The sequence below is a fragment of the Aotus nancymaae genome, unplaced genomic scaffold (genome assembly GCF_030222135.1).
Source record: "Aotus nancymaae isolate 86718 unplaced genomic scaffold, 86718_ANA_hifiasm-v0.15.2.pri h1tg000008l, whole genome shotgun sequence".
NCBI lineage: Eukaryota > Metazoa > Chordata > Mammalia > Primates > Aotidae > Aotus > Aotus nancymaae.
Window position 1 is genome coordinate 18807642 of NW_026988419.1, and position 144179 is coordinate 18951820.

The window sequence follows — 144179 nt, forward strand, 5'->3', positions numbered from 1 at the left end:
ACAGAGATTTATGACTTGATGCTTATTCAGTGGTAGAGCTTCTCAACACAAAATGTCAGGGAGCCTGTTATAAATTGCTTCTGGCATTCCTACTCTATCTTTTATTTGGCCGGGAGTATTTCCACCTGAAAGTGATAAATTCCTGTTATAACCACTTTATGTGCTTCAGTAATTACACTGTACAGAAAAAGGGGATTTCTACTGAGGTGTCTCCTTAAAAATAGCAAGCAATAAAAGGCAGTGGAATGGGCTGAACTCTGAAGTCTATTGAACAAAAACAATGACCAGTGAAATATCTATGTCAGACTGAATTTGATAAATGATCAGGAAGTACAGAAGATAACAAAACCTTTAAAGCAACTACTGTGGGGGTCATAGTAATGTAACTATGTCCTTAGACTAGTTACTTTTAAGCCTGTGACAGAAATTTGGCAAGTGCCCACGAGAATGGAGTTAACATCCTTTCGAAAACAGTCTTGAAACACCTAGATTCTTCTAATTCTAAACTAAATGCCAAAGTGTACATAATATAGGGACTGAGTCTATATGTACTAGTCAAAGAGACTGTGGCACGCTAAAACGGTTCAGTACAGTACACTGCAGCCAATAACTTGATCAATACATACACACACAATTGAACTGACCGAGATACACATTAATCATGATGATATTCATGAGTGGTTTGATTCAATATAAGCTGTCTCCAATACATAGCACAAAATTACTGTTTTTAATTGCTTAGGCTTTTTTTGCTCTTAAAGAAGCAGCACAATAATGTAAATAAAAGATCTTCAAGTTAATGAAACAAAATTACAAACATTTTCATTGTCACGTCCTAATATTATGCCAAAGATGGTTTTAGGAATCTGGTGGATACTTTATCTGAGATGATACTAAAAGAGATTATAACCAGTACATAGGATTTAAGCTTCAAGGTTATTGCATTATATTTGCATAGGCATTGCTACTACAAGTATCTCTGTTCCAGCAGCCACAGAATAAGTGGTTCCTTCAATATGTACTCTTTCATAAGAGAATTTATAAGCAAGTGTAGCTGGCTTAATGCAACTCAACAGGCTAGTCCTAAAAACGGAAAAATATGTTGTGCACTTAATGTGTTTTAAGCTTTAATATATGTATTAAAGTTTAGGGCAGCCCATTGCAAAGGGATGTCCATTGGTTGTGCTGAACTTCCAGTTTATGACAGTTTCATAAACTGTAATTCCTTTCTCACCAAAACTCTTTGAGTGTGAGATTGACATGTTAATCCTAAATTTACAAAAGACTGAACTAAGTTACAAGATGGGTTATACAATGGACAAAATTGTAGGAAATGGCAAGGCTAGGTTTATAATTGTTTTCCTTGACTCCAGGTCACAAACACTTACTCATTATGCCACACTGAATTTCAGAAAAAAAGGCACAAAGCATATGACTTTACCTTAATAGCATCACATAAAGGCAAGCTCAGTCAAACGTGCAGAGCATATACCACAATCCCAGATGCTGGGACATCTACTCCATTCCAACAATTACCATATTCAACTACTCCTTATCAAGTGTTTCAAACTGCATTTTTTTGGGGTGGAACTACATTTCACAAAGCGTTCCTTGCAAACAAAATTTATATCTGACAAAAAGAATGCTCTCAGGAAGTTGAAGTGGCCAATTCCAGTGCACAATACTGTAATTAAAAGTCAGAGAAGAGTTAATATAAAGGTAAGAATTTATGAGATATCTTTACACTCCTTGGGAGTAGAGTCTGGGTATTATGCATATCCCATCTGCTTCTTTTTTTTTTTTTTTTGAGACGGAGTTTCACTGTTGTTACCCAGACTGGAGTGCAATGGCACGATGGCTCACCGCAACCTCCGCCTCCTGGGTTCAAGCAATTCTCCTGCCTCAGTCTCCCAAGTAGCTGGGACTACAGGCGCGTACCACCATGCCCAGCTAATTTTGTATTTTTAGTAGAGACGGGGTTTCACCTTGTTGACCAGGATGGTCTCGATCTCTTGACCTCGTGATCCACCCACCTCAGCCTCCCAATGTGCTGGGATTATAGGCGTGAGCCACCGCGCCCGGCCCCATCTGCTTCTTATATATGTTTATCCAAGTGAATATGAGGAAAATTTACCTCTTCATAATACACTTCATAATAAAACACATAAAATACTTCATAATACAACAGAAGAAAAAACAGTATTTTGACTGTTTTCAACAAATCATTATATAAGTCTGAAGATCAGAAAATAGATCAAGGCTGGAGATGCCTTCATAGCATAGTAATATTACAGAGGGTAACTGAAACAGTTGGAGGGATGAGGGGTAAGTGGGCATGGAGAGAGGAGGATGGGTAAATAAGGCTAAAGGAAGCTTATCCGTATGCCTCAGAATCCCCCCCAGCATTAGTGTGTTACACTGTGGGAGGGAAGGATGGTCTTGGGAATACTGCTTACTAGGAAGAGAACAGGAGTGAAATGAAGCAACAAGACTAAACTTTTATGTACACAGGAAGTCCCTGCAGGACAAAAATGAAAAAGAAATGATACCACTTTGCCCTTTTTTTTTTTTTTTTTGAGATGGAGTCTCACTCTGTCACCCAGGCTGGAGTGCAGTGGTGCAATCTTGCCTCACTGTAACCTCTGCCTTCTGGGTTGAAGGGATTCTCCTCTCTCAGCCTCCTGAGTAGCTGGGATTACAGGCACATGCCATCATGCTCAGCTAATTTTCGTATTTTTAGTAGAGACAGGGTTTCACCATGTTTGTCAGGCTAGTCGTAATTCCTGACCTCGCAATTCGCCCGCCTGGGCCTCCCAAAGTACTGGGATTACAGGTGTAAACCACCGCACCCGCCCATTTAGCCCTTTTTAAAGAGAGAAAATGATGTGGTTAATGTCCTAAACCACGGCTTTACTGAGACCCTGCTGATGGCTGGATTCCCCTGCAGAACTTTTTCTCTGAGACAAGAATTCCAGGATTTTACACATTGTTGGTATACCCCGTGGGAGAAGGAATTTGCCCTTAAAACTCAGGATCCACAGTTAAGAGGAAGAGTTGTTCAAAACAAATATCTCATCTCCACTAAAAGCAAAGCACCTGCAAGCTAAGCTGTAGCAAAGCAAGGCTGGAAGGAAGATGGAATGGGAAGTTGCACATGGGAGAGTAATCTTGCTTATTCTCTTTATGAGTTTAATTATGGCCACTACCAAAGAGCTGCCCCGAATGTCATGACCCTTGGGGAGAGGGAACCAGACAGTGGAAGAAGAAAGGAAAAAAGGAAACTAACAGTAGAAAGAACTCATTTCATCTGCCTCATAATTCATTTAATAGCATGGTATGAATAGGCCAGTTATAATTGTTTGGTCCCAAAGCATTTTACCAAAATGTGAAATTTTCATTTACTCTGATCACAGTTAAATTGTGCCCTAAGTGTGGTGGCGCATGCCTGTAGTCCCAGCTACTCAGAAGGATGAGGCACGAGAATCACTTGAACCTGGGAGGCAGAGGTTATACTGAAATGAGATTGTGCCACTGCACTCCAGCCTGGGTGACAGAGCAAGACTCGTCTCCCTGCTCCCCCCAAAAATTGTGCCCTTAGTCAAAAAATATAATTGATAAAAATGTTTAGTGTTATTCTTTAGTAAAGAAAGCACTGACAGTACTGATTGTACAAAATCATCCTCAACAGTTACCATTTATTGAGTACTTATGGTGTCTGTGATTTTACATTTAATCTTATTTAATAGTCCTCTAAATCTATCTGATAAATATTATCCCCATTTTGCAGACAAGGAAACTAATACTCAGAGAGCTTAAGGCTTCGTTTAAATCACACAATTATTTAGGGAAGGTGGGATTAGAAGTGGAACAATCTGTCTCCTGAAATCCTCAATTTACTCCATGAACACCACAGTATCTCTCCAGGTTTTAGCATTTTAAGCTTTCCTCCCTTCCTTCCCTGCCTTCCCTCCCTCCCTCCCCGCTCTTTCTTTCTTTCTGACAGTCTCACTCTGTTGCCCAGGCTGGAGTGCAGTGATGTCATCTCAGCTCACTGCAACCTCCACCTCCTGGGTTCAAGCTATTTTCCTGCCTCAGCCTACCTACCCAGTAACTGGTATTACAGGCGCATGCCACTACACCCCGATAATTTTTGTATTTTTAGTAGAAACCGGGTTTCACCACATTGGCTAGGCTGGCCTTGAAGTCCTGACCTCATGTGATCCACCTGCCTTGGCCTCCCAAAGTGCTGGGATTACCAGCATAAGCCACCATGCTTGACCTCTTTTAAGTTTTCTAGAATTTGATTTCTCCCAGGCTCAATAAAGAGTAAGCAATGGCTTAACAGGACTAATAAGGACTAACTTCTTAGGTGCCTCTGAGTTAAAAAAAAATTGGTTTGTTTGTGTGCTATCATAGTTTTAGTTAAAACACCTAAAAAGCCTTATTTGGTTGTACTCATTCTAACTAACCAAGTGTGTGATTTTTGGGCAAGTCATTTAAACTACTTGAGTTTTCATAATTTAGTGGCGCTACAAGGCACAATGGCTCAAACCTGTAATCCCAGCATTTTCAGAGGCTGAGGTGGAAGGATTGTTTGAAGCCAGGAGTTCTAGAGCAGCCTGGCCAACATACAGAGACCCTGACTCTAAAAATAATTAAAAAAAAAAAATTAGCCAGGCATGGTGGTGTGCGCCTGTACAGGTCCCAGCTACTTTGGAGGTTAAGGTGGGAGAGTCACTTGACACCAGGAGTTCGCAGCTGCAGTGAGCTGAGATCGTACCACTGTACTCCAGCCTGGGCAACAGTGAGAACTTGTCTCAAACCGCCCCCTCCACAAAAGACTAAAAACATAATTTACTGGGGCCATTAATAATCAAAAAGATCTGGGTTAATATTCTGCTGCTGCTGTTATCTGTGCCTCTATCCTGGGCAAGTATGCTTTTCTTTTTACAAATCTTACTTTTCTCTAAAGTTGGGGGTCTTGTTATGTTACCCAGCAGGCTGGCTTGAACTCTGGGACTGAAATGATCCTCCTGCGTCAGCCTCCCGCGTAGCTGGGACTAACAGGCATGTGCTGAGCCTCTTGGGCAAGTAAATTAAGATCTCTGAGCCACACCTGCTTCCTCTTTCAAAGAGCAGTCTTAGTTGCTATAACAAAATACTACAATCTAGGTGGTTTAAGCAACAGAAATTTGTCATATTTCTGGAGGTTAGCAGTCTGAGATTAGGGTGCCAGCATGACTGGGTTTGGGGGAGGGCCCTCTTCTCTTGTGTCCTTGCTGTGTCCTCACGTGGTAGAGACAGAGAAGAACTCTTTCTTCTTACAAGGACACTGATCCATCACTGAGGCTCTGCCCTCATAACCCCATCTAAATCTAATTCCTCCCCAAAGGTCCACTCCAAATACCATCACGTTGCAGTTAGGGCTTTTAACATATGAATTTGGGGGTGACACAAGAGATACTAATGCCCATTTCATAGGGTCCCTATAAGGCTTAAGGCAGGAATTAATATAGGAAAGCCCTTAAAGCCGGGTCTGGCTTGTAGGTAGTTCAAATATTCAACAAACACTGAGCACCTACCTGGAGGCAAGCACTGCACGTGCCACATGAAGCTATATTGTAAAATGAGTCACATGCAGCCAGTCTCTGGACTTTTGGAGGTTTAGAACTAGAAGGGGACCCGCCCATAATTGTATGTGTGTGTATCTACTACACACACAGGTGATACGATGTACCTGAGAGAATCTAGTCTAGGAACTAGGAAAACCTTTAAGAGGTGACACTTGAGCTGCAATCTGAAGGATGAGGAATGGGGAAGAGTACAATTTCAGGTTCCAAAGGGAATCTGTGCAAAAGCCACGAGGCAGCAAGGTGCAGGGGCTTTTAATTTTTTGACTTGAGGGAACGCCCTGTGGGGTTGGGAACATGAGCGCCAGAGGAGGTTTTGACAAGAGGCTAGTCAAAGAGCAGCGGAAAACATTAAAGAGTTTTAAGGGCCGGGCACGGTGGCTCAAGCCTGTAATCCCAGCACTTTGGGAGGTCGAGGCGGGTGGATCACAAGGTCAAGAGATCGAGACCATCCTGGTCAACATGGTGAAACCCCGTCTCTACTAATACAAAAAATTAGCTGGGCATGGTGGCGCGTGCCTGTAATCCCAGCTACTCAGGAGGCTGAGGCAGGAGAATTGCCTGAACCCAGGAGGCGGAGGTTGCGGTGAGCCGAGATCGCGCCATTGCACTCCAGCCTGGGTAACAAGAGCGAAACTCCGCCTCAAAAAAAAAAAAAAGAGTTTTAAGAAAGGGACGTGCTAACATGAGTTTTGTGTTTGGAAATGTTTTAGGCGGCTACACCGTGGTCTCGGGAATGGCTGGGACCTGGGTAGACACTTGGATACCAGCTAGAAACTACGGCAGGAAACCAGGTGAGCAGGAGGCAACTGGGGGTGTTGTGGAGCAGAAACGGAGAGAAATGGGTGCATTCAGGACAAGTTAGGGGGAAAACTGCAAGGACTTGGAAATTAACTCTGGGGACGGCAGGGAGGCGTGACGGGTTGCTCTGCAGGTGTTACCTGTAAAATACGGCTATCAGTGAAAGATCTGTAGGAAGGTGGGCACACTCTAACAAAAAAACCATTTTTTTCCCCAATTTTATACAAGTCATATTGTAAAAGTACACCAGCTCTTTTCAGACATCCCTTTGGGCTATTTTTAACTAGTTAAAATAAGATACAAACTTCCCTTATTTTTACTCAGTTACTATACACGTCACACCTGGGGTGAGAGGGAAGAAAAGGTTGCCCTCCTAGGAATAAAGAGAGTGGTACCTTCAGTATCCTGGGCAAAGCTTTTCCAACTTCAACAGTAATGAAAAGAGTGCTTTTTATAGATAACACTCAACTAAAAGTTTCTGCGTTTGTGGTTATTCCAATGGTTAAGTTCGGATGAGTCCTTGGAGTCGTAGCTCCCGGGAAACGGCGACCGGCTTTCCACCTGGACTTCATCCTTTAAGGCGACCCAGGGCGGCTTCAGGCCCCGCCCGCTCTCCTGCCAACTTCAGGCTCGCGACTGTGGCCCCGCCCCTTCGGTCCGGCGGCGCGCGCTCGAGGCCCCGCCCCTGGGCCCCACGCGCCGGGCCTGCAGTTTCAGCCGTTCTGTCCCGCCCACAAGCACCTAGGCCCCGCCCCCTCCATCCCGCGGCGAGTCCTCGCGGCTCCGCCTCTAGGCCCCGCGCGCCGGGACTTTGGCGAGTTTCAGCCGTCCGGCCCCGCCCCCTCGGTCCCACGGATCTCGCGACCCCGCCCCTGGGTCCCGCGCGCCGGGACTTTGGCAAGTTTCAGCCTCCAGCCCCACCCCTAGACCCCGCCCACTCAGCCAGCGGGTGGCTCTCGCGGCCCCGCCGTCCGAGAGGCGGGAAGAGCTCGGCAGGGGTCGAGTGGCTGGCCTGCAGCTTCCCTGTGGTTTCCCGAGACCTCCTTGCCTCCGGCTCTCCGAGGAGCCTTTCACGCGAAGGCGCGGCGATGCCGGGGAACCGGCAGCCGACGGTCCGCTCCGGGAACAAGCCTTGCTCTGCGCCCGCCATGGATCCGGCCGGTGGCGGGGCGTGGGCCCACAGTCGAGCCGCGCTTGACCGCCTGGAGAAGCTGCTGCGTTGCTCGCGTTGGTAAAGACGGAGTCTCGAGTGGGTGGCCGCGTGGGCACCGGTCACCCAGTCTCTGGGGGCGGTGGAATCTTTTCAAATCTTCTGTTTCCTCCTTCCGTTCCCGCGCTGCAGTCGGGTCGGCGTTCAGTTAGCACCTGCCCAGGGATCTAGTGTTACTAACTTTTGCCTCTCATTCACTTTCTTTTGGGGCGACTTCCCAGCCTCCCCTTGCCCTAAATCCAACTGCAACGGTAGTTTTTGAATTTCAGCGGGCTGAAGAACCGTCTGGAGGTATGGCTAACCAATTGTCGTCCTGGCCCCGCCTCCAGAGTTTGAATCTAGGGCTGGAGTAGGGCTAAGGCTTCTGATTACCCCGCTGCTTTCCAGGAGCTATGGTGCATTAGGCTGCCAGGCCGACCCGGAGACCCTCTAAATTAGAAGCAGCTGCCGCTCTAAGTTCAACTGGCCTTTTTGATATTTTTTCCGTGCCAGCTTTTTCTGGTGGGATAGGATGGAGTATCGGGAACCCACCTTAGGTATAGATTGGAAATGGCAGGAAATTTCTCGTTTCCTTAGTTTGCTCGAAAGGCTGTATGTCTGGCGTCGCAGCTTTTAGTGATGCTGTTTAGACTGTTTTCCTTCATGTTGTCATACTATGGGAGTCCTCTAAGTACTCAAAGGCTTTGTCTCACTTTTCATTTCTTTTAAAAAGCATTTTTATTGAGCACTTGCTGAGTGTACAGCTAAGTGTTTCTGTATGAAGATCACTGGCAGGTTTTTTGTTGTTGTTTGTTAAGAGTCACAAGCATATTTCTTTTTTAGACTTTTTTTTTCCCCTTTGATTTCTAACTTGCAGAACGTAAGTTACTTAGTTGCACAGAGAATAAGCAACACAACTTTTTCTTTAAAACCGAAAAGGACTTAACTGTCAAGAGTTTTGCACTTATATTTTACGAAGACTTTTAATGTCTGTGACAAAACGACATTGCACTTGTTAGAAAAGTGACACTTTTGCTAGAGTGAGTACATGAAGACATTGAGTTGTGTGTTTGTTTTCCTGTAGCACATGAGTCATCTGAGAATAGGAAATTTAAAACTGGCACTGCTAGTTGCAATAACAGAAGCATTATAGTTCACACCTTAATAGTCCAACGGAAGTTAGACATTCCGTTGACACATATCTATATGGAAGCATAGGGCTTCACTTAGACTGTAGAGTCAGAATACCAGAGTTCAGGTTCTAGCTTTGACAATATTGAATAGGCCAAAGTATTCATCTCGCTGAGCCTCATTTCCCACATATGAGTAATATTAAAGATTAGCTCATTCTCTTGTGAGGATTCATTAATAATGATAAATTTATTGAGCACCTATGTTGAGGATTTGTTAGTGAACAAAGCAGACAATAAATCCCAGCCGTTAGGGAGCTTACATGGAAGAAACTAAGTGAAATTTTATATGTATGTGAAGTGTTGAGTTTGGTGGTTGTGATAGAATAAATCATAAATAAGTAGGTGTCTTAATCTAAAAGAATGTGGTGTTTGCTACATGTTTTGGGAGAGACAAAATAGGTAATATATATGAGTAATCTGTATGTTGTCCTTTTTATCCCTTACTAAATATTTTTCCGGTTCCTAACTGCAGTGGACAGTAAGAACCAAAGGAATGTAAGTAGGCATCAGTAACTAGGCCCAGACTTTTGACATGGCTCACCCATTTGACTGGAGAATGCTATTGAATGCCATTGCACTCCTATGATTTTTTTTTTAATTACTTTGTATCTGAACCTCTATGGTTGAACTAAATCTTAACTCTTAGAATGCATGTTTTCACATGGGGTCTGCAGTTTTTTTCAGTAAAGGTTGGATAATATTTTACACTATGCTGCCCACAAAGAGTTTTTGTTCTTGTTATTTTATTTCTCTTAAAATTTATGTAAAAAACATTCTTTCCTAAAGTGCTATACAAAAACAGGCTGCTGCCTTGCCCACAGGTGATAGTTGCTAAACTGTCGATAAAATATTAATAAACTTAATGTCTTAAGTTTAAAAATCCTTTTTGGTGTACAATTTTATATCACATGGGCTGCTTTTTGTTTTTGTTTTTGTTTTTTGAGACAATGTCTCACTCTGTCACCCAGGCTATAGTGCAGTGGTACAATTTCAGCTCACTGCAACCTCCGCCCCCAGGTTCAAGCAATTCTCTTGCCTCAGCCTCTAGAGTAGCTGGGACTACAGGTGCGTGCCAGCATGCCTAACTAATTTTTGTAATTTTACTGGAGTTGGGGGTTTCACTATGTTGGCCACGCTGGTCTCGAACTCCTGACCTCAAGTGATCAGCCCACTTGGGCCTCACAAAGTGCTGGGATTACAGGTGTGAGCCACCGTGCCTGGCCTTTACATGGCTTTAATATTTAGAAATGATTTTGCTTTCCTCTCTTAATGTCTCTGCAACTTTGGCACTATCTATAGTGAAAAGAGCATGGCCAGCTGCACCTTACCCAAGGTGGAAAAACATTCTTCCTACCTCTGCCTTTGCCCTGGTAGCCCCCTGACATTTCTGGCAAGGAGAAACTCAGAATGGTCTGCTTCTTACATTTGCTACCCTCCATTCAAAGCCGTGTCTTATTATTTGAAGTTGTATCATTATATCCTTTTACAGAGTTTCAGAGTTCAACCCGGTGGGCTAGTGATTACCCGGATTACCCTCACATTCAGCTTGCAGCTGTCATCTGTCGTGTGTTGCACATGAATCTATTTTGCAGCATGCATTACTTTCTGGTGAGGGTGAATTGGCTACGAAACAGGGCATCCTTTCTTGATCTTTAACGTGAATGTGGCTTCAAGGTGAAGCTGATGAAAGTGTTCAGGAGGCCAGATGTGACATTTGTGTTGGGACCAAGCCTCACAATCAGACTTAAGCTATTTAAGGATTTGGAAAAATGAGACAGGAAGACCGTATCATTTGAGAGGCTGGCAGAAAGCGCAGTAATAATATGTTCCTAAAGGAAGCAGGAAATGATAATAGGAGCTACAGTGTAGAAGCCCCAGGTGTCATATGACATTGTGAATTAATTAGGTACCTCTTGGCATTTTTTTTTTTTTTTTGAGGCGGAGTTTCGCTCTTGTTACCCAGGCTGGAGTGCAATGACGCGATCTCGGCTCACCGCAACCTCCGCCTCCTGGGTTCAGGCAATTCTCCTGCCTCGGCCTCCTGAGTAGCTGGGATTACAGGCACGCGCCACTGTGCCCAGCTAATTTTTTGTATTTTAGTAGAGACGGGGTTTCACCATGTTGACCAGGATGGTCTTGATCTCTCGACCTCGTGATCCACCCGCCTCGGCCTCCCAAAGTGCTGGGATTACAGGCTTGAGCCACCGCGCCCGGCCGGCATTTTTTTTTTTGAGACAGAGTTTCGCTCTTGTTACCCAGGCTGTAGTGCAATGGTGTGATCTCGGCTCACCGCAACCTCCACCACCTGGGTTCAGGCAATTCTCCTGCCTCAGCCTCCTGAGTAGCTGGGATTACAGGCATGTGCCACTATGCCCAGCTAATTTTTTGTATTTTTAGTAGAGACGGGGTTTCACCATGTTGACCAGGATGGTCTCGATCACTTGACCTCGTGATCCACCCGCCTCGGCCTCGCAAAGTGCTGGGGTTTCAGACGTGAGCCACCGCACCCGGCCTCTTTGCATATTTTTGAGGATGAGAGTGGGATTAGACATCTATGACAATTGTAACTTGAGCCATTTTAATCAACTTTTAATGAAAAGTTAGAAAATAATCTTTTAACCTTTATGATAGGTGATTTTCTTTTTCTGAATTAACTTCTTGTTTAGGAAGTGATTAAGTTTAATTTTGTATTCTCTCATACTTTGGAGGCAGCATAGTGTAGATGTTAAGAGCATGAAATTTGGAGTCACATTCCCTGGCTTGAAATTCTGGCTCCGTTATTTAGGTTAGATTATTTTATCTTTTTCTGCTTCCTTGTCTTCATCTGCAAAAAAATGAGTTGATATTCATAAGATACCTGGAGCAGTGTTTGTTATGTAGTGAATACTACATGAATAAAATTTGTGAAATAAAGGATAGGTTTTCTGAATCCAGGTTTAGCTTTTGCCTTTCTTCATGAGTTTTGAATGTTCAGAGGCATTCTCACAGGGCAGTGATCCCCAAATGCAGTGATTGCTCCCTGGCTCTGATTATTTATTAGAATAACAAGAAATCACTGAGACACTGTGTAAGGGGTTATAAGGTGATGCATTTTCTACTTCTACCTTTAAGGAGTATATGCTTAATTATACGGGATAAAATATACACACAGTTCAGGTAAATTGTCATGTAGGTTGACATGGTGCTGATGATAAGATTATTTGGGTGGGGTCAGTGGAAGGAAGCTTCATGAGCTTTTGAACTGAGATGTGAATAGATTTTTAAAATGGAGCCAGGTGTGGGGTAGTAGGTGTTTATTAGCAAATATGAGTATTCTAAAAAGAATTGTAGGGGCCGGGCGCGGTGGCTCAAGCCTGTAATCCCAGCACTTTGGGAGGCCGAGGCGGGTGGATCACGAGGTCAAGAGATCGAGACCATCCTGGTCAACATGGTGAAACCCCGTCTCTACTAATACAAAAAATTAGCTGGGCACGGTGGCGCGTGCCTGTAATCCCAGCTACTCAGGAGGCTGAGGCAGGAGAATTGCCTGAACCCAGGAGGCGGAGATTGCGGTGAGCCGAGATCGCGCCATTGCGCTCCAGCCTGGGTATCAAGAGCGAAACTCCGTCTCAAAAAAAAAAAAAAAAAAAAAGAATTGTAGGATAAAGGGGGACTGGGACAGGTGGGCAGAGTTAAGACAGGGTCAAATCAGGGATTAGTAGCCTAACAACAAAATACTCAGTTGGTTTATGTAGTTAACTTCCTAGAGAGAGCAATTTGTGTAGCTTTCCTGGGACTCTGGTTCCTCATCTATAAGATGATGAACATGGGCTCAATGGTTTGTAAAGCTCCCTCCAGTTTGCAGATTTCATAATTATTTGTATCCGCTGAAGTTTAACATACATACAGAAAAGGCACAAATCGTTGGTGTTCAGCTTACATCATATCCTCCAAATTATAATTTATTTGTGAGATTTATTTATGGAGTATTTTGATTGATGCCTGGCTCCTTCAATTATGCTAAACATTCAGTAAAGCTTCACATTTGTAGCCACAGTGCCAGACACATAGTTTCTTAGTGTTTGTTAAATTAATATATGAAAGAACTTAGGTTAAGGTAGGATCACATTTGAAGGGCCTTTGCAAGTGGTAATACCAGAAAGACCTAGTTAATTTACATGAATCACTAAGAATCCCCTGTAGGTTCCATGTCATTATCCATATGCTTTACTTGTTAAACACTTTATTCCTCTAAAGATAAACACAAGAAAAATTGTTTAATTGGCTTGGTGAGCCTGCACATTTTGATGTTCAACATGTTGGTCCACAAGTTAAAAATAGCTTGAGGATTCTTTAAAATGTAAGAGCATTGTGGGAGCTGTCTTGCCTAATATTAAGTACCTGTGATATCTCATGGAAACATAGGAGAGCCATTCTGTTAAGAAATAGATCTGCCTCATTATTATAATCTCAGATGAATTTACTTTCCTTTTTTCTTTTCAAAGAAAATTTTATATCAATAGGAACTTCTTTAAAAAAATTGTTCTCACTACTTAGTTCTTCCCTAAGTTATCCTCTGACAACACTGATCTTTCTAAATCAACTACATGTAAAGTTACAGAAGTATGACTGTAGATGGGGAAAAAGCAGAGCAGCTGAATTTTCATGGAACAGAAATCCTGTTACCATGCAAATATCTTTTCTTATTTGTGTGGATTTTTTCTATGTAATATCTATGTATATCAAACAGAAAATAGGGTAAGGATAAAATGGAATTGTTAATACAAATGCATTTTTGTATACAGGCTTCCATTTGGTTCATTCACTAAGCACTTACTGAAATCCTGCAGTTCACATAGCACCATGCTAGGTAGGTAATGGTGGGTTGGGGAGCTCAGTAAAAATGAAAGTGAAGATCTCTTGTCTATAGAGCTGCAGTCTAGTTGGAACCAAGAAAAATCGAAAATCAGGAAGTTAAAATACAGCTGCTCCTGGACTTAAGATGGGATCAACCCATTGTAAGTTACATCTGGATCAACCCATTGTAAGTTAAAAATAATGTATGTCGAAAATACACTTAATATACCTAAACTACCAACCATCATAGCATAGCCTAGCCTACCTTACACATGCTCAGAACACTAACATTAGCCCAGTTGGGCTAAATCATGTAACACAAAGCCTGTTTTATAATAAAGTGTTTAATATCTCATGTAAATTATTGAATACGATACTGAAAATGGAAAACAGAATGGCTTCCTGCTGTGGATCAGCATTCTACTGCATATTGCTAGCCTGGGAAAAGATCAAAGTTCGAAGTGTGATTTCTATTGAATGTGTATTACTTTTGCAGAATAATAAAACTGAAAAATTGTAAGTTGAACCATTGTAAGTCAGGGATCACCTATACAAAATACTTAATTTTCAAGCCAGGGCAACATGGCAAAACCCCACCTCTATAAAAAATTAGGCACTTGTGGTGCTATGCACCTGTAGTCTCACCTGTGTGGGAGGCTGAGGTGGGAGGATTGCTTCAGCTCAGGAGTTCATAGCTCAGTGAGCTGTGATCGTGCCACTGCACTCCAGCCTGGGTGACAGAGCGAGATCTTGTCTCAAAACACAAAAACAATCCTCCCCCGCACCCCGCCAAATATTTGGTTTTCAACATTGAATCCTAGAGCCCCAACTAGATCCTGTCTCTCTGTAACTTCAGAGCATGTTGCACATCTCTTAAATCATATTAATTTGGTTTATATAATTAATCGACCAGATTATAAGTACCTTAGAAAAGAGTGGAACACGGTCAGCTTTGTTCTTTAGATGTTACATGGCATGGATTTTGCAGAAGTGATGGCGTGGAGACTAAAATCCAAGAATTCCTATCCTAACTGGTTTAGTATCATGTTTATTATATCATCCTGAACAATGTTTGGATAATGTCTTGGCTTGAGTAGTTGTTGGGGAGAAGGGACTGTATTCGAGGCTGGGGAACATGACCTGCGTGAAGTCATGGGGTTGGAGTTGGACATAGGCAATTTTAGCTGTAACAGATACTGGCCTGACCACAGCAGAGTTTTTGTTGAGGAGCAATGAGAGAAAAGGTGGTGTGGCTTAGGTGTTACAGATTGTGAAGAACTTTTCAATATTAATTTTCTTTTTAAATGGTAAACAGTGTGTGAAAAGAATTAAAATAACACAGTATGTGGCCATTCAATATTTGTTAAATGAACGACAGGAAAGTGTGAATTCTCTTCTTCAGTAAATCATAATCAATGTCTTGTGTATCCTTTAAGAGGTTCTACGTTCATAAAAGCATTGTACTGCCTCAGATGAGCAGATACTAAACATCATGTAGTTGTTGCGTGATTCATTTAACCATTTCCTTATTGGTAAAAATTGAGGTTGTTTGTGGTCTTTTGCTGTAACAAGCAATGCTGGAGTGATACTGATGCCACGTGCTTTTACATTTAAAATGTCTTTAAATAAAGTTATTGACAGAGTCCATAGGACAGACTATTAATGAAAACATTCTTTGCTTCATCCTTCATCACCCCTAAATTCTATGCTCCAGAAACATCTTTCGTCCTTTTTTTCTTTTTTTGGTTTTACAAGCACGTGCCTCTACATTTCCAAATATGTTTGTATTGCTATTTCTTGTGCCATTTTTTTTCCATTTTAGACATTATTAACTTTCTAACTACTCTCAAAAATGAATTTTCTTATTACTGTTAACTTTGACACTAATAGTTAAGTGGATATAGAATTAGAAGTACAAAATAATTTTCAATAATTATTTTGAAGGCCTCATTTCACAGTTCTGTAGCATCTCTTATTATCCTTGAGAAGTCTTATGCTATCCTGATTCCTTTTTAAAAATATATATATGACATTTAATTTTATTTTTTAATCTGGATGCTTTTAGAATCTTGTCTAGATGGCTTTGATGTTTGAAAGTTTCATTTTTGCAAGTTTCTAGTTGTGCTGAAGGCTAAATTTCTGGCAGTGGAATAGCTGAGTTAAAGTTGGATGCATTTATATTCTTGACAGGTATCTCCTAGTTGTAATAATTTAAAAAAAATTTCTAAAGATAACGTGTTCTCGCTATGTTGTCCAGGCTGGAGTGCAGTGGCTCTTCACAGGCACGATCATGACACACTATAGCTTTGAACTCCCGGGCTCGAGTGATCCTCCTGCCTTGGCCTCTTGAGTAACTGGGATTGCAGGCCTGTGCTACTGCACTTGACTAAAAATTTTTTTATTCCGGTATATCTTCTCAGCTAAGCACTAGCCATCCTCACAAAATCTAACTTTGGCACAGATCCATTCAGTTCACCTTTTGAGCTCTTCCATTGAAATTCTTTTAAATTTGGTACTCCCCTCTCTCAGCCTGGCTCACACACTTCCTTCCTTGTTCCCTCCCCCAGTACACACAAGTGCACATACTTCTCATTCACATTTCCAGTCTTTCCTTATCTATTAACAGCAACACAAATATATATTCTAGCTCGCTAATTAGAATAATTAGTACAACTGATGAGTTATCCCCAAATTTTAAATCATTGCTAAAACATGAAAGCATCTTATTGCTAGAGTGACGAGTAAGAGCTATAGGTAAAGAGTTCAGTCATCTTAAGAAGGAAATTTAAGGTTGAGAAACAGAAAAAAGGGATTGAGTTAAGCATTGCCAGAGAAAGGCAGAAGGCTATGGACTACGTCCTGGGGGGTATGCCTACATCGAGAGGTAGGAAAAGCAGCTAAGGAAATGCTGAAATAGGCAGATAAATGTGCAGAAAAATATTAAAATTCAGTGGAAAGAAAGGTTCTGGGAAAGAAGATGAGATTAATGCTGTTTCCCTGAGTGTCAAGGAGAAGGGAAGCAAAAATGCTTTGGAGAACAGTTTCAGCAGAGTGGAGGGAGTTAAAGCAAGGAAGGTGAGGAGATGGAAGTAGCTGGTTTAGAGCACTCGGTTCAAGAACTTTTATCTGTTCAAGAAAGGGAAGAGCTGGAGCAGAAGGTAGAATGGGAGGTATGATCAAAAGAGTGTTTTTTCTGCATTGAAGGAGAGCTTACCTGTTTTTGTGTAGATGCAAATGGGAGAAGGCAACTCTATGAATATCCAGTTCTTTGGGAGACAGAAAAGATATGAGAACTCGAGATAGAGCGGCACATTTTACGAAGAGTGATTAAAGGAGATCGAATTTTCCTCTGAGACTCTAGGAAGGGTAAGATTTCTGATGAAGAGATAAAATGGTGGTAAAAAACTCACACTATTAAGCTTCAGTAAGGTTAATGAGATAAGGAAGCATAGAGATTGTTTTGAATAGCCATTTATTCATTTGTTTGTTTACTTACAGAATATCAAATATGTCACTGTGCTAGAGATACAAAGATGAAGAAGCTACCAAATACATTTTATGCCTATTTTATTTTATTTTTTTGTGACAGAGTCTGGCTCTGTCACCGATGCTGGAGTGCAGTGGTGTAATCTCGGCTCATCTCAATCTCCGCCTCTCGAGTTCAAGTAATTCTTGTGCCTCAGCCTCCCAAGTTGCTGCGATTACAGGTGCGCTACCACACCTGGCTAATTTCTGTATTTTTAAAAATTTATTTATTTATTTTTGAGACAGGGTCTCGCTCTGTCACCAGGCTGGAGTGCAGTGGCACAGTCTTGGCTAACTGCAGCCTTCACCTCCCAGGTTCATGTGATTCTTGTGCCTCAGCCTCCCAAGTTGCTGGGATTACAGGTGTGTGCCACTACACCTGCCTAATTTTTGTATTTTTAATAGAGACAGGGTTTCACCATGTTGCCCAGGCCAGTCTTGAGCTCTTGGCCTCAAGTGATCCTCTCACCTCAGCCTCCCAAAGTGCTGGGATTACAGACATGATCCACAGTTCCCGGCTGCTACCAAATAAATTTGTAGACAGAAGCTTATACATCTTTATTTCTTTTTATAGTGGTTATTTACAGCCTGAGTGGTCAGGAAAGAAGTGGACTCTGGGACCTATCGAGCATTATAGATTGGCATCTGTGAGTGTCTAAGAGGTCAGCAGAATTAGATAGTGGTGAAAACGACTTGGAAATAGTTAACTGTGGCCTGGGCTGGATAGGGAATCCAAGGTGTTAGGAAACGGAATGGAATTCTTTGAAGGTAGCAAGCAACCTGAAGGTGAAGGTTTGGCCAGGGTGATGTAATAAAAGAGATAGAGGAAGGATATTGTGATAGGAGGAGGTAAAAGAACACCACTTTTGAGATCTTAAAGAGAGAGCTTGCCATGAAATAGAATTCAGTACACTTGATGGGGAAAAGGAGGTTAGATTTGGTAGGTCAAATAACAAAAATTAGAGGCGCAGTATGAATGTTAAAAGAGATCACGTTAATTGCCAGAATCACAAATCGTATTTTTATCAGTATGTTGTATATACTGTGATACAAAAATCAGACATGGTGAGTTTTTAAAAATTAATAGGTTTTATAATGTCAGTGAGCACCATTTTTAGTGTCTTGAGAATAACATTGTGGGTGTGTACTCTGTTTATAGCAGTCTTTCCGAAAAGCTCAATTTCACTTGAATGTTCATATCCATTAAGATGTGCAGTGTGATACTTCAGATCTTTCAAGATATGTGGAGAATTGTTTTTATTGATACGTGGTATGTGTACAGAGGTAATTTGATAATAACAGTGTAAAGACCTAAAGGTTTTAGAGTTAATATAATAAACCATGCACAAAAAGTGCTCATCATTTAAAAGGATTTACTTCTCTGGGTACATTACATCCACTGAGTATAATGGCTTGGTGTGTATTTATTAGTATCGTTACCTTCTTAGGATTAACAAATGTAGCAGGTATTTTGATGGGCAACACTAGGAATATTTTGTTGCTGTGTCTCTTTGCTCACTGCAGGAAACTTCATTCTGTCTGCAGACACACTGCCAGCCTGATGATTTCTGTTTGCATTTGCTTAAAGAACAATAAACTTTCTGTGAACTGAAAAGAATGGCTGCATTTTTCACAATGTATCTGTATAGTTTCTTACTATCTTTACAGTAGTAAGAAACACATGTTTCTTTTCTAATTGGAAACCATGGATTCTTATGGTCAAAGAGACTAGATACTCTGGTTTGTCTGGGGCAGTCCTGGCTTATTCCTGTGGTCCCAGCATCCTATTCAGTTATCACTCCTCTTCACTCTCAGAAGTTTTCTCATTTGGACAATATGTTATATAGTCATTCTACCTGTGGTTACATTTTGAGGTATATGGTCTGTGAATCATACACCTTAGTAGCTGAAAGAAGAAGCCAGTAGTTGGTTTTGCCTTAAGAGGTTTAGAGATACTTGAACAGCTCAATTTTTGTTCCTTTCTCCAACTTTCTAGAAAATACATTTTAAAATGTATTATAACTTGTACTGAGTTTGGTAGTTGCTATTTAAAATCAGCAGATATGTTATGGTATAATATTTAACCAGGAAGGAACAGCCTTTCAAATGAATACATCCTTAATACCTTCTGCTTTGAGAAAGTGAGAAATACAGTAGTGTTGGGCCTTGGATGAAATGATGGGTGGGAAATATTCAACAATGACTTAAATCTTGATTGTTTTAATTTCTTCAAACAGCACTAACATTCTGAGAGAGCCTGTGTGCTTAGGAGGATGTGAACACATCTTCTGTAGGTAAGTAATTATAGCTTGATGTATATAGGACAACTATATTTTTTACTAGATAACAATCATGTAGTCTTGTTGATAATTATAGTACTTCATGTCTGTGTAACTTTCAAAGTCTGCAAAGTAACCTACTGTACATTATCTTGATATTTATAACTGTGTTTTAATTTACAAATAAGAAAGAAAAACAGAGCTCCAAGAGGATGACTTGTCCAAAGTTACAAAGCTTAGTAGACAGCTTTGCCAAGTTTGAGGAAAAAAATTAATATCTTTTATATAGTATGTGTTTTTAAATTTTCCAGCTAAGTTTTGAGTTGACTCAAAATTATGAAAGTATAGTTCTTATAGTTACTGTATGAGTTTCCTGAGGCTGCCATAGCAAAGAACCAAAAACTGGGTGGCTTAGAACAACAGAAATGTATTTTCTCTATAGTTCTGTAGGATAGGTGTCTAAGATCAAGATGATGGCAATGCTGGTTCCTTCTATGGGCTTCAAGGGAGAATCTGCTCCATGTCTTTCCCCTCGCAATCTTTGCTGTTCCTTGACTTTGAGATGCGTCACTCTGGTCTTTGCTTTCGTGTATACCTGGCATTCTTCCTTGAGTGCATGCTTCTCTCTGTGCCACATTTCCCCTTTTTATAGGAATACCTGTTATATTTGATTAGGGCTCACTCTAATGATCTCATCTTAATTTGATCATCTACAGTCCCTGTTTCCAAATTAGCTCATATTCACAGTTACTGAGGAATGAAGACTCAAGCATCTTTTTGGGGGACACAATTCAGTGCATAACAGTTATTGTGAAATTATATCCATGTGACGGCCGTGGCTTGTAGGTCAGAAGATTAAACTTTTATCTCCTGTTTCTTGTTCAGGAGAAATCAGTTGAGAGATTAAGTGTCTTAGTTTAATTGCCTGTGAGACAGGGTAAATATAGCCTCCTTTGAATTAATCTTTTAATTATTTCCAGTTATGATTATGTTACTATCTGGCATGAACAAACTGCATTCGGAAATTTGAGCATATATGAAAATAACGTTGTGTGTTACTTCATGGGCTAAGGTCGTCTGGGAGGCAGCTATGTTTTGGGTGCCAATTTTTGTTTCTGAAAAAATAGATCTGTTATATGAGAGATATCCAGCAGGAGGATGGGATAGGAGATGGTACTTGTTGCCTACCAGATACCTCTGTTTGGATGATGAAAGAAAAGGCATTTTAAAGTTGATATGTTCAGAGCTGATTTCTTGATCATCCTCCTCTTCAGCCTTTTCCTGCCTGTGTAATCTTCATCACAGTAAAGAGTACCACTTACTGCTAAGTTGCTTATCCCACATCACTAAGTTCTGTCCATTCTGCCTCAAAATGTGTCCTGAATCTTGAATTTTTCTACCTGTTTTCTGAATTTGCTACAGTTTATCGTTTGTTCCAAGCCATCATTTTATTACCTCTGCTCATACTAATGCGATAGGTTCATAACTGGTCTTCCCTTTTTGGTAACATCACCCCTTCCTCATTTTCTACATTCTTGACAGTGATCTTTGAAAAATCTCAATAATGTTCATATCATTACCCTGCTTAAACTCTTTAGTGGCTTCCTAGTGCAATTAGAATAAAATCCAAATTCTGCCCTGTGGTCTGCAAAACGCTGTATGGGACCTAGACCCTGTCTGCCTCTTAGACGTCATTTACCTCTGCCTCTCACTGTTCCAGAACTTCTCCTTTTAGTTCATTAAATACACCAAACTTACTTCCGCCCAGGACTTTGCCACTTGCTATTTCTTCCACGTGGAATGTACTTATGCCAGATTTCCGTGAGGCTTACTTTTTATCAGTTATATTGCAGCTGAAATGTCACTGCCGACAAAACGCCTCCCATGGATTTGCTTACGAAATGATGCCCACTCCCTCTCCCCACTCCATAGCAAGCAGATGTATTTTGTTTCAGCAGACGGACGATGGGTTTGCTTACTGTGTACAATAGGTCTGCTTACTGTGTACAATAGGTCAGTCACAAAGCTGCTAGAGCGTGATGAACTCCATGACATTTTTATGCAAAGGTGGTTTGTGTGTGTGGTCGGGTAGGGGATCCATACTTTTTAATCAAATCCTAAAAGGGATTCTAAAGGGCTTTGTGACTTGAAACAGCCAATAAAAGGTTGAGACATGAGAACATCTTAAAAGAGAAAATGATTATGTGTATATGACATGAGCATAGGAAAGAATTCATTCAGTGAAGTTTTGATGTATTTTGATTATATAATGCCAAAAATTATGGTAGTTGTTTTTATTCTTTGCAGATTTTGAGTTAAAATAAAACTGCTCAGCAATGAGGTTTTAAAATGATTTTGACACAGCTCAGTCCAACTGATGAAAGTAGTTAATTTACTCTCTAAGATACAGTTCATTTAAGACACGTGAAGGGTTGCTCAAATATTTTGGTCTCAGACCACTTCACATTCTTCAAAATTGAGAACCATTAAGAGCTTTTGTGTGTGCAAACGTGTGTGTGTATTTATCATACAAAACTGAGACTTAAAAGAATTCATTTAAAAATAATAAACCCATTACATATAAACATAAATAACACTTTTTAAGGAAAAAAATAATAATTTTACAAATCAAAGAAAAAATAGAGTAGCAGTGTTTTACATTTTTGCAGATCTCTGTCTTGCTGAATAGAAAACAGCTACATTCTCAGCTTGTGTATTCAGTCTATTGTGATAGATTCTTTTGATTGAAGAAAATCTGGCCTTATACATATTTGTAGTTGGAGGAAGTATTTCAATAGCTTTTACTTTTTTAATTTTTCTTTCATTTTTCTAAGATTCAATTCAGGTTATTTTTTTTTGTTTTTCTTTTTTTTTTCCCAATAGCTTTTGAAGATAACTGTGACTATTCCTTAATACTACATCAAAACTTGACAAGTGCTTCTTTTTTGAAAACAAGAGTCTCTGTCACCGAGGCTGGAGTGCAGTGGTGCGATCGTGGCTCACTGTAGCCTCAACTTCCTGGGCTCAGGTGATCATCCCATTTCACTTCCAGAGTAGCTGGGACTACAGGTGTGACCCACCACGCCTGGCTAATTTTTGTAGTGGTGGTTTTTTTCTGTTTTGTTTTGTTTTTTAATAGAGACAGGGTTTTGCCATGTTTCCCAGGATGGTCTTGAACTCCCGAGCTCAAGTGATCCTCCTGTCTTGGCCTCCCAAAGTGCTGAAATTATAGGCATGAATCACCATGCCTGGCCAACAAGTGCTGTTTTCTTTGGGTTCATCATAGTGTGGAGTCTCAAATTATATCAGTAAATTTTTATACTCTGCTATGTGAAATTCCATTGGTTTATCTAGTACTTGGAATTTATCTTTTACTCAGTATGATTTTAGAACATCACACATGGGTCATTTGGGAAATATTCGCTCATGGAGCTATACAGATCTACTGAAAAATGACATATTTTCAGAATTCTGAATTTATATAAAATAATTTGGAAATAGTTTATAAAATGTTACAGAATATGTAAGATAATAGTCTGATCTGAGTACTAGTGCAGTGCAGGGCTAGTGACTTTAACTGGATCCCATTTGCTTCAAAAATGAGGTGGTGGTTCTTGATCAGTTGATTTCAGGTTGTGTTTTACTAATAATTAAGTCTTGCACAAATGATTTAAATTGCCCGAGTAATCAGGTTTACGTATTTTTTTGTGTTGGGGTTCCAAGTTAGAGTTCTTAACTACTAGCAAACAAATGTATAGAAGATCCTTCACTAAAGTTGACATTTATTGACCTCTGTGACATTTTTTGAGTCAGATGGTCACAAAAGTCTCTGCCAGCTCTGGTATGGGTTACAGATTCATTTTACAACTTTTTTTTGAGTTCCATTCTTTCAGGAATCATGCTAGAAGCCAAGGATACAAAAATTAGAAATGGCATAGGTTTTATCTGAAGATAGTTCATATTATAAGAATCCTCTCTGCCTACAGAGGATTGGGTCCAGTGACAAGGAATGTCCTGTAGTGCTTGGGGAAGATGTGGCTTTTTCAACTATTATGTTACTCAGTCTTGCTGGAACCCATCTGGTGAGGCCAATGAAGGAGTAAATTTATAGAATTCTTATTCTGGAATTCACAAATGGGCTTGCGTGTGTGTGTTGGGGGGGATTTTGAATCCTTCTTTTTACATGAGTACATACATGTTTTCATCAGATTTTCAAAAGGTTTGTAAACCCCAAAATTAGAAAAACCCTTCTAACTATGAAATTAATGCTTAGATAACCCAGGTAATTGAGACTGTAGGTTATAAAATTGTCTGAAAGAACCAAAGATCTTTTCTCAAAAGCTACTTTAAAGCCTTGAGATACTAGTCCAGAAACAAAACAAAAGGTCTTCCCCAGTCTCTGCAGTAGTTTTTGGTAATTATTTTTATGGAATGTTAAGATAGAATAAGTTAGGATGCATGGCTACTATACCTTAGATATTCTATCTTTCTGTTACATCTCTGTAATCTTTAGAAGCTACAGGTTTGTTTGCAGGAAAAATTATACAGACTAATGTCAGGCTACGTTAAGTCTCTTCATAGCAAATTACATGAGCAATTTTAGATTTGATGTGTGTATGTGTATTTTACTCTTTCAAACAGTATTTAACAAGTGTATTACAATTGACCATCGTATGTTAGAATACCCTCTGCTCCATTTATTTCTGTACAAACTGTTTAATTTTTGGAATTTAGATTCTGCCAAATGGGTTGATTTTTTTATTTTTTATTTTTTTAAAGTAATTGTGTAAGTGACTGCATTGGAACTGAATGTCCAGTGTGTTACACCCCAGCCTGGATACAAGATGTGAAGATTAATAGACAACTGGACAGCATGATTCAACTTTGTAGTAAGCTTCGAAATTTGCTACATGACAATAAGCTCTCAGGTAAGAAATATCCCTGCCTGTCTTAGTTAAAAACTGATGAATTCATATTCGTCATATAAAGTACGTAAAACATCTGTCTGGAATTCTGAATGACATATTTCAGATTTTAAAATGTGGAATTAAAAAAAAAAAATAGCCGTGAGTCTCTCTATGTTGTCCAAGCCAGACTTGAACTCCTGCACTCAAGGGATTGTCCCACCTCAGCCTCTTGGGTACATCATGTGACACCACACCCAGTGGTTTTTTAGGAGATCATTTTGAGAAATGACAGAAACCATAGTGATAATTAAAGTCTAATCCCCTTATTTTATTGTTGAGAAATCAAGGTCCAGAGAGGTGAAATAACCTTGCCTACAGCCACATGTGTAGTTAATACCAGAAGCTGGAGAAATAGAGCCCATTTCTGATCATAAATCCAGGAACTTTTTTGCTGCTTTTACACTGCCTGCTTTTTACATTTATGATAACTTCTGTAAAATATCTATGGGCTAGTGATTTTGGCCTTAATAGCACTTAACTCACTTAAATACACTTTCCCAAGATAGAATACAACATTCTTCCATGGATCACTTTTCTAGACTGAATTAATTAGATTAGCACATTTTGAAAGAGCAGAAATCTAATATTCATTTTCTTTTCTATTTAAGTGGGGGTTAACGTTTTTCAAATTGTCCTTAGACTCTGTGTATTAACTATCTATCTTTCCATTGTGCTTTCTGCTGAGAACTAATTAACTGTGGAAAGAAAGTAAGGTATTTTGTATCTTCATAATTGGATATTGGAATTGTCTTTTTATTGGCCAGATCATGCCATTTTAGTGTGTGTTTGTAGAAGAGCCTGTTCTTGACTGGCAGGATGCCATGGATGATTGATAACGCTCATGTAAAATTGTTAGATTTCTGTTTTTAAATCTTTTGTTCTTAGAATTTTGCCATGATGTCTTATTGTCATCTACTAAAGATGAAGTTGAGTGTACAAAATAAAGAAACGTGGCAAAAACTTTGAGTCTTACCACAGGTCTGTATTTTGAAGAATTAGAACTCACATCAGTCTATACCTATGAAAAATTTCCTTCAGCTAGTTATCTGCATCATTGTATTTGACTCCATTCTTTTATGATAAAATGTGCTGTCGTGCAGAAGTTTTACTCACTTTCAGATGTAACTATACACACATTTTTAAAAGTTGACCTTTTTTAAAAATGATATTGTAGTCGTAATACACAACTACAGTGTTTTAAGAACACACTGAAGAAAAAAATTGTCATTAGTTCATCTAAACTCTTCTTATTCAAAGATAATACTGATAATTTTTTTTTTTCTAGTTAAAAGATTGGTATGTGATTTACCTTTCTCTCCCCACATAGATACCATGGGTCAGTGCAGGGGTTCTTAGGGGCCCACGCATCTTTGGCAGTGTTCAGAATTGAAGTGAGTACAGGATCAGTGAGCCTCTTGAGTTAATTGTGCAGTATGGAAACTGTTCATGTTTGTGTCAAAGTGACTTTTGTTAGATCCTTAGAAGTGTGTGATCTGTGAGGATTATTGGCTTTGCATTGAAATTTGGAGTGCTGCTTTGGGATTTGTGGCTATGATGATATTTTGATTTGGTTCTTCACCATTTGCTGTGTAGTAATGTATTCATTCATTTGCTAGAACTGCTGTAACAGAGTATCACAAACTGGATGGCTTAAATAACAGAAATTTATTGTCTCACAATTCCAGATACTCAAAGTCTGAGATCAAAGTGTATGCAAGGTTGGTTCTCTATTAAGGACTGTGAGAGGGAACCTGCTTCAGGCCAGTCTCCTTGGCTTGTAGATGGCCATCTTTATGTTTACATGGTATTCTCCTTGTTTGTATCAAATTTCCGCCTTTTAAAAGGACAGGAGTCATTGCATTAGGAGTCCACTGTATTCCAGTATAGCTTCATTTTAACTAGTTACATCTACACTGAACTTATTTCCAAATAAAGTCTCATTCTAAGTTACTGGGGGGTTAGGACCTCAACAAATGAATTTTGGTAGAGGAGGAACACAAGTTATAACAAGTAATATAACATTTTTAATGGTGATAAACGGAGAGCAAGGTAACCCTTGATGGATTTCTGCTGTCAGTTCTGGCATACCGTAGATGTGCAAAGAAGAGTAAGATAGACTTGGTAGAAATTTTTACTCTGGCTAGTGATGTTTGAATCATTTCTATTTTGAGGACTATGGAATGTGAAATGCTTTCATATTTCATCATTAAAGATATTTAGGAAAACTGAGTTTAGAACAAGTTTCTGAGGCCTTTTAGAATGTAGTCTTTCTCATCTACATAGAGTTGGAGATTGCAGAGATCATTCTACTGATTAATTTTCCAAAGGCCATTTTGTGTTTGTTTTCCTTATTATAATTAGGAATAATTACTTTAGTTCTTACCAGACTTAAGCACTGCTGCCTTCAACATTACTTAGGTTAAACTGAGTTGAATTTCACTGTTTAGATAACACATAATCCAAAATTTAGAAACAAGAAGATCATCTTTAATTCTGTTAATCTGTAGGTAAGGAAACTGAGGACCTAGGCTACACAGGGCAGTTGTGTTGTAAATTTCTTATTTACTGTTTTTCTATTTTGCACAACTTTTTGGTTAAAAGTGTAGGTATTCATTATGTTTGTTGAATTGAGTTGGATAAAAATTGGCAATGCTAATTTATATCCTAGAGACTAAACTTAATTAAAATGATTTATTTATTTTGAGACAGACAGTGTCTTGCTCTGTTGCCTAGGATGGAGTGCAGTGGGGCCATCATGGCTCACTGCAGCCTTGAACTCCTGGGTTCAAGAGATCCTCCCACTTCAGCCTCCCAAGTAGCTAGAATAAGAGGAATGCACCACCACACCCAGCCAATTAATTTTTTTTTTTTTTTTTAAGAAGAGATAAGGTCTTGCTGTGTTGCTTAGGCTGGTCTTGAACTCCTGGCCTCAAATGATCCTCCACCTCAGCCTCCCAAAGTGCTGGGATTATAGGCATGAGCCATTGTGCCTGACCTAATTAAAATAATTTTAAAATACATTCTTAGAATTTGGTTTAAATAATTCATTTTATAATGGTAACATCTATGCATTCATAGGCCTTCTTAAAAAATTATAATGGTAATATCTTTCTTTACTACTTTGATAGAAAATTACAATAAATTTAGAGTGTAAACATACTGAATTATAACATTCTGCCAGATCTCTTAAGTTCCATGGTGCAGAGTTTTTTCTACCTTAATATAAGTTGCATAGTCACCAAGTTTTCTTTCCAAAGTCTTCCCAAAACAAACTAGCCTTGAAGGGCATTTGAGAATTTTTTTCTGGAACATTTCTCTTTGTTTCTTTGATAGTTTGTCTGTTCAGTGTGTTTTATGCAGCACCTTTGTGGTAGTTGATTATCTAGTAAGTACTTCTAGAACTAAAATGTTAGATAGTAAACTATATATCAGGAACTGATAGTTGGGGACAAATGACAGTTGGTCTTCTTTATAATGAGGAGACTGGAAAATGTTCTCATTAAGATAAGAGTATTAGATTAAGTGATTCCTAAGCTGTCCCTCCAAAATTGTATGATTCTGTTAAATGGTCATGTGTAGAAGATGATGAATTAACTGGAATGGTGAACGTCTCTCACATTTTCTATTTTAAAAACCCTGTAGTTCACAATTTATCTTTTAAATGAACCTTGTTACTTGCATTTACTATACTATATATAATTACTCTAATTAAGGTGGGCAATTAGGAAGAATTTGTCAAATCATGGACATAGTGTATGGTATGCTGGAGATAAAGAAGCCTGATTTATAGTAATACTTGCTAAAATGAGCTTCTAAATACTTGAACAGATTTTTCTCGGTTCAGTGTACTGTAAAAAGGAGATTGTCACATTTTGCTGGCAACCATTTATGGATAATTTTACCTTATCCTTTATAACATAATCTTCTTTTTACTAATGGAGTTAAACTTAAAAGTTTTCATTTTCTCTTGAACCCTGTCATATTAAATCAGACCTTGCAGGTGCTGGTCAGGTTCTGTGAAACATGTTGGTGTTGGTAACATTAAAAAAATATACTTTGATTATGCTTTTATAGTGTTACAATTTCCCTTTCTGTTTCTGCTTTAGAGAGAGATGCTGGTCTTTCTGTAACGATTACATAGTGTTTCATATATGCATTGACTTCTTTGTAATAGATGAAGATGAATGTTTGAATAGCCGTGTTGCCATTGTGTTTTTTTAAATAGAACTAAATGCTTCCTAACTTACAAAATAATCATTCTTCAGTGAAGGCGTTAATGTTGCACAGATGGTAGCAAAGGACTTTCCTTTGATTTTTAATAAGGGACTGGTTCGTCAAAGAGATTTCTCAATTTCTGTCGTGAAACCTATAATAGAGAATAATGAGAAAGGCACACAATGTACATCATTATAATCCTTTGATGTAGATTAATGATAGCTAAATCACATTTTCTAATTGCTTCTTTTTTCTATAGTTGATTATTAATTTTTAAGAAAAAACTTCGCTAAGCAGCTCCTTAGTAACACGTGCATCTCTGTTCCTCAATATTTTGTGATGTACTCTGAAATTCAGAGAATAGAATTTTTAAATATTATCATTAAGGAATTTACTGTGCAGAGGAAGGACCAATATTTTTCTTCATGAAATGAATATGATGATTTAACATGCTGAGAAGCATTCGCCCATAAAAACTATTGGTAGTTGTTAATAACATGACTTATGTTTCAGCAGTAGTGTTTGGCTTTTTACAGTCTTATCTTTGATGTTGTCTTAGATATTCAGAATATCTGATAAAATTCGGAATATGCAATCATCTTGTTGTTATGTTCCTTTTTTAGTTATACAAGATACATAATTAAAATCTTCATGAGTAAAGTTATTTATTATCAGAGAAATAATAAAATTGTGTTCATATCAATCACGTTGAATGTGTTATCTTCCTTTCCTCATTTGTAAGGTAGATATATGTACACCTGATTATGAAATTTGATGTCTTTTTAAATTTAGGTTTTTTAGTCAATTGAGTATCTTGCTGTTGTATTAAGCCTTAACTTTCCTTTAAAAGCTCAGTTCTACATTTTAAAAGTTTTTCAAACATTGAGAACCTCAGGGTTTGACATGGTTTTAATTGAAAATGTCATCTGTGTTTAAAATAATTTTTAAAAAAATCAAATACAAGTTATTACAGACTATCAGAGGATTAACCTTTATGTCTTTGTAATCCTGAGCCTTTCTTGAAAAGTAATCCTGGTAACATTTCATTTTGACCTTTCCTGTGGACTTGAGATTATATCAGAAATGACTTGGTTTTGAAATCTGCTTATCACTGCAAAGAAAAGACCTCGTTGAATCTAGACATAAAGTCTCTGTGTGAATGGATACCTCATTCTGATACTTTCCAAGATCCTGTCTTGGTAACACTTTGTGGACCAGGTCATGTTCAGTTATGACATTTAAAGGATATGTGTAGGAGAGTCTGCCCTTATTCAGATACATACTCCTGCCTCCAGCAGGTTTATCAGTTTACTGCCTTTTCAATGTAGTGCTTCCATCTCATCAGCAGGAAGTGATGGCTGCACTTTGGAGTAGAAATCTTTACTCTTTTGCTAGGCAGTGATCATGTCTGAAATTTCTAGAGTTAAGTACTAATTAGTTTTCAAAGCCTGTTTTCACATTTCTTCTTACCTGTTTAAGATTCTTTTACCTGGTAGATGGTTTTTTTAAAGATAGGACTTTTGTACTCAAGAAATTTAAGATGAAAGAATAGGCAGAAGAAGCAATTTTGAACTTGAAAGAATTGAGATTATCATTAACAATCTTCTGGTGTATTAATTTTAAGCTGATAAAACAATAAAACAAGCTGTTGTGTGTGTGAATAAAAAATGACTAAAAGGAAATAAAAAATAATTGATAATGTACTTTTCTTTTGCTAATAAAGGCATGAGAATGTTGAAAAGAAATTTATTCCCCAAAACAATAAGAAAATGAAATTAAAATAATGTTGTGTATCTTAAGTATGAAAAATTCTTGAGAATAATCACCATCTTAAAATGTTACTGAACACCTTAGTAACATCAGATGTTTATTTTCTATGTGGTGGATGTTATAGCCCTTAGGAATAAGTCTAGTGGCCACTAGTTTTCTTCTTAAAGTACCTTATGTTTAGAACTCCGTTCCATTAAATTTTTTCTTTGGTTGTGTAATGTAAGTAAAGTTTTATGCAGAGTTCTTTACAGTTTGAATGAAGACTGACTTCTAAGGAGGAAAACAAAATTTGGGTAGTTTCTTTTTCTCTCTCTCTTTTTCTCCTCTTTTTTCTTATAATAGGAATAACAAAACATATTGTAAGAAGCCTGGTTGCTCAGAGGAGATTATCTATGTTAACCAGGAGAATGTTTGTCAGGCAGCATGAAATCATTCATTAATTATTGTTGTTGTTAATCTTATCAGATTTTTGCCATTTTTTTCAACTTTCCTCCCTTTCTTACATTTTATTTTTTATTGTTTTTTTCATTTTCTGGACCTGAAATTACCTCTTGTTAATCCAGTTTGTGTAGAGAGATGGCGTACCAGATTGGGAGTTAGGGAACCTCCTCCTTTCTTTTCATTTTAACTTTAGTCCTTCATTGTTAAAATTAAAGAATTAGACTCGATGATTTTTAAGTTTTCTTCTAGCTCTTAAAATTAATTCTAACGTATATTACATAAACACTTGTAAAGATGTAGGAAAATATAAAATAATCTATTCACTAGTACTTACTGAGCACCGTCTGTGAGCTCACCCCTGTGCTGGGCTGACCTTGGTTGATTTTACCTATGTTTACATTGGGTGGGAGGAGAGAATTATAAGGGATAGTTTTTTTTCTTTGAAGAAAATGAATAGCCCAAAGACAAAAACAACGTAAGACAGCTTGAAGCGAGCTGATTGTCAAAATCACCAAAGTGGTTGACTTGTACAATTTGTTAGCGAAGAAAAACTTTACCCTCTTAGGTTCATTGTATGGGGGCCTATGAATTAAACTGTAAAAAAGATTAGCAAGAGAGAAGATAGATTTTTATTTATGAATGTACATGTGAGTTCACAGAAAAATGTGACTCTCCAAACAGGTGAAAATGGGGGTTTATACACCTAATTTAATGGGAATAGGTAGAGGGAAGAAAAGTCTTCGATGGTAAGAACAAATGGCTTTCTATTTTTTTTTTAAATATACTTTAAGTTCTGGGATACATGTGCAGAACATGTAGGTTTGTTACATGGCACATACATGTGCCATGGTGGTTTGCTGTACCTGTCAACCCATCATCTATATTATTTCTCCAAATGCCATTCTTCCCTTAACTCTCCACCCCCAACAGGCCCTGATGTGTAATGTTCCCCTCCCTGTGTCCATGTGTTCTCATTGTTCAACTCCCTCTTATGAAGGAGAACATGCTGTGTGTGTTTTTATGTTCCTGTGTTAGTTTGCTGAGAATGATGATTTCTAGCTTCATCCATGTCCCTGCAAAGGACATAAACTCTTCCTTTTTTATGGCTACATAGTATTCCATAGTTTATCTCGTCTGTCATTTGGATTGGTTCCAAGTCTTTGCTATTGTCGCAAAGACTTGGAACCACAATAAACATGTATGTGCATGTGTCTTCATAGTAGAATGATTTATAATCGTTTGAGTATACCCAATAATGGGATTGCTGGGTCATATGGTATTTCTGGTTCTAGAACCTTGAGGAATCCCCACACTGTCTTCCACATTGGTTGAACTTACACTCTTACCAACAGTGTAAAAGCATTCCTATTTCTCCACATCCTCTCCACCATCTGTTGTTTTCCGACTTTTTAATGATCACCGTTCTCACTGGCATGAGATGGTATCTCATTGTGGTTTTGATTTGCATTTCTCTAATGACCAGTGATGATGAACTTTTGTTGGCCACACAAATGTCTTTTCTTGAGAAGTGTCTGTTCATATCCTTTGCCTACTTTTTGATGGGGTTGTTTGTTTTTTTCTTGTAAATTTGTTTAAGTTCTTTGTAGATTCTGGATATTAGCCCTTTGTCTGATGGGTAGATTGTGAAAATTCTCTCCCATTCTGTAGGTTGCCTGTTCACTCTGATGATAGTTTCTTTTGCTGTGCAGAAGCTCTTTAGTTTAATTAGATCCCATTTGTCAATTTTGGCTTTTGTTGCCATTTCTTTTGGTGTTTTAGTCATGAAGTCTTTGCCCATGCCTATGTCCTGAATGGTATTGCCTAGGTTTTTCTGCAAGGGTGTTTATTGTTTTAGGTCTTATGTTTAATTCTTTAATCCATCTTGAGTTAATTTTTGTTTAAGGTACAAAGAAGGGGTCCAGTTTCTGTTTTCTGCATATGGCTAGCCAGTTTTCCCAACACCATTTATTAAATAGAGAATCTTTTCCCCATTGCTAGTTGTTGTCAGGATTGTCAAAGATCAGTTGGTTGAAGATGTGTGGCGTTATTTCTGAGGCCTCTATTTGTTCCATTGGTCTATGTATCTGTTTCGGTACCAGTATCATGCTATTTTGGTTACTGCAGCCTTGTAGTATAATTTGAAGTCAGGTAGCATGATGCCTCCAGCTTTGTTCTTTTTGCTTAGGATCGTCTTGGCTATGAGGGCCCTTTTTTGATTCCATATGAAATTTAAAGTAGTTTTTTCTAAATCTGTGAAGAAAATCAGTGGTAGCTTGATGGGGACAGCATTGAATTTATAAATTACTTTGGGTAGTGTGGCCATTTTCATGATATTGATTCTTCCTATCCATGAGCATGGAATGTTTTTTCATTTAGAACAAACGGCTTTCTAGGGGAACATGGGAGATAAGAAAGTTTATAATGATGTTTGTTTCTGCAGATGTGAGTGGTCTTCTCTGTCTTTTTTCCAGTAAATCTCCCATGAAAGGGGATGTCTGGCAGCCTTAACTCCCAGAAGTTTCTGTCTTCAGTCAGTTAAGAAAGGTCCAAAAAGTCTTTGGTCTTTATTCATTTAATCTCAGATGTGTTTTTAGTTTAAAATAATCTTCACAGCACCTCTGGAAGTCTAAGTGTTCCCCACAAATTTATATATTGTTTCTTAAGTGTCTAGTAATGCCACCTGACTTACATAAAAACACTTTTGTGTTTTTCCATTGCTCTTAGTTTGAGTATGGAATTCCTTAACATTACCAGCAAGACCTTGTGTGATCTATTGCCTATTCTCATCTTTTTTTGTTGTTTTTTTGAATTCCAGTTCTGGGATATATGTGCAGAATGTACAGGTTTATTACATAAGTATACATGTGTCACGGTTGTTTGCTGTACCTATCATCCCATCATGTATTAGGTATTTGTGCTAATGCTCTCCCTCCCCTTGCCCTCCACCCCCAACAGGTCCTGGTGTGTGATATTCCCCTCCCTATGTCCATGTGTCCTCATTTTTCAATTCCCACTTATAAGTGAGAACATGAGGTTTTTGGTTTTCCGTTCCTGTTTAGTTTACTGAGAATGATGGCTTCCAGCTTCATCCATGTCCTTGCAAAGGACATGAACTGATTCTTTTTTATGGCTGCATAGTATTCCATGGTGTGTATGTGCCACATTTTCTTTATAAACCACTTTCTTCCTTGGTCTCTGCAAGTGAGGTGTATTGGCCATCCTTTAGTTCCTTAAATTTATTACAGTTGCCCCTTGAACAAATAGGCTTGAGCTGCATGGGTCCACTTACATACAGATGCTTTTCAGTCAAATGCGGATGGAAAATACAGTATTCATGGCATGCAAAACACAAGTATATGGACGGTTGACATTTTCTATGCTCTGGTTCTCCAGGAGTGAGTGCAGAAATTGAGTATGTGGGGATTTTGGTATCTGAGGGAGTCTTCAAACCAGATCCCCAGTAATATGGAGGAACGACTGTATATGCTCTGTGCTATTGGACCTTTCAGCGTTTTATCATCTTCTTCTTGCCTCTTGGTCTAGTTAACTTGTAATCTTTTAGAATGCTTTTTACCATTTCTGCTACTACAACACTTGTCAGGGTTAATATTATTTCCTATTGGATGATAGCCACATAATCAGTTATTGTTTCTACTTTTTTCTTTCTAAAGTTACTCCACGTGGCAGTCAGAGTGATAATTCTAAAATATAAAACATGATATCCCTTTTCTACATTGTATATGAGATCCACAGGACTATTTCCTTTTCATCATTGACGTCTCAGCTCAAAAATCAGCTTCTTATTAATGCTTTCCTTGATAACCTCAATTAAAGTAGCAGGTGATTATAAAGAAGAGTATCTCTCACAAAATGTGGCACTTTGTCTACATAGAGACAATTTTTTTTTTCTTTTTTAAAACTCTACTGAATCTTTGTATATTCTGTCTACTCTTAATAGAATCTTTGTGTTTTAATTCTTGATTATAATTCTGTATTTTTAAAAAGTGTTTAGAAAGTATTTTGTATATATGTAGAAAATGTATTCATATATTTTCTAAGTATAGTTTAATGAATTTGCACAAACTGAACTCACCCAGAACAAAAACAATACCCTGGAAGCCCCTCTTGTGCTCCCTTCCAGTTACTGCTTCTTTTCCCTATTGGGATAACCAACTACTCTTCTGACTTAACACATTAAATTAGTTTTGGCTGTTTTATATTTGATGTAAATGAAAATATATAATGTGTACATAGCTTCTTTTACTTAAGAGTTTATGTTTGAGTATGTAGTTATTGTTCATTCATTTTTACTAATCTCTGGTTACACAGCTTGAAATATAAAATGTACCAAAAGGACCATGACTATTGTCTTTAATCCCCGGGATTCATTTTGTCCTAGATAAGTCTTGAAATCAGATAGTATGAGTCCTCCAACTTTGTTCTTCAGTATTATGTTGGCCATTCTAAGTCTTTTGCCTTTCCAAATTATAGTACCTTCCTTTTTCCATGTAAATTTTGTAATTGCTTGTTGAGTTTTACAAGCAAACATACTAGAATTTACATTGGGATTTGTTATATCTGTAAATCTGTTCAGAGGAATTGGCATCTTAACAATATTGTTATAGTTCATGAACATGGTGTATCTCCATCTGTGTAGAATTTCTTTAATAAGTATTTTGTAAATTTTAGTAAACAGAGCTTACACATATTCTGGTAGATTTGTACTTAAGTATTTTATGGGGTTTTTTTTTTTTTTTTGGTACTGTATTTGGAATATAAGTTTCATGTTTTGTTCTCTGCCCTATCTTCAGTCTCTAAGATACGGCGCAAAGTCTTTATTGAATGAGTATCTGTCTGCTGTCAAAGAGTTCATACTCTAGGAGCTGAGAAAGAAGTACACAATTAAAAGATGATACAATTTAAGGGAACTATTAAAAAAATTTCTGTAGGAGCTCCAGGTGGGAGCAATAAAGTTCATGTAACAGATTTCTTTTTCTTTTTTTCTATCAGATTTGAAAGAAGATAAACCTAGGACAAGGTTGTTTAATGATGCAGAAAACAAGAAGAATTCAATTAAAATGTGGTTTAGCCCTCGAAGTAAGAAAGTCAGATATGTTGTGAGTAAAGTTTCAGTGCAGACCCAGCCTGAAATAAAAAAAGATGTAAATGCTCAGCAAGACTCAATGTATGAATTTGTTTCCACAACTCCTCCTGCAGATGTTTCTGAGAAGGCTAAAAAGCCTTTTGCAAGATCTCTAAAAAAGCAAAAGAAGAAAACTTTAGCTGAAATCAACCAAAAATGGAATTTACAGGCAGAAAAAGAATATGGTAAATTTGACTCCAAAGAGGAATCGAAGCAAAAGCTGGTATCCTTCTGTAGCCAACCATCCGTTATCACCAGCCCTGAGATAAATGGTGAAATAGACTTACTAGCAAGTGGCTCCTTGACAGAATCTGAATGTTTTGGAAGTTTAACTGAAGTCTCTTTACCATTGGCTGAGCAAATAGAGTCTCCAGACACTAAGAGCAGGAATGAAGTAGTGACTCCTGAAAAGGTCTGCAAAAATTATCTTACATGTAAGAAATCTTTGCCATTAGAAAATAATGGAAAATGTGGCCAAGACAATAGACTTTCCATTCCCGTTTCTAAGAGATGTAGAAGCAGCAATCTGAACACCAGTGGAGATTTTGTTAAGCAAATGGTGCCCTCAGAGAATATTCCATTGCCTGAAAATTCTCCAGACACTAAGAGCAAGAATGAAGTAGTGACTCCTGAGAAGGTCTGCAAAAATTATCTTACATCTAAGAAATCTTTGCCATTAGAAAATAATGGAAAACGTGGCCAACACAATAGACGTTCCAGTCCCATTTCTAAGAGATGTAGAAGCAGCATTCTAAGCACCAGTGGAGATTCTGTTAAGCAAATGGTGCCCTCAGAAAATATTCCATTACCTGAAAGTTCTTCGCCACCTTCATGCAGACGTAAAGTTCGTGGTACATCGGGGAGGAAGAACAGTAATATGTCAGACGAATCCATTAGTCTTTCACCAGGTACACCACCTTCTACATTAAATAGTTCAAGGTACAGACGAGTGACATCTAGCCCCTCAGCAATGAAGCTGTTACCCAATATGGCTGTGAAAAGAAATCATAGAGGAGAGACTTTGCTCCATATTGCTTCTATTAAGGTAGGATGCTTACTCTGAAATACCATCTCAGAATGAGGCCAACTATAAAGCAGTTTCTTTGCAATTTGTGAAAAAGGGCGTAAGATTACTAGGATAATTAACCTTTCACAGGCATGATACTTCCTCTGAACCAGAGAAGCAAAATTCACAGGGATGGCATTTCTACTTCAATTGGAGCAGCGGCCCCTGAGTCTGGACAGCATGATCTTGTAGGAAAAAACAACGATATTTGAATATTTCAGCTTTTACTTTGCCAAGTGCTTTTGCTTTTGTCTATTTTATCTTCAGTTTTTATCATTTTGTTTACCTGGTCTCATGCTTTATGAATGTAGACAATTGCTAAGTTCTTACAGGCAACAATGTTTACTTAGCAAAAGAGCCCACTAGAATTTGGAAAGTTAAAAGATGTGGTCTGTACGTTTCTCCAGTGACCTGGACATTTGACTATTAGAAATGGCTATTCTGGTTTACTACAAAGGAGCTGCTTTTTGCCCTACAATCAGCCATTCCTTTTTACTGACCCATTCATTGACGTTAATTCTCTTTAATTATTGCTTCAACACCTGGGATGTGGCAGAGGTTTTTTGAACCTGGCTTGTTTTCTGAACACTTGGCAGTGGTTGATCTTTGAAATTGAAACAAATACTACAAATTAAACAGAGCAGTAAGCACCATAGCTTTATAGGCTTTGCTCTGTGATTTCATGCAAGTGTTAGGAAAGTGTGATATGGTAGACCTTAGTACTAAATTAGGATAGCCTTTCATGCTCTCTCAGTGACTTTACATAGTAAATTCACCCAGGAAATCCTTTGGTCTTCTGGATGGGTAGAGAACTTTGGGATGTCTGGGAGGAACCACTTGGAGGCCCACAGATATAAGGCTGGTGGGCAACATTAAACATTTGTGAAGAACATGGAGTAGGAGTAGACATTGAGTGTGGTCTCAAGATTTCTGTATTTCTGTCTGGAGAAAGAGGATAGTACAAAATGAGCTTATCCCAACTGCTGCTGGTTCATTTTCCTTGCTTTTCTTCCAGATTAATGAGAAATACAGTCAGCTCTGTGTATCTGTGTGTTCTGTGTTTATGGATTCAACCAACTGCAGATCAAAAATATTTGGGGGAAAAACCAGTAACAATATGTAATAAAAAGTAATGCAAATTTTAAAATATCATGTTATTATTTACATAGCATTTGTATTGTATTAGGTATATAAGTAATATAGAGATGATTTAAAGTATACTGGAGGGTCTGTGTAGATTATTTGCAAATACATCATTTTATATGAGGAATCTGTGGATTTTCTTATCTGCTGGGATTCTAGAACCAATTTCTCACAGATACTGAGGCATGACCGTACTCTATTTCTGATACCAGTGAGGCAGGGACCTTACAATATGACCACATATCCTTTGGACAACTTGAATTTTTGAACTTGTCTCTGGTTGTGTTTTAGTTTGATTTCTCCAAATCTTGACTTGCAAAATAAGATTTTTTTGTCATCTTTGTTATATATATGCATATTATACATACATATAAGCTATTCTAATCTTAACAGAAAGTTATTAATGCTTCATAGACGTAAGTAGCTAATGTAATTATTTTTGTTCATTTTTCTGACTAATATGCTTTATATATTTTGCTTTCTGGGAATTTTCAGACCATCAGGTAAGCATTTACTTACATTGGTGGAGACTTTTTCTTCTAACTGTAAGAATAATTTATCATTATTAATCAGGATCCCTAGGGTCTAGGCCAGAGTTTTGTAAATTCTTTCTTAAAGGGGCATTTAGAGTAAACGTTTTCAGCTTTGCAGGCCATGAAGTCTCTATCATAGCTGTTCAGCTCTGCTATCATAGTGCAAAAGTAGCCATAGACAATATGCAAACTAGTAATTTTTTTTTTTTTTTTTTGCTTTTTTTATTTTAAGACGGAGTTTCGGTCTTGTTACCCAGACTGGAGTGCAATGGCGCGATCTCGACTTACCGCAACCTCCACCTCCTGGGTTCAGGCAATTCTCCTGCCTCAGCCTCCTGAGTAGGTGGGATTACAGGCACGCGCCACAGTGGCCAGCTAATTTTTTTTTGTATTTTTAGTAGAGACAGGGTTTCACCATGTTGACCGGGATGGTCTCGATCTCTTGACCTCGTGATCCACCTGCCTCGGCCTCCCAAAGTGCTGGGATTACAGGCGTGAGCCACCGCTCCTGGCTAGTAATTTTTTACATACAAAATCAGGTGACTGGCCAACAGGCCATAGTTTGCCTACTCTTGGTCTAGGCATGGAAAGAAACCGTAATAGAATATTAAATCAGGAAAAAATGATGGCATACTCCTGTCTTGGCGAATTTTCTTTATTGATATGTTCGAGATTGCTTCATATGAGTTTTGTCAGTTTACTTAGAGTTTTGCCAGAATTAGAATAATCCATCTTTATTTCTTTGAACTTAATTATTAAATGCAATTATTGTCACCAGTTGTCAGATTATGTTATGGTACATTTTTTAAAAGTTAATTGATTTTTATTGTTTGTTATATCACCATTAATAGTGTCCTTTAAAAATTTTTTTGAGTTGAATATATGCCTCTTACCTTAGCTTTATTTTAATAGACAGATTCTTAAAATTAGTAGATTTGTTGGTGTGTGTGTGTATATATATATTTTCCTTTTTTTTTGAGAGAGAGTCTTACTCTGTCACCCAAGCTGGAACGCAGTGGCATGATCTTGGCTCATTGCAACCTCTGCCTCCTGGGTTCAAGCAATTCTCCTGCCTCAGCCTCCTGAGTAGCTGGGATTACAGGCACTTGCCACCCCGCCTGGCTAATTTTTATATTTTTAGTAGAGACAGGGTTTTGCCATGTTGGCCAGGCTGATCTCTAACTCCTGACCTCAGGTAATCCGCCCACCTCGGCCTGCCAAAGTGCTGGGATTATAGGCATGAGCCACCACATCCAGCCAGTCTTTTTAGATGAGATGTGAGGGTTGTTTCCAAGTTCTAGAGATTATCACATTCCTTAGTTTGTGGTCCTCTTCTTTTTTTTTTTTTTTTTTCCCACTGCTAAGAAATGTCTTCTGCCAGAGGTCCTCTTCTTTATCTTCAAATCCAGCAGCAGCAGACTGAGCCCTTCACGCATCTCATCTTTCTGACATAGCTAGGAAAGACCCTCTGCTTTTAAGGATTCATATGATTAAATTGGGCTACCTGAGAAGTGCAGAATAATCTCCCCATCTCACGGTGTGTACCCTTAATTACATTGCATTGTCCCTTTCACCATGTAAAGTAACATATTCACAGGTTCTGGGGATTATTAGTGTGGACATCATAACTTTTTGACCACACCACTGAAGTAGCTTTCTAATTTCTTACACAAATTTCCCTTTGTATTTCCTGGAGTCAGTTGTATATGTAGCAGAGTTACATATGCAGTCTGACTGAAGTCAAAATTGTCATTTCTCTGCTCTCCAATCAGTAACTCATTTTTATATTCCTCTTCCTATTTGAATATCTTCTTAACTCATGTTCCTATTTGAATGTCTGCATCACCTGTGTTAAACTGCTATTGAAAACATTGTGTTATGAATGGGAGATTTTTATGAGAAAGCATTGTGCCTAAGTAGAAACTAAGATAAATACTCATCATTTTTTCTTCTGATTTATTACCACAGTTACTCTTGCACCAACCCAAGAAAAAAACAAAATACTAAAGACATAGAAAAAATTTTCTATTTTCTATTTGTCACCTTTGCTTGAGAATTTTTACCATACCGACCTTCCCCTTTTCCTCCCCCACATCCCCCCACCAAGTTCTCTAGCACAAATTCTTAAAATGGCAATGATCACTCATAATTTAAGCCCCAGCAGTGACTTACTGTGTAATAGAAGAATGGCTTGAAGATGACACGTCATGATGTATTAGTGATGTGGACATAGTAGGTAATGTTTTGAAGGCAACTTATAAGCATGGTATGCTTAGAACATAACAAAGGTGGTGAAGATCCCCTGGGTAGGGAGAAGATCCCTTGTGAAGAGTCTCATTCAGAGTTTAACTTTGTAGTTTATTATACTGTAATGCAGTCATGTTATATTGTGTGTGTAATTATTATGTATCCTTCATGGTAGCTTCATGAGAAGGTAGCAAAGGACACAAAAGCAGCCTTGGCATATGTGATATTTTCAAGAGTTTAACCTCTAAAACACCTCTTAGAGTCAGTATCTGTTTTTTCCCCTCTGTCATCCCCCACATATATGTGTCTGCTTTAGTAATACCAGTAACTTATTGTACCATTAACTAGGTTATCAGAATTATCTGTTAAATTACAGGCTTACCTCTTTTAATTGCACTTCACTTTTTTTGTGCTTTGCAGATACAGTTTTGTTTTTGTGTTTTTTGACAATCCTGCATTAAGCAAGTCTATCTGTGCTGTTTTTTTTTAAACAGCATATGCTCAGTATATCTCTGTCACATTTTGGTAATTCTCACAATGTTTCAAATCTTTTCACTACTCTTGTATCTGTTACAGTGATCTGTGATCAGTGATGTTTGATGTTACTGTTGTAATTGCATTGGGGCACCACAAACCCTGCCCATGTAACACGGCAAACTTAATTGATAAATGTTGCCTTTTCTGACTTACTGGTAATTCTCCCATCTCTCTCCCTTTGAATCCCTATTCCCTGGGACACAACAATATTGAATTTAGGCCAAGTAACAACCCTACAATGGCCTCCAAGTTTTTAAGTGAAGAGTCGCTCATCTCTTCCTTTATATAAGAAGCTGGAAATGAAGAGTGAGGAAGGCATGTTGAAAGTTGAGATAGGCCAAAAGCTAGGCCTCTTGCCAAACAGCCAATTTGTGAATGCAAAGAAAATGTTCTTTAAGGAAATTAAAAGTGCTACCCTGGTGAATACACAAATGAGAAGAAAGCACAACCACCTTATTGCCGATATGAGGAGAGCTGGATGGTCTAGATAGATGATTGAACCAACCACAGTATTTCCTTAAGCCAAACCTTACTCCAGAGCAAGATCCTAAATCTCTTCGATTCTGTGAACGCTGAGAGAGATGAGAAAGCTACAGAAGAAAAGTTGGAAGCTAGCTAGGTTCATAAAGTTGAAGGAAAAAAACCATCTCCATAACATAAAAATGCAAGTTGAAACAAATGCTGATGGAGAAACTGCAGCAGGCTATCCAGAAGATCTAGCCACGATAATTAATGAGAAAGTGGCACACTAAACCACAGATTTCAGCAAAGTTGAAACAGCCTTCTATTGGAAGAATATTCCATCTTGGTCTTTCATAGCTAGAAAGGAGTAGTCAATGCCTGGCTTCAAAACCTCAAAGAACAGGCTTTCTTGTCAGCGGCTGATGCAGCTGGTGACTTGAAGTTGAAGCCAATGCTCATTTACCATTTGGAACAACAAATCCTGGGTGAGAGCACATCTTGACAGCATGGTTTACTAAATAATTTAAGCCCACTGTTGAGACCTACTCCTCAAGAAAGATATGCAAAATATTACTAATTGGCAGTGCACCTAGTCATCCAAGTGTTCTGGTGAAGATGTATGAAGAAATTAATGCTGTTTTCATGCCTGCCAACAAAACATCAATTCTATAGCCCATGGTTTAAGGAGTAATTTTTACTTTCAAGTCTTATTACTTAAAAAAAATACATTTTGTAAGGCTATAGCTACCATAGATGGAGATTCCACTGATGGTTCTGGAAATGATTCACTTTTCTAGATGCCATTATCATTGGTGATTCATAGGAGGATATCCAGATGTCAACATTAACAGGAGTTTGGAAAAGAGTTGATTACAGTTTTCATGGATGACTTTGAGTGGTTCAGGACTTCAGTGAAGAAAGTTACTATAGATGTGGTAGAAATAACAAGACAACTAGAATTAGAAATGGAGCCTGAGGATGTGACTGAATTGCTGCAGTCTCATGGATGAGGCATTGTTTCTTATGAATGAGAAAGCATCTGGTTTCTTTTCTTCAAGTGGAATCTACTTCTGGTGAAGATGCTATGAACATTGTTGAAATGACAACAAACGATTTAGAAAATTACTTAATCTTAGTTGATAAAACAGCAGCAGGATTTGAGAGGATTAGCTCTAATCTTGAGAGAAGTTCTACATGGATAAAATACTACCAAACAGCATCACATGCTACAGAGAAATCTTTCATGAAATGAAGTCAGTTGATGTGGCATACTTTATTGTTGTCTTGTTTTAAGAAACTGTTGGCTGGACGTGGCGACTCACGCTTGTAATTCCAGCACTTTGGGAGGCTGAGGTGGGTGGATCACGAGGTAAAGAGATCGAGACCATCCTGGCCAACATGGTGAAACCCATTCTCACCTAAAAATACAAAAGTTAGCTGGTTGTGGTGGCGTGTGCCTGTAATCCCAGCTACTTGGGAGGCCGAGGCAGGAGAAACGCTTGGACCATGGAGTTGGAGGTTGCAGTGAGCAGAGATCACACCACTGCACTCCAGTCTGGCAACAGAGTGAGACTCCATCTTTAAAAAAACAAAACAAAACTGTCACAACCACCCCAACCTTCAACAACCACCTGCTTGCTTAGTCAGCAGCCAGCAACATCAGGGCAAGACCATCCACTAGCAAAAAGTTTGTCACCATTTTTTAGCGATATAGTTATTTTAAATTAAGGTCTGTTCATTTTCTTTAAGACATAATGCTATTGCACACTTAGTAGACTACAGTATAGTGTACATACACCTTTCATATGCACTGGGAAACCAAAAGATTCGTGTGTCTTGCTTTATGGCAATATTTGCTTTATTGCAGTGGTCTGGAACTGAACCGACAATATCTCCGAGGTATGCCTGTATTTTATTCAGTAAATTCTGACTAAGAAGCCAGAGAAATATTTAACATTTTTAGAGCTTCATTCCAGATGGTTAATTTTTGTTTGTTTGTTTTAATGGCATCTTTTGCCAAAAAGGGAAGTTTTAGGTTCCTGGTCGGTTCACTTACATGGAAACACTTAACCATGCTGGGAAAGTCATTTGTCTTGTACTTACTTGTCATGTTCTGTATTGTCCTTAAGAAAGAAGAGCTAACCTTTATCATAAGGAAAAAGTTTTGTTCTTATGTGTGTGTTTTTGGCAAGTTAATTTATATTGCTGGAATATGCGTGGATCTGTAGTATGTACAAATGTGTGAAGGATCTTTCCTTTGAAAACTTAGCAATAAGAGATTCAGTGGGACACACTCATGCAGACTCTTATTTTCAGCCTTCAGTGCATTACTTGAAAATACCAAATTCATTTAACATTTTTAGTAAGGCTTGGCAAATACTTTCCTTAGATAAATTTTTTTTGCTATGGTTTAAGAAAAGTTTAATTATTCTTTCAAGTTGTGAGGAACCCAAAAATGAGTACTTGAAACTAATTTAAAGAAGCCAGAATCAAAAGTTAATTTATTTCCTGGCTACTTCATATCAGTTCAAGCTTACCCAGTTACTGTAGACTCTATCTAATTATCATAATTTTATTTATGAGCATGACATTAAATTTACATGAAGTAGAAAGATGAAAATATGACAAACTTTCAAGTACTAGAGAGGAGAAAGCAGATTGGTTATAAAAAGCAGGCCGTTTGCCAATCAGCTATACAGTTCAAGAGGTGGGTAGAATGTTAACAGAAGACACTTTGATAATATGAAGAGGTGACATGAAAGAAAAATAGCAACAGTCTAGCAACCTTGAAAGAGAGTCTACGTTTATTCTTTAAATTGTCACTCTGTTTCTGTTTGACTATTTCCATGAGACTCTTCCATTTCACAATTGTGTTTATATTATTTTTTAATCTTTAATATGTTTTTTCATTACCACATAGAATTAGAATGGGGAAATGTTTGAGAAGGTTTTTGTGTGTTTGAGTACTTTCATGTTGAGCATAGGGAATGTGTGTGGTTCTGGTGGTTTATCTGCTCACTTTTTACAGGATTGTTATTGAAAAAAATCAAATTTGTATCTTGGCAGATATTCCTGCATTCATTTGTAACTGATATGAATATAAAGCAAAAGCTGCAGGGGCTCACACCTGTAATCCCAATTATTTTGGAAGCTAAGGCAGGAGATTGCTTGAGTCCCTTAGTTTGGGCAACACAGGCCCCCATCTCTACAAAAAATAAAAAATAAACCAGGCTTGGTGGTATATACCTGTAGTCCCAGCTACTGCTCAGGAGATTGAAGCAGGGTAATTGCTTGGGCCCAGGAGCTTGAAGTTACAGTGAGCTATGCCATTGCACTCCAGTTGCTAAATACATGATAACTTCCTCTAGAAGTAGAATAAAATGTTCCTTTTTTAACGTTTTTCCTTGAAACTGGGGCAATTGATTGGAAACCTATGATCCTTTTAGGCCCATCGAGCATTTATGGTAATTTTGTTAATTTAGGAATATAAAAATATATGTTGCATGTGGATTTACTTTTTTAGAAAACTGAAGATTTGCTGTATTTGAGAAGCATCCCAGAGCATGGAAACAGAGACAATTAGAAATAAAAAGCATTTTTTTTTTTTCTGAGACAGAGTCTCACTCTGTTAACCCAGACTGGAGTGCAGTAGCATGCTGTCAGCTCACTGTAATCTCTGCCTCCCAGATGCAAGGAATTCTCCTGCCTCAACCTTCTGAGTAGATAGGATTACAGGTGTGTGCCACCAGGCCCAGCTAATTTTTGTATATTTTGTAGAGATGAGGCTTCACCATGTTGGCCAGGCTAGTCTTGAACTCCTGACCTCGTGATCCACCTGCCTCATCCTCCCAAAGTGCTGGGATTATAGGCGTGAGCCAGCACACCCAGCAAGTAAAATTTTTTAAAAAGAAAAAATCAAATGTTAGGAGAATTAGTGATTTCTGCATTGTCATACCAGCAGAGGAAAAAAATCATTTCAGAAAAGAGTATTGGGGTAGGGGTGGGAGGGGAGAGATTTATTCACTCAAGAAGCACTTCACAAAACTCTTTGAACACAGTGTTATGTATGTAACTTCTGTCATCTATGGCTTTTTATTCAGTCTTTTTTAAGAGTACCCTCTGCTAGTTATTTTTGCCTTATCTTCATGGACTTAGATATCGTACCCTCTCCTGTTATTTTAAAAGAACTGGTTTAGTTATATCTGCAGTGACTGGTGATAATAGTGTAATTTCAAGAAAATTTTTACCTTCATCCCATGGCATAAATGCCTCTTTCGTCCTGTAGCCTGACATTATTTTACAAAGGGATGGTATCTCTTATTTTACAACTAGAGATTTTTAAAAAGCCTTTAAGAGTTAACTGATACTTAAAACATAATATGTAATTAAATATGAAAGATAGATGTCAGATCTTCCCACATTACATGAAGGGAAAAATTTAAGAGACCTTGGTATTAGATAGCTTAAGGATTGTGTGTCTCACTTCTAGGGAAAGGAATAAAAAAGAGGAGAGAGAGAGGGCAGACTACCTGAGACCAGTTCCGCAGACTTAACTCCTTTGCCAGAGTCTACCTTCACTGGAGGCCGGCAGCAGAGGGAAGCTATTTTATTTCCTACTTCAAAAGATAGCTTTAAAGTGACCTTAAAGGTCCTCTCACTTGTAGTAGGATTTAGTTGGATCATGACACACAAGACGCAGAAAGTTCAAAACTGGGAAGGAGACTTTAATTTTAATGCTGTTTAATAATTGATAATGTCTTAATATTATAAAAGCCAAATTAATATTGTCTGCCTTTATTTTCCTTGCTTTGTGCCTTATTTTAATTCACTTATTCCCCAGATCTTTTTCATCTCATTCAAAAAGAGGTGGTGAATTCTAAAGTGAAGTTATTGTATTTCTTACTTTACCCTCATCTTCCTTCTCTCTCCACTACATTGGTGTGCTACTGTTACAACATTGTGTAGATCTCCAGAGTACTGGAATAGGGAAATAGAGAGTGAGAAGTTGAAAACTATTTGTTAGTAAAGGCTACATCACGGATTTACAGAAGCTCTGTTTCCTGTAGAGTTAGTTGATAATGGGTGGTGATCTTAGTCTTGAACCGGGCAGGGGGCAGGGGATAAAAATGTAATGCTGATTCCATGGGCTGATTTGAATAGGTTGCTACTGATCTCTTTTCTGCCATTTTAAACAGAGCAACTGTTGCTTCGTAGAAAATGTTGTTGAACAAATAAGGTGAATATAAACTGAATGAATGTATTAGGATGGAGTAACTGCCAATAAAATTACAGTTTTTGGCTGTTTTTTAACTTTGGTTTCACTGAGTAGTCTTCTGGGCTAAACAGATTTGTCTGTTTTAAACAATATCCAGAAGCCATTTACATATATACTCAAAAATGTTTTTTTTTTTTTTCACAAATAAAATTATGGCTTTTAAAACTTCATTATGAGCAGATGATCTTTAGCTAGTGTCCTTTATTTGTTACCGTGAAATGAATTTCAAATATGGCTTGCTAATAGATTTTGTAGTCTATATTCAAGCATGACTGTATTTCTTGATATCTCAGAATACTTTATGCATAGATAATTTCTTTTTTTGTTTGTTTTTTTTTTTTTTGAGGTGGAGTCTCACTCTGTGGCCCAGACTGGAGTGCAGTGGCATGATCTCCACCCACTGCAACCTCTGCCTTCCAGGCTCAAGTGATTCTCCTGCCTCAGCCTCCCAGGTAGCTGGGATTATGGGGTGGCACTACCATGCCCAACTATTTTTTGTATTTTTAGTAGAGATGGGGTTTCACCATGTTAACCAGTCTGGTCTCAAACTCCTGACCTCAGGTGATCCACTCACCTGGGTCTCCCAAAGTACTGGGATTACAGGCATGAGCCAACACACCTGACTTAATGATTTCTTTATTCACTCATGAACAGTAGCCTTAAGAGACAACAATTTAAGTTTTACTTTATCTTGAAGATAGCATTTTAAAAATCTCAATATTTTCCTTTCTTTCCTTAATGCTTTTTAATTTCTTTCTATTTTGTTCATTTTTCTAGGGCGACATACCTTCTGTTGAATACCTTTTACAAAATGGAAGTGACCCAAATGTTAAAGACCATGCTGGATGGACACCATTGGTATTTGTCTGGTTTTCATTCTCATTCTTTTTATGTTTCACAGTTCTTAGAGTTTATAGCTATGTAGTTGTCTATATATCATCCTCTGCCACATAGACTCTTTTTAGTCTGAAGAATTTATGTTTTCATCAAGTATGAGAACATGATTATTTTCCTTCTGGCTTTTCATTTGTGACAGGCAAGAAATTGGTTACCTTTTGACAGACTAGATTTAGGAATCTACTTGTACTATATTGCAGAATTTAGCTAATGTCCGGAGATTACAGCTACAGCTGACATCAGGCTCCATTCTGTAGCACTGCATGTCACTGGAACCAAATTTCTTGGAACAGAAAGGGGTCAGAGGAACTGAGTATAGGAAAGTGATCACAAGGAAGTAATTCTTACTGAGGGTCTATCTCAGCCTCACTTATACCCTATCCAATTGCAGAGATATAAGGCAGTAGAAATCTTTGCTTACATTAAACATTTTTAAAAGTCTTTGCTTATTATTACTGAAAGTAAAAGTGTGAAGCATAATCTGGAAACAGAATGACACAAATACTTGGAAACAATTGCTATGTAGGCTAATTACATTAGGAAAAATAAATGTGAGATTTGAATGCAGCCACAGAAGTGTCAGCAAATGAAGTAGATGCCTTTATCCTGTAAACTAGAAATTCAGCCCAGAAATGAAAAAGCTGGGACGGTTTAGTCTGGATCAGTCACTTTGCTGGTTGGACTCTACTGGCTGGCTAACCTTTTCAAAGAAAGGTTAATTTTTTTTCTTCAAAGCTACTAACAAGTTGTAGTAAAGATTGGTTAGTGATTTAGAGGGTTTAATGCCTAATTAGGATTCCTTTCTCTTAAAAATAGACCTACAGATGTTGAGTATGGTATCACCTATTATGAATTGAAATAGATGTACTTAAAAAGTACAGAATGCGAGGGATCTAGTAGAATACAACATTGTTAGTAGTTCATTAGACATAAGGAAAGATTTGTACCTAAGGCATCTTTGAGCATTCCATTGTTACCAGTTCAGTCATTCAGCAAGTGCTTTTTGTATTCCTACTCAAGTTATTTCTCTTATTAATAACAGCAGTCATACAGCTATCTGTAGGTTCAGCAAAGTACTCCTTCACAGATACTTTGTTGCATGATATGTGTATGTACTGGTACAGATTTTTATGTATCATCTTGTTATTAAATACATAGTCTTTTTTTAGATGTTTTAAATTTATTGTAGAACAAGGAGCTATAGTTGGTTTAAAGCTTCATTTTCTTCTACAAAAAAGAAAAAAAAGTAGGCCGGGCGCAGTGGCTCATGCCTGTAATCCCAGCACTTTGGGAGGCTGAGGCAGGCAGATCATGAGGTCAGGAGTTCAAGACCAGTCTGGCCAACATAGTGAAACCCTGTCTCTACTAAAAATACAAAATAAATTTGCCAGATATGGTAGTGTGTGCCTGTGATCCCAGCTACTCAGGAGGCTGAGGCAGGATTATTACATGAACCGTGGAGACAGAGGTTGGGGTGAGCCAAGACTGTGCCATTACCCTCCAGCCAGGGCAACAGTGCAAGACTCCATCTCAAAAAAAAAAAAAAAAAAAAAAAGTAAATGTGCTTGACCCAAGGCTCAAATTAATTGCCTTTTCTTTCTTCATAAATTACACAGATCTTTATCAAAAAGATTAATTAATAGTAACTTTCACTGTGTCAACAACTTAACAGTCTTCATGAGTATTTAGGTAACAGTAAATTTACTGCCTGACATTTACATTTTTCTTTTTTTTTTTTTTCTTCGTAGAAAGTGATTTATTTAAAGCAGAGGGAGAAAAAGGAGAAGGAGAGAGAAACAGCTAACTCTCACACTGAGTGAGAGAAAGAAAAGCTGCTCTCACACTGAGTGAGAAGGGTTCCCAGAGGGGGAAAACCAGAGAAGGAAAGCTCCTCTCACACTGAGTGAGAGAATCCAGAAAGATGGAATCCAGGAGAGGAAAGACAGCTTCCACACTGAGTGGTAGGGAATTGAGAGAGAGAGATGGAGTTTAGGAGAGGAAAAGCAGCTTCCACACTGTGTGGAAGCGGACCACAGAGGGGAAATCTGGGAGGGGAAAGAGAGCTCCCACTATGTGGGAGGGGATTCCAGAGAGCTGGAAATCCAGGAGAGAGAAAGACGGCTTCCATGAAGGGAGTGGTCATGGGAGGAGACCCAAACTTGGAGTCCCGACATTTACATTTTTCTAAAGTGTGATATTATAATATCATTCATTGCTCTTTCTTATCACTTCTTTCTCTTATTTTTCAAAAATTTAATTAGCATGAAGCTTGCAATCATGGGCACCTGAAGGTAGTGGAATTATTGCTCCAGCATAAGGCGTTGGTGAACACCACTGGGTATCAAAATGACTCACCACTTCATGATGCAGCCAAGAATGGGCACATGGATATAGTCAAACTGTTACTTTCCTGTGGAGCCTCCAGGAATGCTGTGTAAGTAGTTCGACTTCAAAATTATTTTAAAATTTGACTTATATTCTTGAATCAAGGTATGTGATAAAGCAGAGACTTTAATACTCAAGTTGATGACTTCACTTTCACAACTAAAATTAGATGTGATCATCAGATTCTGCATTTATAATCAGCATTCATGCCCTTTTTCTTTATGATACAATTGGTCCTTCATATTCTTGGGTTTCATATTTGAGATTCAGACAACTGCAGATCAAAAATATTTGGGAAATATTAATGACAGATTGGATAAAGAAAATGTGGTACATATACACCATGAAATACTATGCAGCCTCAATAAAGAATGACATCATGTCTTTGGTGGGGACGTGGTTGGAGCTGCAGGCCGTTTTCCTTAGCAAACTAACACAGGAACAGATCACCAACTACCACATGTTCTCACTTATAAATGGGAGCTCAGTGATGAGAATTCATGAATACAAGCAAAGGAGGGAACGACAGACACTGGGGTCTACTTGAGAGGAGGATGGGAGAAAGGGGAGGAGCAGAAAAAATACCTATTACTTACCAGATTCAATACCTGGGTGGTGAAATAATCTGTAAGCACTCCCCCATTACACAAGTTTACCTATATAACCTTCACAACTTAAATAAAAACCTAAAATAAAATAAAAGTTAAAAAAATAAATAGGGAAAAACAATAAAAAATAATAATCTAAGTAAAACAATATAGTATAAATAGTATAAATATTTATACAGCATTTCATACTGTTAGGTATTACAAGTAATCTGAAGATGATTTAAAGTATATGGAAGGATATGTGTAGTTTACAAGTACGTACTATGCCATTTTTTATAAGAGACTTGAGCAGCTGCATACTTTGACATCACAGGGGTCGTGGAACCAATTCCCCATGGATACCAACAGGGATGACTGTGCTGACATCTTTGGAGGAGATTCACTTTCTTAATTCAGAAACAATTGTCAAATTAATTTTGGAAGCTTTCATTTAATGGAAAAAGTCACTTAGTGTTTATATTCTATAGATTGATTTATTCTTTAATAAGTAATTATTGTAGAAATAATTATTTTGTATGCTTCCTAATAGTTTGGAATTATTTTAAATATTTCATTCCCATCTTATTTTTCTGTGTGTGTAATATAACAACAGGTAAAGCATATAAAAATTTAATATTGGGCAAGGGCAGTTGAATTATTTCTTAGATTTTTCACATCATTCACATGCGGTTCTGGGTAAACTTTTTGTGTCAGGACACAGAGATGCATTATTGAATGCCAGCAGGTGGGTTTTAAAATTGCTGTTGTCAAGAGTGTCACAAGTAAATGCTGTATGTAGATTTTGTATCTTTAATCTGTAACTTGGTTCATGTCTCCCTATGTATTATTTTATTCTTTTCAGTTAATTAAGTAGTTGGAACGAAAATCCAGGCATTGCCTCTCTGTGCTCTTGTTGCTTCTATAGGTTTAAAAAGAGCACACAAAAATCAGGCTTTCAATGGTAACAGATGCAAATAAGTTATAAAATGCAGAGCTTCTAGATTGTAATCTTTATTGGTAACCATTTAACATAATTGAAACCAAATTAATAACGCAAGAATGTACCATACCTTGGTGCTGTTAGTTTCAGTAAATGTGTCTAATTTCTTTTCTCTCTCATCACAGGTTATAAGATAATTGGGGCAAATTCAGGGGAGATATATATATTCTTGTGTGTGTATGTATTTGTGTGTGTGTGTGTCTATATACATGGGCCTAACAGAGATAACTATTTCTTTATAAGGACCTAACAAATATGACCCTCCTGTATGTGTAGCAAGCCATTTGGTAAAGCAAATAATTGCCTAGGTCAAGTGAAACTGATTAGTTTTCATTCCAGGGTTCTTAAATCAGCCATGACTACCTTAATGAATGGAGCACTGGTCAGGGCTTTAGGGAATCTAGCTTTTATTTGTGACTCCATTATTGACTTTATAGCTTCAGGCAGGTTAATTTCTGTGCCTTGGTGTCCTCACCTATAAAACATGGGTGATGCCTGCTGCGTTTCTATTTCTTCAGAGCACAGTGAGGATTAATGAGCCAAAACACAGAGCCTGTCTTGTGGTTCGTACATCATGATTCTTCACTGCACTGTCAGGGCTTATTAATATACAAGGAGGGGCATGAGACAGTGAGTGAAGGCACAGGTGCCTTCAGTGTTATTTTAAGTAGGCCTTCCTAGTGAAGTGGCAAATTTAGGTATATCTGTAGCTCAGCACTGTCCAGTAGACCTTTCTGTGGTGATGGAAATGTTTATATCTGTGCTGGACATTGAGTAGCCACTAGCCACCTCTACTGTTGTACACTTGAAAATTAGCTATTGCTACTCAAGAATACCTTTTAAAATATATTTTAATTTAACCACGTGTGCCAGTGACTATTGTGCTGGACAGCTGGTTGATGCAGCTGGATATAGGGTTTATTTCTCACAAAAGAGGTTGGGACCAATATTGGATAAAGGATAGTAGGGCAGATGAAGGTATAGATTTAATCATAGGCTACAACAGTGTGGTAGCTGTTTCTAAAAAATTCTTTTCCAGACTGTTTTTCAGTACTAAGGTCTGCATACTTAAGTATTTTCCTTGTTTTTTGCGTTTTGAAAATTTTGGGGGTCATGGTTCATCTGATAGGCTTTACAAATTTCCTAACTGGTCTCCTCCTTTTCAGGTTACTTTTCTTGAATTGACTTCCCATACCAGCCGGAGTGCCTTCAGAAAAACACAAGTCTGGCCAAATCATTTATTTGCTTAAAACCTTTCCGTGGCTTCTTTTTAATGTTTTTAAAATAAAGGTTAAACCCCCAAATGTGGTTTACAAGACCCTGGATGGTCTGGTGCCACTTTCCTCTCTGATGCCATCTGTCTTTGCACAGCATCTCCTCTTCCCCTTTCCTTCAAGCATTTTTTTCACCAGCTTTTCCGAATTTTTGTTTCCTTAAAATGTGCCAGGCTGTTTTACCTCCTAGTCTTTGTACATGCCTTCGCATTGTCTAGAATATTTGATTCTGGTAACCGGTTTCTCATTTGAATTTCACCTGGGTTATCCTATCCTTTTGGCCACTTTTCCTGATATGGGGCTTCTCTCCATTCATAGGACTTACTGTTTCCTACCTTCTCATGAGGTTGTATGCTCTGTGGGCCAGGGAGCCCGTGTGCCCTCGCTGGCTCTGCCAACTGTCTAATGTAGTCTTTACCCACGTTTGTTTATAGAGTAAAATAGTGTTTGAATTAATGAAGATTATGGTAGACTTTTTCCTCTTTTTTGATACAAGGTCAGATGACATGAAAATGGGAATTGCCTCCTTCTGCCACTACTTTTACAGTGTGACAAGATGTCTAAAACCAAGTTTCCCTTATCTGTGTCTTTTCTGGGGTAATAGAACTGGTTCCTGATAGCTCTTGCCCAGTTGGCATCCATGGCATGTTACTAATGACTGTGGCTACCCAAAGTCATTCCATTAGCCTTAACACTTTTATGCATGCACTCTCTCAATGTTCTAGATACTGTCCTCTAGAATTAAGTAGTAACAGGTAAGAATACATGATATTTATTGCTGTCCTTTCTTCCATTTCTTAAGGAGATCATGGCAACAGGGTCTGGAGCATGGAGACTATGGGATTCTTACTAATCTTCTTTTTCTTCCTGAAGCTTTTATTCCTTATAAACCATTAACATCTCAGATTCTGGAGTCTGAGTTGGCAAACGTGTTTCCTTTTTCTTTCTCTGCTCACTATATCTCTTTTACTCTTGGTGGAACTCATTTTTCAATAACTAGACCTAAACTCTTCCCATCCCTAGAAGAAGGGTAAGAACCAGCAAGGGCAAATGCCATTCTATCTGTTCCTCTTTAGCGTTTGGTACTTTGACTGATGGAAGAAGTAAAGTCCTTTTTACTTATTCTAAATTTCTAAATGGCCTCCTCTAGCTCTGGGACGGACATTTTGTCTGTCTTCTTCATTACCTCGAGGTTGAAGTTTTCTCTTAGATGCCTTCTGTTCCTCTTAAGTTTTCTCATAGTCCCTCCATTACTTCTCACCTAATCATCTCCTCAGTTGTCTGGCTGCTTCTGTTCTAGTAGGAGTGAACAGACTGTTAAAGCACTGATTATAGAATGGCGTGAGGCAAGCCTTTGCAGCAGGGTGCTCACTGTAGTATGAAAATCTTGACTAGGGCTGCAAGTAAGACCAGAGGAAGTCACAAAAGGCTTTCTGGAAGAAGAAGAACTTCGAGTTTTGAAGAAATAGAATGGGAAGATGGGCTTTTCAGAAAGGTAAGATACAGGTGCTAAGGTACTCAAGGCCAGACTGCTGATTCATTCATTCTAGGAACTTCTATTAGTGATATAAGTGGAATAAAAGGGAGGAAGAGGATGAGATAAGAGGCCAGGGCAGGGACTTTAAAAGGCTGTGTGTGCTAAAAAGAGTGCCGATTTTAAGTTGAAAACCTCCTCCTCCACACTGGGCCAGGAACTCCGTTAAGAGGTTTGTCCAGTAATCTGGGAAAGGAGAGATGAGAGTCAAATCAAAGTGGTGATAGGAGTGGTGGGAGCAGGGTGGAATGGAGAATTAGCCACATTTATTAATTTGTTGTTTCAAATGAAGTTTGATTTACTTTTTACAGTTTCGAAAATACCATATTAGAATGTTTTGAAGTTGAGTAAGTACGTAGACTTTAGTAGAATACCAATTAGGATGTTGATTGAAATTCGGTAAGTATGTAGGTTACAGTGGATTAATAAAGTTGGTTTCTATCAAGTGTATTGATAAACTTGACTTAGTGTCATGTTTATTATTATTCTTTATTATCATTATCATTATTATTCTTTAAACAAATACTTTACATCAGTTTACAAGGATTTTATTTAGGAATTTTGCATTTTAAAAGTTAGAGTGATTTGTGATTTTATCTTTCATTTTTTGCCCTTAGATTTTGATATCAAAATTACACTCATAGCTTCTAAAAGGTAATCAGGACCAAGATACATTTCTTCATTTGTTTAAGCATTCTGTTTTTTTTATATATATCTATACATATATATATATATATATATGTATACATAAAAGTAAAGTTTTTAGTATGTTTCGTATGTATGTATGTGTGTATACACATGCATGTAACTATTAATTGAGCTTATTCTGGGTATAGGCTGAGTATCCCTTGCCCAAAATGCTTGGGATCAGAAGTATTTTAGATTTTTTCAGATTTTGGAATATTTGCATGTATGTAATGAAATATTTTGGGGATGGTTCCCAAGACTAAACATGAAATTTGTCTGTATTTCATAAACATTTTATATACATAGCAGCCTGAAGGTAATTTTATAGAATATTTTAAATAATTTGGTGCAATCAAAAAAGGTTTGTAAGTACTGTATTTGGAATTTCCCACTTGTGGTGTCTGTTAGTGTTCAAAAAGTTTCCAACTTTGGAGCATTTCAAATTTCAGGGTTTTGGATTAGCAGTGTTCACCATGTATAATATTTGATTATTTGTTGCTAATAAACTGGATATTCTGTAAATAAATATAATTTGTTATTCTGGTTATATAGGAGAGCTGTTGATTTTAGTAAATTTCTATCCAGCCAACACCTAATTCTAAAGATTTAATTATCATTTATTAACTTCTATTTCTTATTCCATTTGTCAGTGCTTCCAGAATGATATAATAAAATAATGGTGACATTTGGCTTGCTTGTTTTCTTCTTCCTTTTTTAAAGAAGTACTGACTGTAGAGTTATAGTTAATATTAATCTCCATCTTACATATAAAGATTAATGTTCTTTATTGCCCTGTGGAAGCTTTCTTCCCTTTATTACTTTCTAACAAGATTATATTTTATTTTATTGAAAGACTTTCAACTTCTACTGAGATGATCTTATACTTCTTTTTTTTTTTTTAGATAGGATATCACTGTGTTGCCCAAGCTGGTCTTGAACTCTTGGGCTCAAGTGATCCTTCCACCTCAGCCCCCAAAGCTTATGCTTTTTTTGACTATTGATGTCATTAATACATTTTTAAATATTAAATCATGCTTGTATTCCTGGGATAAACTTGACTTGGTGTAGTATGTTATTCTTTAAACAAAACTTTTACATAAATTTGCTAGGGTTTTTAGGAATTTTGCATTTGTGATTATAAGTTAGAGTGATTTGTGATTTTATCTTTCATTTTTTTGCCTCAGATTTTGATGTCAAAATTATATCATAGCGTCTAAAAAGTAACCAGGATGCTTTTTTTTTTTTCATTTTCTTTTTACCTTTTCTGTTCTCTGGAACATGAATAGTATATCTTCTGGAAATATCCTGCCCCCCTGCCAACGTGGCATAACATATATCTATTTTAATAACTCATGTATTATATAATTTTTGGAGATCTCTCCAGTTTTGTTACTGGTATACTAATGTATTAATAATAGAATACATACACTAAAGAGAAAATAGGCTTTTTAAAAATCCCATTAAGTTCTTCATTAAAAAGTCTCTGTGGACTGTAAAAATTTTACCTATTTGGCAGTTTTGTCTGAGCCTGTGATTTTGATTAACTATAATTTTCCTGCTACTGTAAGAATATTTGTTTGTATTAGAAGAGTAAATATTTTTGTAATGTAGCTCTAGGAGAGAGAAGAAAAACTAAGACAAAATCTAGCCTAAGAGTCAGTCTCCGATGTCAATGGGAAAGGGGAAAGCTTGTATAAGAGGGCTTAGTAATCGGGTTTTATCCTGATACGTTCTGGTATTGTTAATAAGTTATCATGGGCCAGGCGAGGCGGCGCATGCCTGTAATCCTAATATTTTGGGATGCTAAGGCAGGCAGATCACTTGAGGTCAGGAGTTCGAGACCAGCCTGGCCAACATTGTGAAACCCCAAGTCTACTAAAAATATAAAAATTAGCTAGGTGTGGTGGTGTGTGCCTGTAATCCCAGCTACTTGGGAGGCTGAGGCACAAGAATCACTTGAACTCGGGAGGCAGAGGTTGCAGTGATCCTAGATCACACCTCTGCACTCCAGCCTGGGGGACAGAGTGAGACTCAGTCTCAAAAAATAATAAGTTATCATGAATGGTGCTAAGTAAGACATGACTTTAAATATTGGAGACTAGGCTTAAGAACTATCTTTTCAGTAGTGATTTATAAAATAAAAAGGTAACTGAGAGCTTTTTTTGTAGCCCAGCAAGTGGGGAGAGTCAACAACTCAGTCATATAAGTTAGGCATTGAATGTATATGGAAGACTAGACATAGGAAAAAGAATAGAGTGTTATCTGCTGCAAAGCCAAGCAAATTTTAAAGCATCCTGTTGAATATTGGTGGAGGGAAATCTTGAAAGCTTATAAGGCAAGGCACAATAGCTAAGAATTAACCATGTTGCAATATGAATTTAAAGTCAATGATACTCTTTGTTTGCCATCTTCACTATTTAAAAATAAATGAGCTTTCATAGTTCACCAGTGAAGTCTCTTAACCCTATTTTTTCCCATGGTGGCTATGTTCTTTTAACTATTAATTTTCATACTACAACGTTTTTGGACCCTAAATCTTTATAATTATGGAGGATTCGAATATAGAGTGGAAAGTCATATATCTACTTTGTTTTGATTTAAGTTGAATATTCTGGCACCTTACTGTTTAATGTGTCTTGCATTTAAATAACAGTATTAATTCATGTAACTCTTTGTTTTTACATTAAAAATTTACCTTTTGTGAGCTAAAAGAATAAGAAAGAAAATCAGTTTTAACCTTAGATCATGAGAAAAAAGTTTATATAGTCTATAATATTTGTTGTCTAGGAATATTTATAACTGTTCAAAACATCATTGGTAATCTCTCTTCCCCACTGCCTTCTGTACATCCCAGTGTGAAGCTAGATCTACAGCTCTAGCTTCAGTTGGTCACACCAGAATCATTTTGAATGTGTGGAGAATAACAGACGCTTTTTGTTTTTTAAATGGATATGTAGGATTTTAGAATGTGGTACTTGATCTGCCACTAACAGAGTTTTCCTTAGAAGAATGTTGAATTCTGAAGTAGAAAATATTATATGGACCATTGGACCTATTAATTGTCCCACTGCCCTAGGTTAATTTCAAAAAATTAATTGCCTACAACAGAGATAATTTATGTTTTATAGCTTTAAAAGCCCATGTTGCTCTTTTGAATTACTCTGCTTTTTCCTGTTCCATAGCAAGCAAAGTGACTTGAAAAATTAAATATGTATGTTTGCAGTTTTGTAGTTGTTCATGGAGGATTTCATTCTTGAACTCTCTTGGTATCCTGTCATGCGTGATAGATTTAGCATCAGTAAAAATGCCTTTTTGCATATGTTTTTGCAGTTTAGATGATCTGTACATTCAAGTACAAGTTTAAATTTGCCCATCTCTTCTTTCTCTTATTAGTGGTGTAATGAATTCAGGACACCATTGTAGGCAGGTGTCTGTCCTACTATTACTGAGGGAAAGGATATGAAAAGATGATACTGCATTCTGAATGCGGCCTTTGGGACAAAACTGAAACATTAAACACCACTGTTTAACCCTTTCATAAGTACTTCCTTTTCCTCATCTTTGGAATCAGAAAGATTCCTAGTTAGGAAAGGATTTTCAGAGTCATGTAGTTCATCCTGTTTAGATCGTATCATATGGGAAAATGAAAATAGAGTGTTGTTAAGAAGATATGGTTCTATACTTTCCCTAAGTAAATAAACATCCAAATTTTCGTGAAAAACATGCATAAATTCTATCATAAAATTGGGGAAAATGAAGATAAGAGGTTAATGTTCCAGACATAACTTATTTTGTTTCCTTGTCTTCATTCTGTATCTATCTTCTAAAAATGCAGATCTAATACAGTAACACCATGGCAGTTATTGAGCTATTACCATATTCTAGGTACTGTTTTAAATGCTTTTGATGTATTCATTTGGTCCTGGCAACAATCCTGTAAAATAGGGTGTGTTATTATCTCCATTTGGTAGATGAGGAAACAGGCACAAGTGGTTTAAGTAATTCATTAAAGTAATACGATTTTTGAGTGGCAGGGCTGAAGTTTAAGAAGCTGTTTGGGGTTTCTTATTGCCCTGAGGAGGAAGGCCAGTACTTTAACACTTCCCATTTGTTATGACTATAGCTTACAGTTCGAGAGCACCTCATATTCCTGTGGTACGTTCCCTCTCCCTTTCTCTCACTTTACCTTTCTTTCACTCTCCCTCCCCTGCCTTTTTTTGTTGTCTTTTGTTTTAATGGTAGTTCTAAAAAGTTCTAAGTGCTATCTCACTTAAAGTCCTTCACACATTTTTCTCTCTGCTAGGATAGTCTTACTCTGTTAATGTACCCACTTCTCTTCCTCACCCTTTCAGGTCTGGGAAAGTTTACCAGACTGCAAAACCTTTTCTGTGTGCTTCTCTGATTTCCTCCCCTGAGCTCTGTGAGGACAGAAACTGCCTTTTATCTCATTATTTCTTTAGTGCCAAAAGTTGTTGGCACTTTTTTTTTTAAAGTACTTGTTGAATGATGAATATTTTCCAAACTGATTATAAAACAGTGTTTGTGACTTTTCCCCTACATGTTTTTACAAATATACTCATTCCATGTGTGTTAAATAAATAAATGATTATTGCTACTTCTTATATATGCATTATGTATATCATGCATTTTGTTTATTAGTACATAAATCCATTTTTACATAGAATCTACTGTCAACATCAGTAGCAAATCATCCAATATTTTATACTACATTCTAGATAACAAGAAGCAATGACACATAAACCCCGGATTGTCTGTTCAATAGTTTAAAATTTAAAATCTCCAGTTACATCTTTAAATATTTTATATGAAGTATATTTTCCACATTATGATTTAAAATCATGGGTAAAGGAATAGTGCAAAAATACATTAGAGGAAGAAAAACTGGTAAAAATTTGCCAGTGTACTGTGCTGTCAAGGAACAGAAAAAAATTAATGACCTTGTAATTTTTAGAATTCAGTATATGTATTAGTCTGTTCTTATACTGCTATGAAGAAATACCTGAGACTGGGTAATTTATAAGGAAAAGAGGTTTAACTGGCTCATGGTTCCCCAGGTTGTACAGGAAGAGCCTCAGGAAACTTAGTCATGGTGGAAGGTGAAGGGGAAGCAGATACGTCTTACATGGCCGGGGCAGGAGGAAGAGGTGGGGAGGTGCTACACCCCTTTTATTTATTTATAATTTTTTTATTTCCATAGGTTTTTGGGGAACAAGTGGTATTTGGTTACATCAGTAAGTTTTTTAGTGGTGATTTGTGAGATTTTGGTGTACCCATCACCCGAGCAGTATACACTGAACTCAATTTGTAGTCTTTTATCCTTCATCACCTTCCCACCTTTTCCCCGAGTCCCCCAAGTCTGTTGTGTCATTCTTATGCCTTTGCATCCTCATAGCTTAGTTCCCACTTATGAGTGAGAACACAGAATGTTCGATTTTCCTTACTGAGTTACTTCACTTAGAATAATAATCTCCAGTCCCATCCAGGTTGCTGCAAATGCCATTAATTCATTCCTTTTTATGGCTGAGTAGTATTCCATTGTATAAATACACCACAGTTTCTTTATCCACTCGTTGATTGATGGGCATTTGGGTTGGTTCCACATTTTTGCAATTTCAAATTGTGCTGCTATAAACGTGTGTGTGCAAGTATCTTTTTCGTATCATGACTTCTTTTCCTCAGTAGTGTGATTGCTGGATCAAATCGTACTTCTGCTTTTAGTTCTTTAAGGAATCTCCATGTTTTCCTTAGTGGTTGTACTAGTTTACATTTCCACCAGCAGTGTAGAAGTGTTCCCGGTTTACCACATCCATGCCAACATCTGTTATTTTTTGATTGCTTAATTATGGCCATTCTTGCAGGAGTAAGGTGGTATCCATTGTGGTTTTGATTTGCATTTCCCTGGTTATTAGTACTACACCCTTTTAAACAACCAGATCTGTTGAGAACTCAATCACTGTCACAAGAACAGCAAGGGAGAAATCCATCCCCATGATCCAGTCACTTCCCTCCAGGCCCCTCCTCCAGCATTGGAAATTATAATTTGACATGAGATTTGGGTGGGGACACAAATTGAAACCATGTCAGTATAGGTAAAATATATTATCTACATATGATCATTTGCATTTCACTGAATTTGAGACTCTCTTTGATAGCGCATTAAAATAATTGACTGTCAAAAGTGGTACATGTAAAAAGATATTAATATACTGTCATGTACTAGATGTAAATTCAGCAGTTAGGATCTTGACATTTTCATATGCTCCAAAATAGTTTTAATTACTTTGGTGTTGTGTTGATCCATATCATTTATGTAGTAGATACATGTGCCTTTCCATTTTCACAGTGACATACACTGTTTGTTTCTAACGTTCATTGTTTTATGCCTGATTCTTTCATTAGTTTTTCATACTGTGTTTGGTTTCTACACATGAGCACACAGTGCTTAGAAGGTTTGATAGAAGGCTTTCTTCTGTCAGTTCCATACATTTCAATAATCATATTGCTTATTCCCTGCATGGGCCCTTAACATTTAACCACCATATTCCAGTTTCTTGTCCTAGGCTCAAGGCCGTTTAAATCCATCTTCTACGTCACCTCATTACTTGTTTGGGTTTACGATACCTGTTTGTTGAATGAGTGTTTATCCTCAGTAGGATTATAGGCAAGGACAATGTTTTCTAAGTCTTACACATCCCTCCAAAACACCTAGTTTGAGTGGTAAGGCTTTAGGTTAAATCATGCTAGAAAAGAGATAATTTCCTGTATTTAAGTATAATTAGAAAAAGCCTGTATTTATAAGCTTCCCTGGTAACTCATTCTAATAAATAGCAAGTCAAGTTGTTGATGTCTGTTTTGAGTCCATGATGTAGTAAATCTAAAACAGTCTTCTTCCTTTGTATGGTGATGAAGAATAATGTATTTATCACTGCCTTCTTTTAGTAATAACTCATATTAATAGTTCCTGATATATGTTGTAACATGTAACTTTTCCTCTATGTAGTACCTATTTGTTTTACAAAGGGAATGAAATACACCTCGGTGCATTTTAAATTGATTTTTCACACTAATTCTCTAAAGCTTGAGTCTGTTCAAATGTATCAGTGAGAAGAAAGCACACATTATTGTGCCCAAATAATAAGAAATCTTACGCATGCCCCATCTTCTCTTGCTATGGTCTTTGAAGTTCCCACCTGTAAACTTATGTCTGCTTCCAAATTTCAATGGTTCATGACAAAGCAGAAGCAACATGACTGGATTTAATAGGCTCTATCTCCCATGATGCAGGACTGAGGTTAACTGATCATCTTTCCATCTGTAGCACTTGTAATGTGCCATTCAGTTCATTAGCATTACAGGAGGGCTAAGAGTTTAGTGGATTGTGTGTGAGCAGAAGCCATCCATAATCCAAGCAGAGAAACCACGTTTTAAGACCATGTGAGATAGTAAGCTTTGTATAGTAAGGATCCTAAATGTAAATTGGAACCCAGGTAGTCACTTTATAAAATCATCTTACTGGCTTAGACCATGTGTTATTGGTTGATTTTTGGTTTAAATTCCTCCCTAGCTGATGGTGGTACTTTGAGAAGCACTATAACAGTTTTTCATGTTGTCATAGTGGACTTTTATTCATATATGTGTAAAATAACTATGCTAATGTGATTCAGTTGCTGTACATTAAAGTGCACTTGATTAGGCTCTTATATTTTATTTTGTTGAGGTGTAAGATCTATGTTTGTCTCTGTTAAAAGTCCTGTGTATGCATTGAAATTTTTTTCCTCATTTATTCTTTTCATCAAAACAGTGTCTCTTGCTCATGCTGGAGTGCGGTGGTGCAATCATGACTACGAAGTTTTTTTTTTTTTTTTGATGGCGTATAATGTGAAGTAATATTTTTGTTATGTTTATTCATTTTTGTACTTGGTTTAAGACCTAGACTATTGGTTCTTCAACTCTCTGATTTCTATTTTTTGATTGTCATATGCATAACATGTATGTGTGTGAGGAGATTGAGTAGTTGGTGTATGAGCGTAATAATTTAGAGAATGAATTAGGAAGTACGAAGAGTAGTAGATGAGTTTCTTTTAAAACACCCTGAGATTGTCTGCTGTAAATGTAAACAGTGACGTGTGTCATTTTGTTTTAAATTACAAAGCTGAAGTGCAGTCGACTGTGCTATATCTTGGCTGGAGAAAGACTGTTGCCAGGGGAAGTTGTTGACTTGCACATAAAGGGGAGTCAGAATACAGACCTGTCAGTGTTTACCAGGACTGTCCAAAGAAGAAATAGCAACTGGACCTGATAGTCATGAATTGCAGTCATTAGAGAAACATTTGCTGTGGTTCATTTCTTATTCTAATTCATGAGCTTCCTTTTCCCACTCTGCCATCAAAACAGCTTTCACCAAGGTCATTAATGACCTTGTGTGTGAACTCAGTAGATCTTGTATCCCTCATCTACGTGACCTCTATGCAGCATCAAACAAAATTGGCATTTTATGCCTCCCACTTTCCCTAATGTTTCTCTCTGTTTCCTTCCAGATCTTTTTCTATACATTTGATACAATTTGCAGAATTGATATTATACCATGTTTATAATTTTATATCCCATTTACCACATTGCATTTTCACATGAACTTCAATGACCATTATATGAATATAGCATAATCTTTAGAAAACCATAAAAGACTATAAAAGAATTACTCATTTTGAAAACTTACTGCCATAGAATAGTGTATTTAAATCACATTTCGAAACCATATATAAGGGAACAGAATAGTAGACAGAAGTTCTATAGTTCTTTTTTTTTTTTTTTTTTTTTTTGCAATTTTTTAAGTTTATTTGATGTATTTGACGACGATCAAGCGATTAGTTCTCATCCACATTGACTGTCTGTAGATTTTTGAAAGTGGTAACAGGTACATAGGTAACCAAAGTATTTGAAAGTGGTAACAGGTACATAGGTAACCAAAGTATAGAGCTTATTTGGTGAATCTTCATCCTCATTACGTTTTCTGGACAACCGCACACGGATTCGGTATGGGACATTCCTTATTCCTTTGGCCCAGACAGCTTTGTTGAGCCTGGTATCAATGCGCACATCTGGAGTTCCCATCTCCTTCATAGCAAATTTCCGAATCTCTTTGAGTGCCCGAGGGGCACGCTTCTTGAAGCCCACTCCATGGATGCACTTGTGAATGTTGATGGTGTATTCTCGGGTCACCACCTCGTTGATGGCAGAACGGCCCTTTTTCTTCTCACCACCCTTCTTTGTGGGAGCCATTCACTCTGTCGGTTCCGAGGTGGAAAGGAACAGAAGTTTTATAGTTCTAACAAGCTACTTAAAATTGAAAAATTAAGGCTGAGCAATATTTAATTTCAGTGAAATTGAGCAAGGAGAATATGACCTTAGTTAAACCATTGGAACCTCTTTTTCTCTCTTTGTTTTCTTATCTTTAAAATAACGGGATCAAACTGATCTCTAAAATCTCTTTCATTGTAACATTCTGTGACTTGTGAATTAGTACATGCTAGAAGTTTGTATCTCTCTGGTCCATAATAGTTTGTTCTGCGATGGTTGTGATTATTATAGGTTATTGTATGCATACATGTTTAAATTAATTTTTAAAGTACCCTGTTAACTATATTATTAAACTGCTATATGGGATAATTTTCCTTCTAGTAGAACCAAATCCCTGTCCTGTGAATTTATCTCATTTTGTATTGATTTATATAGACTGTAGGGCCTATAATAGCTATAGTAAATGATTTTTATTGACATTTAAAAGGCTGTCACTCATAGTGATTAGTAATTATGAAGCCATATTTTAATATAAGAATACAGAATATAGTTGTGAAAAATTCATAATACTATATTCAGTAAAAACAATCCCTATAATCTGATGTCAGAATGAAATTTTGCAACATTTCTCCTTTGAGTTCAGCAGCTTTTGATTCTAGATTCTTCTGCCTAATGTGAGTTCTGAGTAATTTATTTTAGTTAAAGTTGTTTACTATTAAGAATGTTGAAAAATTGTTCTACTGGTGCATTCATGTAGTTAAGAATCAAGTCACACATTTGACTTACTTAAACACATCTGCACTTATTTTACCAGTAACATATTTGGTCTGCGGCCTGTGGATTATACAGACGATGAAGATATGAAGTCACTATTGCTGCTACCAGAAAAGAATGAATCATCCTCAACCAGCCATTGCTCAGTAGTAAGTATGGATTTAGCTTTGGAACATTTATATATTTAATTAAAATTGGTTATAAAAGGAACATAATAGAAAAATTTCCACTTGGCAAATTGCTTACATTCACAAACAGTTATTGAGCACTTCCTGAGTATTAGCTACTGTGGATTCAAAGACAATCAGAGTGTGACCATCTAGAAATACTTATTGAGCCCTCTGTATTTTAGGCAGCAATCATAAAACAATGAATATGACTGATAGAACTCTTATTCTCAGGGAAGAGCTTACCATCTGGTGAGAGGTAGGAAAGAGACAAAATGTAAATATGTGGACTAATATAAATAAAATAATTTCAGGAACTTAGATGTGATTGCTTTCAAGATTTGTAGAGTGTCATTGGATGGAGGTTGTGGGCTTCTGCAAGGCCATTGCTTTAACAAGGGTCACGGAGGAGGAGCCTTAAAGCACTGATTTGAATTGAAACCTGAATGTTGAAGTGAGGAGGTTGCCAGGTGACTCTCTGGAGGACACAAATGTATAGGCCCTGCAGTGAATGAGGCTGATATGTTGGAAGGTTAGAAAGAAGTTTGTTATTGCTGGAGACTGATGAGCATCTAAACAGGACTTTAGGATGGATTACATATGAAGTGTGGGACAAGAGTGGAATTAGTATGACCTTAGCAATGGAGTAGATGGTAATGCCATTTGTTGCCATGGAGGAGGAAATCAATAGTTCTGTGTGCCGATTTGATGTCTGTAAAACATCAAATGGAGATGTCAAAGAGATCATTGGATATAAGAGTCTGGAGCTTAGGAGAGAGGTACAAGCTAGAGATAAAGTGGAAAGAATGCCTGTTTCTTAGAAACCCATAGCTAAGCAGGGATTTCAGATGTAAAAACTTTTACTGTACATTGTAAGAAATTTGTAAAATCAGGTATAAAAATATACAGTAGAATCAGCATAAGTAGAAATTACAGGAGAGGTCTGGAAAAATTTCACAGAAAGGCCAGGTATGGTGGCTCACACCTTTAATCTCAGCACTTTGGAAGGCTGTTGCAGGCAATCATTTGAGGTCAGGAGTTCGAGACCTGCCTGGCCAAAATGGTGAAACCCCATCTCTACGAAAAATAAAAAACTTAACCCGAACATGGTGGCATGCGCCTGTAGTCCCAGCTGCTAGGGAGACTGAGGCATGAGAATTGCTTGAACCCAGGAAATGAAGGTTGCAGTGAGCCGAGATCGTGCCACTGCACTCCATCCTGGGTGGCAAAGCAAAACTGTCTCAAAAAATAAAGACAGACAGAATTTCATAGAAAAGGTATCTTAAGTCTTTCAGGGTAAACACTTTAGCAAAGTATCTAATAGAATGCTCTTGGCTGCCAATAACAAAAAACCTTTTCTCAAATGCTTGAAGATAATTTATTACCTTATATAGAATTAATCCAAATGCAGAATAGCTCTGCATTTGTTTAATTTAGCACTTAGTGGTTGCAGCAAGGAACCAAATTCTTTGTATCTCTTTACTTGCCATCCTCAGTTTGGTGGATTTGTCCTCACTAAGAAACTTTCTTTAGTGGTTATAAGATGATGATTGCCACAATTCTAGATATAACAGTGGCCAACTGAAAAAGAGACACTAAAGTCTTTCGCAGAAGTCTTGCCATGGACTTCCCCTGTGTCTTAGTGGTCAGCTGGTCTGAAATTGGTTTTGACATACCCTGGGGCTGGAGATAGGGTCAGTCTTTGAAAGGGGGGCTGCCTGAACAAAACTGGCCTTCTGTTAGTGTGGAGGAAGTGAGCAGTCGATTTTGAGTGGACAGCCAACATTCCCCACTGCAATCAGGTGTACAAAGTGAGAATGGCAGCCCAAATATAAGGAACAGCTGCTCAGAGACAAGAAGGCATAAAGGACCTAAGGAATTTGAGAAACTATAGTGTTTACTGTACAGGAGCATGTAGTGTGTTAAAGAGGGAGTCAGGGCCAGGTTGGGACCAGATTGTGAAAGGCCTTAAATTCTCTGATACAAGTTTAGACTTAATAGAACACCTTCAGTGTGTTTTAGACTGAAATAGGACTGTCTGCAGGATAGCTGGAAGTAAGAAGAAACTGAAGGCTGATTGGGTGGAAGGCTCTAGTAGCGGAGTCCAGGTTTGAAATGCTGAGGACTGGAATTATAGATGTTAGTTACGTGGGGATGGAGAGAAGAAGAGGGGTTTTCAAGAGAGTTGTTAGATTCACCATATCACAGTACTGCTCAATGGAGGAAAATAACAGAAAGGGATGAGCTGAAGTCAATGATCATTCATAAGAGTAGTGGTAGATACCATTGTTTAAGATAAGGAGGTAGCCTAAGGTAGCTACAATTTGATACTCTCATAGATGCTTTCATGGGCTAGCTACTTGTGTATCTTGAAAACCCCATGTATTCTGCTTTAGACTTCAACCTTGTAAATGTATTCCAAACTATAGTTTTGGTAATGAATTGGAAGAGAAGCTAGAAATCAGCAGTTTAATTTCCTTACTTTACAAATGAGAAAATTTGTAAAAATAAGAGGCTATGTTTCCCCAGGGTTAACAAGCCATTAAAAATAAAAGGTTGTTTTTTTCTTTATTAAAGGACCAGTTAGAACTCACATTTCTTAAACCTTAAGTCAATATTCAACTCAGTCCCACCATACTCAGCAACTATATATAAATTGTTTTCTGCATTCACATTGTGTTGCTTTCCCCTTTCAACTAGAATTAAATGGTGTGAGGACAGGGACTTGCTCTTTTGTTTTCTGTAGTAGCCCTAGCATTGAGAACAGTGTTTGGCATATACTGAGTGTGCAGTAAGTGTGTTCTGAATACATGTATAAGCATTAGAGTGTTCTTGATGATACAGTCTTGCCTCTAAAACAAGCACAAGTGCTTGGTAGCTTAGTCTGGAATCCTTTAAATCAGTGACGTCCAATGAACTGCTTTAGGGAGCATCATACAGAAGGGAATAGGTTTGAATTTCTCTACTTCCTCTTTAGAATTTTTGTGTTTCAAGTAAAATGTAGCAGCTATTGGAAAACTGCGTTGGAAAGCAACCTCTAATCTTCTAAAAATTTAAAAAGCTCCTTGTCATTCATTTTAGACTTCTCTGCTCATGATTCATTCTGAGCAGCATGTTTATCTTTTTAACTTTTTTCTAAATTTTTTAACCCCATTTTTGATGAACTTATTAGTAAAAACTAATGATTTTATCTAAGAAAAAGTACTCTATTTAATCTTTGAATTTATTGAATGCTAATGAACATAGTATCTAATCTCTGTAAAATCAGAGTATTAAACCTTTGGGGTGTGTTTTGCACCTCTTTTGAGCCTTATGTGTGTGAGACCTATGCTTATTCAAGTGGAATCCCCAGCCCCCATGCCACACCAACCCAAATCAGACATGTGGATTTGGCAGCTGTTTGCTTTATGTTTTATCATAGCATTCTTTAACTATGAGAAATTAGTGCCCATTTCTATTTGTATACAACTTTTAAAAAGTATGATAGGAAAATACTTGACCCACTTTGGTGTTTTCCTTGGGTTGATATAGTATCATATGCTATATTTAGAAATGATATCTTTTTCACTCTCAGGTTTTGTGCAGAGAACTAATTTAGCTGAAGTGGAGTTATATACATTGAGAAGTAATGTGTTCTATTTAGAGCTATTTTATGGTATTTGTGAAGAATTTTTAAAATACTGTAGTGTTTTTAAATATTAAAGAGTAATTGAACAATCCATAAAATACACTGAACTATTTATTTTCATGTGAGGAGTGTTTATAGCATTTAGGTTAGATGTGGTTACATCATCTTACAATTTAGTGACTAGGAAAGATTAGCTGAACTTTTAAGTGTTGAATTCTGTCATTTACAAACACTTTTATGGAAATATATATATACTCATACATATACACACACACGTAAACACACACACATTGTTTCCTTGAGTCTTTCACTTCTAAGCTTTAATGCTATCCACTGTTAGCTTCTCCTTATTTTTGTCTTTTTTGTCATCTATGAATTGTAAGTCTTTAAAGTGAAACTATTAGTCTTTGTTAGAATACTTCTTAGTCACTTTGGGAGGCCGAGGCGGGTGGATCACGAGGTCAAGAGATCAAGACCATCCTGGTCAACATGGTGAAACCCTGTCTCTACTAAAAATACAAAAAATTAGCTGGGCGTGGTGGCGCGTGCCTGTAATCCCAGCTACTTAGGAGGCTGAGGCAGGAGAATTGCCTGAACCCAGGAGGCGGAGGTTGCAGTGAGCCGAGATCATGCCATTGCACTGCAACCTGGGTAACAAGAGCGAAACTCCGTCTCCAAAAAAAGAAAAAAGAATACTTCTTAGTCATGAGCTGCATGGACTTCTTACTGTTTATGGATCTGATCTCCTAAGTTTTTAATTAACTTGTCTGTTTTTATCTTTTCTTGGTTTTGAGGGGGTTACTATTTTGATCATAAAAATTTGTTTTCTATCTTTGGGGTCAGCACTGTTCTAGAAACTTTGGCATTGTTTGATTTTTCAGATAATCTCAGTTTAAACTAAACAGACCTTTTGAGTTTAACTCTATTGGGACAAGTTAGTGGAGGTGGAATAGGGAATTGCTCATTTTAAGTGGTTATTTTGGGTTACTTGGGGAAAGAAAAAGACTTAGTGGTGACAGAATGAAGTAAAACCCTAGAGAGACACAATTTAAAAATGAAGAAACAAGATGCCCTGGGTATAGAAACCTATCTCAATTGACATTTTCTTGAGGGAAAAATAAAGAGACAATTATTTAAAAGGTTCTGGGTGTAGATTCAATGAAAATCATTGAGAATTATTAGCAGAGTAAGTGAAGTAATGAAATTCAAGCTTATATCAAGTAAAGTTCTGTTTAATGTCTTTGTCTAGTCTTCTAATTTTTTAACACTTGGCATCTCCTTTTGTATTAACAGATGAACACTGGGCAGCGTAAGGATGGACCTCTTGTACTTATAGGCAGTGGGCTTTCTTCCGACCAACAAAAAATGCTCAGTGAGCTTGCAGCAATTCTTAAGGCTAAAAAATGTACTGAGTTTGACAGTACAGGTGAGGATTTTGAATTTTTGGGGGGTAGAAAAAAATGTTAAATAGATGATCCCTTTGGAGAACTACCTTTGATAATTTACATATGTTTTAACCCTTGGGAGATGGCTGTATACTTTGCATCTTGTAATAAATCTAATGTTTTCAATAATAAACTACTTATAGACTTAATGTAGTTAGGAAATGTAAAATTTAAAGTTTGCATATATTTTAGGACAAGACAGTATTTGAGAAGAGCAAATTTATGACTTTGCTAATGACAGATAAATTGTAGTGCAATGTAATGTCGTAATCCATTAGCTATTATTTGAAAATTAAATAAAAATTTGTGTTTGCTAATGTGGCTTTAAGATACATGATTTATGATCTGATTTTTCATATTGATGGCCAGGTTATAGAACTAGATACCAAATAGAAGAAGTCTTACACTTCAGTGTAAAAATTGTTGCATTTGAAGAAAATTCAGATACAAGTTTACAAAATCTAGATTAGTTATAAAAAGCAGGCCAAAGAAGTATTTTGGCTTATATCTTTGTTTCTTTTACTGCTTTTTTTGTATTTTAGTAACTCATGTTGTTGTTCCTGGTGATGCAATTCAAAGTACCTTGAAGTGTATGCTTGGGATTCTCAATGGATGCTGGATTCTAAAATTTGAATGTAAGTGTTGGATTTGAGAGAATTACAAAATGAATTAGACTAGTTTTATTTTTCATGGTTATTGATGCCCATGATTAAGGAACTTGATGTTAGTTTCCTTACCTCTGGTTAGTCACTGCATTTTGAAAAAGCTTCTCATATTTATGGTGTCATTTAGATGTCCTTGGTAAATGTATACACATATGTTCTGGTTTTAAAGTCTTTTTTCCTATAATACCAACTATTACAATGCATGGTACAATTTTAAACCTAAGCAATCCATGTTACTGTTAAATGATATATTGAATTTAATAATACGTGTTTTAAATATACTGTATGACAGGTCTGTGAGATGAAAGCAATTAATTGCTTTTTCTTTATGATTACCTACATAACACCATTTTGGTCTTAGTTAATTTAATCCAGTATTTTTAGGAATCTGTTGGGAAATTGACTGCCTTGTACTGCTTGAGTTGGAATGACTACGCTAGCTATCTCAACCTCCACTGAAAATGTTTTCCTGTTCCCTTTTTGCTGATAGTAAATCCACTGCCACCTTCCGAGCTGCCTGTCACCTTCCCTCCTGTCACTTGTTTAGTTTTCTTAACCTCGGATTCATTTGGGACTTAAAACAAAATGAAAAGAAAGCTCATACACCATTATTTTCTACTCCTTAATCTTTAATGTATCTACTTTTGACACTATGACTAATATAGAACAGTAGATTGACCTTTTTTGTTTATTAATTGTTTACAAAAGATTAGTAGTTACAAAAGATTAGTGGTTACAAAGGAGTAACATGAGGAGCAGTACAATTGAATATCTTGATGTTAGTGGTGGTCATGTAACACGACTACCTGAGATAAAATTACACAAATAAGTGCATTTATAACTAGTGAAATCAGGCTGGGCGCCGTGGCTCATACATGTAATCCTAGCACTTTGAGAGGCTGAGCAGGCAGATCACCTGAGGTCAGGAGTTAAAGACCAGCTAGACCAACATGGTGAAACCCCTAGTGGTACATACCTGTAATCCCAGCTACTTGGGAGGCTAAGGCAGGAGAATTGCTTGAACCAGGGAGGTGCAGGTCGCAGTGAGCCACAATAGTGCTATTGCACTCCAGCCTGGGCAACAGAGAGAAACTCCGTCTCAAAAATAAATAGGTAGGTAGGTGGTAGGTAGGTAGGTAGGTAGGTAGGTAGGTAGGTAGGTAGATAGATAGATAGATAGATAGAATCACTTGAACCAGGGAGGTGGAGGTTGCAGTGAGCCAAGATGGTGCTATTACACTCCAGCCTGGGCAACAGAGCGAAACTCCGTCTCAAAAATAAATAGGTAGGTAGGTGGTAGGTAGATAGGTAGGTAGGTAGGTAGGTAGGTAGGTAGGTAGGTAGGTAGATAGATAGATAGATAGAATCACTTGAACCAGGGAGGTGGAGGTTGCAGTGAGCCAAGATGGTGCTATTACACTCCAGCCTGGGCAACAGAGCGAAACTCCATCTCAAAAATAAATAGGCAGGTAGGTGGTAGGTAGATAGATAGATGATAGATAAATAGATAGATGATAGATAGATAGATAGATAGATAGATAGATAGATAGATAGATAGAATCGCTTGAACCAGTGAGGTGGAGGTTGCAGTGAGCCAAGATGGTGCTACTGCACTCCAGCCTGGGCAACAGAGCGAAACTCTGTCTCAAAAATAAATCGTTCAATCAATTGATCAATCGATCAATAGATAGACAGACAGACAGACAGTGAAATCTGAATATGCTCTATAAAGTACTGAAGTCAATTTGTTGATAAAATCGTGGTGTGAGATGTTAACATTGGACACTGGAGGAAAGGTACATAGGACGTCTCTGTTCATGCCTTTGAAACTTTCCGTGACTGTAATTATTTTTAAATAAGATGTTAAGAAAGAACAGTGGGTATATTTAATGAAACTTTTTTATGAAGCAACTGATAGATTAACAATTAGTTTATAAAAATGGTTTTATGGCTTTGTGCTTTGAAGGTTTTATGGTAGAATGCTTGATTTATCAAGATCTTAATCATATTATTAATTTAATCTGTAGTTTGAAGTTGATTTGGTTTGTAAAACAGTTTCATCAGTTGGTATTCATGTCATTTTCAAATACAGCTACCACTTCTTTTCTTGTGCTGCTAGTTTCAACCGATGCAGTCTCATCCAGCTAAGAGGCTGTGACTAGCAATGCCACTCCATCTGTTCTCATCAGTCTCTATTAATTAGTCTCTCCTAGTTAGGATGAGTTTGAGACGTGTAAGTAATTGGACTAATTTGTCTCACTTAGTTTTGAATTTTCTTTTTCCTTTTAAATCTGTCAAAGTCTTATTGAGCCTCAGTGTCTAAAAAGTTCATTTAAAATGGTTTCCTGATTAGGGGTGCTTTTGTATCAAACCTGTACCAAAAACCTTTCCAGTGATTATAGGAAGAAATAGATTTTCTTCATAATAAGGTCGCAGTAATAAAGAAGCCATACGAAATTTTGAATGTTAAGACATTTACCACTTAACTTTTTAGTCTAGTTCTTGTGAATATACTGAACTGGCATTTGGTTTCATATACAGGCTACATGATTCATTTCCATAAAATCTACCTTCTTTGGGAAATGTAAGTTTTGTCACTTTAATATCTTGGCTGTGTCATTTTTATAGAATCACCAGTGGACTCAGACTAACTTAATAGTGTGCTAGTTGGTGATTCTCACAGTAGTGAATAACATCCTCTAATAATGTTGGTTCTTTTAGGAGAAAGGATGGATGGAATCCCTTATTGAAGTTCGTATCCTCATATGTTTTAATGTAGAGTCCAAAGAGTAATAGGTTCAAAGTTTGAGACAATTCCTTTAAATAGTCACTCGATTTACAAAAAGGAAGCAAGAACCTTCAAATACTTCTTTCCTGGTGTGTATTTCTCATAGTTTCTATACTGACTGTTCTCAGTGTCAAGCATCTCAGTTTTATTCGTTGTTTGTTTTTTAAAGGACGAGGTCTCGCTCAAGCAATCCTCCAGCTTCAGCCTTCTGAGTAGCTGATAGTACAGGTGCATATCACTGCACCTGGCTCAGTTTGATTTTTAAAAATGTTTCAGAGCTATTCAAAACTATCTGAAAACCATTCATATTAGAAGATGATAGGTGGACCAAAGCTTTCAAAATTAATTGTAAAGATGTATGACTTTTTAAAACCAGGTCTAGTGTTTGATTCTGTCCATTAACTTGCTGGTTAATCTAGTAAAACACACAACTTTTACTGGATTAACTTTCCAGAAACTTTCATATTAACCTTTCATGGGATTTTTCATAAACCAAATAGATTCAAGAGGAATTTTATTCATAATTTTCTCTGTAGATAATAAACTCATTTTACAAACTAAACAGTTTAACAAAAAGAATTACACAAAAGCTTGGGATTCATTGGGTCCAAATTTAACTACGAGAAGTTTTCTGTTGAAGTGTCTCTCTTATTTGGTTAATATCTCTTATTTTCTTACATTATATATGCATAGTATCTTATAGTGCCACAATTAATGGACTTAGCATGAAGATTCTGAGACTAAGCCATAATTTTACAGACCATCCAGTCTGTCTTATATTTCTTTTACAGATATTTTACAGAATGATAGTTATCTTACATATTACAGAAATAGGAGCTAGGTCTAAGAAAAATCCCTTCTTCAATATCAAATTTGTGGGGGAGACTCTACTTTAGTCCTAGTTTGGGTACTAATTTCTCACAAGCCATTAGTAACTACCCTCATACAAGGGCGATTTTGGTATTTAAGAGGTGATAAGAATGAAAGGATAGAAGATATATAAATAAGTCATTTTATTAATCTCGTAGAGTATGAATAAGATGAAACTGTATCCTAAAGATGCAAACTAGGCCAAGATAAAATGTTTTCTATTGACTTGTTCTTTGAGTACACTGCTTTCAAAATATATTTTTATCCTGGCCTTTTTTCTAAAAGAAATTTAACTCTGCATCCTCTCTTTTTACCTTATTATGAAGGAGAAAACAGATGGCTGTCATCTTTTCTTTAATAATCTTTCCCTCTTCCCCACTCTCATCTAAGTTTAAATAAAATTGCAGCTGTAGAAGTTGTAAAATTCTCCAGCACCTAAGGGAATCGCTGAAGGAATGTGCCAGACATTTTACACTGGATTTATGTCTGTGAGATGGGGGAAGAGCTAAATTGAGTGTTTTTTCATTTTTGCTTTAGCTGAGAAGAGATGGACCCTAGAAGACAATCATTACATCATCGTTTAATAAATAACCTCATAATCAGGCTAACAGATTATCGTTTTCAAACAAATTCTAACAATTTGCATCTTTAAATGGATACTGAGAGTACTATGGAATTTTGAAGTTAAATACAACTTTATTCTATATAAACTTTGCTAATTATCAAAAAACAAAAAAAAATACCAAAGCATTCCTATAAACTAAGATTGATTAGGCAACTTTATGCTGACAGAAGGCCTTCGCGAAAGATTATCCAAGAATAAAAAAAAATTAACATCCTTTGATCTAATAGTCCCAGTTCTGAGAATTCACCTTAAGCAAGAAATACAGATGAAAGAAAAAGGATTTGCAGTGTTACTTCTAATAGCAAGAAGTAGGGAATATAACCTAAATATGAAAGATAAAGAAAATTCTGAAATGCTTGAAGATATTCTCTGGAAAAAAATTCATATTTTTATATGATAAATATTAAGACTAAAAGATTATGAAAAATAAAATTGTTTAAATTTTAAACATATTAAACAATTAAATCTTCACATTGAAACATGTAAATGTGTGCATGCATATGAGTAAAAAAATAAAGAGAAACAGCAGTAAATTGTTGAGTTACTAAAGATTAGGCTATTTGTTTATAGCAGTTTTAAAAATAATGTGTGCCTGTTAGATCAAATTTAAATTCTCTAGGAGTAAATTAATACATTCAAATTTTCAAGTTGTAATAATAATTGGAAGTATTTTCACTTTTCTTTTCAAGATTAATTGGATAGGTTAGGGCTTTGGTCTTCATTAGGGAAATTAGAACCTTCATGTATTTATTCCTCCCATCTGATGTACCAGGTCTTTTATACCTGTTATGCATACCCAGCAATACATTTGATTTTGGTGATGTCCTAGTCAGAACAGAAATTTTTACATAAAAATTTGATCTTCTAGTATATGAGAAAAAAGAACACTGAGCATAAGTTTTCTAATAATTATGAGAATTTTTGGACATTAGACTGGGTTTGGTTTTTAACCATACTTTTATAGAGACAGATAATTTTGATATTATTAATAATGCAAGAGACAGACTATTTTGATATTATTATTCATAATACAGGGTCTTAGAATTGATATGCAAGTTGTGCCTAAGAAAAATTTATGATATCATAATATATTTTTGCAATAGAGTTTAACCTGATTCTCAATGCATTAAGTAAAATAGCAAATTACACATATTGTCATGTGAAGAAATATGTTTTTTACATGTAAATATGCTGATAGCTAGAATTTGAACTAAAACATAGTCAAAAATAAAATATTGCTAAGTGATATTTATATGGAGCCAGAATCTAATGATCTGCAACAGTATTTAGTGAGAGATCTCAAATCTTAAATGGAAACAATACGCCTTTTATTTTATGTTTTCAGCCTTTATCTCATTGTCCTTTCACTTTTTGCTATGGAATTTCAAATATTAGGCTCATTTCTCTGTTCTTTTACTTAAGTTTTTCAAAAATTGCAGTGACGGTTTTTGTCACTGTAATGTGACAGTGTGTAACAGTAACAGTGTGCTACTGTTTTTCCATTTTTGTCATTGTTGTCAGTTTCCTATTGTGATTTCGTTTTTTACTAAAGTTTAGTGCTGTTACAGTCTACTTGACTAAAAAGTCTAAAAATCATTTGCAAAACACTTGTTTTGCTTTTACAATCTGTGTGTTGAGTTTTAATAGACTCAAAAGAGAAATTCTTTAATATTTATTTTACTTATATACTGTTATCTTGAATGACACATCCCTAGTTTAGATCTAATCACATATTTTATTAGAACTTTTGTTTTCACATAAAGTAGTGATATCTGATTCTGTATTTTAATTTTTTTTAAAGGATATTTGGTATTGACTAAGAGTGATTAATTCTGATTCCCATAGCTATTTCAGTTACAAATAGCCATTAATTCTAGAAGAATAGCAACGCTTTTTTCCCTCCCTCACTCTGTCACACAGGCTGGAGTGCAGTGGTGCAGTCATAGCTCTCTGCAGCCATGAACTCATGGGTTCAAGTGACCTTCTGCTTCAGCCTCCTGAGTAGCTGGAACTACAGGCGCTCACCACCATGCCTGGCTAATTTTTTTTTTTAAATCCTTTTAGTTGAGACAAAGATCTCACTTTGTTGCCTAGGCTGTTCTTGAACTTCTAGTTTCAAGCTATCCTCCTGCCTCACCCTCCCAAAGTGCTAGGATTACAAGTGCCAGCCATCACATCTAGCCTAAAAATTCTTTAAAATGTGGATTTGTTTACTACTCTGGGGTTTGAAGAGAGAAAATTCTATGTATGGCTTACCAGGCAAAGTTAATCCTCTTCTGCTTTGGACATTTAACAGATCTCCTTTTTGAAGTTTCTTCCATCTTCATTGTATTCTCTCATTTTTGTATGACTGTGGATTCAGTAACACCCTCCCTCCCTTTTTCTTTTTTTAACTTCTTTCATTTGTATTATTCTGTTTTTTTATTAGAGAAAAAGTAAGCTTAATATAAATCCATGACCATCATCAGTGGTCCATGCAGCTAAAATGGAAATATACATCTACTGATGTATATGCTTTTATGAGATAGGAGGAAAGAGTGGTTATTAGCAATTTAGAATAAAAGAATACCTTCCGTATAGTAGAAGTTTCTTTACAGAAAATTGTTGTAGCCCTGGAATTCATAAGCTACATTAATATGCAAAAATTTCAGGCTTTGCTAAGGTAGAGAGAGATACCTTAATGACTTTGGGTTAATCAATACTTTAGGAATGGGGCTGCTTACCTATATGTAAAAAAGTAATAAAATCTCGGGAAAAAGGAAAGCTTACATGAAGTGGAGGACATGATCAGGAATATACCTAGGCTAAAAGAATCTCTTAGTTTTAATAGATAAGTAGTTCATCCCTTTATTTCTGCAAAGGTGATAGCTTCAGTCAAAACCTTCAACTATAATGGAACACATGAAAAGTAACAAAGATGAAATAAAGCATACATTTTGTAAGGATAGTGGCTTGACACATTTTCAAGTATGCATCATTTTGGCATATGCAAAAGTTGTTTTTACATAAATAACATAACTTATTCATGCAAAGTAATTTTAGTAAGGAAAATATTCGCCAAGAAAGCTAACTAAAATGTGGTCTTGTATTTTTGTTTCTTTTTTCTTCAGAAGGAATTGTAAGAGTTTATTTTTCTGCTGAATTGTTTTAGTGGCAGATAATGGAATAATCATGGACTTTATTAACTGTTTATTATAAATATAAAATAGTTTAAATCTTAAGAAGTATCTGTTTTTAATGGAAAATAGGTTAAGAATTCTTGCTGCAGATTGCTTAACTTTTATTGAGTAAATAAAACCTTAAAGTATTAGTCATTATTTAGGCTTGTTAATTAGGTAATGTTTGGCTGGTAGATTCTTCCATTGCATTGATAATGTATCACCATTCGAATTGCTGAAATTTTATTTTAAAGCATTTCATTCTTATTTTACTTTTTAGTAAATCAGCTTAATTGATTTGTCTTAAAAAAAGGCTCAGTAGGAAGTTGATATGAATTTGTAACTATGGTAGTATCTATGGAGTGTGTCATTCTGAAACTCACAGGGTACAAATTATAGAGTGGCAACCGTAGCACATCAGATTGAGTAAACACATTGATCCAACTAAGAATGAAGATGAAGAAAACTTGATCTATGATTTGGAGGATATTTCCGTTCTCATCTCAGTTATGTTGTTGAGAAAGCCACTTAAATCTCTTAGGACTTCAATTTTTTTTTAATCTATTAAAGAGGTTGATTATACAAAGCATCAGAAGTTTCAAATCGGCAGGCTGAGAAGTCTGAGGGCTGAAGCAAATACTGTGTCTGTGCATTTTTCTAACATAACTATTTAATTTTTATGTCTTTAGGTTTGATGTTCGTTACATTCTCCATAGCTTCCTACCACTTCACACCAGGTTCCTCACACATTTATGTAATTTACTCGGCTTTTGTAGGTATTTGAGTCACAATTCTTGGAGTAGATGTCACTCTCAGCTTTGAAAAAATTCTTGAGATTTTCTATGCTGTGACAGCAACTCTAACAAAACACTTTGTCAACATTCAAATGTAGTGATAGACCTGGAAACTTCCTTAATTTTCAGGAAAAGAAAAAGAACTACTTTCATTCTACTTGGTCTTAGGCGGCATAGGAATTTTGCAAAATGTTGCTTGGAGTGAAAGCATATTAGAGGAATGTATTTCTTTAACTCAGTCATTGTGATTAGAACATTGGATTTGTCTTACTTTGTAGAAACTTACTACACAACTCCCATAACTGAATATTTAATGAATTAAGGCTTACGGTGGCTCCTTCCCATGGAAGCACTATGCTGCCCAGTTGGTATCTGCCATCTCATTTTTCTTGATGCCATACTTATTGGATTCTAGTATCTATTAAGGTTAAATTCTGTTGATTGACTAATGTCAGGAACAATAGATGTCATTTTAATATATTTCTTGTAAATAATCAGTCAAATAAACCCATAAAATGAATAAGCAGCCAGCATAAGCACAGCCCACTTCCTCAATGCTGCAGTTAGACCTTAGCCATTCATTTAATACAGTAGATAATCATAGGAGTGTTCAGTCCTCAACTTTATGTGCCACCATATTCATTCAGTTAAAGATGCAATTACAAATGCTCTGCAAGTATCATTGGGAAGGAGATTTGGGAAGGGGAATACGTGCTTAAATGGTGAAGAAAGTAAAGAAAAATCACATATAAAGTAATGAATTTGAGTTAAGTCAACTATTTCCCAGAATTGCTGATGTTTTTTGGTTTGGTGTTTAATGTAGAAACTGTCTATGACATAATTCCAGCACAGTGGTGATGCTTCTAGTATGGTATTTTGACTTAATCCAGAATTTTGAGTCTCATTTTCAATGTACAATGAATATTTTATATTAGCTGTGTTAGAAAAATAGTTTTTAATTCAGTGAGTGGTTATTAAAATGTATGCCCTTTTTAGAGTATAATTTTTATTATATGTAAAACAATATTCAAAGCACATTTATGATAAGTTAAAATCATAAGATTCAGAAATTCAACTTAGCAAACTTGGGTGAATATGATTTTTATATTAAAGACAATGGGGGAGAGAGAGATGAGCACCAAATAAAGCACAGGTAAAACTAACAAATTAAGATCAACATGATGGGTAATTATAGATGTCCTCAGTGTGCGTGTTGAATTTGAATATGCATTAACGTTCCAATTCAGGAAAGACTCAGTCTTTTGACAAACTTCTGCTTTCAGAACAATGGAGTACTCAGTTGTTAAAGTCTTCTGACCTTTTTATAATAAAAAACATCTTGGAACACTCGATTCAAGCAGCTTTTAACTATTTGACATATTTACATCATGCTAAGATAATACCCAAGGTTTATCTTTTGTACCAAGAAGTCGTATTTCATTGTGAAATAAACAGCCTTTAGAAAACTAAGCAGATTTAAGTTCAAATTCCCATTCTGCCACTTAATGGCTGAATGGCTTTAAGCAAGTTAAATTCTTTGCATTTCCGTTCCCTCCCCTGAATTGGAAGTAATATACAGTAAATCCTCATTGTTCGTGGATTCTGTGTTTGTGAATTTTCTTACTTGGGAAAATTTTTTTTAATCCCCAAATCAGTACTCACAGTGCTTTTGTAGACATGTGCAGAGTAGTGAGGAACTTTAGTTGCCAAAGAAGTATGTCCCCAGCTGAGGTCAAACAAGGTGATACTTTGTCTCCTTTTTTCAGCTCTCACACTGTAAGCAAGTGGCCCTTTCAGTCTATTGATGGCATGTTTTTTGCATTTTTGTGTTTTTGTTGGTGTTTTTATTGTTCAAAATAGCTCTGTAGTGCTGACATACCATTGTGTGTCCCTAAGCTCAAGAAGATTGTGATGTGCCTTTCAGAGAAAATATTGAATACTGTGTTAGCTAAGCTTTGTCAAGGCCTGAGTTGTAGTACTGCTGGCCCTAAGTTTAATCTTAATGAGTCAACAGTATACAATCAATGTGTATCAACAGAAACATACATAAAACAAAGTTAAGTATCGATCAGTTGATGAAAATGCTGGAAGCAGAGGCTCACAGAAACCTTACCCTGTATTTCCTTTAACAGCAGTGGTTCATTATTCACTAATTCGGTGTTTACAGCATCTTTATAGAACATAACTACTGCAGATAATGAGCATTGACTATACTCGTCTTCTTGGATTTGGGGAAGGATACAAGTACTTTTAGTAGCTGTTATCACAGTAATTTTTATCAGAATCTTTCCTTAGAACAAACAGTTGTGTCCTAGGTCATTTAAAGATAGAAAAGTAAAAAGAAAATGAAATAGAATACATTGGTATTCTATTACAATAGAACACATTGGTATTCCTTGTTGATAGAGGAAAATAAGAATGTCTTTTTCTCTTTTGACCAGAAAATATTGCTGTGTGATTTTTAGCATTGGATTGGTTAGCCCTTGTGATTTTTGAATATTTTATTCTAAATTATGGAAAAATTGAAGCTTTCAGAGCACTGGACATTGTACACATTTAACCTGTAATAAGGTACTTTGCTCATTGGATGAATATTAGGTAACACGGCATTCATAGTTTTTATAAAATGATACTGCAATCATGGTTCTCTATTAATGACAATTTATAAAAAGAGAATTCTGTATGATAGTATTTACAGGTGTAAAATAAACTCATATACAATCAAATAAATTCTACTCAGGTTCTACTCAATTTCTACCCAGGGAAGTAACAGTGGAACAACTTATTCCATATTTTCTTAAAAGTAAGAAAAACTCTTACTTTTTCTTTTCATATTTAATATTGCCATTTTATATTTGTTTAATATAAGAACTTTATAAATGACTAAAACTCTGGCTGTGTATTATTTCCTGCTTTATTAGTATTTTTGAATACCACTTCACTAATATATGTAAATCATTAATACTTCCAGAACTTTTGACTTTTTTTTAATATTTAATATATATATGTCCTCCATTATTTTTAGAAACAACTTTGCATTCAAACATTTTTATTCAAAAAGCCTTTTCTTTTAATATTTGAAATAAATGTGAAATATAAAAATATTTAATTATCTTTCTAACAGTCAAATACGCTCCCACATTTGTTATTCTTTTAAAGGTTAGCCATTTTAAATTGGAAAAGAGAGAAAAGCCGAATCTCAAAAATGAATCCTCTCATGTTTGTCTGTGTGTAGCTATTAACCTTTGTTCTTTAACTGACTTTGTAACAGAAATTTACCTAATATGAAGTTCTTAGAATTTCTGGACAGGAGTAGGGAGTTTTCTTTGCTATTATATATAACATGACTTGAGATTATCTCATTGCCATCCTTAGTATCTTTAAAACATGTATGTAATTTCAAATGTGCTTGAAAAATTAAATTTGATAATGAATTGCTTGTTGATAGAAGAAAATAAAGCAATAAAATTTTATTTAAAATTAAGCAGTCTGAGATAGAGCATTGTAATTTTAATGAAAGTTCAGGGTTAGATTATTGAAACAAAGTGACAGGAAACAGCAGGAATTTTCTTCTTCGGGAAGAGATTATGGCCTCTTTTGTACATAAGAGGTGTTTAATACAGTTTGAGCATTCCTAATCTAAAAATCCAAAATGCTCTAAAATACTAGCCAGCATGACACACATGACCTCACATGATGACTCACAGTCTAAACACAGACAAAACTTTGTTTTATGCACAAAATTATTAAAGAGAATGTATAAAATTTTATCTGTATAAAGCATATATGAAACATAAATGAACTTCTTCTTTAGATTTGGGTCTTGTTGCCAAGATATACCTCCTTATGTATGTGTAAATATTCCCAAATCCAAAAAACGGCTGAATTTTAAAACTTCTGGTTCCAAGCATCTCAGATCTTGGCCTTTAAATATAATATAGGAAGATGACCGAAGTGGAAGTCTGTTGCTTTAGGTAGGGGTTCACTTAAACTTTGCTGTTAGTGATCTTAGTAAGTCACTTCATAGTTTTGCACTTGACTTTGCAAATCTATAAAACAAGAAAGTAGAACTAGCTTTTAAGAGTCTTTTCTACCTCAAGTAATTTGTTTCTAGATATTTTAAAAAATTAAATTGCAAGATTAGAATAAAAATGTTTTATAAACAGGGCTCAAACACTTTTTTTTCCTCAGAAAGTACCAGTTTTTTCAGTTATGTCACTTACAACAAATTCTGTAGATTGACTCCTGTAAAGAGATAAGAGTTTTGTTATTGTGTCAGTTTGGAGTAATAATGAAGAAAGTTTAAAACTGGTTGTGCTATAAAGTGTCAGTCTAAAGTGGACTGTCACTCTTGGAAAATATTGCATTTTTTTTTATCTTCTCCAATATAAGTTTTTGCTCTCAAGATAATCATTGTAAGTCAAGAGACATTTTACTCCTACACAAATGAATCTAAGTTTATATTAGATGCAATCCCAGGACAGTTCTGCATAGCAGATTAACTGTTGGTCCTTGGCCACACTTCAGTTAAGAAAGGAACCCTGAAGCTGGCCACAGCGGCTCACACCTGTAATCCCAGCACTTTGGGAGGTCGAGGCGAGCGGATAACGAGGTCAGGATATCGAGACCATCCTGGCTAACATGGTGAAACCCTTCTCTACTAAAAATACGAAAATTAGCCGGGCGTGGTAGCACGCACCTGTAGTCCCAGCTACTTGGGAGGCTGAGGCAAAGGAATTGCTTGAACCTGGGAGGTAGAGGTTGCTGTGAGTTGAGATCCTGCCACTGCACTCCAGCTTGGTGATAGAGCAAGACTCTGTCTCCAAAAAAAAAAAGGAACCCTTTTCCAGGCATATGCATGGTTTACATGCCAAGTAGTGGGTTCCGCTCCTGTATTGGACTCATTCTGCTGTTGAAATAGTAGGGATCAGCTGCACAGAATTTTATCACTAGCATTTTTCAAGAGGTATCCAGAACACTGTAGTATATTTCCAACATATATGTCTAATCCTCAATCTAAAGTATATGTTTACAGAGCCATATTTTTTTTCTGGTTTTAAGCCATTAGATACCAAGTGATAACAGGATATAACAGTTTGATATTCAAAACTACGTGTAACACTCTGAACTCTTACAGGTGCTGTATAATTTTTTTTTATTGGTGTGAATATAGGCTATTAATGCTGTGTCCTTAGTGAATTTTAAAAAACTTTTTTTTCTTTGTGTTAACAACACTAGACAGTGAAGGAGAGGCCTGAGTTATTGTTCCCACTTTGCCAGTACCCTCTGCTATAAAACTCCTGTTCTATGGGAGAGTATATGAAATTCTGAAGAATGCATAAGTGAATAATATATGGTTCCTACCTCAGTGATAAAATCAGGTATTGAGCAAAACAGTCTCAAAGACAAATAAAAAAAGTTGTGTGGAGGGTTTGTTTTTGTAATGAGGACAATTCATTATAGTATCTAGTTTCTAGAACGCTTCTTGCATTTTATCCACAGAAGACCTGTGAAAAACATTGTTTTTATTTTTTATTTCCATATGCAAGGAAGCTTCCAGAACAAGTAATTGGTATAGCCAAGTCCTTCTACTCCAAATCTCAAATTTAGTTTAGTTATGTGACATCAGAACAGAAGCATGATAAATATATATCCATGCCACCAATTCCCTTGCTTGATGGTGACAGGCAATATCCAAGATGTCGTCTCTAGCTGAAGCTGACCGTGTCCTGCCTTTTATGATGGGTTCTGGGCATCCTGGGGATTCATTTCATTTCTAGAACCTAGCGAGACAATTGGTACTGGCTGCCAGCCAATGGCCCTACTTAGGGCTTCCCCACCCAGGTGCCAGGCAGTGGAATGACTCTAAACATGCCAGGCTCAGCTGTCGCTATTGCTCTTGCTTTTTAACCTGAAGCTGTGAACAGACGTAAGCCATCAAAAGAATGCTTTTTTTTTCCTGCAAAGCCCAGCCAAATCATCTCTAAACTGGCGACCTCAATTGTGTACCTGTCACATGCCAAACGTATCCCAGGCTCTGCTTGTGTATTTCAGCAAGCACTGTTGAGCCCCTGTTGTGTGGCTAGCTGAGCTACATGCACATTCCTTCATGTCAAATCACTTACAGTTTAACAGATGATTAGACATATAACTGCCAAAATGAGCAGTGTAGATCAATGTAGATGCTAAGTGCCCAGTTTAGGTTCTTGTGGGCAGGACTGCATCGTGGACTTTTTATTCACCTTAATTTTGGATAATTGCTATGAGTGAAAATGTAGACTTTTTTGTGTTTGAAATAGTATCCTGGCTTAGGTTTTTCAGAAAGGAAATTAAAATTACAGTTACTAACTTATTGCTTAATCCTCCAAAGAATTTTTAAGATCTTCTGTTTATATGGAAAACCAGTTTTATTATGTTTTGTTTTGGGATAAGTAAGATTTCTGTTTTTATTTTAGAATAATACCTAAAAACTACCATGAAGAAGAAAAACCACTTAGGTAAATTGCTTAATTTTAATGAGAGAGAAATAATGCTCACTTGATATTTATTTTGCTTTAATTCTTGTGTTTTTGTCAGGGGTAAAAGCATGTCTGCAAAGAAAAGTATGTGAACAGGAAGAAAAGTATGAAATTCCTGAAGGTCCACAGAGAAGCAGGCTCAACAGAGAACAGCTGGTATTTTTCTTTTAATACAACTTTCATTGTTCTTATTATGGCATACTATTATTATCACCATCAGGAAAAACTTCTGCCCTTTCAACAACTACAGGTGACTGATTAAAATTTTAATTGTGCTTATTTCAAGCACTTGATTCTGAAAGATGATCACGATGAGCAATAAAATCCAGAAGGTAATAATTTCATACTGTTAATGGATTTTTGGCATCTTGAACATTCCCATAAACTTTTCAGAATCTGAGGTAAATCTCAGATACAGGAAGTAGCTTGAAAGAAGACTTACAGCTGCTGCTCGGATTTAGTTACCATATGTCTTTATGGGCACATATTGCAGTTTTAATGGATAATGCATTATCCTGTTGATATATATAAGTATATTAGAAATGACAAAGACAATTTCCATAGAGGGAATTATGAAACTTTTTTATTTCCAAAGAGCACACAGAAGTATGGTTCATAGCTAATTGGACCTCTAGCCTCACTACAATAATCTGTTGTGCCCCGTGAATACATTTCTGGAACCGTGGAGGGCACACTCCCACAGTGGCTGCCCTGAGGACCTTAGGTTGGTAATATGTAGGGACCTAAATATGGATAGGCAGAGGAAGTTCATGGAAAAGCTGTTATTCTTGTAATTTAATTACATTTAGCCTGGTGTCTCTGAAGCCTATTTCAAATAAGCTAGGAATTTTGGGGGCTTTAAGTCCCACCAGATAAGCATAAACATCCTGATGAAAAAAGTTTGAACAGTTTTGTTTTTTTTTTCTTTATACCAAGCACATCTAAAATTTTACAAGAGTGAAAAGGAACTGAGAAAGTCACTGAATCTTAGGGAAAAACTCGTAAATAGGAAGCCCTTATTTGCCTAAGTATTTTTCTTGATCCAGTTAGTATGCTTGAAATATAACTTATTCCAGTACCTCATTAAGTAGCTTCATAGCTGCTCGTAATTATTACACATTAAGCATACCTAATCCAATATCCAAAATCCAAAACTTTTTGATCTTTGACATGATGCCACAAGTGGAAAATTCCACACCTGACCTCATGTGACAGGTCACAGTCAGAACACAGTCAAAATTTTGTTGCATGCACAAAATTATTGAAAATAATATATAAAATTACCTCAGGCTGTGTGCATAAGGTGTACATGAAACATAAATGAATTTTGTGTTTAGGCTTTATACGTTCTTAAGATATCTTGTGTATATGCAAATTTTTCAAAATCCAAAAATTTCTGGATCTGAAATGTTTCTGGTCCAAATGTTTCAGGTAAGGGATACTCAACCTGTATTTTTATTTTCCTCATTCATATGCAGTGTTTTTGAATATAGTATTTTGATCTGCCTTTAACAAATGTTTTCTCATTATTTCAGTTGCCAAAGCTGTTTGATGGATGCTACTTCTATTTGGGGGGAACCTTCAAACACCATCCAAAGGACAACCTTATTAAGCTCGTCACTGCAGGTGGGGGCCAGATCCTCAGTAGAAAGCCCAAGCCAGACAGTGACGTGACTCAGACCATCAATACAGTCGCATACCATGCCAGACCCGATTCTGATCAGCGCTTCTGCACACAGTATATCATCTATGAGGATTTGGCTAATTATCACCCAGAGAGGGTTCGTCAGGGCAAAGTCTGGATGGCTCCTTCGAGCTGGTTTATAGACTGTGTGATGTCCTTTGAGTTGCTTCCTCTTGACAGCTGAATATTATACCAGATGAACATTTCAAATTCAACTTGCACAGTTTATGAGAGCCCAGTCATTGTACTTTTTAATTGTTCACATTTTTACAAATAGGGAGAGTCATTCATATTTGTCTTTGAACTGAAAACAAAAAGTCTAATGTCAGATTAGGAATTCACTTTGTGTTTATCATTTAGATGCTGGAATTGCTTTTAAGGATTTTTCTTTTTAAAATTGGCGTGTTTTTTGATTCATCATGTCTTTCTATTCAGATTATTGGGTATCAAAGATTGATGAGAGGACACCAGACTCGTGGTTAAATAAACAAGTGATATCATTACTTACTAAAATCTATACCTGCCACCGTTAAAAAAAACTTGCCGTTTTTTAGTAAACAGAGAATATTATCAAATAATTTATTTTGGCTTTATTGAAAAGAGAGTATCTGATCTTAAATGTGCCACCATAGGTGTTAAATTCTCCTATCTGCAGTTGTCTTTATCCTATTTTGTGGGTCTTTTTTTCCTTATAATTTACTTTGTGGTCTATTTCTACACTTTTATCCCTGTTTTTTTATCCTGTATATTCACCAGGAAATCATGATTTTATTCTTAATATTTTTTTTTTTTGGTGATAAAAATCAATACTGAGTTCGTGGTACATTTTTTCATTCTGTACATTTGCTTAATAACTGTCCATTTGTAACTCTGTTTGTCTACTACATATGTGTATGTACTTAGAACATTTAACACATTTTAATATCAGTTTTTAGAAGGTCTGACTAGTCTAGCAAATTGTCAGTCCAACATCATTACTTTAAGAAGCAGTCTTATTCTGGTAGACCTTGTTGGTACTTCTAAAATAATTTTGAAGGTCTTAAATTCTTCCTTTGTAAAGTTTTTTTAAAGTTTTTAGGTTGGCCTGGAAGCAGAAGTTGGTGATTACTTGATTTAGAATAGATTTTTTCCAGATCATACAAAAGGCCATACGGTAAGTGCAGAAGTAGGAGGGGGAGGGCTTGCTAATATCAAACAGGCAAGGCCTCAGTGAGTGGGCAGGATACCCCCTGAGAATGGCCAGACTGGGGGAGGTTACTCTGCTCTGGGTGCTCTCATTCGCAAATTGACAAGGATACATTAGATTATTTTGAAACATTTTTTTAAGAAACAGAATTCTTTAATAATTCCTTCCTAGACATTGCATATACTTAAACGATTAAAGACTTGAGGAAGGAGACCTTCCAGTTTGGTCCCTCATGAGTAGAAGAGAACAGTTTGATAACTACTGAAATAGAATATCCCTAGTTTTAAAATACTGAGAATCTCTGAAGATCATCAGCATCTTAAGATGTACTTACTTGAAAGTTTGAGATTCTGTTTATCATTTGAAAATACATTTTGCTTTAATTCTTTCTTTGACATGTTGTTTTTTCATATCAAGAAATATATTGTGTAAACAAAATAGCCTTTTGACCCTGACCTTGCTGGATGAATTAGCTCTGAAACGCTCTCTGCAACAAGTAATGTATTTGTCCCACATTTCATTCTGATGGAGAATGATGAACACCATAGCACCAAACAAAAATCCGAGGGGTTAGATAATGTCTGGATTAAATAATTTAAGACTCTCTGGGATTTTGGTTGTCATTTTTTATTTAGAACTGACTTCAAGTCACTTTCTATTGCCTCATAGGTCACATTTGAGACAGGTTTGTATCTGTTCCTTGCATCTGAATTCCTGTTGGTAAAGACACCTTTGAGGTCTCTTGCTCAGTTTTCTTCATTCATTATCTTGGTTTATCACCTCTCTCTTTTTTTTCCCCTGACTATTAAGCAGTTTCATCTTTGCTTTCTTTAAATATTTATTTTGACAGCAGTTAGTGTTAAGCTCTTAAAACTTGTGATTGTATTTTCTGTGTAGATATATATGTAATTATTTTTATTTTTCAATCATAGATTCAAGCTTCTTTTTTATTTACCATAAATCACTAAAGTTATTTATGTTTTCATATATCTGTGTCTTGTATAAAATTGGCTTATTCTGTGCTGTTGAAGAATGAGGCTCAACATGACTTGTGAGGAAATCTGTCAACTAACAAAAGGTTATCTTTTTGAACATAGCACTTTTTAATTTTGAATAAAAATATTTCTAACATGTCCTGGAGACTTTATTACATTAAATTATTCCGAATACAGTATAACTTTGATAGTTTGGAATCGTCATTAAGAACATCAGTTACACAGTGATTCCTTTGTGGCTCTATACAAGTGAGAAGTTGGTAGCTTTTCCACATTCTCACGGCTGTTTTCTAGTTCTACTTGGATTTGTAGCCATTTCCCTTTTTCCTGATAGCTGCCACTTCGTAGCAATTTTTCTTTCTCTACTAATACTTGACCATATCTAACTTTTTTTTCTTTTGCTGAAAAATGGAAACCAGATGGGAAGTATGTTAGAGTTATGATTGAAATAAGGTTAAATGAGCAGTGTGTGAGGGTTTTCACTGATTTCACCGAGGAGGTAGTTTTGCTACTTGAATTTTAGTAAATAGAGTTTTTCAAGTATTTCATCTGTCTTAATTTTTTTTTCTTTTTTTTTTTTGCACCTGCTTTGTGAATTTAATAAGTGACTTCTGCCTAGAGGATTATATTTGGGGAGGTTTGATGTTTCCTGTGGAAATAAGACGATTTACAGGTGGGAGTGGGGCTGCATTAACTGTTATTGCTTCCATGGGTTAATTGTATTCTAAAGGTTCATGAACCTCATGACAGTCATAACTGTCTATTCTGTTTCCTACCCTGCACGTATTAAAGTGGCAGGAACGAATGCTTGTTTTATTTAATAACAGCCACCATTTTCTTTGAAGATATATTGAGCTACAAATTGTAAACTCAATGTATGTCTTTATAAGTCAACACTTTTCAAAGATGTGCACATCAAACTACCTAAATAAATGAATAAATTAAATAAACAACTACTGAGAAGTTGTCTTCAGCTAAGAGCTCTAATTTTCTTTTAGTCAACTAATAAGGCTTATGCCTTCCTAATTAAACTGCAGACATTCTTACGAATTAGGGATTGTTGATTATTTGTGTAGCTTTCTAAGGCACAAGGTGCATTTTCTGATACCTGTAAGTCTATTAGAATGGGGATGTAAGAGAAGTGGGAAAAGCATGTTCTTTTGGCTTAAAGGGTTAATAACTAAGTCTCCAGTCCCGGGGAGGGTCCTGCACAGGCTTTGAAGTTAGATCTGGGTTTTGTTAACCATCTAACCTGTGTCATTGGTGATAAAGTGGGAAATACTGTTCATTTCACCTGGGTGTAAAGATGTGTGAAAGTGCTGAGCACACTGTATACATTCACAACTCACCTTCCAGGACCGCTGTGAGCAAACTCATAAGTGGCTATGCACAGCTTGTGTCAGTCCTGAGTGTCCTGGCTCTTGTGTCCCATGCACATCTACAGCTGGGTGTCCTCCCGTCTTCACTTTACTGGTTTTAACCTGAACAACATCCAGAGCCAGGCCCTAGTTTCTTATTTGTTACCATCCCATCTGCACTGGTAAAGTTTGCCCATCTATGTAGCCTCTCCTGTTCATTTCACTAAAATGTTCACTTTCACCTCCTCAGTTACTTACTGTAGATACCAAGATTGCTTAGGCCTCCACACATAAGTGGTACACCTTGGACAGCACTATAAAACCAATATTACCATAATATAAACCCTTCTGCCACCCTGCCTTGGGGCCTAAAAAAAAGGATGTTGATCTTTACTGCCTTAGTTTATAGTTTGTGAGACTCAGATTTTCATTAATACCACAAGTTTTTCAAAACCTTGCCCCATTTGCCTCCTGCGTAAAATAATGTAACCTAAAAATAAAGGTTTTTTTTTCAGAATCTTACTAATGTAAATGTTTGAGGCTTTTTTTGTTTTTGAGACGGAGTCTTGCTCGGTCGCCAGGCTGGAGTGCAGTGGCACGATCTCAGCTCATTGCAGCCTCCACCTCCCAGGTTCAAGTGATTCTCCTGCCTCAGTCTCCCAAGTAGCTGGGACTACCAGTGCGTACCACCATGCCTGGCTAGTTTTTTGTATTTTAGTAGAGACAGGGTTTCACCATGTTAGCCAGGATGGTCTCGATCTCCTGACTTCGTGATCCACCTACCTCGGCCTCCCACAGTGCTGGGATTACAGGCGCGAGCCACCGCGCCCGGCCATGTTTGAGTTTTTAAACAAATCTGTTTACAAAATTATTACATAGTTACTGCAGAACTACAAAAAGAATATCTGCAGGATCCAAAAGCACAAGGAAGAAAACAGTCAAAATCCAGGGACCATTAAACTGACCAACCATTTTGTGTGGCCTTCATAGTGTTAAAAGTTCATCGAATGCTGTTGACGGGGACACGAGCTTTCGTTCTCCACATCCTCGCCACTTCTCTCTTACCTCTTATGTTTTTTCAGTTGGGCCTTGGAAACATTGACTTGATCCACAACTCAGGAATAACAACTATTAATATTCTTGTCTTTTTTTCTTTCTCCATAAAGAAAAAAGGGCAAGAATGTTATTCTCAAAAATCACCACTAAAGAACTTATTCATGTAACCAAATACCACCTGGTAACACAAGTGAGTTTTTTGAGTGAGTTTTTTAGTGGTGATCTGTGAGATTTTGGTGCCCCCATCACGGAGCAGTGTATGCTGCACCATATTTGTGGTCTTTATCCCTTGTCCCCCTCCCACTCTTCCTCCCAAGTCCCCAAAGTCCATTGTATTATTCTTACGCCTTTGCATCTTCATGATTTAGCGCCCACATATCAATGAGAACATACATGTTTGGTTTTCCATTTCTGAGTTACTTTACTTAGAATAATAGGGTTTGTTTTCTGGTTCCTTCTCATATGGGTTGGCACTGTCAGAGGAAAGGTCTATGGCTGAAGGCTGTTGTTCAGAGTTTTTTGTCCCACGGGGTATTCCCTTGATGTAGTACGCTCCATCTTTTCCTGTGGATGTGGCTTCCTGTGAGCCGAACTGCAGTGATTATTGTCTCTCTTCTGGGTCTAGTCACCCAGTGAGTCAGCCTGGCTCCAGGTTGGTACTGGGGGTTGTCTGCACAGCGACCTGTGATGTCAACCGTCTATGGGTCTCTCCTTGGGCAAGTCTTGCTCCTGCTGGAGGTGAGGGTGAGATTCCCAGGTCACTGGGAATTGTGTACTTAGGAGGATTATGGCTGCCTCTCCTGAGTCATGCAGGTTGTCAGGGAAGTGGGGAAAAGCCTCAGTCACAGGCCTTACCCAGCTCCCATGCAAATCAAAAGGCTGCTCTCACTCCCACCGTGCCTCCTCACCACCAGCTCTGAGTCTGCTTCCAGACGGAGGGCTAGAGGGGCTTGAAAATCTGCCCGAGGCTACTTGCCTCCCAGCTGGGAACGAAGAAGGCTTGGTTCTATCCCCGCCTTTGGAGTCTGCGCACCAGATCTGTGCCCTACCCTGAGTTCTGGCCGGGAGGCTTCTCACCCTGTTCAAATCGTTACAGCGTTCCACTAGAGATTTCCCTCTCCCTGTGGCGTTTTAGCCCCTGCTTCTCTGGGTGCCCTCCGGATGGATCCCTGTGGTGCCAGGCAGGAATGAGCTGCTAGGGCACCCAACGAGCTCCCAGGCTTTTTCTGCTGCATTCTCTACCCCTGTATTTCACTTGGCTCTCCAGATTGACTCAGCTCCAGGTAAAGTCAGAAACTTCTCCCACAACAGACCTTCAGCTTCTCCGGTGGGGGTGTGTGTTCGAGAGAGGAGAGTCTAGAAGTGGGGCACTCACAATATTTGAGGGGTCTCTCGGGTGCTGCAGGAGCAGTTCACTACCTTCAGTGGTCTTCTCGGGATTGCTGGTTTGTTCTTGCAGTCAATCTTGAGGTAAAATTCATGATGCGAGTCTCTGCACGCTGCTCTCTCCAGAGCTGCATCCTAGCCCCGCCTCCCGTCCGCCATGATGATCCAAGAATTTGTTTTACTTTTTAAGGAAATAGGAATCTGAATCTTTTTTTTTTTTTCCTATTTAAGCACACATATATAGATTTTACAACTAGGGCACAAAACCCTGTGTATGCTTTTATTTCCCATGGTTTTCCATGTAATTAAGTGTTCTTACGCATAATTTCAGAAAGTATAGTATCCTGTCAACACGATGTATCATGATTTATTTAACTGAATCCCTGGTATTTAATATTTGGGTTGTTTCTATTATAGAAACAAAATGTTATTATTTATTTTTATTATTTTTTTTTGAGATGGAGTTTCGCTCTGTCACCCAACCTGGAGTGCAGTGGTACAATCTCGGCTAACTGCAGCCTCTGCCTGCCAGGTTCAAACAATTCTGCTTCAGCCTCTCAAGTAGTTGGGACTACAGGCGTGGGGCACCACGCTCAGCTAATTTTTGTATTTTTAGTAGAGACGGGGTTTCACCATGTTGGCCAAGACGGTCTTGAATATTATTATCTTTATAATAAATTTGGAGTGGGAGGGGCAGAGTTTCTTTAAAAGGTCAAACTAACTCAGTATCCATGGCTACCATCTCTGCAGAATGCAGTGTATAAGCCTACACATTTAAATTGCCTTAACTGATTGCTGTGATTTTCATGAGTTGGTGAAACTTTATCTGTGAGATTAAAAACACCTTATGGGTTAAAAACTAACCAGAAAAAGAAAAAAGAGAAACAATCTTTCTTTTGGTAGAGACCTTAGAGATTATCTTGCTTGTGAGAATATCTTTTGTTAAGATAAGGAAACTGGCCCAGAGAACTCAGTGACTTGCCCAAGATCATTCTACTCAGTAATGGCAGGGCCCACATCAAATCCCTGTGTTCTTTCTCTATGCCATACGACCCCCTGGAGCACCTGTGTCTTTAAGGCTATTAAAGCATTTGCTATTATGCTTTAATAGAGACTTTGAAGTGATACCTACTTGAATGAACTTACTGGACTGGTCTAGGACAACCAGAAGGGAAGACTGTCTGTCCCACACTTGGGGCAGCCCCACCTCGACCTCAGGAGACATTACTGATCACTGTACTTTGGTTCTGAGACTGCAAAGGATCTTGAAATCTTTCTCAATTCTTGTTTCAGACAGCCACAACTAATTGGTCAAGTTGGTTTATCAGCTGTAATTCCATTTCTAAACTAAGCCATGCTTAAAACTCAAGTAATTTTTAAGTGTTTGTGTGTGTTGCTTTCCTCTGCAGCAGACTAGAAGTACATAATATTCCAGTCAATGATATTCCAGTCAATGACTGTGGCTCAGAAGAAGTGATTTTCAACTAACAGGGAGGCCATGCCCTCCTAGTCCAGGGTAAAAACAAACCAAAAAACACCATCAAAGGGTAAGAGAAAGAGAGTGGAAAGAAGGAATATGGTTCAAAAAAAATTCTGCAGATAATTTTTATGCCTGCACTTCTCACAGTTTCAAGTCACTACTACTTTAGTACCATTTATTGCTGGAATTTACTTCTAACATCATCACGCCATTCAGAAATTGTATTTTTGACTTAAGCACCTATTGTGATGCAAGAAGTATGTATGTGTGTGTATGTGTGTGTGTTCTACCAACTGTAACTATGTATTATGTATGCAATGTGTCTGATTACCCATCACACACATTTCTAAAGCTAAGGTATATGGAATTTGCTGTAGAATACGATGATGTACCTTAAAGTCATTACCATCCTCTTTGTAATAATTCTTTCCTTTTTTCTATGAGTGCTAAAATTTTGATATCTGGTGGTAAATTCAGATTAATTTTCTGGGCTGTGGAACTAAGGATTAAAACAACATTTATATTAAAAGAAAATTCATGGGACGGGCGCGGTGGCTCACGCCTGTAATCCCAGCACTTTGGGAGGCCGAGGCGGGTGGATCACGAGGTCAAGAGATCGAGACCATCCTGGTCAACATGGTGAAACCCTGTCTCTACTAAAAATACAAAAAATTAGCTGGGCACGGTGGCGCATGCCTGTAATCCCAGCTACTCAGGAGGCTGAGGCAGGAGAATTGCCTGAACCCAGGAGGCAGAGGTTGCGGTGAGCCGAGATCGCGCCATTGCACTCCAGCCTGGGTAACAAGAGCGAAACTCCATCTCAAAAATTAAAAAAAAAAAAAAAAAAAGAAAATTCAACATTCTGAAAAATAAATGAAGTCTGTTGAGTTTTGTTTGTTTGTTTTTCTTAGATAGGGTCTTGGTGTCAGCCAGGCTGGAGTGCAGTGGCATGATCACAGCTCACTACAGCCTCCAACTCCTAGTCTCAAGCAATCCTCCTGCTTCAGCTTTCCAAGTAACTGGGACTATAGGTGCATGCCACCATGCCCAGCTAATTTTTTGTATTTTTTGCAGAGATGGAATCTCATGTGCTGCCCAGACTAGTCTCAATCTCTTGACCTCAAGCAATCCTGCCATCTCAGCCTCACAAAGTGTTGGGATTGCAAGTGCAAGCCACTGGGCCTGGCCAAGATCTTATTTCTCTATTGACCTTTCTTTTGCAGATATGTGACAGAAAGCACAAAGATTAGGCATTTGACTTTTTCAGTAAGAATCCTCTTACTTAAAGTGCTAAGCAAAGATTCACTTGCAGTGATACATATGCATTTTATCATTTTCATTTTAAAAAATATAGATCTGGCTTTGCATTTTAAGAGATTGAAGAAGAATCTGATACTAATTTACCCAGTAATTTGTATTATGTTGATTCATTGACTATGAGGACCTACTGGGTATCAGATTGTGTTGCTCACCTGGAGGAACGAAGGTGAATAAGACATAGCCGCAGTCCTCAATGGGCTTACTACATTCTAGTAGAAGAGCCAAACAAATAAACAGATAGATAATTGCACAGGTATTGTTTTTGGCAAGGCAGGCCCCTATTTTCCTGTCCAAGAGAATCATCATGTTGGAGACCTGCTTGCTAGTGGGTATTGCTATGTTTCAACGAAGTCTATCTTGCTACACATGACTCACTTGTTAAAAGAGTGAGTCCAAATCAGTGTCTGCACTGGATATAATCAGGTATTTTTTGGCAAGGTAGCTAGGATCTACCTTAGGATCAGATGAGTTAATATTCACTGTATATAGTAAACATCGTTTGATTCCTCCTGAGCGGTACTTCTAGTCTTTTGCAGAAGAGGATGGCATTTTATCAATATTTTATTAGTGGGTTTTTTTTTTTAATTAGGAATTGGAGTCAGAAATAGAAAATGCAGTTTGCTGAAAGGACGAATGGGAAATGAGTTTTTTGCCATTGTATTTAATTTGCTAAGTTAGCACATTTAATCTGAAGATAATTTAAACAGTTGCTAAATCTATCCAGATTTATCTTGTCTACCTTTCTAAAAAAATGCATCTTTTTAATATTCATGCTGGTTTTCTATGAAGTCAGATGTAGTCATTAGAGTTTTTTTTTTATGTCAGAGAGGTTTTTAAAATGGATTATTGGCATTTGAAATCTTGTTAATTTGTAGCAAAGTAATTTGTGCACGTAGTTTAGAAAGTCAAATATTGCGAAAAGATTTAGACTAAAATGCATGGCTTCTCTACCTCTCTCAACTTTCGCCCAGAAACAATCACTTTGTAGTCCTGTAGCAGTTTATTTTGGTATTTAGCCTTCTACTTAGTAAGTATGTCTGTACTGCATTTTCTTGATTCATCCATTTTAGGCATCTATTGATTCGCTGTTGGGGTAGATGATTTTGGCACTCAGATTCCTTCTGTCTCCTTCTCCCCATCTTCCTAGTAGGTAATTTAAATCTTTTTCCAAGGTTTTCACAATAAAGACTATGGAAATATTCATTGCTCTTCCAAGTCATTTGCAATAATTGCATTTTTGTAAACCTTGTTTTTCTTAATTTTTATTAGTTTTAAAAATTTTTAGAAATATCAAAGTCATGGACGATTTAGATATCAGTTCGTGTTTAGATATCAGTTAAATTTTTGAACTGATACTAAATTGTCCATGACTTTGATATTTCTAAAAAGTCTCACAATACAATTTTTTCTCCAAGACTAACCTATTCAGGTAGTAGATCAATAGTTGCATTTTTTTTCCCTGGAAATACTCCCCCGGCACCCCCGTGCTTTCTCCCTCCCATCTGGACTGGCTGCCAGTGAGATCTGCCACCTCACCTTCATCCTGGGACTCCCCTTCTTTCCCAATTCCTAGGAACCCCGTTGCTTTTCTTCTCTATTGGATTCTCTGTTTTCTGCTTTACATCTGTATTTTGATGGAGTGTATCAGTTGGTTTGTAAGAAAGAATACAATCAATAAATATTTTATCTGGAAAAGGTTTTCATTTGGCCATCACACCTGACTGTTTGGCTTGGCAATTGTTTTCCCTTAGTGGAGTTTTGAGGGGATGAATTAGCTTCTTCCTTATTGTCTAGGTTCCCAATGCTGGCACTTGCGTTTGACCTTACCCCCACTGAAGTCATTTTCACTCATCATATGTTGTATTGAGAGTTACATCGGGTTGTTCATTGTGTTATTTTACTGCAGTTTTCAGGCAGAGAAAGGGACAGTCAATGGGACCAACACCTTTAGTATCCATACTCATTCTTCTGAAAACCAGAAACTCGATGACTATATATATATATATATATATATATATATATTTAGGATTGTAATGCAATGGTGCATTGGATTACATTTGCCATTTGGAAATAATTGGCATAGACTTGTTTAAAATGGTGCAACCTGGCCCTTTGAAAGGAATACTTGATAAAATAAGGCAACTTAGTCATTTGGGGCTTGGGGCAACTTGCAAACAAAACTTAGTAAGCATTTTCGTTTCCGAATGAGATATGGGCCCTTGAATGATCACTGTAAATGAGTAGTCGTCCCCTGGCCAAAAGACTACGGATTTATCCATAGTACTCTATACCAAAAAAGAAAATGTACATTCATACTTAATCTTTTTTTTTTTTTTTTTTTTTTTTTTAAAGAGAGAGAGAGAATAGGAAGGAGGAAAAAGGAAGAGAAAGAGAGAGAGAGAATGGGGAGGAGGGAGAAGGAAAAGAAAGAGGGAGAGAGAATGGGAGTATTGCTTTCTTGCCCAGGCTAGAATGCAATTTAGTAATGGGTATTGAAAAGCTCTTTTATACTGATAATTATACTTAATGATGTAGTCAGGAAGGAATAAGGGAAGAAGATAACAAACAAACAGCCAACCAATATTTAATTTAAACCTATGAAATGCTATGCGATTACTGAGGGGTGATTTACTTCCAATTATATAGTCACCTTTGGAATAGGTGTGAGGTGGTAATGTATGTTTTGTGTATTTGAAGTGGAGAGTTCTGTAAATGTTTATTAAGTTTACTTGTTCCGGGTCTGAGTTCAAGTTCTGAATATCCTTGTTAATTTTCTATCTCGTTGATCTATAGAATCGTTAGCTCTTCTTGTTACATTGATCCTTTTGCCATTATGTAATGTCATTCCTTGCCTCTTTTGATCTTTGTTGCTTTAAAGTCTACTTTATCAGAGGCGAGAATTGCATCTCCTGCTTTTTGTTTATTAGTTTATTTTTACTCTCTGTTTGATTGGTAAATCTTCCTCCTTCTCTCTGAGTCTTTGTGTATTGTTGCATGTAAGATGGGCCCGGATGCAGCATACCGATGGGTTTTGGCTTTTTATCCAATTAAAATATATATAGGTTTAATACCGGCATTTGATGCTAGCTGGCTGTTTTGCCCATTAGTTGATGTAAATTTTTTATTGTGTTAAAGTTCTTTGCTTTTTGATATATTTTTGGAAAGGCTGATATTGGTTGTTCCTTTATATGTATAGTGCTTCTTTCAGAAGCTCTTGTAAAGCAGGCCTGGTGGTGGTGAACTCTCTAAGTACTTGTTTGTTCGCAAAAGATTTAATTTTTCCTTCGCTCATAAAGTTTAGTTTGGCTGGATAGGAAATTCTGGGTTGAAAGTTCTTTTCTTTAAGGATGTTAAATATTGGTCCCCACTCTTTTCTGGCTTGTAGGGTTTCTGCTGAGAGATCTGCTGTAAGTCTGATAGGTTTCCCTTTATGGGTAACCTGACCTTTCTCTCTGGCTGCCCTTAGTATTTTCTCCTTCATTTCAACCCTAATAAATCTGGTGATTATGTGCCTTGGGGTTGGTCTTCTTGAAGAATATCTTTGTGGTGTTCTCTGTATTACCTGGAGTTGAATATTACCCTGCCTTGCCAGGTTGGGAAAATTTTCCTGAATGATATCCTGAAGAGTATTTTCCAACTTGGATTCATTCTCTTCATCACATTCAGGTACACCTATCAAACGTAAATTAGGTCTTTTCACATAGTCCCATATTTCCTGGAGACTTTGCTCATTCCTTTTCATCCTTTTTTCTGCATTCTTGTCTTCTCGTTTCATTTCACTGAGCTGATCCTCGACTTCTGATATCCTTCCTTCTGCTTGATCAATTCGACTGTTTAAACTTGTGCATGCTTCGCGAAGTTCTCGTGTTGTGTTTTTCAGCTCCATCAATTCACTTATATTCTTCTCTAAATTGTCCATTCTCGTTAACAGTTCGTCAAACCTTTTTTCAAGGTTCTTAGTTTCTTTGCATTGGGTTAGAACAAGTTCTTTTAATTCACAGAAGTTTCTTATCACCCACGTTTTGAAACCTGCTGCTGTTATTGGAACACACGTGTAATCTATTAAGCCTTGTTCCGTTACTGATGAGGAATTGCAATCCTCTGTAGAGGGAGAGGCATTCTGATTTTGAGTATTCTCTACCTTTTTACGCTGGTTTCTTCCCTTCATTATATATTTGTCCGTCTGTCGTCTTTATAATTACCGGCTTTCTAACTGTGTCTCTGACATCCAACTTGTTGATTCCCTGCGCCGAGATCTGAGCAATCCACTGAGCCGGCCAAAACAGTGGTGTTAAGATTGATGGTGCTTTTCTGCCCAGGAATCTCCGGACTCTGCACCAAGAACTGGCGTGCTAAGGCACCAGCAAAACCACCACGCCGGCCACAAGAGTCACCCTGGCGACCCTTGGGGCTCCTCCACTGGGAATCTCCTGGTCCGTGAGCAACAAATATTCGTCTGAAAGTGTGGCGTCCTCTCGTTCTTTGCGCTTTCACTGGGAGGTACGTGCCCGAGCTGCTAATCATCAGCCATCTTGGATCTCTCTCCATACTTAATCTTTTTAGCAGCAAGCCTTTCTAATGTTTCCTGGCTAGGCACTCTCCTTTTGGTAATGCTATAGAGATGTATAAAAATCCTATTATTATAACCCAAAAGTAAAGGCAGTATTCATAGGACAGCTGCTAAAATGCAAATGTAAGCCATGTAGGTGTAGAGGAGGTGATGAGGAGTTTTCAAAAGGCATAAGAAGAATATACTTTTAAAAGATATGTTAATTATGACGCAAAAATATAAGGCTATCAATTAATGATTACCAATTAGACATTTGGGAGCAGCGAATATCAAGTAGAAACCCAACCAATTTTCTATAACCATAGTTGAAAGAGGAAGAAAGAACAAACAAATGGAAGTATATATAATAATTGCTTTAAGTCTTTTTATGTTACACTATAATTTCTTAAGAATTGACAGGGGCCGGGCGCGGTGGCTCAAGCCTGTAATCCCAGCACTTTGGGAGGCCGAGGCGGGTGGATCACGAGGTCAAAAGATCGAGACCATCCTGGTCAACATGGTGAAACCCCGTCTCTACTAATACAAAAAATTAGCTGGGCACAGTGGCGCGTGCCTGTAATCCCAGCTACTCAGGAGGCTGAGGCAGGAGAATTGCCTGAACCCAGGAAGCGGAGATTGCGGTGAGCCGAGATCGCGCCATTGCGCTCCAGCCTGGGTATCAAGAGCGAAACTCCGTCTCAAAAAAAAAAAAAAAAAAAAAAAAAAAAGAATTGACAGGTAAGCTAATTTGCTTCACTGAAAGATAAGCTTGTGGTTTTGTGGTTTTTTCATCTGTAAGAAAATATAGCCATCCAATTTTCATTATATCTGTACATTGTGGGAATTAGGATCAATAAACCATTTAGCTTTCTTTGGGTAGTAAATAATCTATAGAAATATTATACTCCAGTGGTTACCGCTGGGGAATATTTTAAATATTATATAATAATATTTGAAGGTAAAAATTCATATAACAAAAAGGAATTTAAGAGTTTGCCGTTCTCCATGGGATCATGCCTACTACAATCTTCAGCATGTGCTTAGTGTCAGGAAAGAGTGAATTAAAATCTTGTCCTGAGCCACTTCCTTCTCTTGTTTTGAAGCTTTTCCAAAATTTTGTTTCTTTATAAATCTTTTGCATTTGTAGGTGGTCATCGGGATGACTAAAATTAACAGCCTGCTTCAGTTGTCTTCTTCTTTTAAATATTGTATCTCATGTAAGCCAGAAGGCTACAGAACTGGAGCTCAAAGTTTTTTTTCCCCTTGATTATTAGATTTTCCTTTTTCTCCGTCTTAAATTTGGATATTTTCTTGCCAATTTTGTCACTGGATTTTTTTAAATAATATCTTCCCTCATAGAAGGATTTCTGCCTTCATCCCTGTCTTAACATCTTGAACAGAAGGCTGATCACATTGTCTTTGGCTTCCCATTATTATTTTTCTGCTGCTACTGGACTTCCATTCACCCCATACCACCATGCTCCTGCCTTGCTATATATTTTTACCCCTTGCATTTTGGCATTCAGTCTTAAAAACTCTGAGCTTAGATGCTCTTTGGTTATTTTCTAGCTTTGTCATCTCAGAGGAAAAAAATGTTCTGCAGAATTCTTGGAAATGCCTATTTTATAAGCCATCAGAAGTTCACCCACTTCAATGAATGCAACATGCCTTTTTTTTATTTGCCCTTTACATTATTAGCTTGCTTTCTTTCTCTCTTCTCCCCTTCTTGCCCCTAGAATTTGTCTTTTATGTCAACATTCACTCACTGTAGCTATCAAAAAGTTATAATAATTTTTATTTCCAGTTACTGTTGAAAGTCAATGGCCCTTTGGCTTTTATGAGTAAAGCAACTGTGCTCTAATTTGTGTAAACTCCTTAAAGCCAGCACTGTGTGGTAATCATGGATAGCAGCGAGTATTGCCTGCCTGGTATAATCATACACGGCTTTCATTATTTCATATGTATTAAATAATTCTCACAACAGCCTTCATTTTCTCGGCACTGTTTTTTCCCCATTTTAAAGATGAGAAAGCAGGCTCTGAGAGTTTGAGTAACTAAACTCTCAGGGTTATGCAGGTAGTCCTTATCTTGCTAAGAGTTGAGCCCAGATTCTCTGACTCACAAGCCCAAACTATTGACTACCACTTTATCCTTCCATAACAATTTTGAACGTAGATGTGGCTAGGAAAGAGTCTGGCACAAAGAATCAGCCCCCTATCTCCCCGAAGCAACATCTAACGAGAACTAACTGTGAAAGGCGATGTCGGAGCCACACACCATCATGTTTAATACTGGACAAAATTTGTTAGAAAAATTAACTTGCATGATTGTGACAAGCAACTTCATATCTGATACTCAGTCTCCTCGTCTGTAAAATGGGGAAAGTGATATCTCTAAGGGCTATGAAGATGAAATGGGAACCTATAAAGTGCTTGGCATAAAGAAAGCAGTGAATACTTGGTCTATCTCAGATCAATCACATGGATCTGAAAGTCAGCAGCCTAAAGCAGGTAGGAGGTTGTTTTTCTCTTCTGTAGCATGAAGTCTAGAGGCTAGGGCAGTGGCTCCCATTTTCTACCTTGTATCATTGTTATATGGTGTCCACTAAAACTCTGACCATCACATACCCATTTGAGACTGAAAGAGAGGAGGACAAAAGAGCCCACCAGCTCTGTCAGCCACACCCAAAAACTACTTCCTATATCTTACTGGCTAGAAAGGCACATGATCACTAACAACAAAGTGTGGACTCTAATAACAAGAAATGTAAACATTAGTGGGAAAGAAGGGGCGTGTGTGTGTGTGTGTGTGTGTGTGTGTGTGTGTGTGTGTGTACACATGGTGATTATATGTATGTATTTTATACAGAAGGAGCAGCAGAAAGAACAAACACAAAATGGGGGAAAATAGAAGGGCCTACCACCAGTAGCAATCCTACGCAGCTAATAAAGCCTGGAGGGAGAATGAGATGTTCCTGCTACATACATGAAAATATGTTTAAGACAGGAAAATATGAGCTAGGCCCTTTCAAAAGAATGGTGTGCAGATATATAAAAGAAGGTCACATTCAGGTCTTAAGAAGTTACCTTAATTGGTTAGACAGAGTGATAACAAAGCCTCTCTATTGGGCTTGGACTCCAAAGGGATTAATTACCTGCCCCCTTACCCTTTGTTCTTGGCCAAGCTTTTCATAAATAAGTGCAGTCCAGACAATAATCTGGATTTTTTTTTCTCAATCTCAACAGTGCTTTTCCACTCCTAAAGGAAAAGCAAACCAGAACCACAGAGCACTCACTTAATAGGAAATGGCTGATCGAATCGTTTCTGCTCTAGAAGAGAAGAGTTAGTCTATGGTAATGGGCTGACATCGTTGGCTGGTAGTGTGGGAGCCATCACAAGGACTCCATTTGTCATCAGCCCTCTGCACACTGGAGTGACCCTTTAACTTCACAGGTCTCCTTAACCCTGAGTTGATCTGGTGAATTGCTTGGCATTTGACCTGCAAATGGGTGATTTCATTAACTTTATTGATCTGCAGTGGAAAATAAAGACTTTCAATGCTCAGAATCCATTGTTCAAAACAAGTATACAATCAAAGGTTAATTTAACCTTGAATGCATGTTTGGAGTGCATTTTTTTTTTTTTTTTTTTGAAAGAGAGAGAGAGAATAGGAAGGAGGAAAAAGGAAGAGAAAGAGAGAGAGAGAATGGGGAGGAGGGAGAAGGAAAAGAAAGAGGGAGAGAGAATGGGAGTATTGCTTTCTTGCCCAGGCTAGAATGCAATTTAGTAATGGGTATTGAAAAGCTCTTTTATACTGATAATTATACTTAATGATGTAGTCAGGAAGGAATAAGGGAAGAAGATAACAAACAAACAGCCAACCAATATTTAATTTAAACCTATGAAATGCTATGCGATTACTGAGGGGTGATTTACTTCCAATTATATAGTCACCTTTGGAATAGGTGTGAGGTGGTAATGTATGTTTTGTGTATTTGAAGTGGAGAGTTCTGTAAATGTTTATTAAGTTTACTTGTTCCGGGTCTGAGTTCAAGTTCTGAATATCCTTGTTAATTTTCTATCTCGTTGATCTATAGAATCGTTAGCTCTTCTTGTTACATTGATCCTTTTGCCATTATGTAATGTCATTCCTTGCCTCTTTTGATCTTTGTTGCTTTAAAGTCTACTTTATCAGAGGCGAGAATTGCATCTCCTGCTTTTTGTTTATTAGTTTATTTTTACTCTCTGTTTGATTGGTAAATCTTCCTCCTTCTCTCTGAGTCTTTGTGTATTGTTGCATGTAAGATGGGCCCGGATGCAGCATACCGATGGGTTTTGGCTTTTTATCCAATTAAAATATATATAGGTTTAATACCGGCGTTTGATGCTAGCTGGCTGTTTTGCTCATTAGTTGATGTAAATTTTTTATTGTGTTAAAGTTCTTTGCTTTTTGATATATTTTTGGAAAGGCTGATATTGGTTGTTCCTTTATATGTATAGTGCTTCTTTCAGAAGCTCTTGTAAAGCAGGCCTGGTGGTGGTGAACTCTCTAAGTACTTGTTTGTTCGCAAAAGATTTAATTTTTCCTTCGCTCATAAAGTTTAGTTTGGCTGGATAGGAAATTCTGGGTTGAAAGTTCTTTTCTTTAAGGATGTTAAATATTGGTCCCCACTCTTTTCTGGCTTGTAGGGTTTCTGCTGAGAGATCTGCTGTAAGTCTGATAGGTTTCCCTTTATGAGTAACCTGACCTTTCTCTCTGGCTGCCCTTAGTATTTTCTCCTTCATTTCAACCCTAATAAATCTGGTGATTATGTGCCTTGGGGTTGGTCTTCTTGAAGAATATCTTTGTGGTGTTCTCTGTATTACCTGGAGTTGAATATTACCCTGCCTTGCCAGGTTGGGAAAATTTTCCTGAATGATATCCTGAAGAGTATTTTCCAACTTGGATTCATTCTCTTCATCACATTCAGGTACACCTATCAAACGTAAATTAGGTCTTTTCACATAGTCCCATATTTCCTGGAGACTTTGCTCATTCCTTTTCATCCTTTTTTCTGCATTCTTGTCTTCTCGTTTCATTTCACTGAGCTGATCCTCGACTTCTGATATCCTTCCTTCTGCTTGATCAATACGACTGTTTAAACTTGTGCATGCTTCGCGAAGTTCTCGTGTTGTGTTTTTCAGCTCCATCAATTCACTTATATTCTTCTCTAAATTGTCCATTCTCGTTAACAGTTCGTCAAACCTTTTTTCAAGGTTCTTAGTTTCTTTGCATTGGGTTAGAACAAGTTCTTTTAATTCACAGAAGTTTCTTATCACCCACGTTTTGAAACCTGCTGCTGTTATTGGAACACACGTGTAATCTATTAAGCCTTGTTCCGTTACTGATGAGGAATTGCAATCCTCTGTAGAGGGAGAGGCATTCTGATTTTGAGTATTCTCTACCTTTTTACGCTGGTTTCTTCCCTTCATTATATATTTGTCCGTCTGTCGTCTTTATAATTACCGGCTTTCTAACTGTGTCTCTGACGTCCAACTTGTTGATTCCCTGTGCCGAGATCTGAGCAATCTACTGAGCCAGCCAAAACAGTGGTGTTAAGATTGATGGTGCTTTTCTGCCCAGGAATCTCCGGACTCTGCACCAAGAACTGGCGTGCTAAGGCACCAGCAAAACCACCACGCCGGCCACAAGAGTCGCCCTGGCGACCCGTGGGGCTCCTCCACTGGGAATCTCCTGGTCCGTGAGCAACAAATAATCGTCTGAAAGTGTGGCGTCCTCTCATTCTTTGAGCTTTCACTGGGAGGTACGTGCCCGAGCTGCTAATCATCAGCCATCTTGGATCTCTCTCCTGGAGTGCATTTAGATACATAGCATTTTGGTGTCATTTTGTTTGACAAAGTTGAACTCATGTGAGAACATATACAAATATAGTTACTCTAAGGTTGAGATAAAACAAGAAAATGGCAACTCTGAGAACAAGGTAATTTGTTTTTAGTGATACCGACTTTCATTCAGAAAATACATTTGCCAATATTTAGTAGGTAAGATGATAAACAACATATAAATTGAATTTTTAATAACTGCATAAAGGCCAGGCACAGTGGCTCACAACTGTAATCCCAGCTCTTTGGGAGGCCGAGGCGGGCGGATGGCCTGAGGTTGGAAGTTCGAGATGAGCCTGACCAACATGGAGAAACCTCATCTCTACCAAAAATACGAAATTAGCCAGACGTGGTGGTACATGCCTGTAATCCCAGCTACTCGGGAGGCTGAGGCAGGAGAATCGCTTGAACCCAGGAGGCAGGGATGTCTGTGAGCCAAAATTTTGCCACTCCACTCCAGCATGGGCAACAAAAGCAAAATTCCATCTCAAAAAAAAAAAAAACTGTATAATTATATAATTAATGGATTTAAAAAAAGAATCTTCAGGAGTTCTGATAGAAGATGAATGAAACAGAAATATAGCCATGAAAGATAGTGTACAGGTTCACTGCTAATAGTAGATATCTTAAAATGTTGGTGAATAGACTGGATGAAAAAGATAACTATGATTTTCCCCCATCTGCTTTAAAATATGAAAGTAATGTGATTTTAATATGCCTGAATTTAAGAGGGGAGAATGACCTGTATTCAGTGAGGTTTTTTATGTTTTTTTGGTTTGTTTTTTGTTTTTTGCCTCTGTGCCTCTGGTCTGATAAAATTCATTTTTGCCATTTCACAAGATAGGCCATTTCAGAGAAGATTCTTGCTTATTAAGTTAAATGTACTAGTGACAAAAGAATGTAGAAAGGAGGCAAAAATTTCTTCTCTCTGGTGCAAAAGGAACATTAGAAAATTTAGAGAACTATTTAAATGCTGGGTTGCTTTTCAATTGTACCAAAAGTTGTCCACCTCAGAGGTACCACCCTGAATGTTGCTGATCTTGTCTGAATTGTACCAAAAGTTCCTAAGTAAGCCTTTAATGTTGCAGGTTTAAGAGTCGCTATTACCCTTGAAGGAAGATAGGCATTTGTGTCCTGCAGTTAACAGTTGAGCCAGTTTCACTGTGGCATTGATTGAGTTTGCTGGCTTCAGCTGCTGGGTCTTTGCCATTATAAAGATACGATCTGATGCAATCATACAAAGACTCCTGATATTTATGTAGATGTATTTTCTCTGGCTGAAGAATTCGACTCTACCTAATTTCAAATCACTGTTAGGCATGATTGGGCCGGTACAATGTTTCTCAATTTCTTGGAGACTTGCTGCATATAAAAGTCAAGGATTTATTAAATTAAATCTCTATCTCCTGATAATGAGATCTGTGACTGCCACTCATATCAGAGCACACTCCCACATTTATGACTTGAGATATCAAGCATTTTTGTCTATATCAGGATAAATTCAAGTATTTCTGAAACAGGATTCAAATATGACATTTTGCCAAATATTTATGTTTATTCTATACATTAAGAACATAGCATTGGAAACTTTAAAAAAAAAAAAAAAGATTTCCTTTTGCCTTGTATTTCATTGCCAACAATGATGACTCTGCAATACGAATTTAGTCAGCAATATTTTTGATTCATGAAGCAGAATAGCAAGTATTTTGCTCTTCTGTAGTAATATTGGTTCTGCAGGGAGCCAGTAGTAAAATATTTATTTTTCTGAGTAAACTAAGCAGACATGAATCAGAAGACACATGGGAAGGAAATAAATGTTCTTCTGAGACAGTTTTGCAAAGGCTCTTTTTGACAATAACCACACTTTATATCTCTGTCCTTTACAATATTCTGTAATTTCTAATACACCATAAAATAAATTTATACTTTCCTTTTAAAGACAGTAGTTGTTGGTTCTGCTATCAATCCCTCAAGTTAAAGTAAATTGTGTGATCTGAAGCAGAGTGATATAGCAGCAAGTGCATTAGCAGAAGGTTTTGGAAGTTCTGGATTGAGTCCCCACTGGGTCATTTACTGTCAACTTGGACAAGGCTTTTCAGAGTTTCATATACTTGACTTATATTACAAAAATAATCTTTAACCATCCTATGGGGTTACTTTGAGCATCAAATAAGATAATGCCTGTATAAATTGTTAGGTCTTCCATGGATACATAGGATTATAATTTAGTATATTTTTGACATCAAACTATCCATTATTCAGAGCTTATTCTACCTAAGAAAAAAAAAAAGCTGATGAATGTTTGTAACCAAAGCAAACAGTTTTTGGCTGCCATGATAAACAGGGAGAGATTTTGACATAAAAGAAATCTGACATCTTAGAGATGAGTAGCATCTTCAGACACGCCCCAGTTCCGAGATATAGATTTGCAATAATTTTAATATTACTGTCAGAATATTTACAACCTATTAAATTGTCAAATATTTTAACACTTTTTAATAGATACATAATAAATATACATATTTCTGGGGTTCATGTGATATTTTGATAAATGTACACAATGTATTTTGTAATGTATGATTGAATCAGAGTATTTAGGATATTCATTCCTCAAATATGTTATCATTTCTTTGTGTTGGAAACATTTAAAATCTTATCTTCTAGCTATTTTGAAATATACAATACATTATTATTAACTCTATATCACCCTACTGTGCTATCAAACACTAGAATTTATTTCTTTTATTTAATTGTATATTTGTACTCATTAGCCAACCTCTCTTTACACCCCTACCTCACTTCCCAGCGTCTGGTAATGTAACCATTGTTCTACTCTCTACATCTGTGAGTTTCACTTTTTTTAGCTCTCACATGTGAGTGAGAACATGTGATATTTGTCTCTCTGTGCCTGGATTATTTCACTTAACATAAACCTCCAGTTTCATCTGTGCTGCTGAAAATGACAGTATTTCATTCTTGTTTGTGGCTGAATAGTATTCCATTGTGTATATAAACCACATGTTCTTTGTCTATTCTTCCATTGATGAACACTTTGGTTGGTTCTATATCTTGGCTATTATAGGAATAGTGCTGCAATATGCATGGAGGTTCAGGTGTCCTTTGCTATCCTGATTTCCATTCGTTTGGATAAATACACAGTAGTGGGATTGCTAGATCATATGGTAGTACCATTTTTAGTTTATAGAGAAAACTCCATGCTGTTTTCCATAATGGCAGTAATAATGTATATCCCCACCAACAGTATATAAGAGTTCCTTTTTCTCTGCATCTTCACCAGCATTTGTTGTTTTGATAACAGCCATTCTAACTGGGGTGAGATGATATCTCATTGTGGTTTTGATTTGTTTCCCTGATCAGCAATGTTGAACATTTTTCCACCTATCTATTGGCCATTAGTATGCCTTCTTTTGGAGAATGTCTATTTAGATCCTTTGCATAGTTTTCAGTGGGATTAGTTGAGTTTTTGCTGTTGAGTTGTTTGAGTTCCCCGGTATATTTTGGATACTAGGTCCTTATCAGATAAATAATTTGCAAATTTTTCTCCCATTCTACAGGTTCACTTTGTTGATTGCTTCCTTTGATGTGCAGAAGCTTTTAGCTTAATATAGTCTCATTTGTCTATTTCTGTTTTTGTGGCCTGTGCTTTTGAAGTCTTAGCCATAAAATCTTTGCTTAGACCAATGTTCTGGAGTGTTTTCTTCTAATTTTACAGTTTCAGATCTTACTCTTAAGGCTTTAATCCTTTTTGATATGGTGGGAGATAGGGGTCTAGTTTTATTCTTCTGCAAATTGATACCCAGTTTTCTCAGCACCATTATTTGAAGAGGAGGTCTTTTCCACATTGTATGTTCTTGGTGTCTTTGTTGAAAATCAGTTGGCTGTAAATATGTTGATTTATATCTAGGTTTTCTATTCCATTCCATTGGTCTATGTGTCTGTTTTTATACCAATACTATGCTGCTTTGATTACTACAGTTTTGTGCTGTATTTTGAAGTCAGGTAGTGTGATGCCTCCAGCTTCTTAATTTTTGCTCAGTATTTCTTTGGCCAGTTGGGGTTCTTTGTGGTTGCATAAAAATTTTAGCATTTCTTTCTATTTTTGTGAAGAATGCCATTGATATTTTGATAGGATTTGCATTGAATCTGTAGATTGCTTTGGATAGTACTGTCATTTTCATTTCAATAATATTAATTATTCTAATTCGTGAGCATAGGATGTCATTCCTTTGTGTTCTCTTCAATTTCTTTCATCAATGGTTTATAGTTTTTATAGTACAAGTCTTTCACATCCTTAGTAAAATTTATTCCTAGGTATTTTATGGGTTTTTTTTTTTTTGTAGCTATTATCATTGGGATTACTTTCTTGATTTCTTTTTATGCTAGTTTGTTATTAGTGTATAGGGATGCTATTGATTTTTGTATGTTGATTTTGTATCCTACAACTTTACTGAATTCCTTTATCAGTTCTAGAAGTTTTCAGATAGTCTCTAGTTTTTTTAAAATATGTAACATCATGTTGTCTGCAAAAAGGAACAGTTACTCTTTTTTGCTTTGTTTGTCTTGATGGCTTTTTCTTTTTCTTGCCTGATTTTTCTGGCTAGGACTTCCAGTCATATTTTGAATAAGTGCTGTGAAAGTGAGCATCTTTGTCTCATTCCAGTTCTTAGAGGAAAGGATTTTCAACATGTCCCCATTCCGTATAATGTTAACTATGAGTTTTTCATATATGGCCTTTATTATGTTGAGGTATGTGTCTTCTATGCCTAATTTGTTGAGTGTTTTTATTATAATGGGATATTGAATTTTACCAAATGCTTTTTCTACACCTATTGAAGTGATCATATGGTTTTTCTCCTTCATTCTGTTGATATGATTATGATGTATCACATTTATTGATTTGTGTATGTTGAATCATCCTTGTGTCCTTGGGATAAATTCCACTTGATCATGTTATATTATCTTTCTGATGTATTGTTGGATTTAGTTTGCTTTAGTATTATTTTGTTGAGGATTTTTGCATCTGTATTTATCAGGGATATTAGCCCATAGTTTTCTTTATTTGTTGTGTTCTTATCTGGTTTTGGTATCAGAGTAATGCTGGCCTCATAAAATATATTAGAATTTCTTCCTTTTTAATTTTTAAAATAGTTTGAGAAGAATTGGTGGTAGTTCTTCTTTATAGGTTTGGTAGAATTCAGTAGTAAAGCTATCCTGTCCTGAGCTTTTATTTGATGATAGACTTTATTACTGATTCAATCTCATTACACTTTTTTGATCTGTTCAGATTTTCTTTCTTCCTGATTTCATCTTGGTATATTGTATGTCTCTAGGAATTTATTCATTTTTTTTTTGGTTATCCAATTTGTTAGCAGATAGTTGTTCATAATCATCTCTAATGATGATTTGTATTTTTGTGTTGAAAATTGTAATATCTCCTTTGTTTCTGAATTTATTTATTTGAATATTCTGTTTTTGGTTAGTCTAGTTAGCAGTTTGTCAGTTTTATCTTTTCAAAAACCAACTTTTTGTTTCATTGATCCTTTGTATCTTTTTTAGACTGTATTTAGCTTATTTCTGTTTTAATCTTCATTATTTCTTTCCTACTACTAATTTGGGGTTTGGTTTTTTCTTACTTTCTTAGTTCTTTGATGTGTATTGTTAGACTGTTTATTTGAAATTTTTCTACTTTGATGTAGATGTTTATTGCTATAAACTCTCTTAGTACTGCTTTTGCTGTATCCTGTTAATTTTGGTATGTTGTGTTTCCATTGTCAGTGTTTTCTTAATTTCTTCATTGACCTGGGGTCATTCAGGAGCTTGTTGTATAAATTTTATGTATTTGTATAGTTTCCAAAGTTTTCTTGTTACTGATTTCTAGTTTTATTCAATTGAGGTCTGAGAAGATACTTGATATGATTTAGATTTTTAAAAATACATCGAGACTTGTTTTGTGGGCTAACATATAGCTTATCCTGGAGAATGTTCCATGTGCTGGTAAGAAGAATGTGTATTTTACAGCTTTGGATGAAATGTTATCTAAATGTCTATTAGGTCTATTTGGTCTATGGTACAGATGAAATTTGATGGGATTTTTTTATTTGTTTATTTTCTGTCTAGATGATCTGTCCAATGCTGAAAGTAGGGTATTGAAGTCCTCAACTATTATTGTTATAGTTTATCACTCTAATATTTGCTTTATATATCTGGGTACTTCAGTTTTGGGTGCATATATATTTACATTTGTAATATATCCTGTTGCTAAATTGATCCCTTTGTCATTATATAGTGACCTTCTTTGTCTCTTTTTATGTTTTTGACTTAAAGTCTATTGTGTCTGATAGAAGTATAGCTATTTCTACACAATTTTGGTTTCCATTTGTGTGTAAAATCTTTTTGCATCCCTTTACTTTTAGTCTATGTCTTAAGAGGTGAAGTGAGTTTCTTGTAGGCAGCATATAGTTGGGTCTTGTTTTTGTTTTTAATACATTTCACCAATCTATATCTTTTAGTTGGGGAATTTAAACCATTTACATTGAAGGTTGTTATTGATATATATATGTAAGGACTTACTCCTGTTATTTTGTTGAAGTTTTTCCTGATCATTTTGTATATCCTTTGTTCTTTTCTTCCTCTTTTGCTGTTTACTTTTACAGTTGGTGTTTTTCCACAGTGGTAACATTTCAGTCCCTTCTCTTTCTCATTTGTATATATATATTCTACCAGTGAATTTTATACTTTCGTGTGTTTTCAAGATAGTAGATATTGTACTGTTGCTTCCAGGTGTATAACTCTGCTATAGTTTGGATGTTTGTTCCTCAAATCTCATGTTGAAAGTTGATCTTCAAAGTTGGAGGTGGGGCCTAAAGGTGTTTGGGTCATGTGGGTAGATCCCTCCTTAATGGCTTAGTACCATCCTCATGGTAATGAGAGAGTTCTCATTCTACCAGTTCCCATGAGAGCTGTTTGTTAAAAAGAGCCTGGCATCTACCTGCTCTCACGCTTTCTCTCTCACCATGTGATCTCTGTATGTGACAGCTTTTTGTTTGTTTGTTTGTTTCCTTCCATGGGAGGAAGCAGCCTGAGTCCCTCAACTGATGCAGATGCCAGTGTCATGTTTCTTGAACAGCTTGCTGAACCAAGAGCCAAATAAACCTCTTCACTTTACAAATTATCCAGCCTCAAGTATTTCTTTATAGTTGCACAAATGAACTAAGACAGGCTCTCTTAAGCATTTCTTTTAGCACTGGTCTAATGGTGTGATGAATACCCACAGCTTTTGCTTGTCTGGGACAGACTATTTCTTCTTCAGTTTTGAAGGATAGACTTGTTGCATGTAGTATTCTTGGATGACAGTTTTTTTTCTGCACTTTGAATATATCATTCCAGTTTTTACCAGCTTTATGTAAGGTTTCTGTTGAGAAATATGCTGTTAGTTTGATAAGGATTCTTTTATATGAGACTTGACACTTTTCTCTTGCTTTTAGAAATCTTTGTCTTTGACTTTTGACAGTTTGACTATAAGGTGCCTTGGGAAGAGATTTTTTAGTTGAATCTATTTAAGAATTTTTGAGCTTCCTGTATCCAGATATCTGTATATCTTGCAAATATTTTCAGATATTATTTCATTATATAAGTTTTCTGTACTTTTGCTCATCTTTTCTCCTTCCAAACACCACAAATTGAAATATTTGGTCACTTTATAGTGTTTTATATCTTATATAGGCTTTATTCTTCTTTTTTAAAAATTCTTTATCTGATTTATTTCTATAAACCTGTTTTCCAGATCAAAAATTCTTCTGCTTGACTTTGTCTATTGTTGAGTTCTCAGGTGCATTTTAAAAATTTCATTGATTATTCAGTTCCAGGATTTCTGTTTAGCTTTTTTTAACTTGTTGTTGAATTTCTTATCTAGATGATGAATTTTTTTTAAGTTTATATATGTAATAACATGACATACCTATGTATAACATTGCTAGGACCATTGAAGAAACTATACAATGATGATCAACATTTTCCCCTTCCCATATGGACTTTAGATTAAGGGTGATAGCATGAGGAAGTAGAGTCAAAAACACAAAAATTATATGCAAGTGACAGCCAAAAAGTTAAGAAGCCAGGGACTCCAGGGATCCTGCTCTCTTCATTCCTTCCTCACCATCTTCCTCCTATCCAATCCGAATGACAGCTTGACAATTGAATGACCAGTCATAAGAGAGGCACATACATGCCTCATCCCCCCACATGCACATCAGCAAGTTCATCAGTTATTCTCACTGGGCCAAATGTTTAGCATATTGGAATTTGTGATGTAAGAGTGCAAGGGAGGATTACAGAATCTTAACTCTTGAATAGTTAGTTCTCACCCTGCCCTTCTCTATTATAACTAGCAGGTTGTATTCAGTAAGATTCAGTCCAAGCTGGTGATAACTAGATTGTAGATACTGGTCACTTTCAAGTCCTTTCCTCCTCTTGTTCATGAATCATCAGCATTGCTACTTCTCCACATCCCACAAGAGCTGGGTTGCAGAGTTCTGAGAAGGCAGAGATTTCTCAGTCTTCCTCATCTCCCTAAACACTTGCCCCAGCTTCCTGCAAGGTGAATCATCTCCTAAATACCTTCTCATTCAGCTCTGCTGTAGCACTAAGCTCCAAAGCCTACTTCAGTTTATCCCTTTTCTTTCTCTTTCCCCAAAATACACCTGGCATCATATTACATCTGACCCATGGGTCAGCACATATGCATGCATGATTGAGCATGTTTTTCCAGGTGCACAGTTCTGCTGCCAGAGCAGCTTTTTAGAAGCTAAGGCCCATATGTAGGCTGGGAAATTGGGCTGGGTCAGAGGCAGGAAGCTCCCATGGCTAGCTGCTGCTGCTGCTTCTTTTTTTTTTTTTTTTTTGGACCCTCAAGACTGTGTCCTACGTGAAGTTCAGGTTCACTTGCCTGAATTTGTAATTCCCAAATCACAACTTTCTATCTCCTCATGTAACCCTCAAATGGTTCCCCCGTGTAATACTTTCCCAGTATTTCATAGCACTACACTATTACCTCATCACCTATTGGTCTTCCTCACTTTTAATTTTACAATGAGCAATACAGAGTTTTTCTGCTCGAAGTTTTAGGGTATTAGAGTCAGAATCAATCTTGTATATATTTTAACTCTATTTTAGAGATGAGGAAATTGAAATCCAGAGAGGCTAAATGAGTTAAAGGTTATACGTGAGCACTGCGGAGACAGAGTAGAACTAGAACCCAGATGCTTTGACTCCTAAACCAGTGCTTTTCCCACTATCCCACGATACTTTCAAAAGCAACACGGTGGAAGAGAGAGAAAGAGAAAAAGTGCCCATTTTCTGTGAGTAACGTTCATCAGTCTTTACATTATTTGAGAGCCAGGGCAAACTGCAAGAGATAGTAAGTAACAGGGGCTAAGTGGGCATTGTAGTTTTAGGCAAGCAAGTCCGTTTTTCTTTCTATTTTCTTTTTTTTTTCTTTGAGACAGAGTTTTGCTCTTGTTCCCCAGGCTGGAGTGCAATGGTGTGATCTTGGCTCGCTGCAACCTCTGCCTCCCGGGTTCAAGTGATTCTCTTGCCTCAGCCTCCCTAGTAGCTGGGATTACAGGCACCTGCCACCACACCCAGCTAATTTTTTGCATTTTCAGTAGAGACAGGGTTTCACTATGTTGGCCAGGCTGGTCTTGAACTCCTGACCTCAGGCGATCCACCCACTTCAGCCTCCCAAAGTGTTGGGATTACAGCCATGGGCCACCATGCCCAGCTCTTTTTCTTTTGAAGGATTTTCTAAACCTGCTGTAATGGAAACATGAAGCAATAGCATCATAAGGGACAAAACACTTAGAAGCACAAAAACATGTCTCATTCAATCTACCTTTCCCAACTATGTCAGGTTAGCTTTTGGATGTTAAACCTGCCATATTATTCCCAAGGCTCAGCTTAATAAATTTTGGGATATTCCCCTCCAAAAGGAGAAATCACATCTCTCCATTTTCTCATAAAAGAGAAAGCATTTGTAGACTTATCCAATCCTAGTCTTTCCTATTTCTGGGCCCTACCTGGTCTATAGGGAGGAGGTAGGAGTCTCAATTTAACCAAAGGAATGGACTCAGAGCCCCTCTTCAACTTACATTACCTTCTCAGCAGCCATGAGGAGAATCATAGTCATTTCTGCCTAGTAAACTAAGATCTGACTAGGTGCCCATTTCATCCCTGCCTATAACATATAAACATCCAGTGGGGTAAGAAATAGTAGGAGAGGGCAGCCTGAGTTACCCTGCAAGCTTGCTGGTGATAACCAAGGACTTTCTCTGGGGCAGATCCTGTGGCGTGGATGTGGTCACCAGTTACCAGGTTCTTGTCCAGTTTTGCACTAGGCAGCTGCTTATTCTTCATCTTGGCTTTGGACATGGTGTAGTTTCCTGAATCAAAATATCTTTTCCCTTTCTGTAATATCTTCATGAGGAAGTCAGAGCCTCCAGGCTCTTATCGTAGGCTCAGGTATTTGGACTTCAGCTTTGGCTCCTCAGCTCTCTCAGAGACAATACCTTCTTTCTCCTGCATCACTGTTCTCCCTGCTGGTCTTCTCCATAGGATTCTCTTTTTCTTGTTGCTGGGATGTGATGGGACTGAGTCTGTGGAGTATAGGAAGACCCAGAAAGTCAACCGGAAAAGGGAAAGGGGAAGGGAAATGGGGACAACTAACCTGCTGCTCTGACTCCTGTCACCAGGGTTGCTCAGTCAAAATAGCCATAAATTGTTTTTCTGATTTATTTGTATCATTTATCTGTGTTCTCTTGTATCTCACTTAGTTTCTTTAATATCACTATTTTGAATAATTTTTCAGACACTTCATAGATTTTCTTTTCTTTGAGATCTGTTACTGGAGAAGTATTGTTTCTCATTGGAGATGTCATGTTTCTTTGCTTTTATGTATTTCTTGTGTCCTTATGTTGACATCTTTGCATTTGGTTTGAGTTACTCCAAATTTTATGGATTGGCTTATGTAGAGAAAGACTTTTTTCTATACATGTATCTATAGCATTGGTTGAGTAGCATGCTTTGGCTTTGATGCTGGGTGGCTGCAATCGTATACTGTCTGTATACTTTTTTCAGTTATAAACAGTGTCTGTGAATTCCTCAATTGCAGTGGTTAGCAGAGGCTATGGTGAGGTTTTACTCAGGACAGGAATGCCAGGAGAGACAGTCCTTGGGTGTCAGTGGTGGCAGCAGCAAGCTAGATGTGCAGGTCCTTGGGCCCCTGAGTAGTGTGAGTACCAGCAAAGGTGGACCAGTCCTTGGGCCTCCAAGCACCTTGTGTGGGTGCTGGCAGTGGTGGGCCAGGTGGGTAGGGTCTTGTGTTCTTGGATGGCATGCATGGCATTTCTGGTGGTAATTGTGGCTGCAGACTTACTTCAGGTCCCTGAGTGGCATGCACAGGTGCTAGGAGTGGTGGTGATAGGCTGGGTGAGCTGGTCACCAGGTCCCAGGGAGGTTCATGCGGGTGCTGATAGTGAGTGAGGTGGTCTCATTTCTTATGTCCCTGGACAGTGCATCTGTGTGCTGGTGGAAGCAGGCAGGGCAGGCCTACTCCCAGGCCCCCCAGGCAGCATGCACAGACAGCAGTGGTGATGGGGTGGGCCTGTCTTCAGGAACCCCAGTAGTGTGTGCAGGTACTGAAGGCCACAGGTTGGGCAGATTGATCCCTAGGGACCTGGATGGCATGCCTATTCATGCCAGTACCCAGGCCCCCTGAAGGCATGAGCAGTGGCCTTGCTGCTAGAGGAAGTGAGGTTGCTTACAGTGGTAGCAGCAGCCCTGGGCATGCAGCTCTCAAGCTCTTTGGGGTGGGGTGGGGGGCGTGTATGCTTTAGCTCCACTTGTCAGTGGCAGCCTCCTTGTTGCACTGCACCTCCTCTTCTTTGGGGTCTAGGATATTGTGTGGCTAGAGTGCTAGGCAACATGCTATACTGCTGGGTCTAGTTGGCATCATAACACTGCAGCCCTCTGAGGGATATCATTGGGGTTGTGGAGATGCAGGGCTGTTGGGCCCTAGAGCAGGATGTAATTAGTCAGGCTCTCAAAATGGTGCTGTGCTGCAGTTGGTTGGGTCTCCCATAGTGTGTGGGACCCAGTGCAAAGTCCCTCTCTGGAACTATGCCTTTGTGTGGACTCCGGGCAACTCCTTATACTAGTCTTGGGGCCCATGAGGGCTGAGAGGCTCTCCCTTGGCTGGATTGTAGGAGTTTGCATAGGAATGTGGACCACTGGGAATATTGTGCCTACCCTTTCCCCTCAATGAAGAGTTCCTCCTGGCTCCAAGCCAATACTGATTAGGCTGGCTGCTTCAGTTCTCTATTCTTCAGTGTTTCAGAGGTTTCCTGTCATTTCCTTGCTGAATTCCAGTGTTCTCTCTTAGAAGCTCCATTCAACATGGGGCTATCTACTTGCTCTTTTGTCCTTCTTTGTAGAGGAGGTGAGTGCTGGGTACGGTTAGCCATTTCAAAGCTGTCTAAATTGAAATATTTTATAGATGCCATGCATCAATGGTATCTTTAATAAATGCCTGAAATTCTATTAAAATCATGGAATATGTTTGTTGTATAGAAAAGTACAACAGTTATGTAGTTCTGATAATAGTTTATATTGTTTATTATATTTTCTTTATATGGTTTTAAGGTATGAATAATTTTTTTCTATATTACTGATACTCTTTCTAGGTTACTCAAGAAATTATTTACATTCTTAAATAAGGAGGTATTCTTAGATGAAATGTCTTTATTTCTAAGCTTCATAATTTTTTGTAACTTTAAGAATATTTTCTTGAGCTATTCTTCATAATTACATACTCTCAGTAGTATAGAAGAATCATAAGTTACAATCAAAATTTATCTTTATGTTGAATCTTTGTCAAGCATAGATTCCATATCACCTTTTAGAATTAGAAAGGGGAAATTTAAATGGCATAGACTATTAAATTCACAAGGTAATCACATGAGGGGCATATAAAAAATGTCTGTAGTCTAAAGTCTTGTTCTTTACAATGTAATAAAAACATATAAAATCCAAATTTGGCTCTGAACTTTAAACTTGCAGAACTCTACAAACAGTACAGGAAATATGTTTTGAAAAATAGCCAGAAATCAAAGGTCAATTTAATATGCCTAACAAAATGAGAGATTACCAAAAGTGGTTTTCTTTTTTAGTCCTTCCTTTTTTTATTTTCTTTTTATTGAAGGAAAGCATTCTATCTGTAAATGTCATTCTCCTTAAAATGCTCAAAATAATTTCCAAAAGAATAAATTTTTTCTTGAGATTTTTACATGGCTTATCAAAAAGTTTTCATTCCTTATACCTCACTTACTTTTGACATTATAAATATGTATCCCTTGAAAAGCATCTTTTCTTAAATAAATATTTACATAATGACTCAGTCTACTGCTAGTCCAGGCAGTACAGATTTAAAGGTGTGAAGACATAGTCTTGATTCATAGGAGCAACTGGCATTTCTTAATGATTTAACAAGTTTAAGAATCATTATTTTAGAAAGAAAACAAATATTTTAAGTCTAACACCATATGAAAACAAATTGTATTTTATCACTGATTTAACATGGGAGGGTGCGTGCATCAGTTATGTGTGTGTGTTAGTTATACATTATTGTATAACAAATCTTAGTGGCCTAAAAAATGTACTACATTTCATAAGGTTTGACAGGTTCATCTGGATTAGTTTACTCTATTTACTCTTTGTCTCAGCTGAGAATGCAGATATCTGCATATCTGACTGGGCTCCATCATATAATATAATTCATGCATATGACTAGCAGTTAGCATTGGCTTGTATTTTGTTTCTTCTTGACATGGCCTCTCAACTTGGCTTAGACTTTAAGAATATGGCAACTGGGTTCCAAAAAAAAGTAATTCAAGCAATGAAGGAAAACACTGCAAATCCCTTAAGACTTAGCCTCAGAAGTTACATAGCATTGTTTGCGAGTCATTCTATTATTGGAAATATATTGCAGAGATAGCCAGGTTACTGAGAGGAGAAGTAGAAGCCAGTCTCAACAGTAGGAGGAATCAAATAATTCACAGCCATCTTCAAGCAGCTAGAGGGGGAAAAGTCTCCATGTTTCGTGAGAAATTGACATGGTATCCTACAAATTGTTTCAGACTCTGCTATTACTTAAATGATTACTTGTTTTTTCTAAATATTTCTCTTTTTTTGCACAGTGATTGAAAACAGCTCATTGTATATATTGAACATTATAACTTTTTGATCTGGCACACAGCTTTGGAAAAATATATATGATTAACATGGCTGCAGGATAATTACCATCGGCACATAAAAGTAGAATAAAAACTTAAAAGTTTACATTAAATTTATGGAAGCCAATTGAAAATTTCTAAGTACAGTTTACAAATATAAATCGTTTATGCTCGTTACTTGATTAGACTTGGAATGACAGAAATGTTGATGATTGTTACACCACTCTTATAGCAGAGATTTCTAGGTATTGCCTCCTTTTCACTTTCTCCTCCTTCCTTAGTTTAGATGTATATATTTTTAGCTTAACCAAAGGATTACACCTTCAGGTATCCATTGCAGTTAGTTGTATGACTAAGTGCCAATTATCAGTCATAAGAAGTGTTGGGTGAGCCCTTCTTGTCTTCTTTCATTTTACTCTTCAAAGTAGATAATACTGCTGAACAAGGATCACATCCAGATATGGAGTGGGAAGCCGAAAGGAGTCTGGTTTCCTGATGACACTGAGGAACACTTATACCAGCCCTTGACTGACAAACTCAGGATTGCTTTTACGTGAGAAAAATAAACTTCTGCTTGTAAAGCTACTTTTATTGGGGATTTTTGTTTTTGCTGTTTTAAGGAGCCAAGCCTAATCCAAACTGATTCACCTGCTAAGCATGCTCTCCATCCCGGACTTAAACTTAATGAAAATATAGTTAATTTTGAGAATTATTTTTTCTATGGGTGATGTTTTAAACATGATTCTTGCCTTTTTTTCCTTTTTTCTTTTCTTTTCGGCCTGCCACTTCTTTGGTGGCTTCAATGAAAGAAATATTGTATGTGTGCACTTGTACTCATTTGCAAGCAAGGAAAATAAAAGAATTGTTAAAGTTGACCTCAGATAATATCCTCATTGTTGTTTGACAAGTACTAATTGGCCAAAAGCTACACCAAAGAAAGTGAATTCTTTTCTGTCTACTGTTTTGATTATCAGAGCACTATTGAGAATCCCAAGCAAGAAATGAGTAAGTCTAATTAAAATCAAATAATAAGTTAAATACTTTAATATTACTATGACTAATATGTAATCACTGGTTGATACAAATAAAACTTTACAACATTTTATATACATAGAAATATTTAAAAGTGGCTTTGAAATTTATGTTTTTTATTTGAACTGTGCCTTTATGCTGCTATAAACATTTGTACACAAGTCTTCGTGTGGACATATGTTTGCATTTTTCTTGGGTATATCTCTAGGAGTAAAATTGCTGGGTCATATAGTAACTCTATGTTTAATAATTTTAGAAACTACTAGACTGGTTTCCAAAGTGATTGTGCCATTTTACATTGCCAGCGGAAGTGTATGAGGGTTCTGATTTCTCTACATCCTTGACAACACTTATTACTGGACTTTTTGATTCACGTCATCCTAATAGGTATGAAGTAGCATCTCATTGTGGGTTTTTTGTTGGTTTGTTTTTTGTTTTCAGGCACAATCTCCACTCACTACAACCTCTACCTCCAAGGCTCAAGCAATTCTCATGCCTCAGCCTCCCAAGTAGCTGGGATTACAGGCATGTGCCAACACACCAAGCTAATTTTTCTACTTTTAGTAGAGACCACGTTTTGCCATGTTGGCCAGACTAGTCTTGAACTCCTGGCCTCAAGTGTTCCACCCATCTCAGCCTCCCAAAGTGCTGGAATAACAGGCATGAGCCACCATACCAAGCCTCTCATTGTGATTTTAATTTACATTTCCCTGATAACTAATGATGTCAAATATCTTTTCATGTGCCAATTGGCCATTTGTTTATCTTCATTGGAGAGACAGGTCTATTCATTTCTTTGCCCATGATTTGATTGGGTAGTTTGCCTTTTTATTATTAAGTTATAAGTGTATCAGTGTTCTTTGTATATGCTAGATACAAGTGCCTTGTCAGATATACAATTTGCAAATATTTTCTCCCATTCTGTGAGTTGTATTTCTACTTTTTTGATGGTGTCCTTTGAAACAATATCTGTTAAATTTTGATGATGTCTTATTTATCATTTTTTATTTTATTTTTTCTTTTGCCAATTGTACTTTTGATGTCGTATCTGAGAAACTGTTGCCTAATCTGAGGACATGAAGATTTACTCCTATATTACCTTCTAAAAGTTTTATAGTTTTAACCCTTATGGTTAGGTCTACAATCTATTTTGAATTAGTTTTCGTATGTGGTTTCAGTTAGAATTCCGCTGAATTCTTTTGCATGTGGATATCTGGTTTTTCCAGCACCGCTCATTGAAAAGATGATTCCTTCCCCACTGGTTGGTCTTAGCATTCTTGTCAAAAATCAGTTGACCATCAACGTAAAGGTTTATTCTTGGACTCTCAAATTCCATTTCTTAATCTGTATGACTAGTTTCATGCCAGTATCACACTATCTTGATTACTGAAGTTTGTAGTAAGTTTTGAAATTGAGAGATATTAATTTCCCAACTTTGTTCGTCTTTTTTGAGATTGTTTTTTTAGCAATTCTGTCTTTTGAATTTCTATACGAATTTTAGAATCAGCTTGTCCATTTTCGCCAAAAAAATAAGGCAACTGGAATTTTGGGAGGCATTGCATTGAATCTGCAAATCAGTTTGGGGAGTATTGCTATCTTAACAATACTAAGTCATCCAATTTATGAACATAGGATAGATTTTTTATTTAGTTTTTATTTTTTAATTTATTATTTATTATTTTTATTTATTTATTTTTGAGACAGAGTCTCACTCTGTCACCCAGGCTGGAATGCAATGACATGATCTTGGCTCACTGCAACCTCCCTCTGCTTCCTAGATTCAAGCTATTCTCCTGCCTCAGCCTCCCAAGTAACTGGGATTACAGGCACCAACCATCAGGCCTGGCTAATTTTTGTATTTTTGTAGTGATAGTGTTTCACCATGTTGTCCAGGCTGGTCTTGAGCTCCTGACCTCAAGTGATCCACCTGTCTCGGCCTCCCAATGTGCTGAGATTACAGGAGTGAGCCACTGTGCCTGGCCTAGTTAGTTTTTAAATACTTACTTCAATGATGTTTTATAGCTTTTTCAGTGTATAAACTTTACATATTTTTTGTTAAATTTATTCCTCAATATTTTTTGATGCTTCTGTAAATAGAATTGTTTTATTAACCTCATTTTCTAATTTTTTATGATTAACATATAGAAATACAGTTGACTTTTGTGTATTGATCTTATATCGTGGAACCTTGATGAATTCATTTATTAGTTTTAATAGTTTTTCTGTGGATTCCTTATGATTTCCTATATACAAGATAATGTCATGTATGAATAGAGTCAGTTTTACTTATTTCTTATATGCTGATGCCTTTTATTTATTTTTATTTCATAATTGACCTTACTAGAACCTCCAGTACAATGTTGAATTCAAGTGGCAAGAGTGGACATTCTTATCCTTTTCCTTATCTTAGGGTGAAAGCATTCACTGTTTCAGCACTAAGTCTGATGTTAGCTGTGGGTTTTTAAAAAATACATGCGCTTTATCAAATTGAAGACGTTCTTTTCTCATCTGTACCTAGTTTGCTGAGTATTTTTATAATGAAAAGGTTTTGGATTTTGTTGAATGCTTTTTCTCCATCTATTGAGATGTTATATGGGTTTTGTCCTTTATTCTATTAATATAATGTATTACAGTGATAGATTTTCATATATTAGAAAAACTCTTCATTCCTGGATGAATGAAGAGTTGGTTGCTCTTCATATGTTGCTGGATTCAGTTTCCTAGTATTGTGTTAATGATTTTTCTGACTATATTCATAGGAGATGTTGGTCTGTTGTCTTCTTGTGATGTCTTTGTCTGGTTTTGGCATCGAGGTAATTCTGGACTCATAAAATAAGTTGGAAAGTTTTTCCTCCTCTTCTATTTTTTATGGAAGAATTGGTTTTAGTCTATTAAATGGTAGAATTTACTAGGGAAGCCATCTGGGCCCAGTCTTTTCCTTTTTGGGAAGTTTTTTTGATTACTAGTTCAATCTCTTTTCTCTTAAAAGTCTACTAAGATTTTAAAATTTCTTCTTGAGTTAGTTTCAGAGATAAGTGTTTTTTTCAGAAATTTGTTCATTTCATTTAGTTTATCTACTTCTTTGTCATACATTTATTCCTAGTATTTCCTTATAATCATTTTTAATTTTGTAAACTCAGTAATAATGTCCCCTCTTTTATTCCTGATTTTAATATATTTCTCTCTTTTATTTTCTTGGTCAAGCTAAGCAAAAGTTTTGCCAATTTTCTTAGTCCATTCAAAGAACTAATTTTGGTTTCATTGATTTTTTTCTCTTGTTTCTCTATTCTCTCTTTCACTTATATCCACTCTCATCTTCTGCTTGCTTGTGACTTAGTTTACTCATCATTTTTTAGTTTCTTAAGATATGAGGTTAACATATTGATTTAAGATCTTTCTTTTCTTCATATAGGAATTTACAGGTACAAATTTCCCTCTAAGTACTGATTTAGTTGCATCCTATGAGTTTTGGTACATTGTGTTGTTATTTTCATTAGTATCAGATTATTTTCTAATTTCCCTTGCAATTTCTTCTTTGATCCATTGTTTATTTAGGAGTGTGCCTACCATTGATGTCAAATTATAGTATACAGGGGAAAAATGTTGAAAGGAAATTTTAATAATTTATAGTATGAAGTAAGTCCTACTCTGAAAGCAAATTACTTGCATTTAATAGAACATTCCATTGCTCATTTTCACTTCGCACCTGTGTTTTTTTATCATCACATATTCCAGGATGGTATGGGTAGATCTTCTCAAGGTTTTCATCATGTTTTCACCACCTACAATATCCTTTATTTTTTCTGACTCAATTTCAATTTCTCTGATTGTTCAGCAATCAGTGCAACATAGTGGTTTTTCTCCCTCTTCATGTTTAGGAGGCCATATAGTTAGCAAAGAAAGTCAAACATTTGTTTTATTTTCTATTTTCAGCATAACAAGAGTTCCAGCAGAAAAGAACTGACATTTAATGGACCTGATATGTATTTCATGTGTTATTTTAAATTAATTATTTCGATAGAATATGGAAGAAAATTGTTCCCATTTTCCAGATGAGACTCAGGAAATATCAGTAGTTTTACAAAAAGTCAAAATGATAAATGAGAGACCTGGGATTTAAACCCAGTTTTGTGCCATGTTAGTGCTCATAGTCTTTCCACTGCATCTGCTTCCTGAGCAAAGAAGAAGGCCCATCACTACTAGGTTTGGGGAATTTTATAATTAGCACTAGAAACATAGTAGCTTTGTCAGGCTCTACAATCTTTCTTTATTTCTCAAAGCTTTTACTTTTTAATTATCTGCTCATTCTCTCCTAAATGTTCTCCACCAGATGATCCACTTTAAAATGTGTAGGTTTCCAGAGTGTTTGATACTATAATTCTTCTTCTTTCTATTAGATCTGTTTATTGCATTATCCGCATTCTAGCCCTGATGTACATGCCACCAAATCTTGGAGACACCTAAGCTAGCATCTGTAATTTTGCTGTAAAATTCCATGCCTGTTATTTTTCTTTTTACTTTTTTTTTTTTTTTTTTTGAGACAGAGTTTCGCTCTTGTTACCCAGGCTGGAGTGCGATGGCGCGATCTTGGCTCACCGCAACCTCCGCCTCCTGGGTTCAGGCAATTCTCCTGCCTCAGCCTCCTGAGTAGCTGGGATTACAGGCACGCGCCACTGTGCCCTGCTAATTTTTTGTGTTTTTAGTAGAGACGGGGTTTCACCGTGTTGACCAGGATGGTCTCGATTCCTTGACCTCGTGATCCACCCGCCTCGGCCTCCCAAAGTGCTGGGATTACAGGTGTGAGCCACCGCGCCTGTTATTTTTCATGTTGCATCCCAGTAGATCTGAAGTTAACAGTGTCATTCCTACCATTTTACTTTATCCTTCTTCTATTCTTATTCTTTCTGTCCTAGCTGTTGGCCTTCCCCATCTTCTTGTCATATTTTATGATGTTTTCTCCATTTCCATTGTCAGCTTAAAGCTTGTAAGTCTAGTGGTTAAGATGGATTCTGAAGTGACACTGCTAGATTGAAATTCTTTCTCTGATACTGACCTGAAATGTAAGAACCTGAGGATGTTACTTTACCACTTTAACCTACCTTACAGGGTTATTGTGAACTTAAATAAGTAGACATATGTAAAATGCTTCATTAGAGTTCAGCGTACAGTGTTCAACAGCTTTAACTCTGATTTTTCTTATTAGTGTTATTCATTAAGTCAGTCACTATGATTCACACATAATTTTCTTGCAGTAAGAGCATAAGGTGGAACCTAGCATTCTAATATTTTTAAAAGAATTTCTGCATGATTAGCCATTGGCATCCTACAATCCTCTCACCTTTTTACTATCACATTCATAGCTTTTCTTGAAGACATTTTTATGAATTCTGGGTTTCTGGCAGCATGCCATAGTAGAATTTAGAATATTGTGCTAGAAAAGAGATTCATAAACTTAATAGGGTCTGATTTCTCCTTGTTTAATCAAGCACAGGACAATCAATATGCTTCTAAAGGTTTGGGTTGCCTTTAATGAATGGAATGATGGCATCCTTATATAATTGCAGGAGGGCACACTTCCTCTTCTCTTCCACTATCCAGCATCTTCACCATATTTTGATTTTCTCAGAACTCTGCATCTTCTATAACAAAATGCACTTCTCAAGTCTTGTCCTTTTTCAGGGAGATCTTTCTCAGAGAAACAAAGCACACACTCTGGCAGGATATTGAATCACCTCTGTTTAGCCTTGAGGTGAAATATAAGCTTTTTTGATTCCCTATGGATACAACTTTTATAGGATATATGGGTAGAGAATCAGAAGTGAAATGCTTTTGAGATGAGTACTCAGCTTTTCTGGTTCACACTTCTTCTACTTAACCTTCTAATTGAAGGTAATTCCAAGTAGCAACAGCTTTTTTCAACAATTGCACTGGAATAAAAATCATAGGAGACATTTGTAAAGTTATAGTTACTAGGGACTGACTTTGAGCTCTTAAATCAGACTCTCTGAGTTTGAGGTTATATAAATCTGTATTTTAAAAAATTGCATCCAGAATTTACACATTTTCTCTATTTTTCCCTTTATACCTGATAGTAAATATATAGTAAATATATATGTGTACATATATATGTAATGCATATTGTATATATGTGTACATATATATGTATTGTATATTATATATACGTATATATATAAATATATATATTTAATGTTAATACAAGATGGACATGTTACTATATTTCCCAGGCTGGTCTCAAATTCCTGGGCTCAAAAGCTTCAGCCTCCAAAGTAGCAGGATTATATGTGCAAGCCACTGCACAAGGCATGATAGTAAAATTTGAACTACTGGGTTTATTTTTTATTTTCTAAAAACATTTTTCTTAAATTATTCAAACTTCTGTCTTTTAGTTTACCTTCTGGGAGATTTCCTTGCTTTATTTCTATCTTTTTTATTTAAAAGCTTATTTCAAAACTAATTCGTAGGCACACTTCTTGTTTTCCAAATGTTACAAATTTCTTGTTTTATGCATGCAATATTCTCTTCCCTGTCTTCAAAGATACAAAATAGCTTCAGTTTCATCTGGGGTCAGTTTTCCTGTTTGTTTATTTTAGCTTTCATCTTTCATGTTATATGTTATTCTCTGCTTCTGGTGACCTTGGACATTGAGTCAAATTTAATATCTAAGAGGGATTATTGGGTACAAACTCTGTTTACGTGTAGAGTTAGTAACACCGGGCTTCTTTCAGATGAGTGTTAAGGGAGCTGCCTATTATCTTTAAGTCAGAAACAGGAGAGCTGAAGGGCACTAACACACTCTGCAGCTATCCTAGTTATCTCTAGATTTTTTTTTAAACCATGTAACAGTTATATATTCATGTTTTCTTTTTTACCTTGGAAGGACATACCAACTATTTAAAATATTCTGTATTAAAGGGTGAGGAAATGGGGTAAGTTGGAACCAACTTTTTTTGTGGTATACACAAACCTCTAATCAATTCCCCTATTTTCTGCCTCCTTTTTCATTCTTGTCTTACCTGCTTGTTGTCTTAGGTCTGGAGCCTTGATTGATTTTCTACTGCACTGAACTCCGCTTTGTTTAAACTCTAGGCTACAGCTTCCGCTATTTTCAACTGCATTTCTCTTGTAGAAATATGTTGAAATAATTCTTGCTGAAGCCTCTATCTCATGTTATAGGCCTTTTATCTGTTACTGACATTTGAATGGGGATCAACAGAGAGTAGAGACAAAGCATGTGCACAGCTGAACCACCATCTTAGATGATATAAGGCTGCTCAGCAGTGACAGTTATTCCAAGTGGATGTTCCCATCTTTCTCAAGGCTCAACCTTAATTCAGCTCTGATTTCACTACATTAGGCTGTTCATGTGATTCTCTAAGATTCTTTCTACTAATAGAGATGCTCTCCCACTTATAAGAAGCATCTTCTTATCAAGGAACATTTTGGTGTCTTCTTTTGCTTTGGCCTATGTGTACTGTATCTGCCAGAAATTTCCTCAATTCTGATGTAGCTACATTTTTTTCCCCTTCATTTAGATCATTTAAATAGAAATTTGTTCAGAGTGGAGATAAATGCCCATCTCAGTTGCCATTTTGTGTAAAAATACTCTCCAAGCTGCTATAGGGTAAACAGTCTTCCTCTCACACCCAGTTTCATATATTAAAATTCTAATACCTAGTACTTCAGAATGTAACTGTTTGGGAGATAGGATTTTAAAGAGGTAATTAAGCAAAAATGAGGTTATAAGGGTAAGCCCTAATGCAATATGACTATTGTCCTTCTAAGAAGTGATCAGGACACAGATGGGCATGCAGAGGGAAGATCGTGTAAATACATGGCAGGTGGCCACCTGCAAGTCAATGAGAAATGCCTTAGAAGAAACCAACCTTGCTGACATCTTGATCTCAGACTTCCAGGCTCCAGAACTGTGAGACAATAAATTTCTGTTGTGTAAGCCACCCAGCCTGTGGTCGTTGATTATGGAAGTCCTGGCAAATGAATAGACAAGCTCTTAATTTAGACAAGCTCTTGTCTTAAGACAAGGACATTAAGATACAGCAAAGAACATGACTAATGAGTGAAGAAGGTAGACTTACACTCAGGGCTTCTGACTCCCTCCTAATTCTCTTTTGTGTTACACTACACCTGTCTTGCTACTAACTGGTTCCTAGAGCATATATGATTCCAGGATCACTAATACCATGGACCACAGGTCCTGTATCAATATTTCATTCCGTATATCTTTCAGTCTTACATTCTGACTGTTGAATTTCTCTTATTTATATTGAGCTGAAATTTGTATCCCAGTAGCTGACACTGGTTGGTGCTGGATTTGAAGAAGCAAAAATAAAGATAATTATTTTCCATGTAGTAAGTCTTCATTAGCATACTTTCCCCTTTCTTTATCTTCTGCCCATAATTGTTTCTCTTTTCTGATTAAGCAGATTCCTTCAGCAGCTTCTTTTAAAAATCTTTTAAATTACAGTAAAATACATGTAACATAAAACTTACCATTTTAGCCATTTTTAAGTGCACACTTCAGTTGTACTATGTACATTGACATTGCTGTGCAACCATCACCAATATCTAATTTCAGAAATCATTTTATCTTGCAAAACTGAAGCTCTATACTTATTAACAGCTCCTCACTCCTCCTACCTCCAGCTCCTGGCAACCATAATTCTACTTTCTGTCTCTATGTTTTGATTTCTCTAAATACCTCATATAAATGGAATCATGCAGAATTTCTTTCTTTCTTTTTTTTTTTTTGTAACTGGCTCACTTAACCTCACGTAATGTCCTCAAGCAGTTTCTTTTATTAACAAGATTTCTAGCTCCTTCCCCATCTCAGTCTTTCTTCTCTGAAACCTGTTTGTTCATATCCTATTCAAGAAAGTGGAGTTCAGACAGCACATATTAATCCAAGCATAGTCTGAGAGGCAGAGAAGAGAATTCATTCTGGATATTACGTTTCTAATAAAGAACTCATCAGATCTTTTTGATTGCCTCCTGCCACTGTTGACGCATTGAGCTTTACTATCAACTCAAAGCCCTAAGTCCTTTAAGGCACTTCTTCCCACTGCCCCACCCCCTACCATTGTGTATCACGAGGCACAAGGACCAGTAGCAATTGCATATCAAGGTCATAATGAGACTGAAAAAAGGATCTGCATAAAAAATGAATTTTCTTATGCAGTTTCTTCTATAATGGCATTTCACAATCCCATTAAATTCTAGTCCATAGGTAGAATCAATGCAGTGACTTTGGGAGATAGAAAATAATGAAAATTATTAATATACACTGACCCTGCTTTCCAAGTGCACCTTCTGTAATGACCCAGGATTGCTATGCGAAGCACATTTTTTTCCACTGAAAGCACAAACATATGAAATTGAACATTTTTCTTTTGCAAACACACACTAGTTTCCATTTAATAGGCAGTTCTCAAAGATGATGCCAAGCCACACTTATATGTATGTGATAAAATAGGTTGTGAACCCAGGTATGGTCATTTGTTATTAATGAGAATACTGAAGTTTTATAAATGAGGTACCTTTTGTCAAAACTTACAGTGGACCCAAGGATATCTCTCTCATTTGTTTTCTGGTATGGAAGGAAAATGATTGAGTTATAATTAGTCAACTAGGTGGCAATTGTTCATAGTCTTCTTGGAATGCAACTGTTATTAATGTACTGAAAATATTTGAGGGATTATGAATCATTTAAATTCTTTTAAGTTGCAATTTTAATTATTTTTTATTTTACCAAGTGGATAAGTTTATTATAAGGAAGAAAATTATAAAGAAAATATAAATAGGAAAGTGAATCTTACGTCTACATTACATCCATAGGATTATTTAGAAATGCTTTAGTTCCCAGCTGTTTCTTTGCTTTGTCAAAATCTGTGTAACCATGGGAATGTGAACATGTGAGCATAACCCATCACATATATTAAAACCAAATATATACATATATATATGTAGAGAGAACCACTAATGAAGGCAACTTGGATAATATATAGCTGGGAATATAAATATAATTTTTTACATTATGAAAGCCTTATAATATATAAGATTATACTTTACAAGACACTTGAAGTATTAATATTTAGGCAAGTGACTACCTCATGCTAGTCAAATTTCCTTTTTTGCTCTGTCACCAGGCGCCAGGCTGGAGTGCAGTGACGCCATCTCGGCTCACTGCAATCTCTGCCTCCTGGGTTCAAGCAATTCTCCTGCCTCAGCCTCCCGAGTACCTGGGACTACAGGCGTGCGCCACCACGCCCGGCTAATTTTTGTATTTTTTAGTAGAGACGGGGTTTCACCATGTTGGCCAGGATGGTCTCGATCTCTTGACCTCGTGATCCGCCCGCCTCGGCCTCCCAAAGTGCTGGGATTATAGGCGTGAGCCACAGCGCCCGGCCAAATTTCCTAAGTATATAATTCACTGGCTCCTGCTATGACAGCATTTTGGTAAAGTAGTCATCAAGATAGATTGCATTCTGACCTGTGAAATAGACAGACTATATAGTATTCAGATTAACTTTGAAGTTGGAAAATTGTTTAATGGTGTCATAGTTTGCTAATAGTTTCCCCCTAAAAACCTATAGCTTCTTAAAGCTGTAGTGGACTTTCAGACAATATCAGTGCCTTCAGAAAATCCATATTGCTCAGGAGATGATACATTTGCTAATAAAAATAATTTATATATTCATGTTTTATGAATATATAAACACTTGGTGGCTGTTAACCAAATGCTGTTTTGCCCCTGTGTCCTGCTCCCAACCGAGGCACCAGCCAACTGACCCGTCCCCTTCACTCTGCCCCTATTCAGCAGGAAGTAGCCAGAAAGAAGTGATGTCCTATATCATCAAAAGGGTCAGAGTGTAAGGCCGTTCGCCTTGCCGGGAGCTCGGACATGCCCACCCCTCTCCGCGCCTAGAAACTATGTCACCACTCCACGCCCAGCACCAAGCCCCACACTCAGCACCTAGCTCCGCCACGTAACTTTCCCCGCCCACTTATGCACTCAGCACTCAAATCTGCACTCAACACTAGGCTCTGCACTTAGCGCCTAGTCCGCCGTTGGAAAACCCCGCCAAAATTCAAAAGAAGCCCCGCCAGAACCTGCCCAATAGCATTTTGTCCCGTCCAGGTCCCACTTCCCCTAAAAAAAAAAAAAAAAAAGTTTTTTTTTTTTTTGAGATCCAAAAGAAACTTTATTTACGTAGAGATAATAAAGATCTCAATAACAAATGCTGAATAATTAAACTGTAGACTGAGCAGAAGTCCATGATTCACCAATCCTGTTTTATGGAAGTAGTATACAACTACATTTGGCATTTTCCCTCAGTTTTCTGGTATTCATGAAGCTTGAAAAGATTCAGAACACTTTAATGGTAACTTGTTAAACAGCAATAGAAATGAGATGATGTACTTAGAAGTCAGTCTCTCACAAAAAAGACGTTATATCCAAGTTCTGTCAAAGCCCCAGCCAGCAAGGTCCATAAAGGAATGAAGACATAGGACAGATTCATGGTAGTAAACTGTTCTAGTTTAGCACAGAGTGCGAGGCAGAAGGCTAATTTAAGTAACATTGCAATGATACACCAGGTTTTTTTTTAATATTGTGTGATCCATGTCGAGGGTCAAAGCCAGACTTACACCGCCCAGCCATTTTCACAATCAGCATGACAAGAAGGATAGTATCAAATATCCAGACTGGAATAAATATGAGGAACCAGTTCCAAGGTGCTTTCTCATCCAGTTTCAGAGAAATAGGTTCAGAGAATCATCCTATACTTTTTGCTGAGAATCAAGTATAAGAAATGTAGTCAAGATACTCAAATTGTCTTCTTAATAGACCATTTGTTATCAACTTTACTTGGTCCATAATTTTCAGTGTGACTAGCTTTTTTCCTGATCTTTAGGTCATACTTCAATGAAGTAGTATTTTATTGATAAAAGCTTTTTCTAATTAAATTAAAGTCACGTGCTGCATAGTGGGGTTTGGTCAACAACAGACTGCATATATGATCGAGTCACCTAGTAAGCTAAGGTTAATTTATTATTGAAGAAATAAAAGTCTTTAAAAGTTAATTTAGTTTAGCCTCGGTGTGCAGTGTTTATAAAGATGGCAGTAGTGTCTGGTAAAGTTCTAGACCTTCACATTCACTCACTACCCTCTCACTGACTCACCCAGAGTAACTTCTAGTCCTGCAAACTCCATTTATAATAAGTGCCTTGTACAAGTGTACCATTTCTTATCACTTATATAGTATTTTACTGTACCTTCTCTATGTTTAGGAATCTTTAGATATGCATGCTTGCCATTGTGTTACAACTGCCCACAGTATTCCGTACAGTCACATGCTGCACAGATTTGTAGCCTAGGAACAATAGGTTATACCATATGGCCTAGGTGTGTAGTAGGCTACACCATTTAAGTTTGTGTAAGTACACTCTGATGTTTGCACAATGACAAAATCACCTAAAGATGCATTTCTCAGAATGTATGTCTGTGGTTAAGTGACATGACTGTATTTTCCTTAAATTGCATAACAATCTCAACTTTTTCTTTTAGGATGAATGTAGCTTTTCCTGCTTTTCATCTTTGTTCTTTTGCTTTGTGCATCCACTTGTGTACCCAATTGTTTTACCCTACTGTGTTTTATCATTTATCATTTATTATTATTTTTTGAGACAAGGTCTCCCTCTGTTATCTAGGCTGGAGTGCAGTGGCATGATATTGACTCACTCCAGCCTCAACCTCCTGAACTCAAGCAATCCTCCATCTCGGCCTCTCGAGTAGCAAGTAGCTGGGACTACAGGCACGTGCCACCATGCCAGGCTAACCTTGCTTATTTTTTGTAAAGACAAGGTCTTACTATGTTGTCCAGGCTGGCTTCAAACTCCTGGGCTCAAGCAATCCTCCCACCTTGGCCTCCCAAAATGTTGGGATTATGGGCATGACCCACTGTGCCCAGCCCCCACTGTATTTTAATTTATCACTGCTTGTCCCCTTTTTAGCAGCTGTAATCTTAATTATTTCTAAGTTTGAATTGACAGAATTTAGCTTGCAACTATGTAACTGGAAATGGACTTTCTCGTATACTAAATGTCCCCAGATTTTGCTAATAGGTAACAAGATTTCAGTGTGACACTATTTGAGGTTCTGTAGGCTGTTAATGAAATTTTCCTTCTAAAGAAATCTTTTCCTTTTCACTAAATGTCCTCCAGATTCCTGGACCGGCTGGACTGGTATGCTCTTAGCAGTACCCACACGGCCTGGCATAGGTGGAGCCTGCCCCTTTCCTGTGCTGCTGTGTTGTTGGTTGGTATTTGGGTGGTATTCTCCTGCTGTTGCTGGACCTGCTCCCATTATTACTGTCTGAAGCCTCTGCAGTCAGTTCTCTTAGTTGCACCCTTGACACTTCTCTGTGCTAATTTCTTCCCCTCTTCTTGCAACTCTTCCAACCAATTTGCCTTTGGTGCTGAAAGGCCTTTTTTTTTCTTTAAAGATTTCATTTTCTTTAGCCAGGTAGGAAGTTAGAAATTTTACCAAGGTCTAACAAGACTGATTCCTCAAAGTGGGCTCAGCCTTTTAAACTCAGGCTATGTACACAATGACCTTGTAGAACTGGTTCAGCCAGATTTTCACTTGCATGAAAGCACAGGGTCTGTCCTTTTCTTTCCGGAGGCCTCCTCTCACATTCCACAACCAGTTTCTGTTAGGCCTGACTTTCATAACAATGGTATTTCCTTCCTTGTGGTTATGAAACCCATCAACTGAACATCATGTGTGTAGCATTCCCATGCTAACTTTCAGCAGCTAACATCACTGAAATGCAGGTTCATGCCATCTCTGGGCCATGCCACCTTTAGCATGTTGATTCTTCTTCTCATGTTGGTCCCAGCATGGACAAAAGGTGGCTGCAACAGCTCCAGACATCACACAGTAAGTTTCAGTGTCTGAAAGAGTCTCCATCCTTTTATAAGAGCTGAGAACACTCCTCTAAGTCACCCAGCAGACTTGCCTTCACATTTCAATGGTCAAAACAGCATTGTTGGACCCACTCTGAAATTGGAATGGGAAATGGAGTTGCCTTGATTGGCTTATGCTACACAAAATTTATCCCCAGAGTTGAGGAGGGGTGTAGGTTCTCCTGAAACACATGGATTCTTATACAGGATCCTGGTTCTCTTAGTAAGAAAAGTCCAGGGATGGGATTGGCTATAGAGTAGGCCCCAGCCACGTCTGCTGCTGGAATGAAAAGCTTTGATTGAACAGGTAAGAACTGGGCCCAAAAAACTGAGACTAGCCTTTGGAAACTAGGCTATCCAGAAGGCCTTCTTCCAGGCTACACTAGCAAAGGGTTCTTTTGATTCCTGCAGCATTTGTTAATGTAACACTCATTAACATGGCACATCGGACTTTTTGGGGTCAATTATTCTCTCAGGTCTATGCTCTGTTTCCCCAACTAGATGGCAGAGGTATATTTTAGCAGGTTGAGATTCATGAAAGGGCAGTGCAGGGATTAGGTGTCTAACCCTGTTTCTAATCTCAGTTGCATTTCCATGTGCAGAACAGAGACTGGCCCTGAGCACTGGAGGAAGTCTGCTCACTTGTCTTGCCTTCCCCCGGTGCAGCCTGCAAACTGCCAGTTGTGGGCTGTGTTGGGCTAACAGATATACTCTTTTAATGTTAAAATGTTTTCTGATTTTTTAAAGAAAACTGAATCATTTGGGGTGGGGAGGGAGGGGAAGATAGAGAGGGATAACATGGGGAGAAATGTCAGATATATTGTGCACCTAAAGTTAAAAAAAAAAAAAATAGTAGAATCACCTTGCGGAAACCAGCATTGCCTTGGCTGGTGGGTCCCAGGACAAAAACCAGCTTGGGCAACAAAATTAAAGGCATTTCATACAGTGAACTTCCTCTGTTTGAGAACCATTGTGGAATTCATCCATAAACATCTCATTGGTTAATAAGGAAGATGAAATTTTAGGCAAATAATTATATGTCCTTCTTTAATGCCAAAAAAAAAAAAAAATTGGAAGATGTTCTAGGAAATCTTGATTTCTCTCCTTTTTTTTTCTTTTTCGAAAAATCTGATAATATGACACCACTGAGTCCACATCCTTTAGAGCAGCAGCTGGTCCTTTTAGAGTGGAGCCTGGGCTCTCCTGTCCTCCGAGGTGCTGCCAGGATCTTGTTCTCCTCACACTAAGTGTTTAAGGTAGCTGTTGGGCTTTCGTAACATTTATATTTGAGATTTGTATTGTACATTATCCTGTATATTGACGCCATGTTAATTTAAAAAAATCTTCTCCACACTTTTGATTGCTTTGCATGGTCTTTTCTTTCTTTCTTTCTTTCTTTCTTTCTTTCTTTCTTTCTTTCTTTCTTTCTTTCTTTCTTTCTTTCTTTCTTTCTTTCTTTCTTCTTTCTTCTCTTTCTTTCTTTCTCTTTCTTTCTTTTTTGAGATAGAGTCTCACTCTGTTGCCAGGCTGGAGTGCAGTGGTGCAATCTCGGTTCACTGAAACTTCTGCCTCCTGGGTTCAAGTGATTCTCCTGCCTCAGCCTCCCAAATAGCTGAGATTACAGCCCCTGCCACCACACCCAGCTAATTTTTGTGTATTTCGTAGAGACAGGGTGTTACTATGTTGGCCAGAATGGTCTCGATCTCTTCCCTTGTGATCCACCTGGCTTGGCCTCCCAAAGTGCTGGGATTATAGACGTGAGCCACCACGCCCAGCATTTTTTTTTTTTTTTAGATGGAATCTCTCTCTGTTGCCCAGGCTGGAGTGGAATGGCACGATCTTGGCTCACTGCAACCTCTGCGCCCTGGGTTCAAGTGACCCTGCCTCAGCCTCCCTAGTAGGGGGGAATACAGGTGCCTGCCACCACATCTAGCTAATTTTTATGTTTTTAGTGGAGATGGAGTTTCACCTTGTTGGCCGGGGTGGGTCTTGAACTCCTGACTTCAAGTAGTCTGCTTGCCTTGGTCTCCCAAAGTGCTGGGATAATAGGCATGAGCCATCTCGCTTGGCCTCAGTGGTCTTTAAATAAAGTTTTCAACCTCCTTGGTAGCATTTTGCCCCTCACATACATGGAGATTCCCTATCTCCACTGCACATTGCCATTCCTCAAATGACGGTATCCCTACCTGCTTCCATGACTTTGTTAGAAAACTCCGTGGGTCTGGAACACTTCCATGGTAAGCTGAATAATGCAGCTCCTGTTCATCAAAGATGTCCATATCCCAATCCCTTGAACCTGTGAAAATGTTACCTTCCATGGCAAAAGGAGATTTTTGCAGATGTGATTTAGTTAAGCATCTAGGATGGGGAAATTATTTTGTATTACCTAGGTGAGCCTGATATAATCGCAGGGGCCTCCTTATAAGAGGAGACCAGATTGGGAGAAGCCGATGTGAAGTCAGAAGGGGAGTCTTTAGAGTGATGCGGTTACAAATTAAGAAATGCCAAGACAGCCTTTAGATGCTGTAGGAAGCATGGGTTGGCCTCCAGAAGGAGGCAGACTTGCTGACCTTTTGATTTTAACTCTCTAAGATGAAGTTTAGACTTCTGCCCCCCAGGACCATGAGAGTAAATTTGTGTCTTTTTTAAGCCACCAAGTTTGTGGTAATTTGTTACATCCACAACAAGAAAATCACTATAACTTCCTTTCTCTATCTTTCCTTATAAATGTTACCTTCTCATTGAGATCCCTGGGGATCATGAAAACATGCATGGTCTCACTGATTTTATGGGCATACATATCTTAATTCCCCTACTAGGTTGCAAGCCCATTGAGAATAAGCCCTTTGTGATTCAATATGGTGCTTTCCCCAGGACTTATTATTATTATTTTGTGATGGAGTTTCACTCTAGTCTCCCAGGCTGGGTGCAATGGCACGATCTCGGCTCACTGCAACCTCTGCCTCCTGGGTTCAAGCGATTCTCCTGCCTCGGCCTCACGAGTAGCTTGGATTACAGGCACACACCACCACATCGGCCAATTTTTTTTTTGTATTTTTAGTAGAGTCAAGGTTTCACCATGTTGGCCAGGCTGATCTCCAACTCCTGACCACAAGTGATAAGCCTGCCTCATCCTCCAAAAGTGCTGGGATTGCAGCCTTGAGCCACCCTGCCCAGCCTTCCCAGAATTTGTCTCGGTGCTTGAACATGGTTAATAGCTAAGAAATATTTGTTGAGTGAAAGAAAGGGAAGACTAGGAGGAATACGAGTGGCCAAAATGGCCATGATGTGCAATGGTAGTTAAGTTTAATTGTATGCTTAAATAATAATAGTTTATATGGCTTAGCATCTTGGAATTTTAGTACCTCTAGATTACTTGAATTGGCCTAATGAACTTTCAGAAAAGAATAAAAGAAGAAAGGAGAGGAGAAAAGAGGGGAGGGAAGAGGAGCCCGGGAGGGGATGGGAGGAGAAGAGAACTTGACTACAACTAGAAGAATAGACTTTCTCTGTTTCCTCTTTATTTTAAGTGTGGTGTGGATCACAGAAAGACTACATTTTCTGTTGGAGCACTAGGATAAGCAACTTTTCTCATTAAGCTTTAAATTCCACTGCTATTGATGGCTCCTTCTAGATGGTATGGATTATAGAATTCTAAAGACATATTTTTCTCATGAGACCTTTGGTCAAGAATGGCATTCCACTCTAGACGTTGTAGATTCCTTTAGCAAATGAGGTCATAATTTTTCTTTGTTTCTGTGACACATATTAGAGTAGGTTACAGCTGTATAAGTGGACAATGTGCTATTTCAGTGCTACTTAGACATTGGCATCCAAGGAGTTCATCTCCAGGGAAAGTTACACATTTGCATAATGTCAGTGAAGGTTTGTGTTCCTGTATTAACTGACAGAGATAGACAATGACGGGATACCAGGCAGCTGTGTTGATGACAGAGCCTCTGAAAGTAGAGAGTGCATATTCTTTCAAGATGGCATCAGCCTTCAATTAAGAGAAGGTAGGATACCCAAAGGAAGGAGAATGGGGAAAGGAGAAAGAGCAAGCTACGGAAGAGCTGCGATGATAGCAGATAGCTTTGATTACTGAAGGAAGGAGGAAGCACATGTTTTAATTATGTTGGACTTTGAATGAAAGAATGTGACACTTGGTACAAATGGATTAAGCATTTTGTTTAACTAAAGGATTAATGAAAGAGGAGAACAAATAGATTAAGATTAGGCTAATGTTATTACTGTTGTTTTTCCTTATGGATTACAACTTAAAATCTTGTCTTTCGTACGTGTAACTACAGTGAAATGTGACCTTACTATCTCTCCCTGTGTAGGTTCATAAGAGCAAACTTTGTTTATACATCTTGCCCATTTTGATGAAGAACCTAGTACTTGATCTAATTCTTCAAAAAATCCACTTTATATCTGAACAGCTTAAAATGAGACATGAACTATTATTTTATAGAGAATATGATTTATATGTGTGTATGGGGTATTGGTGGTGGTGATTATATCACACAAATCATCAGCTCTGCCTCAGCAACTACTGTGAAATGAATATTCTGAAACTCACTGAAAAAAAAGATCCTCCAATTAATAGGGCCTACCAATTTTAGAAGGCAGATAGTGATTACCTTTTGTTACTTATGCATTCCTTTGGGGTTTTACCCAATACCTAAGTGGCTCAGTGTCTTAGGTTGGGTTCCCTAGAACCAGATGCTGAGATGAAGATTTGAACACAAGTGATTTATTAAAGGCGTTTCCAAGAGAAACTGGAAAAGGAGTGAGGGAAGCAGAATGCAGAAGAGGAAGAAGCCATGCAAAGGTACAGCCTTAGGTGAAGTCCTAGACTTGCCCCAATCCAGTGGAATATAAATTACACCTCATAGTTGGTGATTTCAGGCAGGAAAGCTGGGCCTCCATGCTCTGGCGCCACCAATCATTGACCAAGAGCCAACACAATGGGCTATAAACCCCCATGTATTTGAGGCTCTACCTGTGTACAAATTGCCTGAGAGCCATCCCTTAAAGAAGAAGCTCTGCTGTGGGCCCTGACAGGCAATTGCATATTGACGCTGGGAAAAAGGGGGACAAAAAAACAGAAAGAGGGATGTAAGAGAATCTCAGCTAAACACTGACACTGATTACTATACTTATCAAAGTACTCTTTCCAAATACCAAGTGCTTTTTCAAGGGGAATTCTTGATAACAACATCTCTCTCTCTCACTTTGTTTTTATTGCCCTTCACTAAAATATTTTCCTGCCTCTGATTACTATAACAGGTATTCATTAAGGCACAATGCCCTGTAAAAGTGGTATAGAAAATGAGATGGGCTCTACAGGTCAAAATTTGCTATCAACATGAGCTCTTTATACCCTCGACTCCATTTGAATACTTTGCCTAAAACTGACTTCTTGGATTCTGGTCCTGTGCCCTAGTTATGGTATTTTTGGATTCTTTCTGGTAACTCTATAGCTTCACTGATTTTGAAGTGACATGTTGACAAACTGCTTTCCTTCCGTGATCTCCCTAGGTTTTAACTCTGTTGTGTATTACTGAGATTTATTCCTAGCTCATTAATGATAATGACCACAATAGTAAAAGTGACAGCTATCATTTATTGAGTTCTTTTGTGTATCAGGCAATTTAGAAATAAATTCTCACACTCTCCCTGATAATTGGGTATTATTATTTTCTTTTTATGAATGAAGAAACTGAAGCAAAGTGGGAGAAAAATGAAAATTTCCTAAAAACCTCTCTTTTTCAACATGCTACACTGGGGTTAGCATGTCTAAAAACCCATACACCTTCTTCCCTCACATCAGCACTCACTGCTCTCTCTGAGCAACTTGAATTTTACAAAACAGGGGCAAATTAAAGGCAAATACCTGTTTGCTTTTTTAAGGTCAGTAGTGGGTTGTCTTCTTCAGTGAGGCTTGTTAGTAATTGGCAATTCATTCTTCAACTCCTACGTGGAGACTGTCAACTAACAGAAAAAGAGATAGTAATTCTTTTTGCAGCTTAATTTTTTTTTGAATTAATTTTTTCTGTCCTCATTAAAGGCTCTTAGCATATCAAAAAGGTGTTTTAAAAATCACTCTGAGAATCCAAAGAGCAAACCCAAGCACATTTTGATATATTCATAATGAAGCCAGCTATCTCAGTTAATAAATAGGCCACAGCACTATGAACAGAAGTGCACCCCAAATAGTCCATAGGGATGAGACTAGTGATGTCAAAGACCCCTGGGAGTTTGACATTTCTCCAATGTTCTGACTCCTGTGATGCCATTGAGTGGTAAGAGGGAGGAGATTATCTGCACTGGGACCTGTCTAGGTTGCTTTTAAGTCTAGATTAAATGTTTTAGGTTAGTTTTATTTTCTTTTTAAAATACAGATTGGACTTGTTTTATCTGTCTCAATGTAGGAACTTCATTTTCTACTATCTTGGGAAAATCTGGTTGGTTATCTATTGCCATGAAACAAAGCATGTCAAATTTAGTGGCATTTTTAAGAAAAAAATTATTAAATAGGGAATCCTTTCCCTATTTTTTGTTTTTGTCAGGTTTGTCAAAGATCAGATGGTTGTAGATGTGTGGTGTTATTTCTGAGGCCTCTGTTCTGTTCTATTGTTCGATATATCTGCTTTGGTACCAGTACCATGCTGTTTTGGTTATTGTAGCCTTGTAGTATAATTTGAAGTCAGGTAGCATGATGCCTCCAACTTTGTTCTTTTTCCTTAGGATTGTCTTGGCTATATGGGTTCTTTTTTGGTTCCACATAAAATTTAAAGTAGTTTTTTCTAATTCTGTGAAGAAAGTCAATGGTAGCTTGATGGGAATAGCATTGAATCTACAAATTACTTTGGGCAGTGTGGCCATTTTCATGAAACTGATTCTTCCTATCCATGAGCATGGAATGTTTTTCCATGTGTTTGTATCCTCTCTGATTTCCTTGAGTGGTAGTGTGTAGTTCTCCTTGAAGAGGTCCTTCACATCCCTTGTAAGTTGTATTCCAAGAACAGAAAACAAAATACCTCATGTTCTCACTCATAGGGAGTTGAAAAATGAGAACACATGGACATAGGGAGGGGAACATCACACACCTGGACTTGTTGAGGGGTGGAGTGCAAGGGGAGGGATAGCATTAGGATAAATACCTAAAGTAGATGACAGGTTGATGGGTGCAGCAAACCACCATGGTGCATATTTACTTGTGTAACAAACCTGCACGTTCTGCACATGTATCCCAGAACTTATAGTATAATTTTTTAAAAAAGAAAACAATTTATTATATCATTTTTTTTGGTGTGTGTGTTAGGGATGTTGTTTTATACCACATGATGTCTATTAGGATCACTCTTTGGTCTTCAGTTAGTGTCTGAACTATTAGAATAAGAACTCAATGGATGAGTTGACATTATAATGAATGCAACTGAGGTAAGAATTAGTAAATTAGAAGATCAAGTTGAGGAACTCCCTCTGAAGACATAAGAAGAGGGTAAAAAAATGGAAGGAATAAAAAAAAATTAAGAGATATGAAGAGTAGAGGTAAGAAATGCTAATGCCCC

At 37.2% G+C, this 144179-nt stretch overlaps 2 protein-coding genes and 1 pseudogene across 3 annotated transcripts; 1 reads left to right on the forward strand and 2 right to left on the reverse strand.

Moving 5' to 3' along the window:
- The first annotated feature begins 7564 nt into the window (after window positions 1-7564).
- Window positions 7565-91204, forward strand: BARD1 (BRCA1 associated RING domain 1). Of its 2 annotated transcripts, XM_064373026.1 has the most exons (11): window positions 7565-7662; window positions 19412-19468; window positions 24233-24381; window positions 35857-37034; window positions 48030-48110; window positions 50411-50583; window positions 65749-65857; window positions 70797-70929; window positions 71491-71583; window positions 86425-86522; window positions 87902-91204. In XM_064373026.1, exons 1-11 carry the CDS (start codon window positions 7580-7582, stop codon window positions 88232-88234), a joined length of 2487 nt encoding a protein of 828 aa, XP_064229096.1. In that variant the 5' UTR covers window positions 7565-7579; the 3' UTR covers window positions 88235-91204. The 2 variants fall into 2 exon arrangements, with proteins under 2 accessions (XP_064229096.1, XP_064229095.1); XM_064373025.1 differs by lacking the exons at window positions 7565-7662; window positions 19412-19468 and adding an exon at window positions 22435-22481.
- LOC105712909 (large ribosomal subunit protein eL31-like) lies at window positions 64444-64927 on the reverse strand. The gene is made up of 2 exons (XM_064372814.1): window positions 64589-64927; window positions 64444-64551 (listed from the first exon to the last, which is right to left on the reverse strand). The coding sequence occupies exons 1-2, from the start codon at window positions 64914-64916 to the stop codon at window positions 64502-64504; spliced, it is 378 nt and encodes a 125-aa protein (XP_064228884.1). The 5' UTR covers window positions 64917-64927; the 3' UTR covers window positions 64444-64501.
- A 26366-nt stretch (window positions 91205-117570) lies between the features above and the next one.
- On the reverse strand, window positions 117571-122234 carry LOC110567617 (alpha-endosulfine-like; annotated as a pseudogene).
- Window positions 122235-144179: the final 21945 nt, after the last annotated feature.

What these genes read in the sequence shown, in the direction of transcription:
- BARD1 (XM_064373026.1), top strand. Translation starts at nt 7,580, where the DNA reads ATGGATCCGGCCGGTGGCGGGGCGTGGGCCCACAGTCGAGCCGCGCTT. An exon ending in TGTGAACACATCTTCTGTAG is followed by an intron (nt 19,469 to 24,232) that starts GTAAGTAATTAT and finishes ATTTTTTTAAAG; the next exon opens with TAATTGTGTAAGTGACTGCA. An exon ending in GGCTCAACAGAGAACAGCTG is followed by an intron (nt 86,523 to 87,901) that starts GTATTTTTCTTT and finishes TCATTATTTCAG; the next exon opens with TTGCCAAAGCTGTTTGATGG.
- LOC105712909 (XM_064372814.1), bottom strand. Translation starts at nt 64,916, where the DNA reads ATGGCTCCCACAAAGAAGGGTGGTGAGAAGAAAAAGGGCCGTTCTGCC. An exon ending in TACTTTGGTTACCTATGTAC is followed by an intron (nt 64,552 to 64,588) that starts CTGTTACCACTT and finishes TTACCTATGTAC; the next exon opens with CTGTTACCACTTTCAAAAAT.